At 47.7% G+C, this 138,310-nt stretch overlaps 6 protein-coding genes and 28 non-coding genes across 35 annotated transcripts; 25 read left to right on the plus strand and 9 right to left on the minus strand.

Annotated features, from left to right (window-relative positions):
- The first annotated feature begins 2,823 nt into the window (after nucleotides 1-2,823).
- Nucleotides 2,824-28,140, plus strand: nfatc4 (nuclear factor of activated T cells 4). Its single transcript, XM_088917468.1, has 11 exons — nucleotides 2,824-3,579; nucleotides 6,736-6,917; nucleotides 7,378-8,186; nucleotides 12,161-12,323; nucleotides 17,604-17,803; nucleotides 18,470-18,642; nucleotides 19,693-19,833; nucleotides 20,685-20,740; nucleotides 21,553-21,679; nucleotides 24,319-25,212; nucleotides 26,128-28,140. The coding sequence occupies exons 1-11, from the start codon at nucleotides 3,444-3,446 to the stop codon at nucleotides 26,193-26,195; spliced, it is 2,949 nt and encodes a 982-aa protein (XP_088773594.1). The 5' UTR covers nucleotides 2,824-3,443; the 3' UTR covers nucleotides 26,196-28,140.
- Nucleotides 10,982-11,291, plus strand: LOC148833275 (Nuclear RNase P). The gene has a single exon (XR_016091176.1).
- Nucleotides 28,141-35,398: 7,258 nt separating the features above from the next.
- Nucleotides 35,399-38,135, minus strand: LOC148833276 (uncharacterized). The gene is made up of 3 exons (XM_088917972.1): nucleotides 37,927-38,135; nucleotides 37,470-37,526; nucleotides 35,399-37,327 (listed from the first exon to the last, which is right to left on the minus strand). The coding sequence occupies exons 1-3, from the start codon at nucleotides 38,133-38,135 to the stop codon at nucleotides 35,890-35,892; spliced, it is 1,704 nt and encodes a 567-aa protein (XP_088774098.1). The 3' UTR covers nucleotides 35,399-35,889.
- A 3,668-nt stretch (nucleotides 38,136-41,803) lies between these two features.
- On the minus strand, nucleotides 41,804-45,023 carry LOC148833277 (E3 ubiquitin-protein ligase TRIM7-like). 2 transcript variants are annotated; one of them, XM_088917137.1, is made up of 2 exons: nucleotides 43,199-45,023; nucleotides 41,804-42,796 (listed from the first exon to the last, which is right to left on the minus strand). In XM_088917137.1, exons 1-2 carry the CDS (start codon nucleotides 44,759-44,761, stop codon nucleotides 42,692-42,694), a joined length of 1,668 nt encoding a protein of 555 aa, XP_088773263.1. In that variant the 5' UTR covers nucleotides 44,762-45,023; the 3' UTR covers nucleotides 41,804-42,691. The 2 variants fall into 2 exon arrangements, with proteins under 2 accessions (XP_088773263.1, XP_088773261.1); XM_088917135.1 differs by having other exon boundaries at nucleotides 42,691-45,023.
- An 8,179-nt stretch (nucleotides 45,024-53,202) lies between these two features.
- Nucleotides 53,203-55,172, plus strand: LOC148833278 (uncharacterized). The gene has a single exon (XM_088917335.1). The coding sequence runs from the start codon at nucleotides 53,221-53,223 to the stop codon at nucleotides 54,607-54,609; it is 1,389 nt and encodes a 462-aa protein (XP_088773461.1). The 5' UTR covers nucleotides 53,203-53,220; the 3' UTR covers nucleotides 54,610-55,172.
- Nucleotides 55,173-58,245: 3,073 nt separating this feature from the next.
- trnar-ccu (transfer RNA arginine (anticodon CCU)) lies at nucleotides 58,246-58,318 on the plus strand. The gene has a single exon. It is a non-coding gene; the product is annotated as a tRNA-Arg (tRNA).
- A 131-nt stretch (nucleotides 58,319-58,449) lies between these two features.
- On the plus strand, nucleotides 58,450-58,532 carry trnal-cag (transfer RNA leucine (anticodon CAG)). The gene has a single exon. It is a non-coding gene; the product is annotated as a tRNA-Leu (tRNA).
- Nucleotides 58,533-61,775: 3,243 nt separating this feature from the next.
- trnai-aau (transfer RNA isoleucine (anticodon AAU)) lies at nucleotides 61,776-61,849 on the plus strand. The gene has a single exon. It is a non-coding gene; the product is annotated as a tRNA-Ile (tRNA).
- Nucleotides 61,850-62,316: 467 nt separating this feature from the next.
- On the plus strand, nucleotides 62,317-62,389 carry trnar-ccu (transfer RNA arginine (anticodon CCU)). The gene has a single exon. It is a non-coding gene; the product is annotated as a tRNA-Arg (tRNA).
- Nucleotides 62,390-62,520: 131 nt separating this feature from the next.
- trnal-cag (transfer RNA leucine (anticodon CAG)) lies at nucleotides 62,521-62,603 on the plus strand. Its single transcript has one exon. It is a non-coding gene; the product is annotated as a tRNA-Leu (tRNA).
- A 181-nt stretch (nucleotides 62,604-62,784) lies between these two features.
- trnad-guc (transfer RNA aspartic acid (anticodon GUC)) lies at nucleotides 62,785-62,856 on the minus strand. Its single transcript has one exon. It is a non-coding gene; the product is annotated as a tRNA-Asp (tRNA).
- A 2,990-nt stretch (nucleotides 62,857-65,846) lies between these two features.
- On the plus strand, nucleotides 65,847-65,920 carry trnai-aau (transfer RNA isoleucine (anticodon AAU)). The gene has a single exon. It is a non-coding gene; the product is annotated as a tRNA-Ile (tRNA).
- A 467-nt stretch (nucleotides 65,921-66,387) lies between these two features.
- Nucleotides 66,388-66,460, plus strand: trnar-ccu (transfer RNA arginine (anticodon CCU)). Its single transcript has one exon. It is a non-coding gene; the product is annotated as a tRNA-Arg (tRNA).
- A 131-nt stretch (nucleotides 66,461-66,591) lies between these two features.
- Nucleotides 66,592-66,674, plus strand: trnal-cag (transfer RNA leucine (anticodon CAG)). The gene has a single exon. It is a non-coding gene; the product is annotated as a tRNA-Leu (tRNA).
- Nucleotides 66,675-66,855: 181 nt separating this feature from the next.
- trnad-guc (transfer RNA aspartic acid (anticodon GUC)) lies at nucleotides 66,856-66,927 on the minus strand. Its single transcript has one exon. It is a non-coding gene; the product is annotated as a tRNA-Asp (tRNA).
- A 2,990-nt stretch (nucleotides 66,928-69,917) lies between these two features.
- Nucleotides 69,918-69,991, plus strand: trnai-aau (transfer RNA isoleucine (anticodon AAU)). Its single transcript has one exon. It is a non-coding gene; the product is annotated as a tRNA-Ile (tRNA).
- A 467-nt stretch (nucleotides 69,992-70,458) lies between these two features.
- On the plus strand, nucleotides 70,459-70,531 carry trnar-ccu (transfer RNA arginine (anticodon CCU)). The gene has a single exon. It is a non-coding gene; the product is annotated as a tRNA-Arg (tRNA).
- A 131-nt stretch (nucleotides 70,532-70,662) lies between these two features.
- Nucleotides 70,663-70,745, plus strand: trnal-cag (transfer RNA leucine (anticodon CAG)). The gene has a single exon. It is a non-coding gene; the product is annotated as a tRNA-Leu (tRNA).
- Nucleotides 70,746-70,926: 181 nt separating this feature from the next.
- On the minus strand, nucleotides 70,927-70,998 carry trnad-guc (transfer RNA aspartic acid (anticodon GUC)). The gene has a single exon. It is a non-coding gene; the product is annotated as a tRNA-Asp (tRNA).
- A 2,990-nt stretch (nucleotides 70,999-73,988) lies between these two features.
- On the plus strand, nucleotides 73,989-74,062 carry trnai-aau (transfer RNA isoleucine (anticodon AAU)). The gene has a single exon. It is a non-coding gene; the product is annotated as a tRNA-Ile (tRNA).
- A 467-nt stretch (nucleotides 74,063-74,529) lies between these two features.
- On the plus strand, nucleotides 74,530-74,602 carry trnar-ccu (transfer RNA arginine (anticodon CCU)). Its single transcript has one exon. It is a non-coding gene; the product is annotated as a tRNA-Arg (tRNA).
- A 131-nt stretch (nucleotides 74,603-74,733) lies between these two features.
- On the plus strand, nucleotides 74,734-74,816 carry trnal-cag (transfer RNA leucine (anticodon CAG)). The gene has a single exon. It is a non-coding gene; the product is annotated as a tRNA-Leu (tRNA).
- Nucleotides 74,817-74,997: 181 nt separating this feature from the next.
- trnad-guc (transfer RNA aspartic acid (anticodon GUC)) lies at nucleotides 74,998-75,069 on the minus strand. Its single transcript has one exon. It is a non-coding gene; the product is annotated as a tRNA-Asp (tRNA).
- Nucleotides 75,070-78,059: 2,990 nt separating this feature from the next.
- On the plus strand, nucleotides 78,060-78,133 carry trnai-aau (transfer RNA isoleucine (anticodon AAU)). Its single transcript has one exon. It is a non-coding gene; the product is annotated as a tRNA-Ile (tRNA).
- A 467-nt stretch (nucleotides 78,134-78,600) lies between these two features.
- trnar-ccu (transfer RNA arginine (anticodon CCU)) lies at nucleotides 78,601-78,673 on the plus strand. The gene has a single exon. It is a non-coding gene; the product is annotated as a tRNA-Arg (tRNA).
- A 131-nt stretch (nucleotides 78,674-78,804) lies between these two features.
- trnal-cag (transfer RNA leucine (anticodon CAG)) lies at nucleotides 78,805-78,887 on the plus strand. Its single transcript has one exon. It is a non-coding gene; the product is annotated as a tRNA-Leu (tRNA).
- A 181-nt stretch (nucleotides 78,888-79,068) lies between these two features.
- On the minus strand, nucleotides 79,069-79,140 carry trnad-guc (transfer RNA aspartic acid (anticodon GUC)). Its single transcript has one exon. It is a non-coding gene; the product is annotated as a tRNA-Asp (tRNA).
- A 2,990-nt stretch (nucleotides 79,141-82,130) lies between these two features.
- Nucleotides 82,131-82,204, plus strand: trnai-aau (transfer RNA isoleucine (anticodon AAU)). The gene has a single exon. It is a non-coding gene; the product is annotated as a tRNA-Ile (tRNA).
- Nucleotides 82,205-82,671: 467 nt separating this feature from the next.
- Nucleotides 82,672-82,744, plus strand: trnar-ccu (transfer RNA arginine (anticodon CCU)). The gene has a single exon. It is a non-coding gene; the product is annotated as a tRNA-Arg (tRNA).
- A 131-nt stretch (nucleotides 82,745-82,875) lies between these two features.
- Nucleotides 82,876-82,958, plus strand: trnal-cag (transfer RNA leucine (anticodon CAG)). Its single transcript has one exon. It is a non-coding gene; the product is annotated as a tRNA-Leu (tRNA).
- A 181-nt stretch (nucleotides 82,959-83,139) lies between these two features.
- On the minus strand, nucleotides 83,140-83,211 carry trnad-guc (transfer RNA aspartic acid (anticodon GUC)). The gene has a single exon. It is a non-coding gene; the product is annotated as a tRNA-Asp (tRNA).
- Nucleotides 83,212-85,596: 2,385 nt separating this feature from the next.
- Nucleotides 85,597-90,262, plus strand: LOC148833305 (serine protease 33-like). The gene is made up of 6 exons (XM_088917974.1): nucleotides 85,597-85,654; nucleotides 85,859-85,933; nucleotides 87,214-87,388; nucleotides 88,848-89,116; nucleotides 89,344-89,495; nucleotides 90,080-90,262. Exons 1-6 carry the CDS (start codon nucleotides 85,597-85,599, stop codon nucleotides 90,242-90,244), a joined length of 894 nt encoding a protein of 297 aa, XP_088774100.1. The 3' UTR covers nucleotides 90,245-90,262.
- A 10,569-nt stretch (nucleotides 90,263-100,831) lies between these two features.
- On the minus strand, nucleotides 100,832-106,830 carry LOC148833306 (serine protease 27-like). The gene is made up of 5 exons (XM_088917975.1): nucleotides 106,617-106,830; nucleotides 104,111-104,285; nucleotides 103,271-103,542; nucleotides 101,907-102,037; nucleotides 100,832-101,487 (listed from the first exon to the last, which is right to left on the minus strand). Exons 1-5 carry the CDS (start codon nucleotides 106,672-106,674, stop codon nucleotides 101,317-101,319), a joined length of 807 nt encoding a protein of 268 aa, XP_088774101.1. The 5' UTR covers nucleotides 106,675-106,830; the 3' UTR covers nucleotides 100,832-101,316.
- Nucleotides 106,831-124,893: 18,063 nt separating this feature from the next.
- On the plus strand, nucleotides 124,894-124,966 carry trnat-cgu (transfer RNA threonine (anticodon CGU)). Its single transcript has one exon. It is a non-coding gene; the product is annotated as a tRNA-Thr (tRNA).
- The last annotated feature ends 13,344 nt before the right edge of the window (nucleotides 124,967-138,310 follow it).

Raw genomic sequence — 138,310 nt, forward strand, 5'->3', positions numbered from 1 at the left:
CAAAAAAAATTCTAAGCAGCCCCCAAAAAATGAAAACAAACCCGACTGCAGGGGGCAGCACCGAGCACAGCTTGTCTCCTGCAGCGTGTGTGTGCAGCTTCAGCCTCCGCGACTGTATTATTATTAGGATTATTATTAGAAGGAATGGTGACAGTATCAATACTCACTATCGCCCCCCTGTGTGACAGATTGAACAGAGGAGAAAATTCCGACCGTCACGAGCAGAGGGAGAGAGGAGAGAGGAGGGGAGTGGGGGAGGAGGCCTGTGTTTGTACTTTGGATTTTTCCAGTCACAGACACAGTTAAGACTGCGGGAGCCTAATGAGAAACAGACACTAGGAAGAACAAAGGAGAGGAGAGGAGGAGGGGAGGAGAGAGGGAGGGGAAAAGAGGAGGGGGGTCTGAAAGACGCGCAGAACAGACGTCATATTACAGTAGGTGTCGATAACAAACATACAGTAGAACAGTCCTGTTACAATAGGAGCTACAGTCCAGTACAGTAGAACAGTCCAGTTACAATAGGAGCTACAGTCCAGTACAGTAGAACAGCCCTGTTACAATAGGAGCTACAGTCCCAGTACAGTAGAACAGTCCAGTTACAATAGGAGCTACAGTCCAGTACAGTAGAACAGTCCAGTTACAATAGGAGCTACAGTCCAGTACAGTAGAACAGCCCTGTTACAATAGGAGCTACAGTCCCAGTACAGTAGAACAGTCCAGTTACAATAGGAGCTACAGTCCAGTACAGGAGAACAGTCCAGTTACAATAGGAGCTACAGTCCCAGTACAGTAGAACAGTCCAGTTACAATAGGAGCTACAGTCCAGTACAGGAGAACAGTCCAGTTACAATAGGAGCTACAGTCCCAGTACAGTAGAACAGCCCTGTTACAATAGGAGCTACAGTCCCAGTACAAGAGAACAGTCCTGTTACAATAGGAGCTACAGTCCCAGTACAGTAGAACAGCCCTGTTACAATAGGAGCTACAGTCCAGTACAGGAGAACAGTCCTGTTACAATAGGAGCTACAGTCCCAGTACAGTAGAACAGCCCTGTTACAATAGGAGCTACAGTCCCAGTACAAGAGAACAGTCCTGTTACAATAGGAGCTACAGTCCAGTACAGGAGAACAGTCCTGTTACAATAGGAGCTACAGTCCCAGTACAGTAGAACAGCCCTGTTACAATAGGAGCTACAGTCCAGTACAGGAGAACAGTCCTGTTACAATAGGAGCTACAGTCCCAGTACAGTAGAACAGCCCTGTTACAATAGGAGCTACAGTCCCAGTACAGTAGAACAGCCCTGTTACAATAGGAGCTACAGTCCCAGTACAGTAGAACAGTCTGTTACAATAGGAGCTACAGTCCCAGTACAAGAGAACAGTCCTGTTACAATAGGAGCTACAGTCCAGTACAGGAGAACAGTCCTGTTACAATAGGAGCTACAGTCCAGTACAGGACAACAGTCCCGTTACAATAGGAGCTACAGTCCCAGTACAGCAGAACAGTCCTGTTACAATAGGGGCTACAGTCCAGTACAGTAGACCAGTCCTGTTACAATAGGAGCTACAGTCCAGTACAGTAGAACAGTCCTGTTACAATAGGAGCTACAGTCCAGTACAGGAGAACAGCCCTGTTACAATAGGAGCTACAGTCCCAGTACAGTAGAACAATCCTGTTACAATAGGAGCTACAGTCCAGTACAGTAGAACAGTCCTGTTACAATAGGGGCTACAGTCCCAGTACAGTAGAACAGTCCAGTTACAATAGGAGCTACAGTCCCAGTACAGTAGAACAGTCCTGTTACAATAGGGGCTACAGTCCCAGTACAGTAGAACAGCCCTATTACAATAGGAGCTACAGTCCCAGTACAGGAGAACAGCCCTGTTACAATAGGAGCTACAGTCCAGTACAGGAGAACAGTCCTGTTACAATAGGAGCTACAGTCCAGTACAAGAGAACAGTCCTGTTACAATAGGGGCTACAGTCCAGTACAGGAGAACAATCCTGTTACAATAGGAGCTACAGTCCCAGTACAGGAGAACAGCCCTGTTACAATAGGAGCTACAGTCCAGTACAGGAGAACAGCCCTGTTACAATAGGAGCTACAGTCCAGTACAGGAGAACAGTCCTGTTACAATAGGAGCTACAGTCCAGTACAGTAGACCAGTCCTGTTACAATAGGAGCTACAGTCCAGTACAGGAGAACAGCCCTGTTACAATAGGAGCTACAGTCCAGTACAGGAGAACAGCCCTGTTACAATAGGAGCTACAGTCCAGTACAGTAGACCAGTCCTGTTACAATAGGAGCTACAGTCCAGTACAGGAGAACAGCCCTGTTACAATAGGAGCTACAGTCCAGTACAGTAGACCAGTCCTGTTACAATAGGAGCTACAGTCCAGTACAGGAGAACAGCCCTGTTACAATAGGAGCTACAGTCCAGTACAGTAGACCAGTCCTGTTACAATAGGAGCTACAGTCCAGTACAGGAGAACAGCCCTGTTACAATAGGAGCTACAGTCCAGTACAGGAGAACAGCCCTGTTACAATAGGAGCTACAGTCCCAGTACAGTAGAACAGCCCTGTTACAATAGGAGCTACAGTCCAGTACAGGAGAACAGCCCCTACTGTAACAGGACTGTTCTACTGTACCACAGCTGTCACAGTCGGAGAAAGCCTCGCAGCCTCGTCCCGGACAAAGCGGAAGCAAGAGCCAATCACGGCCGGGTTCGCCGCTCGGCTCGGCCAATCGGATGCGGAGCCTGATCGTGCCCTCCCCTGATTGGCAGCGCCGGGGACCGCGCTCGACCAATCACAACCACGTAACGGGAATGTCTGCGCCCTCCAGTCAGGACTTTATTCCACGGGGCAGCGGGGGAGGGAGAAAAAAAAAGTTCGGAAAAGTTTGGAAATTGAGAAAGAGAGGGAGTGAGAGAGAGAAAGAGGGAGGAAGAAGGAACAGTAAAAAGAGAGGAAGGGCCAGAGACAGGGCTGGTGGCGGGGAAAGGTGCGACCAGCAGATGACGGCTCCCTGGACAGCGGGGTCGAGAGGGACACGGCTGCGGTCACCGCCGGTCTGCGGGCGGACACAGTCGGGGCTGCGGGGCTGAGTGGGAGCTGGGAGCAGCCGCGCCAGCGCCGGGGAAACGAGAAAGAAGAAGAAGAAGAAGAGGAATAGAAGGAAAGCGATTTGTGCCCCAGAGCCGCGCCGAGCCGAGCCGAGCAGTTGTGTCCGAAGCGCAGCGGCAGCAGTCGCGCTAATTGCGCTCACACTGGCTATGCATCGCGGAAACTAACAAGAAACGAGAGAGAAAAGAGCGTCTGCGGGCGCAGGGTGAGGAAAGAGCCGCGGGACGGGACGGGACGGGACGGGACGGCCGGAGCAGGAGCGGGAGCCGAGAGAGAGAGAGAGAGACCAGAGGCGGACTGTCCCGCTCGCTCCGCGATGGGCGCCGCTCCGGGCTGGGAAGAGGGGGAGCTGGAGTTCAAGCTGGTGTTCGAGGAGGACACGCCGCCGCCCCGGGCCGCCAGCCCGCCGGCCAGCCCGGGAGACCGAGCGCGGAGCGCCGCGGAGGGCAGCGGTATGTGCGGCTGCTGAGGAGAACCGTGCGCCTTTCTGCGCGTGTGTGTGCAGTGAGCACTGATTGCGTCTGTATGTGCAGTGAGCACGGATCGCGTCTGTATGTGCAGAGCAATTTTCTGCGTCTGTATATGCAGTGAGCACTGACTGCGTCTGTATGTGCAGTGAGCACGGATCGCGTCTGTATGTGCAGTGAGCACGGATTGTGTCTGTATGTGCAGAGCAGTTTACTATGTGTGGATGTGCAGTGACTGTGCTGTGTGTGTAGTGTGCAGTGTGTGTTGACTGTGCTGTGTGTGTAGTGTAAAGTGTGTATTGACTGCGCCTTTCGTGTGGTATACAGTGTGTATTGACTGTGCTGTGTGTGTAGTATACAGTGTGTATTGACTGTGCTGTGTATGTAGTGTAAAGTGTGTATTGACTGCTCTGTGTGTGTAGTGTAAAGTGTGTATTGACTGTGCTGTGTGTGTAGTGTCAGTGTGTATTGACTGCGCTGTGTGTGTAGTGTAAAGTGTGTATTGACTGTGCTGTGTGTGTAGTGTCAGTGTGTATTGACTGCGCTGTGTGTGTAGTGTGCGGTGTGTATTGACTGTGCTGTGTGTGTAGTGTACGGTGTGTATTGACTGAGCTGTGTGTGTAGTGTGTGGTGTGTATTGACTGTGCTGTATGTGTAGTGTGGGGTGTGTATTGACTGTTTTTTTGTGTATAGTGCACATTGATGTGCTGTGTCTGTAGTGTAAATTGCTACAAGGCAAATTTATTGGTCTGTATTTTGACTGAGTCTACTACACAGGACACACACACACCCTGGACAGGACACCAGCCCATCACAGGACACACACACACCCAATGAACCTACCACCACACGTCTGGACTGTGGCAGGAAACTGGAGCACCCGGAGGAAACCCCAGTGAGGGAAACATGCAAACTCCACACAGACAGCACCCCAGGAACTAACCCCAGGGCCCCAGGGCTGGGAGGCAGTGATGCTGACCACTGTGTCACCCTGTTTACAGAACGTGTGAAACTGAAACCCCAACAGCCTGCTGCTCTCAAGGACAAAAGCTGTCCGGTTGTGGTCGATCTGAACCAATTAACCTTCTGCTTTGACCCAAACTTGCCCCTCTTCCTGGTCCTTCCAGACAGCTGATGTCAGGGGGACCTGTGAGATCAGCCTCACTGGGGCTGTCCAGTCCAGCTGGTACAGTGTGTGTCTGTGGTGAGCAGTGCCTGTAGTGGCTGTGGTGTCTGCAGTGTAAATCTGTACAGTGTCAGGTGTGTGTACTGGCCTGGAGTGTGTGTTCTAGGAGGTCAGTGTGGGCTGTAATGCACGTGGTGGAGAACAGTGAGTGTTCAGTGAATGCATCGGTGAGTGCATTGGTCAGTGTGCCAACCATATAGTTTTTTGTTCAATCTGTGATCAGTGCAGTTTACAATGTGTGTTCAGTGCAACGTACAGTGTGTGTTAAGTGCACATAACTGTACAGTATGCTATTAGTGCAGTGTTCAGTGTGTGTCCAGTGCAGTGCCCAGTGTGTGTCCAGTGAATTGTACAGTGTGTGTCCAGTGGAGTGTACAGTGTCCAATGTGTGTCTATTAAATTGTACAGTGTGTGTCCAGTTCAGTGTCCAATGTGTGTCCATTGAATTGTACAGTGTGTATCCAGTGCAGTGTGCAGTGTGTGTCCAGTGTACAGTGTGTGTTCAGTGCAGTACAGTACCATCTCATAGTCATGTGCAGAGTGTGTGCTCAGGCCTCAATGTGGTTTTGATCAGCAGTGCGTGTGAGCAGAGTTAACAGCTGCCATCTGGACTGTGTTTACTGTGCACAACACAGCTCCCTCCTGTCTGCTGGGGCAGTCCTTCTCCCTCTCAGCTCATATCCCTCCCTTCCGTCTTTCTGGAGCTTTCCTCTTGCAGACATTCCTTTTACATCTCTGTACTTCCATTGAGTAGTTCTTGTATATTCTCTTTTATATGACAGGATGATGCATTTCACATGCTTCTGCTGATGAATAGTAGATGTGATGTGTATTAAAGTATTACTGCACATCAAGTGTCAGTGGAGTCTGATTATAATCTCAGGTAATAACTCATCAAGATCACAGTCCAGGCAGTCCAGTCCAGCCTGGAGTGTCTCACACTGCTCTGTCAGTGTCAGTGGAGTCTGATTATAATCTCAGGTAATCACTAATCAAGATCACAGTCCAGTCAGTCCAGTCCAGCCTGGAGAGTCTCAGACCTCTCTGTCAGTGTCAGTGGAGTCTGATTATAATCTCAGGTAATAACTAATCAAGATCACAGTAAAGTCAGTCCAGTCCAGCCTGGAGAGTCTCAGACCTCTCTGTCAGTGTCAGTGGAGTCTGATTATAATCTCAGGTAATAACTAATCAAGATCACAGTAAAGTCAGTCCAGTCCAGCCTGGAGTGTCTCACACTGCTCTGTCAGTGGAGTCTGATTATAATCTCAGTTAATCACTAATCAAGATCACAATACAGTCAGTCCAGCCTAGAGAGTCTCAGACTTCTCTGTCAGTGTCAGTGGTCTGATTATAATCTAAGGTAATAACTAATCAAGATCACAGTAAAGTCAGTCCAGTCCAGCCTGGAGAGTCTCAGACCTCTCTGTCAGTGTCAGTGGAGTCTGATTATAATCTCAGGTAATAACTAATCAAGATCACAGTAAAGTCAGTCCAGTCCAGCCTGGAGAGTCTCAGACCTCTCTGTCAGTGTCAGTGGAGTCTGATTATAATCTCAGGTAATAACTAATCAAGATCACAGTAAAGTCAGTCCAGTCCAGCCTGGAGAGTCTCAGACCTCTCTGTCAGTGTCAGTGGAGTCTGATTATAATCCCAGTTAATCACTAATCAAGATCACAGTAAAGTCAGTCCAGTCCAGCCTGGAGAGTCTCTGACTGCTCTGTCAGTGTCAGTGGAGTCTGATTATAATCTCAGTTAATCACTAATCAAGATCACAGTCCAGTCAGTCCAGTCCAGCCTGGAGTGTCTCACACTGCTCTGTCAGTGTCAGTGGTATGATTATAATCTCAGTGAATACGTGATTGAGCTTGCAGTAAAGGCAGTGCAGTATAGTACAGCCTAGCTCTACCTCGCTCAGCTGTTAATTTTACACTTTTCTTTCTGTTTCTGTCAATCAGATGCCGGTTTTGACATCACTCACAACATTCGCCCGGCCTCCCAAGCCATCCAGCCAATCGGCATCCCCCTAATCCAGCAGCCGTCCAATCACCGGGCTGGGATGCATTCCCCTCCCCCCCGGCGGGCCCTGGGTAAGGACTGCAGCGGCACCTACGAGAGTCTTCCTGCTCGCTCAGTACAGGTAAGCGTCTGCTGCCGCATCCGTTTAGCACTTAGCAATGAATCAATCAGTCAGTTCATTCAACAGCTCTCCTTCCTTTCTGTAACAAGACACACATCTTCTTCCTGTCCCGGCTTCTGATCTGTCAGAAGTGCAGGCGGTGCCCTTTAGTAACCTCTTGATTCAGATTATAAGAAAGGTTACAAACGAGAGGAGATCTATCGGCCCGACCCGTCCCATTCACCCGTTCACCTCTGTACACATGCACTCATCTACTCATCCACTCATCCACCCCTCACAGGACACACACACACACCCTGGACAGGACACCAGCCCCTCACAGGACACACACACACACACCCTGGACAGGACACCAGCCCCTCACAGGACACATTATTATTATGATTATGATGAAGATGATGATGATGATGATGCACATAAGCCTGGAAGTTCCCCCCTCCTCTCTCTCTGTCTCTCTCAGGTCTCGGGGTCCCGGGTCCTGGAGTGCCCCAGCATTCAGATCACCACCATCTCCCCGCAGGACGACAGCGGGGTGCCCGGAGGGGGCGGGGGCTTCTACCCAGAGTGGGGGGGCTGGGACAGGGAGCGCCTCTACCTGCCCCTGGACCCCTTCTCCTCCTACCGGGACGGGGGCGGAGGGTCGCTGAGCCCCAGCCCGGCAAGCAGCCTGTCCTCCAGGAGCTGGCTGTCCGAGGAGGCGTCCAGCTGCGAGTCGCTGGCGGGCGACGAGGACGAGCTGAGCGACGCCGCGCCCCGCTTCTGCCTGTCGCCCCTGCGCCCCGCGTCCCCGCTCTCGCCGGGCTCCCGCCCCACCTCCCCGGGGGGCAAGCGCCGACGGCCAGGCTGCCCGGACGGCCCCTGCTGCTCCCCCGCGCCCTCCCCCGCCGCCTCCCGGAGGGGCAGCTGCTCCGACGACGGGCTGGCCTCCCTTGAGCGCGGCGAGGAGCCGCCCCGCTTTCCCAGCATGCACCCCGCTGCCGTCGCCGCCACGGGATCGCCCACCCTCTCGCTGGCTCCCAGCCTGGAGCGCATCCCCCAGAAGGCCCGGAAAACCTCCCTGGACCAGACGGCCTCGCGGGGAGGCGGGGCGGAGGGAGAGACGGAGCAGGAGCACGCCGCGCCCCCTGCCCCTCCTCCCACCCTGGCCCCACACTCGGAGCAGCCCCAGCCCAGGAAGGAGGCTGCGGCACTGGGCATGGACTACCTGTGCGTCCCGTCAGCTGTGTGCTGGGGCCGGGCCAGGCTGAGCGCTCACAGCCCCATCTTCAGGTGGGTCAGGTTTGTGCAGGGTGTATTTGGTGGGTTGGACAGCCCCATCTTCAGGTGGGTCAGGGCAGTGCAGGGTGCATTTGGGGGGTCAGACACAGCCCCATCTTCACGTGGGTCAGGGCAGTGCAGGGTGTATTTGGGGGGTCAGACACAGCCCCATCTTCAGGTGGGTCAGGGCAGTGCAGGGTGTATTTGGTGGGTCAGACACAGCCTCATCTTCAGGTGGGTCAGGGCAGTGCAGGGTGTATTTGTGTATTTGGCTGCTCAGGCTATTGGAGCTCAGGTGGGTAGCTGCGTCAGCATGCGTAGGCTGCAAAGGAACAAGTAACAGGTTTATTCCTGCTGAAAAGAGAAGAAAGGAATGTTTTGTTTCCTTTCTTCTCTTTACAGCATGGAATAAAGCTATTAATTGTTCTTATTGGAGCTCATGACCTGTTTCTCTGGGATCCCAATACTCCACCTTTGTCGGCTTTAGCTAAGGAAGAGAGCAGGGAAGAGGAGAGAGAGCTAAACTGGTCCAGATGATTGAAGGGTAAAATGACCTTCGACAGTTCGGTGAGATATCAATGAACACAGGAGAGAGACAAATATGTTTAAGGTATCTGGCGTGACTCGCTTAGCTAAGGAAGAGGCAGCCTGTCTGAGGAAGAGAGAGGTCCACGATGGGGAGTCCCGGGTGCGAGACATCTACACGTCGGTGAGCTGAAGTGGGTGAGATTAGGATCTGACCTTCCTCCTGAACGCCGTTGTTTATGATAGTGATGATGATGATGATAGTGTGGTGTGGTGAGGAATGACAGGCAAGCCAGTTCTAGCTGCGGGCTTGATTGATTACCCCACACTGATCTGACCTTCCTCCTGAACGCCATTAGGGAGGAGCTCATTGATGACGATGATGATGGTGGTGGCGATGATGTGGTGAGGAACAACAGGCAAGCCTCGATTGCAGGCTTGATTTATTGATTGATTGCAGGCTTAATTGATTGATTGATTGATTGATTGCCTCCCCGCGCGGTCCGGTGGGTGAGGCGGCTGGCAGCAGGAGAGACGGAGGGGGGCTGGGAGACCTCCTGTCATGGCTGGCTGGGGGTGTAGCAGTGGTCACGGAGGGGGGATTCATCGCTTGAGGGATCTCGGAGAGTGGGTGAGCTGGTGCTCTCTTCTCTTCCTACGGGTCATTAGAACCCGATCCCCTCCTCCGCCCTCCTCTGCCCGCCCTGAGGAAAACCTCTGTAGAAATCTGCGCTGGCTTGAGAGGGAGGCAGTACAATACTCCACTTCATTCATCATTCGTCCTTACCCGAAAGCTCATCGTTAATGATGCAGAATTGACACTGCTCTATCCGTTTTTTTCCCATGACTGTTTCCAATACTGTATAGATAGAGGGCAAGGCCAGCAGCCACATCACTCTGCAGCTCACAGCTGGCAGCCCCACTGCAGCTCAGCAGGCGTGAGCCTGGCCAGTACCTGGATGGGAGACTCCTGGGAAAGCTGAGGCTGCTGCTGGAAGAGGTGTGAGTGGGGCCAGCAGGGGGCGCTCACCCTGCGGTCTGTGTGGGTCCTAATGCCCCAGGACAGTGACGGGGACACTAGACTGTAAACAAGGAGCCGTCCTTCAGATGAGACGTAAAACCGAGGTCCTGCCTCTCTGTGGTCAGTCAAGACCCCAGGGTGTCTCTCAGAAAGAGTAGGGGTGTGACCCCAGTGTCCTGGACAGACTCCCCCTGGTCTTTACCAGTCATGGCCTCCTGATCACCCCCCTCTCTGAACTGGCCTCATCACTCTGCTCTCCTCCCCACTGAGAGCTGGAGTGTGTGAGCGGACTGGAGCATCATCACACTGGGGGGGGTGGAGGGGATCCCCATTACCTGTAAAGCGCTTTGAGTGGAGTTTCCAGAAAAGCGCTGTATAAGTGGAAGTAATTATTATTATATAGTTCAGGTGGGTAGCTGCGTCAGCATGCGTAGGCTGCAAAGGAACAAGTAATAGGTTTATTCCATGCTGAAAAAAAGAAGAAAGAGAACACAACGTTTCGGCCGTGGAGCCTTCTTCAGGTGTGCCCCACACCTGAAGAAGGCTCCACGGCCGAAACGTTGTGTTCTCTTTCTTCTTTTTTTCAGCATGGAATAAACCTATTACTTGTTCCATTATTATTATATATATTTTACATGTCCTGTATTAGTGATCACGAGGAAATGGTGGAACCAGTCAATTGCGGCGGTCAAAAGACTTCACATTTCGTGCTCACGTGAAGGTTTGCACGCGAAATAGTGGCGGAACAGGAGAAAAAATGCGTCGAGGAATTATTTGAACGGACAGATGAAAGACTAGCGCACCGCTTTTTGTCGCGTGTGAACAATTTTGGATTTTATATTCAGTTTTAACTCTCGACCTCGGCTGTAAATCTTTCTAGATTTACAAAAGAGATAGTCTAATCTGCAATTACAAAACATGAAAGCAGAGCTTGTCTCGTACTGCCGAGATAATAACACTTGTAAATATTCTTCCTAAGGTAACTGGTACCTGAAAGACGGTAAAGCAACTCCGACCAATCAGCGCCGGCTGATTAGCATAAAGTTAACTTTATGAAAGGATTTTCCTTGTGTTGTAGCCTTGTAATCTGCAGAACCGCAGTGTTAAAGATACTTTCGAGGCTAGAAAACACACGTGACATGAAGAAAATACGACAAAAAAGCATTATGGTTTCAGTTACAGTTAACATAGAAACCATAAACTGAAAGTCATTGCCGCTGTCGGTGATATATAAAGGGATGGTTGCTCCCTTTCTAAATGAGTGGGAGGAAGCTCACTGTAGAGGTCACATGCCGAGTGCTTGGTCACTCCACCAATCACCTCGGGGAAGGTCTGAGACAGGAGCCAATCGCTGCCCTAGCAGGGCATCACCTGACGCGGGTGAGCGAGTGCACAGGGACGGGGCCCCGGGCGAGGCGCAGGCGCAGGAGAAGCCGGGCGGAGCAGTGACGCAGCTCCCCGCCGGTGGATGCGGCCTCGCCGGGCTTGGAAACGCTCGCGGCTGGCTGTTGAGTGCGATGTGTGAGCTGGGACACCGTCCTGGAACCCAATTCAGACTACTCTCCTCCCACTTTTTTTTCTGCCTTTAATGCACTGCACATTCATAACACATCAGCAACACACTCTGATGACACTCACGCACACACTGATTACACACACATCAATAACACAAACTGATGACACTCATAAACACACTGATACACACTGATTACACAGGCACACACTGATAAAACACACACCAATGACACACACACACGCATTGATGATACACGCATTGAGAACACATCCATGACACAGTGATGATACACACGTACACACTGATACACACTGATGACACGCACACAGTGCTGACACACACGCACTGATGACACACACAAAGATACACACCGATAACAAGCAAAAACTGATAACACATACAGTACCAGTAACACAAACAGATGATATACACATTGATAACACATCAACAAAACACACTCACACACACTGATGAAAAATGCGCACACTGATAGCACTCACACCGATGACACACATTCATAATCAATGAATGACACACAGGCACACACTGATAACACACACCAATGACACAAACATTGATGATACACACATTCATAACACATCAGCAACACTAATGACACACGTACACATTGATGATACACGCATTGATAATGATGTGCAGTGTTAATGTACTGGAGTGTCCAGTCAGTCAGTGTGTCTGTATGAACCCCTCTCTCTCAGTGCAGTGTTAATGTACTGGAGTGTCCAGTCAGTGTGTCTGTATGAACCCCTCTCTCTCAGTGCAGTGTTAATGTACTGGAGTGTCCAGTCAGTGTGTCTGTATGAACCCCTCTCTCTCAGTGCAGTGTTAATGTACTGGAGTGTCCAGTCAGTCAGTGTGTCTGTATTAACCTGTTCTTTCAATGACCTTGGTTATTACTTGCAGGTCCACTGCTCTGCCACCTCTTGATTGGCCACTGCCATCCCAGTATGACCAATACGAGCTGCGTATCGATATCCAGCCACGCCCCCATCACCGGGCGCACTATGAGACAGAGGGCAGCCGGGGGGCTGTCAAGGCAACACCAGGAGGGCACCCTGTTGTCAAGGTAACTTCCCCACCTGGTGGGGCATAGTCCTGACCAGATTAAACGTCCCAGTTAGAGTTCCATTTTGGACCTTTTACTACTCTTCAGTGTGCACATGTGTGTCGTCGGTGTGTAACAGTGTGCATGTCTGTGTCATCAGTCTGTATCAGTGTGCCCGTGTGTGTCGTCGGTGTGTAACAGTGTGCATGTCTGTGTCATCAGTCTGTATCAGTGTGCCCGTGTGTGTCGTCGGTGTGTAACAGTGTGCGTGTGTGTGTCGTATGTGTGTAACAATGTGCGCGTGTGTGTCATCAGTCTGAATCAGTGTGTGCCTGTGTCGTCGTTGTGTATCAGTGTGCTCGTGTGTGTTGTTGGTGTGTAACAGTGTGTGCGTGTGTCTTTGTCGTCGGTTTGTATAAGTGTGCACGTGTGTGTCATCAGTGTGCGTGTGTGTGTCGTTGGTGTGTTACAGTGTGCGCATGTGTCATCAGTCTGTATCAGTGTGTGCGTGTGTGTCATCGGTGTGTATCAGTGTGTGTGCCTTAACAGTGTGTATCACTGTGCGCTTGTCATCGGTGTGTATCTGTGTGTGTCATCAGTGTGTTTGTCATCTGTCTGTTATCAGTTTGTACGCCTGTCATCATTGTGTGTGTCATTGATGTGTTATCAATGCGTGTATCATCAATGTGTATGTGTGTCATTAGTGTGTGTGTTTTATCAGTGTGTGCCTGTATATCAGTGTGTGCGTGAGTGTCATCAGAGTGTGTGTTGCTGATGTGTTATGAACGTGTGTATCATCAATGTGTGTGTCATTGGTGTGTGTTATCAGTGTGTGCCTGTGTGTCATTCATTGATTATGAATGTGTGTCATCGGAGTGCTATCCGTGTGCGCATTTTTCATCAGTGTGTGTGAGTGTGTTTTGTTGATGTGTTATCAATGTGTGTATCATCTGTTTGTGTTACTAGTACTGTATGTGTTATTAGTTTTTGCTTGTTATCGGTGTGTATCTTTGTGTGTGTCATCAGTGTGTGATTGTCATCTGTGTGTGCGTGTCATCAGTGTGTATCAGTGTGTACACGTGTGTCCTCACTGTGTGTGTCATGGATGTGTTCTCATTGCGTGTATCATCAATGTGTGTGTGTCATTAGTGTGTGTTTTATCAGTGTGTGCCTGTGTAATCAGTGTGTATCAGTGTGTTTATGAGTGTAATCAGTGTGTGTGTTATTGATGTGTGTGTAATCAGTGTGTATCAGTGTGTGCGTGAGTGTCATCAGAGTGTGTGTTGCTGATGTGTTATGAATGTGTGTATCATCAATGTGTGTGTCATTGGTGTGTGTTATCAGTGTGTGCCTGTGTGTCATTCATTGATTATGAATGTGTGTCATTGGTGTGAGTGCTATCACTGTGCGCATTTTTCATCAGTGTGCGTGAGTGTGTTTTGTTGATGTGTATCATCTGTTTGTGTTATTTTAATGTGTTATCTGTGTGTTCGTGTTTGTCATCGGTGTATGTTATCTGTGCGTGCATGTGTGTCATTGGTGTGTTTGTTATCATTGTGTACGTGTGTGTCATTGGTGTGTGTGCATAATCAGTGTGTGCCTCTCTGCCAGTGGTGTATTATCAGTGTACTCTTGTGTGTCGTCAGTGTATGTTGTCATTATGTGCGTGTGTGCCATCGGTGTGCGTGTGGCATTGCTGTATGTCTTATCAGTGTATGTATATGTGTCAGGGTATGCTATCTTTGTGTGTGTCAGCGATGTGTGTGTCAAAGGTGTGTGTTGTCAGTGAGTGCGCGTGTGTCATGGGTGTGTGTTGGTGTTATCCGTGTGTGTTATCAGTGATTGTGCAGGGCCCTGTGCGTCTGCGTGCGTCAGTGTAAGGCAGTGAGTGCGTGTGAGCAGAGGGGCTCATTAAGACAGGAAATGAACGAGATTCCACATGTGAACTGGACTGTAAAGAGAGACTGAAACACACACTCTCTCTGAGCACACTGAACATGTTGAGTCACTCTGCAGAGAAGCAGACACACATACTCGACAGTAAAAACTACACACGCACTCTCACTACACACTTACTCACACAGTAAACACATACTTGCACAGTAAACACTACACACACACTCTCACACTACACACATACTAACACACTACACACTTACAAACGCACTCACACTCACACAGTAAACACTACACACATACAGTACTCTCACACTATACACATACTCACACACTGCACACACACTCACACAGTAAACACCACACACATACTCATACAGTAAATACATACACACTACACACATACTTATATATTACACACATACTCAACACTGAACAAATACTCTCACAGTAAACACTACACATACTCGCATACTGCAAACATACTCACACACTGCGCACATACTAACACACTACATACATAGATACTGCACACGTACGCTCACACTACACACATAGTGTATAATCACAGGACACACACTCGCACTGTTTACTCTACACAGAACACACACTTGCACTGTTTACACTAAGCAGGACACACACACACTTTTTACACAGGACACACACACTTGCACTTTTTACACTACACAGTATACACACACTCACTGTTCCTACACACAGACACCTGTTTATAGACTCCTTACGATTGTTCGAGTTTCAGTGGAGGGAATCTGTCATGTTAGATATTAACACATACTGTCCCTTCATTTGTACCACAGTCAAAACAGACAGTAAAGCCCAAAGCACAGTAATGTCCCGTGTGATTGTGGTAAGAGTGCAGTCCAGTGCAGTAAAGCCCAGTGAGACTGTGGTAAGAGTGCAGTCCAGTGCAGTAAAGCCCAGTGAGACTGTGGTAAGAGTGCAGTCTAGTACAGTAATGTCCCGTGTGATTGTGGTAAGAGTGCAGTCCAGTGCAGTAAAGCCCAGTGAGACTGTGGTAAGAGTACAGTCCAGTGCAGTAAAGCCCAGTGAGACTGTAGTAACAGTGCAGTCTAGTACAGTAAAGCCCAGTGAGACTGTGGTAAGAGTGCAGTCCAGTGAGACCGTGGTAAGAGTGCAGTCCAGTGCAGTAAAGCCCAGTGAGACTGTGGTAAGAGTGCAGTCCAGTGCAGTAAAGCCCAGTGAGACTGTGGTAAGAGTGCAGTCTAGTACAGTAACGCCCAGTGAGACTGTGGTAAGAGTGCAGTCTAGTACAGTAAAGCCCAGTGAGACTGTGGTAAGAGTGCAGTCCAGTGAGACCGTGGTAAGAGTGCAGTCCAGTGCAGTAAAGCCCAGTGAGACTGTGGTAAGAGTGCAGTCCAGTGCAGTAAAGCCCAGTGAGACTGTGGTAAGAGTGCAGTCTAGTACAGTAACGCCCAGTGAGACTGTGGTAAGAGTGCAGTCTAGTACAGTAAAGCCCAGTGAGACTGTGGTAAGAGTGCAGTCCAGTGCAGTAAAGCCCAGTGAGACTGTGGTAAGAGTGCAGTCTAGTACAGTAAAGCCCAGTGAGACTGTGGTAAGAGTGCAGTCTACTACAGTAAAGCCCAGTGAGACTGTGGTAAGAGTGCAGTCCAGTGCAGTAAAGCCCAGTGAGACTGTGGTAAGAGTGCAGTCTAGTACAGTAAAGCCCAGTGAGACTGTGGTAAAAGTACAGTCTAGTACAGTAAAGCCCAGTGAGACTGTGGTGAAAGCAGGGATGGGCGTGGCACACAGGGACATCAGTGGGGGGAACTCTGGGAAGGGCTGAGCGGAGCTGTGCTCTGTGTCTGTGTGTGTTTGTGTGGGTCTCCCCCTCCCAACTGGCACTGTGCCCACTGCTCTTACAGTAAGAGAGAGGAGAGAGAGGAGAGACAGGACAGAGGAGAGACAGGGAGGAGAGACAGTGAGAGGAGAGAGAAGAGAGACAGAGGGTAAGAGGAGAGAAAAGAGCAGGAGAAGGGAGAGGAGAGGAGAGACAGGAGAGAGAGAGGAGAGAGGAGAGACAGGGGGAGAGGAGAGACAAGAGAGAGGAGAGATGGGGGACAGGAGAGAGGAGAGACGGGGGAGAGGAGAGAAAGGAGAGAGAGGAGAGACGGGGGAGAGAGGAGAGACAGGGGGAGAGGAGAGACAAGAGAGAGGAGAGATGGGGGAGAGGAGAGAAAGGAGAGAGAGGAGAGACGGGGGAGAGAGAGAGGAGAGACAGGGGGAGAGGAGAGACAGGAGAGAGTAGAGACATAGAGATAGGAGGAGAGGAGAGACAGGGGGAGAGGAGAGACAGGAGAGAGTAGAGACAGGGGGAGAGGAGAGACAGGGGGAGTGGAGAGGAGAGAGGAGCTCTAACAGACAGACAGGGAGAGAGCTGTTGCAGTGTGCAGGGAGGAATCCCTCTGTGCTCAGTGTGGAGCTCCTGTCACGCTCTCCTCTCAGTGCTGAGATCAGGGGAGCGGGGCCTACCTCTCTAACCACAGGCAGGGAGAGCCTGCGATAACCACCCGGCTGTCCTCCTCACACTTCCACCAGGCCCGCAGCAGTGATCTCTGCAGGTTACTCATTAGAGGCCCGGGCTCAGACAGATTCGGCTCACCAGCACAGAGAGAGAGGCATACAGCACACACCCGTACTGAACGGAACTGAATACTTCATGCCCACAGAGCCTGCCCTGACCTCTGACCTCTGAGGGAGAGAGAGTCAGAGAGAGGGAGGGAAGGTTTGAGACGATCCTGACTTACTAAATGACAAGCGTGGGAAAAGTTAATGTATTTACCCCTCCTTCTTCCTCTCTCTCAGTGCAGTGTTCATGTACTGGAGTGTCCAGTCAGTCAGTGTGTCTGTATGAACCCCTCTCTCTCAGTGCAGTGTTAATGTACTGGAGTGTCCAGTCAGTCAGTGTGTCTGTATGAACCCCTCTCTCTCAGTGCAGTGTTAATGCACTGGAGTGTCCAGTCAGTCAGTGTGTCTGTATGAACCCCTCTCTCTCAGTGCAGTGTTAATGTACTGGAGTGTCCAGTCAGTCAGTGTGTCTGTATGAACCCCTCTCTCTCAGTGCAGTGTTAATGTACTGGAGTGTCCAGTCAGTGTGTCTGTATGAACCCCTCTCTCTCAGTGCAGTGTTAATGTACTGGAGTGTCCAGTCAGTGTGTCTGTATGAACCCCTCTCTCTCAGTGCAGTGTTAATGTACTGGAGTACCCAGTCAGTGTGTCTGTATCAACCCCCCTCTCTCATATGTTTTAGTATTGATTTAGTGTTTGAGAACTATATTCATTGTTGTGAAGATATTTCACTAAAACACCAGATCATAAAGATACAAATGTGTTCTTATCTGTCCATGCTCCTCCTCTGTGTTCCAGCTGTTGGGGTACAGTGATCAGCCCATCTCTCTCCAGATGTTTGTGGGGACTGCTGATGAGCGGACTCTGAGGCCACACCCCTTCTACCAGATCCACAGGATCACGGGGAAGATGGTGGGTACAGCCAGCCAGGAGAGTGTGCAGGCTGGCACTAAGATCCTGGACATCCCACTGACTCCAGAGAATGGGATGAGTGCATTGTGAGTGTGCATTCTCTTTTTCCCTCTCTCTCAGTGCCGTGTTAATGTACTGGAGTGTCCAGTCAGTCAGTGTGTCTGTATTAACCCCTCTCTCTCAGTGCAGTGTTAATGTACTGGAGTATCCAGTCAGTGTGTCTGTATGAACCCCTCTCTCTCAGTGCAGTGTTAATGTACTGGAGTGTCCAGTCAGTCAGTGTGTCTGTATGAACCCCTCTCTCTCAGTGCAGTGTTAATGTACTGGAGTGTCCAGTCAGTCAGTGTGTCTGTATGAACCCCTCTCTCTCAGTGCAGTGTTAATGGACTGGAGTGTCCAGTCAGTCAGTGTGTCTGTATGAACCCCTCTCTCTCAGTGCAGTGTTAATGGACTGGAGTGTTCAGTCAGTGTGTCTGTATGAACCCCTCTCTCTCAGTGCAGTGTTAATGTACTGGAGTGTCCAGTCAGTCAGTGTGTCTGTATGAACCCCTCTCTCTCAGTGCAGTGTTAATGTACTGGAGTGTCCAGTCAGTCAGTGTGTCTGTATGAACCCCTCTCTCTCAGTGCAGTGTTAATGTACTGGAGTGTCCAGTCAGTCAGTGTGTCTGTATGAACCCCTCTCTCTCAGTGCAGTGTTAATGTAATGGAGTGTCCAGTCAGTCAGTGTGTCTGTATGAACCCCTCTCTCTCAGGGTGGACTGTGCTGGGATTTTAAAGCTGCGGAATTCGGACATCGAGCTTCGCAAGGGGGAGACTGATGTTGGCCGGAAGAACACGAGAGTGCGGCTGGTTTTCCGGACTCATGTGCCGCTGTCTCCCGGGAGGGTGCTGTCTCTGCAGACCGCCTCCCTGCCCATAGAGTGCTGTGAGTAATAGTAAAATAATAGTACAATCCCTACACATCTATAGCGCCTTTCCATGACACTCCCCTCCCAGCGCCGTCCAGTACTGGGGACCCCCTTCACCCCCCCAGTGTGATGATGCTCCAGTCCGCTCACACACTCCAGCTCTCAGTGGGGAGGAGAGCAGAGTGATGAGGCCAGTTCAGAGAGGGGGGTGATTAGGAGGCCATGACTGGTAAAGACCAGGGGGAGTCTGTCCAGGACACTGGGGTCACACCCCTACTCTTTCTGAGAGACACCCTGGGGTCTTGACTGACCATAGAGAGGCAGGACCTCAGTTTTATGTCTTATCTGAAGGACGGCGCCTTGTTTACAGTCTAGTGTCCCCGTCACTGTATTGGGGCATTAGGACCCACACAGCCCGTAGGGTGAGCGCCCCCTGCTGGCCCCACTGACATTTCTCCCAGCAGCAGCCTTAGCTTTCCCAGGAGTCTCCCATCCAGGTACTGGCCAGGCTCACGCCTGCTGAGCTCCAGTGAGGTACAGGGTGGCACAGCTGCTGGCTTGGCCTGACACGCCTCCCATCTGTGAGCAGCTGCCGGGGCTGATTTGGGAAGAGGCCTATCTCTGCCTGTACTGACACTTGCATAGCATTGATTACCAGCACCGGAGGCTCACACGTCCGGCGTGGCGTCCTTGCCGTGGAATAATCCCCTGGCTGCTCGGTACAGCACGTCGAGCGTGTCCGTCAGCTTCCCTGGGGACGATGTCGGTGAGCTCGCTGTGAGACCCAGTGCAATGGAGCTGCTGGTTCCAACCCCACGGTCTGCATTTCATCCCTTCTCCATGGCGCCCTCTGGTGGCGAGGGTCACGAGCCCTGTGGGAGCCGCCTGTTGCTTTAGCCAGGTGACCAGTCTCTGAGTCGGTGTATTGCGCGGGCTGTTGATCGTTCTGTTCGGGTATCTGGGCGTGGCGGCCGGTACTGGGCGGGTTGTGGATCAATAGAGATCGCCGTGGATGGGCAGCAGCGCGCCGATCGGAGTATTGATGGGTGCTGGTCTGTCCCTCTCAGCCCAGCGCTCCGCGCAGGAGCTGCCCGTGGTCGAGGCCGCCAGCCTCACTTCCTGTTCCGTGGAGGGAGGGGAGGAGCTTGTGCTGAGCGGAGCCAACTTCCTGCCGGAGTCAAAGGTCGTTTTCATCGAGAAAGGACCAGGTAACACCGAGGTCGCCGACTGAGAGGGAGGAGGAGGAGGGAGGCAGGTAGCAGTGAGACTGCAGAGGGAGAGACAGGTGACAGTGAGACTGTAGAGCGAGACACAGGTGACAGTGAGACTGTAGAGAGAGAGAGACAGGTAACTCTGAAACTGTAGAGAGACAGGTGACAGTGAGACTGCAGAGAGAGACACAGGTAACAATGAGACTGCAGAGGGAGAGACAGGTGACAGTGAGACTGTAGAGCGAGACACAGGTGACAGTGAGACTGCAGAGAGAGAGAGACAGGTAACACTGAGACTCTAGACAGAGATAGACAGGTAACTCTTAGACTGTAGATAGAGAGACAGGTGACAGTGAGACTGTAGAGAGAGAGACAGGTAACTCTGAGACTGTAGAGAGAGACAGGTGACAGTGAGACTGTAGAGAGAGAGACAGGTAACTCTGAGACTGTAGAGTGAGACAGGTGACAGTGAGACTGTAGAGGGAAGACAGGTAAAACATAAAGATCAAAGAAAGCGAGTCAGGAAACATCGAGACTGTGTGGGGAGTAGCTGTGTGCGTAGTTGTAGGAATATTTTACAGTTAAAGGGGGAGACAGCTTTTGAGAGATTGTCCCCAAAAGACAGCAGTGCCATAAGAACAGACGGTGTGGAGAAATCCTACTGTGGAAATGACCTTTGCCACAAACTAAATATCACCTTCTTTATCAAAGAAAGCAAAAAGATATAAATTTGTTCCGGGTGCTTGTTCAGCCCATGTGTAATAATAAAGTCCCTTACGGGGAGAGGCATGCAGACCACCGTCCCCATCCCAGAACCACTGAGGGTTTTTATTGGGTTTGATTGACAGATGGCAAGTTCCAGTGGGAAGAGGAGGCCCTCGTCGACCGGGACAAAAGCCATGAGGTATACGCCCGAGGAGCCAGGCTGGCGTCGTGTCACAGCGCGGCGGCTCCATCTAGTGTCGACGAAGGGCGTTGCAGCTTCCAGCACCTACCTGCCGCCCTCCCACTCTGTAGGACACTACGGAAAGACTAGAAACAGGAGTGGTTCTCGCAGGCGCAGGCCGCAGAAGGAACAAGTACAGGTTTATTCCCGGCTGAACAGAGAAGAAAAGAAACACAACGTTTCGGCTGTGGGGCCATCTTCGGGTGTCTAGGACTCCACAGCTGAAACATTGTGTTTCTTTTCTTCTCTTTTCAGCAGGGAATAAACCTTCACTTGTCCGTTAAAAACAAAAGTAGACCCATCAGCCAGTTGAGCCCATTTGATAGTCCGTGGTTAATTGATTCCAGAAGCTCATGCAGCTGTGTCTGGAGAGGAGCCAGGGTATCGGCTTCAACAACATGGCTGGGCAGCTTGTTCCCCACCCCCACCCCCCTCTGTGTAAAGAAGAGCCTCCTGTCATGACTGGAGGGTCTCACCCAGCTGTGTCTGGAGAGGAGCCAGGGTATCGGCTTCAACAACATGGCTGGGCAGCTTGTTCCCCACCCCCACCACCCTCTGTGTAAAGAGTCTCCTATCCTGGAGGATCTCATCCCGCTGCGATTTGAGAGGAGCCAGGGTGTCAATCTCGTTACTTAGTTGTTAAAAGTTCAGGCTCTTAGTGTGTCAGGCAGGCAGTGCGCAGTTAGTGTGTCGTTGCGCCTCCGTGACCGAAGAGCCCGTTGCCAGGTGATGACTCTGTGTGTGTTTCTGTACTGTGTGTGTGTGCGCAGTGCGCCCTGTTTGTCCAGGTCCCAGCCTACAGCGACGTCACCGTGAGCCGGCCCATCCCCGTCTGCTTCTACGTCTCCAACGGCAAGAGGAAGCGCAGTGGCACACAGAGCTTCAAGTACCTGCCAGGTACCTCAGCTGTCAGCACGGCCAGGGCCACCATCTGTCTCTCAGTGCAGTGTTAATGTACTGGAGTGTCCAGTCAGTGTGTCTGTATGAACCCCTCTCTCTCAGTGCAGTGTTAATGTACTGGAGTGTCCAGTCAGTCAGGGTGTCTGTATGAACCCCTCTCTCTCAGTGCAGTGTTAATGTACTGGAGTGTCCAGTCAGTGTGTCTGTATGAACCCCTCTCTCTCAGTGCAGTGTTAATGTACTGGAGTGTCCAGTCAGTCAGTGTGTCTGTATGAACCCCTCTCTCTCAGTGCAGTGTTAATGTACTGGAGTGTCCAGTCAGTGTGTCTGTATGAACCCCTCTCTCTCAGTGCAGTGTTAATGTACTGGAGTGTCCAGTCAGTCAGTGTGTCTGTATGAACCCCTCTCTCTCAGTGCAGTGTTAATGTACTGGAGTGTCCAGTCAGTCAGTGTGTCTGTATGAACCCCTCTCTCTCAGTGCAGTGTTAATGTACTGGAGTGTCCAGTCAGTGTGTCTGTATGAACCCCTCTCTCTCAGTGCAGTGTTAATGTACTGGAGTGTCCAGTCAGTCAGTGTGTCTGTATGAACCCCTCTCTCTCAGTGCAGTGTTAATGTACTGGAGTGTCCAGTCAGTCAGTGTGTCTGTATTAACCCCTCTCTCTCAGTGCAGTGTTAATGTACTGGAGTGTCCAGTCAGTCAGTGTGTCTGTATGAACCCCTCTCTCTCAGTGCAGTGTTAATGTACTGGAGTGTCCAGTCAGTCAGTGTGTCTGTATGAACCCCTCTCTCTCAGTGCAGTGTTAATGTACTGGAGTGTCCAGTCAGTGTGTCTGTATGAACCCCTCTCTCTCAGTGCAGTGTTAATGTACTGGAGTGTCCAGTCAGTCAGTGTGTCTGTATGAACCCCTCTCTCTCAGTGCAGTGTTAATGTACTGGAGTGTCCAGTCAGCGTGTCTGTATGAACCCCTCTCTCTCAGTGCAGTGTTAATGTACTGGAGTGTCCAGTCAGTCAGTGTGTCTGTATTAACCCCTCTCTCTCAGTGCAGTGTTAATGTACTGGAGTGTCCAGTCAGTCAGTGTGTCTGTATGAACCCCTCTCTCTCAGTGCAGTGTTAATGTACTGGAGTGTCCAGTCAGTCAGTGTGTCTGTATGAACCCCTCTCTCTCAGTGCAGTGTTAATGTACTGGAGTGTCCAGTCAGTCAGTGTGTCTGTATGAACCCCTCTCTCTCAGTGCAGTGTTAATGTACTGGAGTGTCCAGTCAGTCAGTGTGTCTGTATTAACCCCTCTCTCTCAGTGCAGTGTTAATGTACTGGAGTGTCCAGTCAGTCAGTGTGTCTGTATGAACCCCTCTCTCTCAGTGCAGTGTTAATGTACTGGAGTGTCCAGTCAGTGTGTCTGTATGAACCCCTCTCTCTCAGTGCAGTGTTAATGTACTGGAGTGTCCAGTCAGTCAGTGTGTCTGTATGAACCCCTCTCTCTCAGTGCAGTGTTAATGTACTGGAGTGTCCAGTCAGTCAGTGTGTCTGTATTAACCCCTCTCTCTCAGTGCAGTGTTAATGTACTGGAGTGTCCAGTCAGTCAGTGTGTCTGTATGAACCCCTCTCTCTCAGTGCAGTGTTAATGTACTGGAGTGTCCAGTCAGTCAGTGTGTCTGTATGAACCCCTCTCTCTCAGTGCAGTGTTAATGTACTGGAGTGTCCAGTCAGTCAGTGTGTCTGTATGAACCCCTCTCTCTCAGTGCAGTGTTAATGTACTGGAGTGTCCAGTCAGTGTGTCTGTATGAACCCCTCTCTCTCAGTGCAGTGTTAATGTACTGGAGTGTCCAGTCAGTCAGTGTGTCTGTATGAACCCCTCTCTCTCAGTGCAGTGTTAATGTACTGGAGTGTCCAGTCAGTCAGTGTGTCTGTATTAACCCCTCTCTCTCAGTGCAGTGTTAATGTACTGGAGTGTCCAGTCAGTCAGTGTGTCTGTATGAACCCCTCTCTCTCAGTGCAGTGTTAATGTACTGGAGTGTCCAGTCAGTCAGTGTGTCTGTATGAACCCCTCTCTCTCAGTGCAGTGTTAATGTACTGGAGTGTCCAGTCAGTGTGTCTGTATGAACCCCTCTCTCTCAGTGCAGTGTTAATGTACTGGAGTGTCCAGTCAGTCAGTGTGTCTGTATGAACCCCTCTCTCTCAGTGCAGTGTTAATGTACTGGAGTGTCCAGTCAGCGTGTCTGTATGAACCCCTCTCTCTCAGTGCAGTGTTAATGTACTGGAGTGTCCAGTCAGTCAGTGTGTCTGTATTAACCCCTCTCTCTCAGTGCAGTGTTAATGTACTGGAGTGTCCAGTCAGTCAGTGTGTCTGTATGAACCCCTCTCTCTCAGTGCAGTGTTAATGTACTGGAGTGTCCAGTCAGTCAGTGTGTCTGTATGAACCCCTCTCTCTCAGTGCAGTGTTAATGTACTGGAGTGTCCAGTCAGTCAGTGTGTCTGTATGAACCCCTCTCTCTCAGTGCAGTGTTAATGTACTGGAGTGTCCAGTCAGTCAGTGTGTCTGTATGAACCCCTCTCTCTCAGTGCAGTGTTAATGTACTGGAGTGTCCAGTCAGTCAGTGTGTCTGTATTAACCCCTCTCTCTCTGTCTCTCTCAGTGATGTTCAAAGAGGAGGAGCCTCTTCCTTGCCCTTCTGCAATGGTCATGGGGGGGTTGGGGGGAGTGACACTACACCCCTTGGGTCCTGGTGAAGGAGGGGGTACCCCCAGACCGCGAGGGGACCATGGGGGAGGCGATGGAGGAGAGGGAGTGGAGAGTGGTGGGCATCAGACAGGGGTCACCCTTCCTCCTTACCCCAGCGAGTACCACCCCAGTTACCTCAGCACCATGGTGTATCAAGACGAGAGGCTGGAGAGCCACAGGTACTGCCCCCACGGTGGGGACGGAGCCCCAGGACGCCTGAGGGGTGCATTCCTGGAGAGGCACCCCAGCTTCGAGTGCCTGGAGCTGGGCCTGAACGAGCTGATGCTCCCCCAGCTGCAGAGGCCACACCCCTCTGCCCTCTCCCCTTCCCCCTCTCCCTGGCTGGACTCCCCCTACCTGTCGTCCTCCCCCTCGCCGTCCCAGGCCTCCTCCCTCAGCCCGTACCCCGCCGACAGCCCCGTCTCCAGCTCCCCCTGCGCCCCCGCGGCCTTCGCCCAGCTGTCGCCCGGCTGTCCCGCGCCCCCCTTCGAGCCCCTCCCCTGCCCGTTCGCCCCGGAGTCCTGCCCCTCCTCCCCCTCGCCCTCCCTGTACCCCCTTCCTCTCTCCGTCTCCCAGCATTACTTCCACGCCGACGCCCCCACGCCCCTCCCTGCGCCTCCCCCCCCTTCGTACCCCGGGCAGTTTGGCGGGGGCAGCTGTGACTGGGACCTGCAGCAGAGGGGGTTCCAGTGTGGGGACCCCCCGAGCCACCCGCCTCAGCCAGGATCAGGGGCTCCTCCGAGCGGGGTGAAGCCAGAGGAGATGCCCTTGGATTTTGGGGCGCCGCCGCCCATCACGCTGGAGGAAGGTGGGTTTGGCACAGCTGCTCGTTTTACCACTGGGTTCACCCCACATTACTAGAGAGGGATCTGTCAAATGATGTTGCTGGCAATTACTTTCTGCCCACTGGTGACCAGCCCTACCCTTGCAAGAGACACTGTGATGGACCAGCCTGTGAATGCACTGCAGTAGCAGGAAGCCGCCACTAGAGGCCCCCAAGGGACCTTTAATAACTGTAAATAGGCTCATGGGGTGATAATTAAGTGATCGTTAGATTACTGGTGAAAGGCTGGAGTCCACATTTTCACAAGGGGTTAGTTAGGGGTGTTTTTGCTATAAAAAGGGCATGCACGGTGCTAGTGGTGACTGGGTTCACAGGAAGGCGACTAAAAAGGCTGTGGTTTGTGCTGTATTTATAGACGTATATGCACACTACAGTTTCTAGCATATGTCATATACTACACATCTTATACTACAGTACTTCATAGTGTGTATATTTATGTAATACTGTACTAGTATTGTGCATGCGTATTGGAGTATACTAAGGTATTTATAGTATATATTTTACAAATACGTTATAGTAGTGTATAGTACAAATATATGTATTGTTCCAGTATAATATAGGAGTATTGTAGTAGAAAGAGGTGCGTTGTTGAATGGAAGCTCTGCTAGAGACTCTGGAGTAACAGTGCAGTGCACACAGTAGTATAACTGATCTACATGTTGTTCATCTGTCACTCTCACTGCTCCCTGTCTCTCTCCCGACAGTGAATGAATTCACTAGTGTATATATAATATAGGAGTATAGTATATATGATACTTGTATAGTAGTGACTGGAGCTCTGCAGGAGACTCTGGAGTAACAGTGTGGTGCACACAGTAGTATTACGGATCCATACACTGTTCATCTGTGTCACTGCTCCCTGTCTCTCTCTCCCCCCAGTGAATGAATTCATAGGAGACAACTTGACTGAGTTCCCTCACGCGGGTCTGGAAGGGAGACCAGCCTAGAGCACCGGTGCTGCCGCGGCCCTCTCGCGCCCCGAGCCTGGAGGTCACTCACCTCGTACCCAGAGCAGAGCAGCTGAGAACAGGGCCCCTCTCCGCCCCCCCAGAGAGTGGAAGGGCCGCCCAGTTCTCACAGGCAACACCTAACCACTCTCTGCAGAGACAGGGGCTCCTGGAAGCACTTCAGAAGGCTTTTAATTAAGACCCTTATATCACATCCCACTGCAGAAAGTCTGAGTGGCTCCCCTTGTACCCTAGAGAGCTGAGAAGCCTAGAGAGGGGCTCCTCTCGTACCCCAGAGAGCGGAGAGGCCGAGAGGGGCTCCTCTCGTACCCCAGAGAGCGGAGAGGCCGAGAGGGGCTCCTCTCGTACCCCAGAGAGCGGAGAGGCCGAGAGGGGCTCCTCTCGTACCCCAGAGAGCGGAGAGGCCGAGAGAGAGGCTCCTGTCGTACCCCAGAGAGCGGAGAGGCCGAGAGAGAGGCTCCTGTCGTACCCCAGAGAGCGGAGAGGCCGAGAGGGGCTCCTGTCGTACCCCAGAGAGCGGAGAGGCAGAGAGAGGGGCTCCTCTCGTACCCCAGAGAGCGGAGAGGCCGAGAGAGGCTCCTCTCGTACCCCAGAGAGCGGAGAGGCCGAGAGGGGCTCCTCTCGTACCCCAGAGAGCGGAGAGGCCGAGAGGGGCTCCTGTCGTACCCCAGAGAGCGGAGAGGCCGAGAGGGGCTCCTGTCGTACCCCAGAGAGCGGAGAGGCAGAGAGAGGGGCTCCTCTCGTACCCCAGAGAGCGGAGAGGCCGAGAGGGGCTCCTCTCGTACCCCAGAGAGCGGAGAGGCAGAGAGAGGGGCTCCTCTCGTACCCCAGAGAGCGGAGAGGCCGAGAGAGGGGCTCCTCTCGTACCCCAGAGAGCGAAGAGGCCGAGAGGGGCTCCTCTCGTACCCCAGAGAGCGGAGAGGCCGAGAGGGGCTCCTCTCGTACCCCAGAGAGCGGAGAGGCCGAGAGAGGGGCTCCTCTCGTACCCCAGAGAGCGGAGAGGCCGAGAGAGGGGCTCCTCTCGTACCCCAGAGAGCGGAGAGGCAGAGAGAGGGGCTCCTCTCGTACCCCAGAGAGCGGAGAGGCCGAGAGAGGGGCTCCTCTCGTACCCCAGAGAGCGGAGAGGCCGAGAGGGGCTCCTCTCGTACCCCAGAGAGCGGAGAGGCCGAGAGGGGCTCCTCTCGTACCCCAGAGAGCGGAGAGGCCGAGAGAGGGGCTCCTCTCGTACCCCAGAGAGCGGAGAGGCCGAGAGAGGGGCTCCTCTCGTACCCCAGAGAGCGGAGAGGCCGAGAGGGGCTCCTCTCGTACCCCAGAGAGCGGAGAGGCCGAGAGAGGGGCTCCTGTCGTACCTCAGAGAATGGAAGGGCTGATTAGAGGGGCCTTTTTTGTTGTACCCCAGATAACAGGAAGTCTGTGGGGGGCTCCTCTTGTACTGCCAACAGTGGAAAGATTGTCTCACGAAGGGGGGTCAAAGGTCAGAGGTCAGGGGTGGGCAGAAATCTCTCCACCTTTATTCACTTAATGCACTAAGAAATTGCAAAGAGCCCAAGGGAGATGCATCAAGGGTATCGGGGTGCAGAATTTAATGGGGGTGTATCCCAGGAACCCCAATCCCCTTCTCTCAGTCGTCGTTGAATATTAGCTGCAGTCAGAATTATGTGTCATACATCGCCCTGAGGCGGTACTGCAGACCCTCTGTGTTGTACCTGTCGTAACCCCACACATTTAAATTATTATTATTATTTTACACATTTATGTTTTTGATACAGTAATAAAGGCTTTTTGTACAACAGCAGTTTGAAAGGTACAGCTGCTCAGTGGTAATGATATGCAGTTTATATATATATTTCTTTTTCTCTAAGAAACCAAAGGAAATTTGTCCCTGGCATTTTTGTAACTTTTTTAAAATAAAATAAGACAAAAACCAGTGTGTGATTGAGTCTGCCTGCATGAGTGTGAGTAATTGTGTCTGTATGAGTGCTCGTGTCTGCCTGAATGAGTGTGAGTGTGTAACTTTGTGAGTGAGTGTGTCTCTGTATGAGTGTGAGCGTTTGTATCTGCCTGTATGAGTGTGAGTGAGCGTGTGTCTGCGTGGATGAGTGTGAGTCTGTATGAGTGTGTGTGTCTGTATGAGGGTGAGTGCTCGTGTCTGCCTGTTTGAGTGTGTGTCTCTGTATGAGTGTGAGTGCTCGTGTCTGCCTGAATGAGTGTGAGTGTGTAACTTTGTGAGTGAGTGTTTCTGTAGTCATAGAGACACCTTAGAGAAGAACCCTAATTTCTGGATGACTACACACCAGCTCTCTACCTGCTCTCGAGGTATTGACCCTCTAGCCCGAGTGTGAGTGAGCGTGTGTCTGCCTGTATGAGTGTGAGTGAGCGTGTGTCTGCCTGTATGAGTGTGAGTGAGCGTGTGTCTGCCTGTATGAGTGTGAGTGAGTGTGTGTCTGCGTGGATGAGTGTGAGTCTGTATGAGTGTGTGTGTCTGTATGAGGGTGAGTGCTCGTGTCTGCCTGTTTGAGTGTGTGTCTCTGTATGAGTGTGAGTGCTCGTGTCTGCCTGAATGAGTGTGAGTGTGTAACTTTGTGAGTGAGTGTATCTGTAGTCATAGAGACACCTTAGAGAAGAACCCTAATTTCTGGATGACTACACACCAGCTCTCTACCTGCTCTCGAGGTATTGACCCTCTAGCCCGAGTGTGAGTGAGCGTGTGTCTGCCTGTATGAGTGTGAGTGAGTGTGTGTCTGCGTGGATGACTGTGAGTCTGTATGAGTGTGAGTGAGCGTGTCTCTGTATGAATGTGAGTGAGTGTGTCTCTGTATGAGTGTGAGCGTTTGTATCTGCCTGTATGAGTGTGAGTGAGCGTGTGTCTGCGTGGATGAGTGTGAGTCTGTATGAGTGTGTGTGTCTGTATGAGGGTGAGTGCTCGTGTCTGCCTGTTTGAGTGTGTGTCTCTGTATGAGTGTGAGTGCTCGTGTCTGCCTGAATGAGTGTGAGTGTGTAACTTTGTGAGTGAGTGTTTCTGTAGTCATAGAGACACCTTAGAGAAGAACCCTAATTTCTGGATGACTACACACCAGCTCTCTACCTGCTCTCGAGGTATTGACCCTCTAGCCCGAGTGTGAGTGAGCGTGTGTCTGCCTGTATGAGTGTGAGTGAGTGTGTGTCTGCGTGGATGAGTGTGAGTCTGTATGAGTGTGAGTGAGCGTGTCTCTGTATGAATGTGAGTGAGTGTGTCTCTGTATGAGTGTGAGCGTTTGTATCTGCCTGTATGAGTGTGAGTGTGTAACTTTGTGAGTGAGTGTTTCTGTAGTCATAGAGACACCTTAGAGAAGAACCCTAATTTCTGGATGACTACACACCAGCTCTCTACCTGCTCTCGAGGTATTGACCCTCTAGCCCGAGTGTGAGTGAGCGTGTGTCTGCCTGTATGAGTGTGAGTGAGTGTGTGTCTGCGTGGATGAGTGTGAGTCTGTATGAGTGTGAGTGAGCGTGTCTCTGTATGAATGTGAGTGAGTGTGTCTGCCTGTATGAGTGTGAGCGTTTGTATCTGCCTGTATGAGTGTGAGTGAGCGTGTCTCTGTATGAATGTGAGTGAGTGTGTCTCTGTATGAGTGTGAGCGTTTGTATCTGCCTGTATGAGTGTGAGTGAGCGTGTGTCTGCGTGGATGAGTGTGAGTCTGTATGAGTGTGTGTGTCTGTATGAGGGTGAGTGCTCGTGTCTGCCTGTTTGAGTGTGTGTCTCTGTATGAGTGTGAGTGCTCGTGTCTGCCTGAATGAGTGTGAGTGTGTAACTTTGTGAGTGAGTGTATCTGTAGTCATAGAGACACCTTAGAGAAGAACCCTAATTTCTGGATGACTACACACCAGCTCTCTACCTGCTCTCGAGGTATTGACCCTCTAGCCCGAGTGTGAGTGAGCGTGTGTCTGCCTGTATGAGTGTGAGTGAGTGTGTGTCTGCGTGGATGACTGTGAGTCTGTATGAGTGTGAGTGAGCGTGTCTCTGTATGAATGTGAGTGAGTGTGTCTCTGTATGAGTGTGAGCGTTTGTATCTGCCTGTATGAGTGTGAGTGAGCGTGTGTCTGCGTGGATGAGTGTGAGTCTGTATGAGTGTGTGTGTCTGTATGAGGGTGAGTGCTCGTGTCTGCCTGTTTGAGTGTGTGTCTCTGTATGAGTGTGAGTGCTCGTGTCTGCCTGAATGAGTGTGAGTGTGTAACTTTGTGAGTGAGTGTTTCTGTAGTCATAGAGACACCTTAGAGAAGAACCCTAATTTCTGGATGACTACACACCAGCTCTCTACCTGCTCTCGAGGTATTGACCCTCTAGCCCGAGTGTGAGTGAGCGTGTGTCTGCCTGTATGAGTGTGAGTGAGTGTGTGTCTGCGTGGATGAGTGTGAGTCTGTATGAGTGTGAGTGAGCGTGTCTCTGTATGAATGTGAGTGAGTGTGTCTCTGTATGAGTGTGAGCGTTTGTATCTGCCTGTATGAGTGTGAGTGTGTAACTTTGTGAGTGAGTGTTTCTGTAGTCATAGAGACACCTTAGAGAAGAACCCTAATTTCTGGATGACTACACACCAGCTCTCTACCTGCTCTCGAGGTATTGACCCTCTAGCCCGAGTGTGAGTGAGCGTGTGTCTGCCTGTATGAGTGTGAGTGAGTGTGTGTCTGCGTGGATGAGTGTGAGTCTGTATGAGTGTGAGTGAGCGTGTCTCTGTATGAATGTGAGTGAGTGTGTCTGCCTGTATGAGTGTGAGCGTTTGTATCTGCCTGTATGAGTGTGAGTGAGCGTGTCTCTGTATGAATGTGAGTGAGTGTGTCTCTGTATGAGTGTGAGCGTTTGTATCTGCCTGTATGAGTGTGAGTGAGCGTGTGTCTGCGTGGATGAGTGTGAGTCTGTATGAGTGTGTGTGTCTGTATGAGGGTGAGTGCTCGTGTCTGCCTGTTTGAGTGTGTGTCTCTGTATGAGTGTGAGTGCTCGTGTCTGCCTGAATGAGTGTGAGTGTGTAACTTTGTGAGTGAGTGTTTCTGTAGTCATAGAGACACCTTAGAGAAGAACCCTAATTTCTGGATGACTACACACCAGCTCTCTACCTGCTCTCGAGGTATTGACCCTCTAGCCCGAGTGTGAGTGAGCGTGTGTCTGCCTGTATGAGTGTGAGTGAGCGTGTGTCTGCCTGTATGAGTGTGAGTGAGCGTGTGTCTGCCTGTATGAGTGTGAGTGAGTGTGTGTCTGCGTGGATGAGTGTGAGTCTGTATGAGTGTGTGTGTCTGTATGAGGGTGAGTGCTCGTGTCTGCCTGTTTGAGTGTGTGTCTCTGTATGAGTGTGAGTGCTCGTGTCTGCCTGAATGAGTGTGAGTGAGCGTGTCTGTGTGAGTGTGAGTGAGCGTGAGAGCATTTTTCTGTGTATAATTATGTGAGTGTGAGTGTTCATGTGTATGTTGTGTACGCGAGTGTCAGCATGTGTGAGACTTGCAGACTGGACACTTGCAGAGTGCAGTGCCACATTCCCTGTCCTGGCCTGCCTGTCCGGTTCTAGGTAAAGCTCTGCCTGGAGTCATGGACCTCCAGGCATGACTCCATTTAGGTAAAAGTCCCTTTGCGATGAGAAAGAAAAAACAGATGCAGTTCCGAGTTCTCACAGGCAACACCTAACCACCCTCCGCAGAGACCGGACTCCTGGCAGTACTTCAGAAGGCTCGCACCTATGAAGGTAACGACAATCCCGTCACCCCTTGTACTGCCCTCCACACTGGCTGCTGCTGGTTTATCTCAGCAACGACTACAGCTGCCAACCCAGAGCTCTGTCCCAGCGTGGGAATCCAGCTGCGGGACACGCACACCCACACTCGCTGAACACATGCAAAATATCCTGTGACACAGTGGAAGGAATCTTCCTCTGTTCACCACTAGAGGGTCCCTAACACCACCAAGTCAGCCCTCTAAATTGTTTCTCTCTCCCTGATTGTCTGATGTTCACTAGGAATGACAACGCCCCAAAATCGAAGTGTATCGAGCTATTGTGGAGTGAATATTTGGTTTAACCCGCTCGGCTGAGGGCCGACCTCCTGGCCGTAGGACGAGAAGGCCAGGACCCCCACGCAGGGTGACCAAGGGGCAGCTGCAGAGGTGGAGGTGGGATGCAAAAGTCGCACGCGAGGGAGAGGGAGATATCACATTTGGTATTTATAGTGTTCGGTGGAGGAAGGACGAAGGGAGTGATTGCTAATCACTGACGGCTGGGAATGATTGAGCGTGGCTGTTGTCATCCCTCCTGAACTTTAGTTAAATAAACTCCATAAAATGTCTCCTCAGCACCACCTAAGCTTCCAATTAAGACCCCTGTAATAAATTCCCACAAGACTCCCCTTTGTTTGTCCCAGAACCACGCCATTGGCCACACAGCTAAGCTGTTATTTCCTCATCTCTAAAAACCTTTTTTTTTCTCTCAAGCCTCACCGCTCCCTCTATCTCACCTTAGAGAAGAACCCTAATTTTTTGGTGACTGCACCAAAAAATGACAGACCTCTCCTTGAACAAATGTAGCACGTGTAAACTATTCCAAAAACATTAGTCGAGATCATTTAGATCACAGATGCCACAGAGGGGCAGTGGTCAGCATTGCTTTCCTGCAGCACTGGGGCTCTGGGTTCAGTTCCCGGGGGTGCTGTCTGTGTTTGTGGGGGTTTCCTCCCACAGTCCAGAGACATGCTAGTAGGTTAATTGGCTCCTGCTTTCTGTGTCTCTGTCTACCCTGCAGAGGACTGGCGTCCCATCCAGGGTTTGTCCTTCCTTGAGATAGGCTCCGTCCAGCTGAGGCTGCTCCTCTGCTTCCTGTACCCGGGACTAACTCTCAGACTTCTGGTGACCATGCTTTTCCTGGGACTGCTCTCTTCCTCTGACTCTTTGAGAGACAAATTCTCTGATTCATCTTCAAATCCAAAATCCTCCAGTCTGACGGCGCTTTACCTGTTGCGAGCTCGGGGGAAGAGGCTCCAGGTATGCGCACGAGCACGGCTGCCGTGACAGTTTCCCGCTGAAACCTTACAACTTTTATTTCGGTTTTGTCCTGTTTTAAAAACACTTTGGACTGATTTGCAAAGTCATATGAAGAAAGAGGTCAATTTGGGCTAGATTACTTTGAAAGAACTGGACATTATGTTATTTTTTAATCCAATTGTTTTGTATTTGACTTATTCTTGCGCGTTATTATATACATAAAGTGAAACAGTCTGGAAAGAGTCCCATGCTTGAACAGTTCAAAATAGAAATAGACGTGAAGTCTGTATTTACAGACTATATCGAAATGCAAGAACATGAAAGTTGGGCGGGAACTGATCTTTATTTACCTTGTTTAACCCCTGACGCTGTTAGTGATATGGTATGTGTACTGTCGTTTGTATTGTATTTGTTTTTGTTATTAAAATCAAAAAAGCAAAGGCGTGGCCCTGCTGCGTCCCAGCACTCGGGCCCCGGGTTCGATTCCAGGCTGAGTCTGCCGGGCTGGATTAAGGTCCTAGGTGGCCTGGGGCTCCTCTTGTTTCCTATCCCCTTGAATGGGTGCGTTTTTATGGGGTGTATCGATTTCCACGTGTGGATGGGTGATCAAAATAATCTTGAATCGTTTTTTTGGGGATGTGCATCCATTCATTTTCTGGTTTGTATGGTCCATTATCTAAACTCATTGTGACCAGAGATAGTTTCCATAGTCAGTTCGTATGAATAATCGACCAGGCATGAGATAATGTCATTGAGAATAAACTCATCATTACAGAAAGGCTTGGTAAGTCATGAGGGACAGATAACATATTAATAATAATAATGGGGAATCCCACTACCACCACCAGTGTGCGGCCCCACCTGGATGATGCTCCAGGTACTCTCACCACACACCAGCTCTCAGTGGAGAGGAGAACAGAGTGATGAAGCCAGTTCAGAGAGGGGGATTATTAGGAGGCCACGATTGTATTGCTTGTCACCCTGTCTTAGAGATTGCAAAGTTTTTCGGATCATTATATCATTGTGGTTTAGTAGATTTATTTTTTCTTCTTCCAAGTGCTTGCCGAAGATCAATGCACTGCTCTTTTTTTGATGTGGCGTGTGTCATGATGATTAGTATTTACAAAGTTTATTCTATGTAAGCGACTTTCATGCTACATCATGTCAAGGTGCTGCACACTGACGCAAACCAAAGAGACAGGTGAGCACACAGCAAAAATACTAAATCAGACAGAACTGTAAGTTTAAGAGTATTAAAGGAGTTTTAAGAGAGGGTTTGTAAGTAATGCCTGACTAGTTCTGCTGCATGCTGGGAGATCATTTCACAGTCTTGGACAAAGAGAATGGAAAGCATGCACTCCCAGGGTCTCCCAGTCACCAGCACCTCCTGATGGGGAACTGAGAGAAGGTCACTGTCTGAGCCCAAAGGGTGCGCGGATGTACGAGGTTAACAGTTTCCTGATGAAGTCAGCAGCCAGCCCATCAGAGTCCATCAAGGTGATCTGCAGTGTTTTGAATCTTATTCCAAGATCCACAGGCAGACAGTGCAATGCAGCTAAGACATGTGTGACGTGCATGTGTGCTTAAGCTTTTAATTAAGATCCAGATCCAGTCGATTCGCTGCCATATCATGAAGAGGTGACACGGTTAATTCCAGACCTTATTGTGTACGACTAGCACACCACGCACGCAAGTGCTGATGGGTAAAAGGAAGCGGAACGGCCTGCATCTCGTAACATCGCTCCTCCCCCAGCAGTCCAGATGAGCCCGGCGGAACCTGGTTTATCCCACCCTCCTCCCTGGTGTTAAACTGTAGGACTGATTGAGCTAGCACTGGGCTGCAGAATAAGTAGGAGACCTTAAGTGCACATGGTGAAGAGACTGCAGATGTCATCGCTGACATTTCCTGTATTTTTAAACAAAAAGACTACACTGAGAAGAGCTGCTCTAGCTAGGAGCCTCCCTTGTGAAAAACCTCTGATTCTTAAGCTTTGAAGTGCAGTTTAATAAACAGTGTACTGGCCTCATTGTGTGTTTCGGCCAACGTCCATTCAAAAATCACATGGGGATCAGGATTCCAAGATTCAAGTGCTTTATTGAACAAACAACGGGCATGTAACTTTAAAATTCAGAGATACAACACCAAATTTAATTACTAATATTTATATACCAACTGTATTTCTTATACTTAACTGAAAATATTTGGCTACACACACTACAATATAACTACACTACTACTATAAATATCGGGCTAGGTTAGTCCTGTTTTAAGTTTGCACTGTGCATCAAAAATGTGAGGTTTAGAATATTATATCAAACGCAACTATATAACACCATGAGGTTGAATAATAAACACGTTTTCACTCACAGGCAATGCTTTCAAAGGCAGGAATCAAATGGATGGAAGCAGGTTGATATGATGAGCAGCTTGATAAGCTCATTATTGACAAAGTGCTCAGCGATAGCAATACTTCCTATATCCTGTTACTAAGTATCCTTAGGGTTAATGCTGCCAATCGAACATTAACTAAAGATAAATTACCAGCAGCACAGTTCAGATGACAAAAAGGATAAAACTGAAGTCAGAATATACAGAGAGTTTAGACAAGAAGTGACAGACCTGCTCTTTCACGCTGGGAGACATCAGGAGTGATGAAGAACTGACTGCGAAGTCAGGGGTCACCACTGCAGTTCGCAGAAGGGGTTTAGGTTCAAGATGTTCGACTTCTCCAGGGTGAAGTAAGGAATCACAGGATGCTGCACGTTCAACATATTCAGCTGTGCAAGAAGCTGAGTGCCTAAGTACCAGTGCACATTGTAGAAGGAAAGTTGGCCTGATGTCTGGTCCAGACGCACTTCCAGCAACTCCAGGGCTTGCCTGTTTTTGTCCTCCTCCAGGAGCCGAATCCCAGCCGGACTCACGCATCTGTACCTCAAGTTTGAAAACCGCAGCCCATATTCCTCTGCGATGCCGGTGTCGGTGCCCATGTTGGCGTAGCACACCCCGACCGTCCAGTCACAGCGTTTGTGGAGTTTCACCTGCCAGCATTGTATGCCACCGGACCCAATAATGAAGCTCTGACGGGCCAGGACCGTGGGGCGGTAGACTGTCTGGGACAGGTGGCTCCGGGCCTGGTAGGACGCTCTTTTGAGGTCACTGGAGATGATTAATGAACCAGGGGGCAATGTCTGAATTTTAAGGGTTAACTCAGTAAGGAGGTTCTGGGGCGCGGGGGTAGTTGGGTGTGTTGGCGGAGTGGTGGCTACCACTGCCCTGCAGGTAGATTGGGGATCCACCAGAGAAATGAGGGAGCTCTGAAGCTGAGTCCACTGCTCCTGCATGCGGGCGCCTCTCCTGTCCAGCAGCTTCCGCAGACGAGCCCTGTCCAGCTGGGGTGGCTGCTCTACAGCGGGACCGAGGTTCAACCCCTCGGCCTCCTTCAGCGCACGTTCCACAGCGGAGAACCCCCAGGCGAAGAGGAAGGGGTCAGTCTGGGCCAGCGCCTGCTCGACCGAGTGCTGGGCTGTCTGGACCACTTCCTCCTGGTTCGCTAGCGTCTGCAGGTTCTCCTGGACCCTGTCCTCCATCCTCCGGTGCTCCTCCTCGATGGCGGCCAGCACTTCAACCTTGTACTGCCCCAGAGCTGCGATGGCTGCATCCAGCTGGGTGGCAGCGTTCCCTCTTAGCTGGCGGTTGGCAGCCCTCATGGCCTCCTTGCTCTCCCTCGCCCTCTCCGCCCGCGCCCTGCAGAGTCCTGCACTGTCTTCAAGGCCAAGGTCACTCCGCCGTACCGAGAGCAGCAGCCCCAGGCGTGTCTGTGCTTCCTGGACGCTCACGACCTCATGGTGGCGGTGTAGGACGCCGGCAGCACAGGTCTGGCAGACGCAGGCCCTGTCGGTGAGGCAGTAGCTCTGCAGGAGCTGGCCGTGCAGTGGGCACTGCTGGACTCCACCGGGTGGCGCTGCTGAGCGCTGGCTGCTGTGGGCAGCAGTGGACAGAGACCTGTAAAGTTGCATTAAGCTCAGGGCGCGAGTCTCCTGCGGCTCCCTGGGGAGATCCATGTCATTCACTCCGCCTGGCTGCTGTCTTCCCTGAATCTGGTTTGCTCCTCTCTTCCTGGATTAGATGCCTGTTTGCTATTCTTGTCCTGCTTCTGTTTTTTGCCAAAGAAGAGAGACTGTGTGATTCGCAATGGGGCGCAGCCGATATATAAACCCACAGGTACTGCTGACCTCAGCCTCAGGAAACGGCAACTTACTGCACAACCTCAATGTCTTCTGTTTCGTTTGCTCTGGTGGAAACGACACAGTGTGGCCTGTGTCACAAACAATCACCAAGAGAACACAATATTTGCAGAGAGACCAGGGCATGAACCATCACAAACTTTGCACACTGAATTTCGGTGATTACAGAGATAAACCTTTGGAACTGTGATAAATTACTGCTTAGTTATCATTCTAAGGCAAAGATTAAGCAACGTATAGCAGCAATGCATATAAATAAACCATAGAAATAACTGTTGCTGTGGATTTTCACAGAGGCCACTCTCATTGGTCTAACCCACAACAATGCTCGTCGGTACTTGCATGCTGGAAGGCTGCGAAAATTAGGTTTTTTGATGAGGAGCATCTCTTAGGACGGTGCTCTCCATCATGGATGCGTTAAAGTGATGCACATCTCTTACTACTCTCTTCTCTTCACTGAGCCAACCTGACTGGCTGGCGATGACACCAAGGACTGCCACTAGCGTTGCAGGTCTGACAGACACAGACCCTGTTGGTGAGGCAGTAGCTCTGGTTCTGCAGTGGGCACTGCTGGCAGCTACCAGGTGGCGCTGCTGGTCCCTGCCAACAGGGGGCAGAGTCCTCTGCTGCTCCTCTGAGGTCAGGGCGGGAGTCTGCAGCAACTCCCTGGACAGATCCATGCCCTTGACTCCGCCTGGCTGCTGTCATCCCTGGATGAGGTGCCTGTTCGCTCGTCTCTTCCTGCTTCTGCTCTTTCTGCAGGCAGCGCCGTTGCATGACTCGCTCTGGACCACGGCCGACAGAAACCCCCAGGCGCTGCTTACGTCACTCCGCTGAAACGGAAGAGTTTCAGAGTTTCGGCAGGAAACTGAAACTTTTTAAACCTTTTTTTATTTTAATAACAAAAACAAATGCGATACAAACGACAGTACACATACCATATTGTAACGCTTACGGCCGTCAGGTACTGTGTAAGAGCCGGCGTACCAGAGCAGGTGACGTCACCGCCCTTCCCTATGATAGCAGGACTACAGCTACTGGGCTGAAGAGAGATCTCTCTTTAGCTCACGGGGCTAGGTCGCTGCAGAGAGACGCGGAAGTCCCGGGTTCGAGCCCCGGACAGTGTGGGGCCGACCTGATGCGGCAAGGGCGCCCGCCTGAGCCCCTGTTGCGTTACATTGGTGTCAGAAGCGGGGTGGGATAGCCCTTCGCCGGGGATGGCGATTTAAGCGGGGGAGAGTGTAACGCTTACGGCCGTCAGGTACTGTGTAAGAGCCGGCGTACCAGAGCAGGTGACGTCACCGCCCTTCCCTATGATAGCAGGACTACAGCTACTGGGCTGGATAGAGATCTCTCTTTAGCTCACGGGGCTGGGTCGCTGCAGAGAGACGCGGAAGTCCCGGGTTCGAGCCACCTATACTTTGGGCCGACCTGATGCGGCAAGGGCGCCCGCCTGAGCCCCCGTTGCGTTACATTGGTGTCAGAAGCGGGGTGGGATAGCCCTTCGCCGGGGACGGCGATTTAAGCGGGGGAGAGTGTAACGCTTACGGCCGTCAGGTACTGTGTAAGAGCCGGCGTACCAGAGCAGGTGACGTCACCGCCCTTCCCTATGATAGCAGGACTACAGCTACTGGGCTGAAGAGAGATCTCTCTTTAGCTCACGGGGCTAGGTCGCTGCAGAGAGACGTGGAAGTCCCGGGTTCGAGCCCCGGACAGTGTGGGGCCGACCTGATGCGGCAAGGGCGCCCGCCTGAGCCCCCGTTGCGTTACAATATCATTAACAGCATCAGGGGTTAAACAAGGTAAATAAAGATCAGTTCCAGCTCTTTCCAGACCGTTTCACTTTATGTGTATAATAAGGCGCAAGAATAAGTCAATTACAAAATAAATGTACATATTATTTTCAATGGGATTAAAAAATAACACAACGTCCAGTTCTTTCAACGTAATCTAGCCCGAATTGGCCTCTTTCTTCATATGACTTTGCAAATCAGTCCAAAATGTTTTTACAACAGGACATTACCGAAATAAAAGCTGTAAGGTTTCGGCGGGAAACTGTCACGGCAGCCGTGCTCGCGCGCGTACCTGGAGCCTCTTCCCCCGAGCTCGCGCCAGGTAAAGCGCCGTCAGACTGGAGGAGGGTCGCGCCGTCTCCAGACAGACCATTTAAAAGAAAAACCCACTGACGACTCAAACAAGAGGAAAGCCGGTGGGCCCGTCTGGTTCCTGGGACTCCCCTCCGGGCTGTGTCTGTGTGACAAGGCCAGGGGTGCCCGTCTAAATACCGGAGAAACTCCCCGAAATCACGGGCGGGTGAGGTAAGAGCGGGTTCGTCCGGCGGGCCTGTGCACTTCACTCTTCTGAGCGAAAAAAAAAACCGCAAATACAATACGTGTTTCTTTGGACTTCATTGAACTTGAGCAGCTCGTGTACAGAATATGTGGAGTTAATATTAGAAACCGTATTACGGATAGCGATAAGCATAGACTTCCAGTGGCGTATAAATGCCTTTATTTCTTAAAACAGTCAAGAGAAGTGCGACTTCAACGTCGCACCGGTCGTTTTGACTAAAATATCTCCTTTCATGGAGAGTTTACATTTACAGCACTTCCAAGTTAATGTCAGAAGCCGGTGACAGTTGCTGTCCACAGTTCTCTCCAGTCTCTGGTTTTCTTGCTGCTCTGTAACGGTTTAATCTCTGCGAGCCATTTCGACACCGGTAAGCAGAGTTTTCTTCCGCCTTGTCAAGCGGAGAGAAAAAAAATGCACCAGGTTTAGGCTCTTGAGCTTTCTTAACACACCTGAAATCAGTTCTAAATGATAAATTATTTAGTAGGAATCATTGCTGCCATTATGGGAAAAGTCCGGAGTTATTTTGTAATTATGAGGAAACTGACGTCGTTATTATGAGATAGTACATTGTCGCGTACTTCATGCGATCATGAGGCGATAGCCCAGCTGTCATACAGCACGTCCATCATCATTAGCTGACTTTCATTTTGAAGCAGTACAGCCCGGTCTGTTTTAAGGACACCTGTGAGCGTCCCCCTGGTTATAATTGTGTTATAACATTTCATTCTGAATGAACCCCAGGGGAAAGTCAGTCCGGACACATCCTGCTGGGCGCTGGACACTGTCCCCGATACTACACCCACAGCTCCAGCTGTGCTCTCTGCACCTTCCAGGTGCTTCCCTGCACGATACAACAGATTGTTCACATACTTAAATGATCATTGTGTCATAACGATGTAACTGATTTATAAGGCACCTTTCCAAACCCAAGGATGCTGTACATAGTGATAAAGAAAAAGACAAAAAAGTACAATTAAAAGTTAAAAAAAAAACAGAAACATAAACGATAGCGTGTAGAGCAATCCCACCGAGTGAAAAGGTGAGTTTCGATTTTGGATTTGAAGATGAATCAGAGAATTCGTCTCTCAGAAACCTGAGAGTTAGTCCTGCGTACAGCAAGCGGAGGAGCAGCCTCAGCTGAACGGAGCGTAGGGGAGGGAGTGCTAACATGGACGAGTACAGAAAGGTATGACGGAGCCAGATTACTGACAGCGTTGAAAAAATGTAACAAGTTCTTGTACTGAACACGTGACTTTATAGACATCTGATATAGAGGCAGACTTCTATTTTTTTTCAAGACGGTAGATGGTCGATTATCTAAACTCATTGTGACCAGAGCTAGTTTGCATAGTCAGTTTGGATAATTGATCAGGCATCAGATAATGTCATTGATAACGGATAGAATAAACATTGCAGAAAGACTTGGCATGTCACCAGAGACTGATAATGTATTGCTCATCAACCTGTCTTTTCCGCATTAAGAATCTAAGACTGCAAGTACCTGTAGTGCGCAACAGATGGGTCTAAGTCAATATTTGCTTAAGACACACGTCTCATTTCATTGGGTTTCACCAACAAAACCAAGAAACCTTTCCAAAACTTTTTTTTTAATCGAAAATAGACAACTGGAGCTTCATAAAATCATTTTCTGATCAATCGATCACAATAGCACTTTTTATCTGATGATGCACTTCAGCAAGAATCAATAAGCCAGAAAAACATGACCGCAAGAGCAAAAACCAGCAAAAAAGAATATATCCCATGTTTTTACCTTGTTTGGGGCGGCCGTAAGACCAGTAATATATCCACCAAAAGCTATCCTTACTCATTTCCAGACCTGGAGGAAACTGAAAGGTATTGGCTATTGAAATTGAATTTTGAAACTGACCGCCTCAAAAAAGCTGGTCTAATTGGTAAAAAACGCTGTCATTCATTTTATTTTGAGCAATTCAGGGCCCTTAGGGGGTGGGACTTCCTCTGGGAGCTTTAGCTGCCTTCTACCTGCATTCCAGCTGTCAATCATTTCAAATTCCAAATTTGACTCGAGTTGAGAAGCACAGCCAAAGGGTTGAAGTAGAGGACCATGCACCCTTGGCTGAGGTGAGGCCCCCCAGTGAGGTGAGGCCCGGGCCAAATGGCTCTGCTATCCCCTCCCTCTCGTAGGGCCTGACCCACACACCCCCATACTCCCACATCCACACTGCACACTGCACACCCCCACACATACTGACACACTGTCAGTATTCCCACTGTGGGCATGTCCGATACACTGTCAGTATTCCCACTGTGTGTCTGATCCACTGTCAGAATTCCCACTGTGTGCGTGTCTGATAGTGTCAGTATTCCCACTGTGGGCGTGTCTGATACACTGTCAATATTCCCACTGTGGGCGTGTCTGATACACTGTCATTATTCCCACTTCACACATTTACAGTTCTGCCAACTCAAGACACGTTTGTGCTTCTTGTCTTTAATAATCTGCGTGAGGTTTGAGATTTGATAGAACAGGTCTTTAATTGTATAGATGCAGGTGTTGACAGATATCCCATGTTTGGTAGAATTTAGCCTATACAGGGTTTCAGTGGTTTCATTCAATCATTTTATTTCAAACAGACAGAATGAAGGAGCCAAGTATTTACTCCCCTCGAAGCTGCATGCAGTCAGCTCCTTGCACAGGAGAGTGTGAGGCAGTTACAGCATATCGAGTAAACTGGACTGAGACACAACGTGGTTCAGAAAAGAAAAAACTAATAGTAACAGTTCAAGTACAATAGTTAAGTGACACCCGAAGAAGGCTCCACAACCGAAACGTTGTATTTCTGTTCTTCTCTTTTCAGCAGGGGATCAACCTTTACTTGTTCCTTAACAGTAATAGTAGTAATAGTCACTCCCTCTTCCTCTCTGTCTGAAGACCCCATAAAGAAGAATGAGGATGGGAGTCTGAGATGGAAGAGACTTCCAGTTCAGAGTAGAAAACCCAGGTCAGTAGCTAAAGGCAGGAAAAAGCAGTGTATAATAAACTGGACCACAGCCTGACCAACTTTACACAGAGGGTGGTGGGGGTGTGGAACAAGCTTCCCTGCTGTGTTGATGGAGCTGATAACCCATCAGGACAGGAAGCACTACTTTACACAAAGTGTTGTAAGAGCCTGGAACAAGCAGTCCGGCTATTCAATTTGCACTCTACGGTATTCACTCATGTGAGTGCAAGCCATGCCCTGAGGTCGCAGGTACGAGCGGTGCACTATGGGAGGTGCCGCCTCAGCTATGATGTTAACGTAAACAATACAGTTTCAACTGTTGACACACAATACGGATTTCCCGAATAATAGCAATTCTGTGAATCAGGCTGCGGGGCAACGAAGGGAAACAGGGGACCAGACAGGCCCACCTGCAGTGTGCACAGCTCCCTCCTGCTCTGGCTGTTGGTTTCATCGTAGAAGAAGAGTGCCGCCTTGCTGGTGTCCAGGCACACCCCCAGTTTTGATGGGGAAGCTCTTCCCAGTAGTGGGGTCTTGCCTTCTGGGTGGACAGAATACAGCTGACTGCCAATACACTGCAGCCCCAGTTCCATCCCGCTGATTGTTGTAAAGTCCGTTTGCTGCTTGGAGGTCACCCCAACAGTCCAGCCACATGCAGTGGGAACCTCCACCTGCCAGTGGTGCATGCCGGTGGAAAAACTCTGGGCGCACAGGACAGGGTGGCGTCGGATATTGAGTGCCTTCTTTCGGTTCAGAGAAGTGTGGTACAGAGTTTTCAGGTTGGGTGAAAGTCTCATGTCAGGACCCAGCGTTTTCTTGTCGAAGGTGAGCTGGGCCAGCACGCCGCCACCCGGAGACGCGGGGTTCACCAGCGTTAGCAAGGCCCTCAGCCCCCGCGTCAGCTCCCCCTGCGCCTGGGTGTAGCTACCCTCCAGCTCTTTCACCAGCTTCGCTGTGTCCAGCCTGTGTGCCGCCGGTTGGCACAGGCGCATCACTTTCGCTGCCGCCACTGCCTGCTCCGCAGCCAGGAACTTCTGGATGAAGAGGAAGGGCTCCTCCTCGGCCAGGGCCTCCTGTCCCGCGCTCTGGGCCCCCCTGAGCTCCTCGGCCCGCGCCGTCAGCGCTCGTAGCTCGTCCTGGAACGCCGCGTCTTGGCGCTGCTGCTCCGCCGCAAGGATGCCCAGCACCTGGATTTTGTAGCGCGCCGCCGCCTGCACGGCCTCCTCCAGCTGGGCCTCGACCTCCTGCTGCAGTTTGGCGCCGGTGGCCCTCGCCGCCTCCTGCCTCGTGGTCTCGGCGGCAAACAGCTCCTTGCTTCGCTGCAGTTTGGCGCCGACCTCCTGCAGGTCCCCTTCTAGGCCCTTGACCAGCTCCTTGCGCGCCACGGGGAAGCTCCTCATGTTGTGCTGGCGGTGCGGGCCCTCGATGGCGCAGGAGACGCAGGCGCAGGCCCGGTCCGCGTAGCAGTAGTACTCTAGGAGTTTGCCGTGCTCAGGACACTTGCGACTGGCCAGGTCCCGGGCCGCAGTGGGCTCCGCCAGGGGGTGGGTCCGGATGAGGGCTGGCGTGCTCAGGTGTGGCTGCAGATGGGCGGCGCACATGGAAATCTCACACTTCAGGCAGGTCTTCAGGGCCGAGGTGGGGCCGTCCAGGCACATGTCGCAGAGCACCGCCGTGGAGCCCGGCCTGCGGTCGGCGGCGCGGAACCGGTCGACAATGTTGCACAGCTTGACATTCCTCTGCAGGGCTCCCAAACCCGAGTGCTCGCTCCGGCACTCCGGGCAGCTGTGCGCCTTCCCATCCTCCCCAGCTGCTCCCGCTCCCCCTACCTTCTTGCTTTCCACCACCGCCCGGATACAGGCGAAGCAGAAGCTGTGCCCGCAGGGCAGGGAGGCAGGGTCAACGAGGGTCTGCAGGCACACCGGGCAGGTCAGCTCCTCCTGGAAAAACTCTTCTGGCTGGGAAAGAGCCATCCGCTCGGCAGTTTTAAATCACACTCCGTTCCAGACTCTCTTTTCTTAGTTCCCTCTGCGTCCCTTGCTGCGTCTCTCTTTCGGGCTCCAGCCCGTTCTTCTCGGGATCTGCTGCCAGAGAACCAGCAAGCAGGTTCAGATCGTCAAGCAGCAGCAGGAACAGCTCTTCCGACGCCCAGCAAATCTGCCTTCAAAGAAACGATCAGGCTTCACTTCAGACTTCAGACAGATCTTGTTTGCCTTTCATAGACAGCTTATCAGCCCGAGGCTGTAAATCATTCAGCTGCGCAGGAAGACTGCTGCACTTCCTGGCAGCACACCCAGAGCTCCTCCTTCCGTCCCAGAGCCCTGTGAAGCAGAAGTGGCCTTAAAGAGCCAGGAGTGCGCTGCGCACTGTGAACCGGCAGTGTCTGCTTTCAGGATTTAAAATAAGACAGAACTTTCCTAGGTTCTTTTGTCTTCCTTAGAGGCGTTTGAGTTATACAGTGGACAGCATTGCTGTCTTGCAGCACTGTGGCCCTGCGTTCAGCCCTGGACCTGGGGTGCTGTCTGTGTGGAGTGTGCATGTTGCTTCCTCTGTGTGCTCTGTTCCTCCCCACCCCCCTCCCGTTGGAGATTAACCGAGAACTCGATGGAAATGGAAAGGCTGTGGGTTCAAATTGCAGACGAGACACTACTGTCTGCACCCTTGAGCAAGTGACTTCACCCAGCGTCCCAGTAAAATACCCAGCTGCATGAACAGGTGAAAGTGACACTTGCACCTGTGCTTTTGTGCCTGGGCACATGTATGTGCATGTGAGTGTAAATAAGTAAAGTTTTAGTCAACTTAAAGTGATTTAAATCGAATTTTCAGTTGACTAGACTAAATTAAGATTGTGTGATTTATAGTGAAACTATATCTAATAGACTAGTCAACCTGTGGAGGTTTTGCAGTAAGTTGTTTCTTGAGGCCGAGTCACACACACGAGTTAAAGTGAATGTGTAAAATAATTTCTGTGCACTGTACTGTCTGCCTTGCCCCCGCATGAGTGTGCCAGTGTGTGCTTGTGTACGTGTGTGCATGTGAGTGTGCAAGTGTGTGTGTGCATGAGTGTGCATGTGAGCATGCCAGTGTGTGTGTGCATGAGTGTGCATGTGAGCGTGCCAGTGTGTGTGTGCATGAGTGTGCATGTGAGCGTGCCAGTGTGTGTGTGCAAGAGAGTGCATGTGAGCGTGCCAGTGTGTGTGTGCATGAGTGTGCATGTGAGCACATTCAGTGGATTACAGAAGACTTGAACAGTTGGGCCACAGGCGATGTGGCCTGGGGATTGGCATTCGGGATTGTGAGTTTGTATATGCTTGTATATGAGCATGATTGCAGCAGTGTGTGTGCTTGTGTATGAGCGTGAGTGTGCCAGTGTGTTTGTACGAATACAAGTGCCTGGCATAAGTGTGCCAGTCTGTGAGCGTGAGTGTGCTTGTTTATGTGCATAGATCCATCCAAGTGCCCAGTTCCACTAGAGCAAGCACTTTCTGGTTGGTTCTGACCCAGTGGCTCATATTTCAGATGCTGTGTCCCATCCAGCTGAAGTTGACCCACCTGCCTGTGGGACTACTCTCCATCTGATGTGTTTAATAAATCGAATAAACAAAAAAATCACTGAATGAGCTTCACTCATTTGGGATGAATGTCTTACACTGTGGCTAAAGGGATTGCTTCAGTAAAGCCTCTTTTAAAATATTGTCTGGAGTTTTGCTTGCCAGAAGGAGATGGCAACCAAAGATGGCAACCTGTTTCTTCTGAGAGAAACAAACAGGAAACATAGAGGTGTCGCAGTAAGTGGGCATTTCCTGAGGCTGATGTCAGCGGTGCCTGCAAGTTTCCATCAGCCCCTTGCATATCACACACACAAGTTAAAATGAAAATGGTTTTCGTGTGCTGTAGTGTCAGGCTTGCCCCAGCTGGAAAATGGTGGAGCGAACTGGCATTTACTGTGGTAGCTGGCCACACATCCTCCATACATCTGTCACTCAGTGCTCGTTAACACATGCATGTTCCAACCGGAAACCTACATCACCTGCAGACAACTGACATCTTTCCACATCAGGTGGTGCCACATCTAAATGCTGCTCTGTATCTGCTCAGGGCTCTGTTATAAGTTTGGACCCCGAGCCTTACAAATCTTGAGCTTGTTTTTTAACTGAGAAAAAAACTGTAAATGTAAGCGTGCAAGCTTTTTTATAAGCGAGTGTGCTGGTGCATGTGCTTGTGTATGAGTGTAAGTGTGCCAGTGTGCATGTGTATGGACATGAGTATGCCAGTGCTTATGCTTGTGTTTGAACATGAATGTGCCGGTGTCTGTGCTTGTGTTTGAGCATAAGTCTACCAGTGTGTGAGCTTGTGTATGAGCATAAGTGTGCTTGTTTATGTGTATGTGCATGGATCCATCCAGGGTGTAGCCCCACCTCAAACCTCATGCCTGCCCAGTTTGACTAGAGCAAGCACTTTCTAGTTGGTTCTGACCCAGTGGCTAAGACTCAGGACATGGAGAAAAACTATTTCAGCAGCTGTGGCTCATCCATCTGAACTTGACCCTACAGACTGAGAGGGTACTCTCTGTGTGATGTGGTTAATAAATCGAATAAACAAGAAAATCACTAAACGTACAGATCCAGCCATTCAAAATTAATTGAATGACCCCGGTGGGCGTCGCATCAAAACGCAGTATCACGCGGTATATCACTTCATTTATCCGGAATCACCTTGTAAAACCGCCAGGAGGAGCCAATAAAGCTTAACCTCTCATGTACAGCATTTGAGCTTTTAAATTTAAACTGTGTATTACAGCATGTTAATCATCAGTCATTAAAAAGTTGGTATATTTTATGAAAGCAAGATTGCTCAGTTGGACAAAAGTACACAACCTACAGATGCAGCCATTCAAAGTGCACCGTACAGACACGGAGCGGAGGTAATTGGCTACGGCGTCGCGCATTGTGACGCACGATGACGTGCGGTACCGCGGTACGTGATTGGTTGACCGACAGGGGCACTCGTGGTCCGTTGGTCTGTCATAGAAAGATTTACAGTAAACGTCTTTACCGTGCCTGTTTTAGTATTGAATATTTATATGGAATTTTACCACTGAAGGGAAATCTTAGTAGCTGAGCAGAAAAAGAATAGGAGCATACTGTAACGCGTGTGAAGGCCACCAGTATTCCATTTCTCCCTAAACATTTTAAGCATTGAAGTCTTTAACTAACGAGATACCGGAGTCAACAAGCATACTTTTAGAATTTGATTAAAAGGGAATATAATATGGAATCGCGTATCTAAAGAAATTAATAACGATATAATTATATTCATGTACCGCAACACAAGAATAGTACACGCTGTACATTGTCTGTTGATAATGTTTCTGTAGTGCTTTTTCAGCACTCTGCATGTGACCTTGCTGGTGGCCCACTGGAACCATGACTTTTTTTCTTAACAAACATTTCTTTGAAAAAATGAAACGTTTCCCTTGGTCAGAGATTAAATAAAACCTCACTCGCACCAAACAAATTTATATTTCTAAATATCACAACATGATCGAATTTAAGTCATTTTAATAACAATGAATAGTCACCTATGCGTTACAATATACAATATAAACATTTATATTGATTTAAATCGCGTTTTGATTTAAATCGTAAACGCGTGTTTAAATATATGTGTTTTTTGATTCACAATCAGACAAATGCAACATAAATTGATATCTTTGTCTTCTAAGTATCTTAATAAACTATCAACATAACTTTCTCCCCGTTTAGATTTATTTTTCTTGGGACCTTGGGATCAAACGTGGAAAGATTAGATTGTAATCGTTTTTATTTTTTAAATACATTTTATAAAAGTGTAATCTATGCTAAAAAGTTGTACACCACCTGCTATAAAGATACATATTGTATACTTTTGGGTTCGGATAGGACAGACACGAGAACTCAGACTTGCAGAGTTAAAGCAAGTTAAAGCCTTGATTTTATATATCACCTTTAAAAGTGGAATCTCAAAGCAAAGTAAATACCCAACACTGATTGTACCCATCTGTCATGCTAATAAAGCACCTTGAATTGAATTGAATTGAGGGAGAGAGGGGGGGAGGGCGAGCGAGAGAGCCAGGACAGACAGGCAAATAAGATACACTCCACAGGCATTCACAACAGCGACATATCATAAAACGTTTGCACATATAGTTAAGTTATTACTTGGTTTTCGAAGTGCAATGAAATACAATATTGCTGTTGTTGCTGTTATTGTTGTTTTTATCCTGTAAAGCGTTTTGAGAAGCCACCTTTAAAGGCGATATATAAAAGCACTGATTCTTATGGAATGTGTTCCGCATGTTACATTATTAATGCAGTGCATCGGTATAGATGGGAAAGCCAGAGCCGAGTCAAGTCTAGCCATGTGTGAGTCTAGTCTCACAGAGCTTCAACAGCAGATGACAACTTGTGAGTTCGATTAAGAATGAATAAAAGCATTTCATTAATAACGTGTTTGCGTTTGTCTGGGTGCTGACAAAGTAAAAAACAATTACTTTTTGACAATGAAGAACTCTGTGTATGTCTCTCTCTCTGCTGGCGTTTGTAATCGTTTTTATTTTTAAATACATTTTAGCAAAGTAATATACCATGAAAGTATTGTGAGACATTTTTGGGTTAACATGTTCAGTGTTCAGTGTGTGGTAATTTGTTTGGTGCGAATGAAGTTTTATTTAATCTCTGACCCAGGGAAAAGTGTGGTGTGGACGGCTGAAGAGAGAATGCAGGCTCGCGCTGTGTCCGTTTTTCTTTTTGTTTTTTTGTCTTTTTGAGCAAGTGAAAGCTCTGTTGTCCTTCACATGAATGCCTAAATCATTGTACCGAACCCAGGATTTTACAGTATTTGTTCTTTAAAATACCAATAACAGGAACATACAGTTTACATAATATGTTGATGTTCCAAAATTAATATCGTTTATGACCTTTATGACCTTCGTTATGCTCTTCGTGAATGTCTAAGCCGGAACACATCATTATATCTCATTTTGTATTTCTTTTAAAAAAAATAATAAAAATCGTTTGCCCAGCCTAACAGTATTGTTGTTATTGTTTTTATCCTGTAAAGTGCTTTGAGGAGCCACCTTTAAAGGCGCCATATACAATAAAGTTCATTATTATTGCTATTGTTAATTTGCTGGACAGAGAGGTGAACATTATTACGCAGAAGACAGAGATAGCGATTTACATTGCATTGTGCATTGTGCTGCTGTAATACAGTTTTAAATAATTAAAAGTCTAAACAGTATCAGCTTTATTTATGGGTTTTAAATAAAGGCGATTTAAACCAATATAAAGGTTTATATTGTAACGCATAGGTGACTATTCATTGTTATTAAAATGACTTAAATTCGATCATGTTGTGATATTTAGAAATATAAATTTGTTTGGTGCGCGTGAAGTTTTATTTTATCTCTGACCCAGGGAAACATTTTATTTTTTCAAAGAAATGTTTGTTAAAAAAAAAAGGCATGGCTTCAGCTGGATTCGAACACACAACGTGTGATGGGGGAGTCAGGAACCTAACCCACAGCGCCACCAGCAAGGTCGCATGAGGCGTGTTGAAAAAGCCCTACAAACATTATCAACAGACATCGTACAGCGTGTACAATTCTTGTGTTGCGGTACATGAATATAATTATATCGTTATTAATTTCTTTAGATACGCGATTCCATATTATATTCCCTTTTAATCAAATTCTAAAAGTATGCTTGTTGACTCCGGTATCACGTTAGTTAAAGACTTCGATGTTAAAAATGTTTAGGGAGAAATGGAATACTGATGTGTATTTTTTCTTTAAAGTACCGAGACCAGCCATATACTGTATGTTTATGTTCCAAAATTAATATCGTTTATGGCCTTCACATGCGTTACAGTATGCTCCTATTCTTTTTCTGCTCAGCTACTAAGATTTCCCTTCAGTGGTAAAATTCCATATAAATATTCAATACTAAAACAGGCACAGTAAAGACATTTAAATCTTTCTACGACCGACCAACGAGTGCCCCTGTCGGTCAACCAATCACGTACCGCGGTATTTTGCATGAACGCGCGCAAGGCTGTAGCCAATTACCTCCGGTACGTGTCTGTACCGCGCACTTTGCATGGCTGCATCTGTACTTCACTCACCTGGGATGAACATCTTACATTGTGGCTGAAGGGATGCTCCAGGAAAGCCTCATTTCGAATATTGTAGTGGCCTCTATTAATTAATAATATCACTTAGAGTACTTTAAAAATATATAAATGCAAGGAATTGTTATTAACAGTGCCAAAATAGCTGTTTTTGTTAGGAAAAACTCATACAAAATCTGTGTATAAGATTATGTCATATTTAATGTTTATTACAGAATTATTTATTGTATTTGATTTTTTACCTCTCTGGGCATCAATATACTTTACGCTGTGCAACAAACACTTGAGCTTTTTGATAGAATGTTATCACGTTTGAAAACCTGTAATTATGTGGTAGATGATTCGAAGGAGAAAGTTTATGATGAGAATCACTCTTGGCATTGCAGTAGTGAAAGCAGAGAAGTGTTCGTGATTCTGTCAGAGTCTCATATATTTTTTGTTTTCCCTGCTCAATCTCAGATTTGCAGGACATTTTCTTTGGTCTTTCACAGATAAACAAGGCTATTACATTAGAATAGTTTTAAGTCTTTCTTCAATTAAAAAAAAGGACTAAGTTTCATTTATTAAATACTCCATCCATCCATTTTCTGTCTGGTTGCTATCTGAGTCCCAGTAAGCAATGGGCTCAAGGTGGGGTACACCCTGGGCAGGATGGTGGTCTATCACAGGGCACACACTTGGAACACACACACACGTGCACACACACGCCCACACACACACACACCAGGGCCAATTTTTTCAGCAGCCAATGAACCTTCCAGTATGTCTTTGGGCTGGGGGAAATCGGGGGGACCCACATGAAGTCCATGCAAACACGGGATGAACACACTAGCACGAGTGTGAGAGTGCCAGTGTGTGCAGTGTTTGTGCAGTATATGAAGGTAAGTGTGCATGACAGTGTGTGCTGGCATATGTGAATCACGGTGTAGCCCCACCCCAAAACTCATGCGTGCCCAGTTCGACTAGAGCGTGACATTGTTAGGTGGTTCTGACCCAGTGGCTCAGACACAGGACACGGATAAAAAACATTTCAACTTATTATTCTGCAGTAAGTTGTTGTGTCTCATCATCTGAATTTGACCTACCAGTCTGTGGGGCTGTTCTCTATGTGGTTAATAAATAAAATAAAATCACCGAACGTGCTTCACTCACCTGGGATGAATGTCTTACACTGAGGCTAAAGGGATGCTTTAGTAAAGCCTCATTTTAATGTTGAACCTCGGACAACATTCGATGACAAAAATAGGGAAGAACAGAAATTCTGAAGGGGAGTTTTTCATGGAACTGTACATCGACACGTGCTTTGGATTCGGACTCTGAGCTTCTCTCAGTCCCGGAGTACTCGCGCCCTGAGCTTAGAAGAGCTACAGAGGACTCCGCTCACTGCTGCCCACGGCAGCCAGGGCTCAGCAACGCCACCAAGTAGCAGACATTAGTTGTACCAGAGTTCACACCTGAAGAAGGCTCCACGGCCGAAACGTTGTGTTCTCTTTCTTCTTTTTTTCAGCATGGAATAAACCTATTACTTGTTCCTTTGCAGCCTATGCATGCTGACGCAGCTACCCACCTGACATTAGGTGTGTTTGTCAGTCAACCAACACTTTCACTGGCAAAAATACGGTTGATAATTGGCCAAGAGGTCACAAGGGGGAGTGGGTCTCCACGCCCTGCAGGTCCGTGATTGGTTCAGTGAGTTCGGTTTATTTGTCATATGCACAAGTGCAAGGACATGCTTATTTGTATATGTGCTCCCATACAAAGATATTACAGGAATCCCCCAAACCACAAACAGAACAGCAACAGTAAACAACAAGTTAAAAAACATACAACTTAAAAAAGTCAGACTCACAGAAAAGCACTGTGAGAAAAAAAACACATCAGTGTGAGCCAGTGGTAGGAGTAAAGTTCAGTAATCTGACAGCTTGTGGGAGGGAACAGTCTGTAACAGGCCACCTAGTAAAGTAAAACTAACTGGCCACCTTGCCACAGTTCTTTTCCTTTTCATGTATTTTGTGTCTTTTTCTTTACTACTACAGTATATACAGCTTGCTTGTGCTTGGTAAAAACTTTATTATTACTATTATTATTAATAATTATTGGTACACTGGGTGATTACCACCTGAGGAAATGAAACCGAAAGTGTTGAGATTTTGCAGTAAGTTTCGGTTTCCTAAGGATGATATCAGCAGTACCTCTGGGTTTATATTGGCTGCAGTCCCCCGTGAGTCACACAGCTTCACTTCACTGTAGAAAGAGCAGAAGCATGAAGAGAGGAGGAAGACAGCAGCCAGGCGGAGTGAATGACATGGATCTGTCCAGGGAGCCGCAGGAGACTCGCACCCTGAGCTTAAAGCAACTGCATGGGTCTCTGCCCACTGCAGCCCACCCGGTGGTCCAGCAGTGCCCACTGCATGGCCAGCTCCTGCAGAGCTACTGCCTCACCGACAGGGCCTGCGTCTGCCAGACTTGCGCTGCCGGCGCCCTGCATCGCCACCATGAGGTCGTGAGCATCCAGGAAGCACAGACACGCCTGGGGCTGCTGCTCTCGGTACGGCGGAGTGACCTTGACCTTGACCACCGGGCAGGACTCTGCAGGGCACGGGCGGAGAGGGCGAGGGAGAGCAAGGAGGCCGTGATGGCTGCCAACCACCAGCTAAGAGAGAGCGCTACCACCCAGCTGGATGCAGCCATCGCAGCTCTGGGGCAGTACAAGGTTGAAGTGCTGGCCGCCATCGAGGAGGAGCACCGGAGGATGGAGGACAGGTTCCAGGAGAACCTGCAGACGCTAGCGAACCAGGAGGAAGTGGTCCAGACAGCCCAGCACTCGGTCGAGCAGGCGCTGGCCCAGACTGACCCCTTCCTCTTCGCCTGGGGGTTCTCCGCTGTGGAACGTGCGCTGAAGGAGGCCGAGGGGCTGAACCTCGGTCCCGCTGTAGAGCAGCCGCCCCAGCTGGACAGGGCTCGTCTGCGGAAGCTGCTGGACAGGAGGGGCGCCCGCATGCAGGAGCAGTGGACTCAGCTTCAGAGCTCCCTCATTTCTCTGGTGGATCCCCAATCTACCTGCAGGGCAGTGGTGGCAGCTGCGCCCCCAACACCCCCAACACCCCTCACTCCCCCCGCAACCCAGCACCTTGTTACTGAGCTAACCCTGCGTCAGACAATACCCCCTGGAGTATTTACCATCTCATGCGATTTGAAAAGCGCATCCCTTAATGTGAAGATCCACCGGGCCCAGACAGTCAACCGCCCCACGGTTCTGGCTGAGAAGTTCTATCCCGGGTCTGGTGAGATGCTGTGCTGGCAGGTGAAACTCCACGACGACTGTGACTGGACGGTCGGGGTGTGCTACTCCAACATCACAAAGGGATACGGGCTGCGGTACTCAAACTCACAGTACAAATGTGTGAGTCCAGCTGGGATTCAGCTCCTGAAGAAGGTCAATTACAGGCCAGCTGAGGAGGTCATAGAAGTGCGTCTGGACCAGACATCAGGCCAACTTTCCTTCTACACTGTGCACCAGTATTTCGGCACTCAATTCCTCGCAGAGCTAAAGATGTCAGACACACAGAAGCGGGCTCCTGTGATTCCTTACTTCACCCTGGAGAAGAGCGATGCCGATATTCTGAGTCCCTTCTGTGAACTGCAGTGGTGACCCCTTCAGCAGCCTGAGACACGGGGACCAGCTCTTACTCGCTCCAGGTGCTGCCCAGTGTGAAAGAGCAGGTCTGCCACTTCTTGTCTTCGCCTTCTGTATATTCAGTCTTCGGTTTTTGTAATCTGAACCCCCTGCCAGTCATTTGTGTATAGTTGTAATGTTAGATTGACAGCATTAACTCAATGGTGCTTTTTGTACTTTAACCCTATGAATATCATGTAACAGGAAGTATTGTTAGTAATGAGCTTTAATCATATCAATCTGATGCCATCGACTTGGCTCCTGCCTGAGAAAGCTTTGCCTATGAGTGAAAGTGTCTTTATCATTCAATCATATGGTGTTACGTAACTGTATTTTATATCATACTCTCAACCTCACTTTATTGATGAATGTTGTCGTTTACTAGCCTATCCTGACATTTATAGTAGTGACGTAGTTAATATATTTTATTATGTGTAGCCAAATATTTTCAATAAAGTATAAGAGATACAAACTGTCTATGAATATTAGTAACTGAGTTTGATGTTGTATCTCTGAATTTCAAACTTACATGCCTCTTGTTTGTTCAATAAAGCACTGAGGCCCATGTGATTTTTGAATGGAGTCTGGCTGGCTGCTAAATTGTGTTAGAAACACACAGGGAGGACAATACACCATATACAACTGCGCTGCATAGATTAAGAGTCTGAGCTTTTTCACAAGCTAGGCTCCTAGCTTGGGCAGTTTTTCTCAGTGTCATCTTTAGCTTTTTGTTTAAAAAAATGTGAAATGCCAGCAATGACGTCTGCAGTCTCTCTACAATGGTCAAGTAAGGTCTCCTACCTTTCCTGACAGCACAGCCCAGTGCCAGCTCACTCAGAGGCAGGGCAAGAAGACTTTATTGGCCATATACAATTTTTTGCATTAGGAATTTGTCTTTTTCACATGCTCATGGATAAGGCACTGCCCTCCTAAGCCTGGGATTGTGGGTTCGAGTCCCATCTGTGGCGTCTTGTTTTAAGAGCTCTGTGATGAGTGAACAACTCCTCCGTTTTCCTTTAAGAGCTGTTCCGTGCCTCTATAGCAATCTGCAGTTCACGCAGGATCAGAAAAAAAAAAAATATTTTTTTAGAGTTCACCGATCAGATGTCTTATAAAAACCAAAACATTTGCGACAGATTTGAATGCCGGAGTCTCACTGTATTTCTAATACCAGTGTGATACTTGAGGAAGGTAGTGGGGTCACGGTGACTCATTGGCCGAGTAGTCTAAGGTGCTGTGTCCAGCTTAAAGTTTCCCCTAGAGGCGTGAGTTTGAATCCGACTCCTGCGAAGGAGCTTTTGTCATGCTGTCTTGTAAGACTGCAAATGAAAAAAATCACTAAAGTACGTGGGAAATGTTTTCACATCTCGCATTTCGCATGTCAAACGTTAATGACCTGCTGCATTCTTTTAAAATCTCAAAAATAAAACTGGAATAACCGAGTCCGTAGATGTTAGTGCGTGAGAAGGAGCAGTACCGGTACCACGGCTGGAAACAGGTTTTACAGGCATTTCTGAAAATAATCAAAATCAAAGCCGAAGCCTGAAATAATCAAGAGAGAACGCTGTGTCAGTTACAAATCGGTTTGAATCCCACTCCTGAAACAGAGCTTTTCTCAGGTTGTCTCGTAAGACTACAAATGAACGAATCACCAAAGTACGTGGCAATTTTTTTTTTACAATATGCTTGGATTTGGATCTGCCTGTGTGACTCACCAATACTTTTTCTCTTTGTTGCTGCTCCGAGTCCATCTTTGAAATCCCACCTCGCACAAGTCCTTCTGGGTTGAGACGGTGACGTGTATTTCTGTGTCAGTGGATTCACGCACAGAGGTCTTTTCAAGGAAACAAAGGGACAGTGGCGTAGGGTCAGTGAGGCTGTCTGTAGGAGTGTGGGTATGAAGTGGGAAACTGCTTGCAGTACTGAGTGGGCACCCTCGCAAGCTCACCAGATAACAGGCGTGGTGTTGTTTGTGGTACTGTGTGATACTCATTGTTTTTTTCTGAAACAACAATCGAAAAATTGAACGTAAAATGTTGTCTGGAATAGTTTCAATTATGTGTCTTAATTATTAGTAATAAATAGAAATTATTTTTTGATTATTGGAGTTCGTGAGAGCAGTGACGGTACCCGGTAGGAGGGGAGGAAGTGGCACACAGTGATGACGAGAAAGAGTCAATAGTCAGGGTGGCCGAGCAGTCTAAGGTGCTGCGTTCAGGTTGCAGTCTCCCCTGGAGGTGTGGGTTTGAATCCCACTCCTGGCACAGAGATCTTCAATTGTTGCCATGTCAGAGCACATCTGGTTGACAGGTCTTCTCTCTTGCGGGATGACTGGACTTGTCCTCAGAGAGATGCTCCTGCCTGCGTCCGCTCTACAGCAAGAGCGGAAACAACAGAGACAGACTACAAACAGAAATTAATTACTTCACCATGGTGTATGTTTTATTACTCACTGAAAGTTTATGACTTTACACATCTGTGTCATTTTGATTTCTTCACGTGTCGTCCTTTCATAACGACGTGTAATTGTGTGTCTTTCAAGGAGGAAAGCCGAATGAGAAGAATTAAGACACAGATTGATCCCCTGCCAGCTAAAAAGCTACACTACACGCGCAGAGCAGCCTGACTGAAAGAGAAATATTAATTGGATTTATGGTAAACATAACCAGAGGGTCGTAGTCAGCAGGAGTCGAACCTGCACGGGGAGACAACGGCCTCTGAATCATGGGACGGTACTGTCTACTCTATTCATGTTCATACACTCAAACCGAGGAAGAGACCTCTCTCATCGAGGCGCCTTGTGCCGAAAGTGCCTTGTCTCTCAGATATTGTCTTTCCCTACAAAGCCACACCTAACTTCCGTTTTCGTTTGACTGAGTATCCTCGTGTTCTGAACCGGCTTCTGGGGAAATACGGTTCAGCAGGACAGATAGTTTGTGTCACTCGAGACCGTGTCAGATTATCGAGTTACTTCCCCGTCTCCACACAAGCTGAGCCAATCAGCATTTAAAGTTCTTCAGTAATAATCTGCTGAGGCCTCATTAGCTGCTCAATGGAGGCTCTAACGAAGGGGCCAGTTAGCTCAGTTGGTTAGAGTGTGGTGCTAATAACGCCAAGGTTGTGGGTTTGATCCCCGTACGGGCCACGGAGCTCCCTTTTCCTTTTCCCAAAACCGTTTGATCTTTATTTCCACGGTGAAATGTATTATGCTACGTACAGCTGATAAACGAGAGCCGTGTCGGACTCACACACACGTTCTGGCGGAGAGGGGTCTGTTCAAAGATTTAAAAGCGAGGAAAGGTGGCGCGATTTCCACAAGCGATGAGCTCACTGAAAAGAATGAAGCTCACAGGAGGAGTGAAACCCTGTTCTGTAACTTAGCTGCTGGGAATGACAGTGTGGGGGCAGTCTTTCCAACTGTCAAAAAATGCATCGCACTCTCCTTAACTTTCTCCCCAAAGACGGCTCGCTTCTCTTATGGAGAATAATGTAGGAACTGTGCTCTGCTGCCCTCTAGTGGAACTGACAGTGATTGCGGTCTTTAACACCCGGGACATACCCGCCTCTCCAGTCCCCGCGCAGAACACAAAAGAGCAAAAGCCTTCTTGCTGAGCCCCAGTGGCCTAATGGATAAGGCACTGGCCTCCTAAGCCAGGGATTGTGGGTTCGAGTCCCATTTGGGGTGGTCACTTTTTTTCTGTTTCATTGACGTGACGAATAAAAAAATGTTACACTTCATTTTTCTTCTTCCACAAACGAAACCCGCAGTAAACAGGAGCGCGGTGCCTTCAGATCACAGATGTGGTGAAGCAGCACGTCAGGATGGCCGAGCGGTCTAAGGCGCTGCGTTCAGGTCGCAGTCTCCCCTGGAGGCGTGGGTTCGAATCCCACTTCTGACAGTGTCTCCTTTTCCTGATGATTTGTTAACAGTGCAAATGAAAAGAACACAGTAACGGAATATGTTCCTAGACAAACATATTTTCGAAACGCTTTTAATAGGTGACGGGCTGAACGTGTGGAAGAGGAAAAGGAAAATGATGTAAGTTTTCTCCCTCTGAGAATGGGAGGAAAACTATGTACCTCCCCGTCGGGGAATCGAACCCCGGTCTTCCGCGTGACAGGCGGGGATACTCACCACTATACTAACGAGGAGAGGATACTTGCTGTCCGTCGTGAGCTTCGTTTACTGTTTACTTGCTGTCAGGAGACACTTCCTCTTACGGCTACTACTGCTGCGGGTTGCGGCTTGTATTGTCTTTCCCTTTAGAAGTACGTTTAGAAAACGTGTTTCCACCTGCGCCGTCGTCAGTCCTCTGGTATCGTCACAGCTCCTCCTCGGGCAATGCGAACTCCTATAGAGTCGGTTCTCTCGGCTTTATTCGGTTTCTGAAGGCTGGGAAAGCGCTCTCATAGGGCACAAGGCACAAGCAATACGCCTTGTTACCGGCTTTCGGCTGCGAAATGACGTTCAGAAACGCGGGAGAATTTATTTAAACGGCACCGGGTCCGAACGATTTAGTGATTTGGAACAAGGGAAAGAGCACTTTTGCCTATTTTTTTGCAAAGGTGTAGACGACACACATTGTTAAATCTGGTCTACCAGTATCCTGATCAAGTAAGGTCAGTTCTAGGGACATTATTTGTTGACTTTTCCTCTGCTTTTAATGCAATACAACAATGGTTGCTTGCACAGATACTCTCAGACAACTTCAGGCTAAACAGTAACGTGATAAGATGGGTCCTTAACCTTTTAACAAACAGGACTCAACAGGTCAGATTGGGGAACTGGTTATCTGGGCTGTATTTTGTCCCCCTCACTGTCCATTTCGCACACTGATGGTTGTAAAAGCAAACACACAAACAGACATTTCATTATGCTTGCCTATGACACAGCCCTGGTCAGCCTGATAAGGGACACAGAAAACCATCATGGACCAATTGTAAATGAGGTTACTAAACAGTGGGATGAGTGCTCTGTGCAGTTAAATGTTTTAAAAACAATTAAGCTGTTCAAGGATTTTAGGAAAAAATGCAACATCCCTCCAACCTAGTGTAATTAATGGTCAAACTGTAGGAATTGTCAATGATTACAAGTACTTGGACTGGTCATACCCAAAACTCTGAGTTGGGACAAATTCTGAGACATCATTTATAAAAACAACAGAGGCTCTTTTTTCGAAGGAAACTAAGCTAGTTCAAGGTAGATAGAACCATCCTAAGGCCTTTCTCCTGAAAGAATTCACTGAAAGTGTTTAACATACTGTCTCACTTTGCTGGGTTGGTAAGATAAGTACCATTGATAGTAATAGGCTGAGTAAATTAGTCAAAATAAACAGCAAATTGATTGGGGACAAACAAATCACCTTAAATATCGACTATAAGCAGAGGGAGTCAAGGTTAGCAAGGTGTGTGATGGATTGTGTCTCTCACCCCCTCTGCTGCCAGTTCACACTCCTCCCATCTTGGAGACGCCTCTGTGCCTACAGGTGTCGTACTAATAGACACAGGAAATCTTTCATCCCCACTGCGAGATCTCTTTCAAACAATGTGTCATAACTAACTTCTCACTTATCTTGCTGTAACACTGTAGCATTATCACCAATGGCTACTCAGCTAAGGTGCAATCTTTTCTTCCTCTAGAAGAACGGAGAACTGCATTATTTATTTTCTCTCGAGCCGTACCGCTTACATTACCGTGTGAGCAACAAGCTCTTCCCTAAGACCTCGTTACTTGTGTTGCATGAGTGAAGGAACTTGGCTCTGAGCGACCACACGCCGGCTCTCTACCTCCACAACACATCGAACCTCTAACCAGGGAAAAGGCAGGCCTAAAGACCCACAATGTTACTTTCGGCAAACTCTGCCAGCCTGCGGAAAACACCCAGCTCCTGGAGCTGGATTCCCAGAGTCAGCGCGCTGTGCCTTTACTGAGGGTGGCTTGTCGGGTTCACAGTCAGCGGCCCACAGTGCCTTAGAGCAACACAGAGCACCACAGAGCAGACACCTGTCCGCTGACCTGGAGTCTTGAACATCCGTGTCCACTCCTGATCTATGTCCATCTGGCCCTGAAACAGATCCCAAGGCAAGGGAGAGTCTTACTGAGGTGTTATTGCACAGGGGGTCTGTATCTTCATCCTTCAGCACTTTTCAGGGCTGGATACCATCTGGCCCTGTCAGCGTTTCGAGCCCAAATACCATCAGACACGGGTTCTGGGTGCAGATATGATCGGGCCCTGTCAGCTCCTCTGGGGTCCAGATACCGTGCACAGATGCAATCGGGTCCAGCTGAGATACGGCTCTCAGTTCTGCCTCCTCAGCGAGAGGGAAGATGCCAGTCTGCTGGGGGGAGTGGCTACCAGTGCTGGTGGATCTGTATAAAGCTCAGGGTCTCCAGATACCTGCAGTGCAGTGAGAGCAGCAGTCAGTCCTCTGTGTCCAGGGTCCAGCAGTAGTCAGGGAAGCTCAATCTGCGGTGTTGAGTGTCCAGTGAGAAGCTTGGGAAGGTCAGTCCTCTGTGTCCTGTGAGGGGTCAGCAAGATGAAGACACTAGTCCTGCAGCTGCTGTTTTGGATCCTGATCCTGGACATGTGTGAAGGTAAGGAGTGACCAAGCTCATGGCTCACTTCTCCTGCAATGATCTCGCATGTTCACAGGCAGCAGGCTCTGGCTGGTTTAAAGCTGAGTTCCTAATTTATACCTTTTCCACATGAAAGGGTCAATTGAAAAAGCCAAGAGGCTGAGTAAGACTCCTAGACAGCAGGTTTCTGTTATCCGGCTTTGTGCGCCCCCTGGGGGAAAGGGCTGCAGCTCATGACTTCTCTCCCCATCAAACAGTCTGAAACCAGCGCGAGCGGCGAAGCGGACGCTGGTGAGCTCCATGTCAGAGCAGCGACACAGCAGGTTCGATCGCCTGAAACAGGGCTGTAGATCAGACCGACTGGGACCTAGCTGGAAATCTGTCGGTCTCACCGAGAGGCGCCCTGACCGTGTTTGAGCAAGCACTGGGAGTACTGGGATGAGGGTGGGGTGTGGAAACGCTTGTGGAGGCGTGACTAAGGTGCACTACAAAGGGTATAAAGGGCTGTGGCAACGATTATAGAACGTGAATTTTACCATCAATCCGTTAGATTCTCAGCATCTGGGGCCGGTTAGCTCAGTTGGTTAGAGCGTGGTGCTAATAACGCCAAGGTCGCGGGTTCGATCCCCGTACGGGCCACGGAGCTCCCTTTTCTTTTTCCCAAAACCGTTTGATCTTTATTTCCACGGTGAAATGTATTATGCTACGTACAGCTGATAAACGAGAGCCGTGTCGGACTCACACACACGTTCTGGCGGAGAGGGGTCTGTTCAAAGATTTAAAAGCGAGGAAAGGTGGTGGGATTTCCACAAGCGATGAGCTCACTGAAAAGAATGAAGCTCACAGGAGGAGTGAAACCCTGTTCTGTAACTTAGCTGCTGGGAATGACAGTGTGGGGGCAGTCTTTCCAACTGTCAAAAAATGCATCGCACTCTCCTTAACTTTCTCCCCAAAGACGGCTCGCTTCTCTTATGGAGAATAATGTAGGAACTGTGCTCTGCTGCCCTCTAGTGGAACTGACAGTGATTGCGGTCTTTAACACCCGGGACATACCCGCCTCTCCAGTCCCCGCGCAGAACACAAAAGAGCAAAAGCCTTCTTGCCGAGCCCCAGTGGCCTAATGGATAAGGCACTGGCCTCCTAAGCCAGGGATTGTGGGTTCGAGTCCCATTTGGGGTGGTCACTTTTTTTCTGTTTCATTGACGTGACGAATAAAAAAATGTTACACTTCATTTTTCTTCTTCCACAAACGAAACCCGCAGTAAACAGGAGCGCGGTGCCTTCAGATCACAGATGTGGTGACGCAGCACGTCAGGATGGCCGAGCGGTCTAAGGCGCTGCGTTCAGGTCGCAGTCTCCCCTGGAGGCGTGGGTTCGAATCCCACTTCTGACAGTGTCTCCTTTTCCTGATGATTTGTTAACAGTGCAAATGAAAAGAACACAGTAACGGAATATGTTCCTAGACAAACATATTTTCGAAACGCTTTTAATAGGTGACGGGCTGCCCGTGTGGAAGAGGAAAAGGAAAATGATGTAAGTTTTCTCCCTCTGAGAATGGGAGGAAAACTATGTACCTCCCCGTCGGGGAATCGAACCCCGGTCTCCCGCGTGACAGGCGGGGATACTCACCACTATACTAACGAGGAGAGGATACGTGCTATCCGTCGTGAGCTTCGTTTACTGTTTACTTGCTGTCAGGAGACACTTTCTCTTACGGCTACTACTGCTGCGGGTTGCGGCTTGTATTGTCTTTCCCTTTAGAAGTACGTTTAGAAAACGTGTTTCCACCTGCGCCGTCGTCAGTCCTCTGGTATCGTCACAGCTCCTCCTCGGGCAATGCGAACTCCTATAGAGTCGGTTCTCTCGGCTTTATTCGGTTTCTGAAGGCTGGGAAAGCGCTCTCATAGGGCACAAGGCACAAGCAATACGCCTTGTTACCGGCTTTCGGCTGCGAAATGACGTTCAGAAACGCGGGAGAATTTATTTAAACGGCACCGGGTCCGAACGATTTAGTGATTTGGAACAAGGGAAAGAGCACTTTTGCCTATTTTTTTGCAAAGGTGTAGACGACACACATTGTTAAATCTGGTCTACCAGTATCCTGATCAAGTAAGGTCAGTTCTAGGGACATTATTTGTTGACTTTTCCTCTGCTTTTAATGCAATACAACAATGGTTGCTTGCACAGATACTCTCAGACAACTTCAGGCTAAACAGTAACGTGATAAGATGGGTCCTTAACCTTTTAACAAACAGGACTCAACAGGTCAGATTGGGGAACTGGTTATCTGGGCTGTATTTTGTCCCCCTCACTGTCCATTTCGCACACTGATGGTTGTAAAAGCAAACACACAAACAGACATTTCATTACGCTTGCCTATGACACAGCCCTGGTCAGCCTGATAAGGGACACAGAAAACCATCATGGACCAATTGTAAATGAGGTTACTAAACAGTGGGATGAGTGCTCTGTGCAGTTAAATGTTTTAAAAACAATTAAGCTGTTCAAGGATTTTAGGAAAAAATGCAACATCCCTCCAACCTAGTGTAATTAATGGTCAAACTGTAGGAATTGTCAATGATTACATGTACTTGGACTGGTCATACCCAAAACTCTGAGTTGGGACAAATTCTGAGACATCATTTATAAAAACAACAGAGGCTCTTTTTTCGAAGGAAACTAAGCTAGTTCAAGGTAGATAGAACCATCCTAAGGCCTTTCTCCTGAAAGAATTCACTGAAAGTGTTTAACATACTGTCTCACTTTGCTGGGTTGGTAAGATAAGTACCATTGATAGTAATAGGCTGAGTAAATTAGTCAAAATAAACAGCAAATTGATTGGGGACAAACAAATCACCTTAAATATCGACTATAAGCAGAGGGAGTCAAGGTTAGCAAGGTGTGTGATGGATTGTGTCTCTCACCCCCTCTGCTGCCAGTTCACACTCCTCCCATCGTGGAGACGCCTCTGTGCCTACAGGTGTCGTACTAATAGACACAGGAAATCTTTCATCCCCACTGCGAGATCTCTTTCAAACAATGTGTCATAACTAACTTCTCACTTATCTTGCTGTAACACTGTAGCATTATCACCAATGGCTACTCAGCTAAGGTGCAATCTTTTCTTCCTCTAGAAGAACGGAGAACTGCATTATTTATTTTCTCTCGAGCCGTACCGCTTACATTACCGTGTGAGCAACAAGCTCTTCCCTAAGACCTCGTTACTTGTGTTGCATGAGTGAAGGAACTTGGCTCTGAGCGACCACACGCCGGCTCTCTACCTCCACAACACATCGAACCTCTAACCAGGGAAAAGGCAGGCCTAAAGACCCACAATGTTACTTTTGGCAAACTCTGCCAGCCTGCGGAAAACACCCAGCTCCTGGAGCTGGATTCCCAGAGTCAGCGCGCTGTGCCTTTACTGAGGGTGGCTTGTCGGGTTCACAGTCAGCGGCCCACAGTGCCTTAGAGCAACACAGAGCACCACAGAGCAGACACCTGTCCGCTGACCTGGAGTCTTGAACATCCGTGTCCACTCCTGATCTATGTCCATCTGGCCCTGAAACAGATCCCAAGGCAAGGGAGAGTCTTACTGAGGTGTTATTGCACAGGGGGTCTGTATCTTCATCCTTCAGCACTTTTCAGGGCTGGATACCATCTGGCCCTGTCAGCGTTTCGAGCCCAAATACCATCAGACACGGGTTCTGGGTGCAGATATGATCGGGCCCTGTCAGCTCCTCTGGGGTCCAGATACCGTGCACAGATGCAATCGGGTCCAGCTGAGATACGGCTCTCAGTTCTGCCTCCTCAGCGAGAGGGAAGATGCCAGTCTGCTGGGGGGAGTGGCTACCAGTGCTGGTGGATCTGTATAAAGCTCAGGGTCTCCAGATACCTGCAGTGCAGTGAGAGCAGCAGTCAGTCCTCTGTGTCCAGGGTCCAGCAGTAGTCAGGGAAGCTCAATCTGCGGTGTTGAGTGTCCAGTGAGAAGCTTGGGAAGGTCAGTCCTCTGTGTCCTGTGAGGGGTCAGCAAGATGAAGACACTAGTCCTGCAGCTGCTGTTTTGGATCCTGATCCTGGACATGTGTGAAGGTAAGGAGTGACCAAGCTCATGGCTCACTTCTCCTGCAATGACCTCGCATGTTCACAGGCAGCAGGCTCTGGCTGGTTTAAAGCTGAGTTCCTAATTTATACCTTTTCCACATGAAAGGGTCAATTGAAAAAGCCAAGAGGCTGAGTAAGACTCCTAGACAGCAGGTTTCTGTTATCCGGCTTTGTGCGCCTCCTGGGGGAAAGGGCTGCAGCTCATGACTTCTCTCCCCATCAAACAGTCTGAAACCAGCGCGAGCGGCGAAGTGGACGCTGGTGAGCTCCATGTCAGAGCAGCGACACAGCAGGTTCGATCGCCTGAAACAGGGCTGTAGATCAGACCGACTGGGACCTAGCTGGAAATCTGTCGGTCTCACCGAGAGGCGCCCTGACCGTGTTTGAGCAAGCACTGGGAGTACTGGGATGAGGGTGGGGTGTGGAAACGCTTGTGGAGGCGTGACTAAGGTGCACTACAAAGGGTATAAAGGGCTGTGGCAACGATTATAGAACGTGAATTTTACCATCAATCCGTTAGCTTTTCACCATCCGGGGCCGGTTAGCTCAGTTGGTTAGAGCGTGGTGCTAATAACGCCAAGGTCGCGGGTTCGATCCCCGTACGGGCCACGGAGCTCCCTTTTCTTTTTCCCAAAACCGTTTGATCTTTATTTCCACGGTGAAATGTATTATGCTACGTACAGCTGATAAACGAGAGCCGTGTCGGACTCACACACACGTTCTGGCGGAGAGGGGTCTGTTCAAAGATTTAAAAGCGAGGAAAGGTGGTGGGATTTCCACAAGCGATGAGCTCACTGAAAAGAATGAAGCTCACAGGAGGAGTGAAACCCTGTTCTGTAACTTAGCTGCTGGGAATGACAGTGTGGGGGCAGTCTTTCCAACTGTCAAAAAATGCATCGCACTCTCCTTAACTTTCTCCCCAAAGACGGCTCGCTTCTCTTATGGAGAATAATGTAGGAACTGTGCTCTGCTGCCCTCTAGTGGAACTGACAGTGATTGCGGTCTTTAACACCCGGGACATACCCGCCTCTCCAGTCCCCGCGCAGAACACAAAAGAGCAAAAGCCTTCTTGCCGAGCCCCAGTGGCCTAATGGATAAGGCACTGGCCTCCTAAGCCAGGGATTGTGGGTTCGAGTCCCATTTGGGGTGGTCCCTTTTTTTCTGTTTCATTGACGTGACGAATAAAAAAATGTTACACTTCATTTTTCTTCTTCCACAAACGAAACCCGCAGTAAACAGGAGCGCGGTGCCTTCAGATCACAGATGTGGTGAAGCAGCACGTCAGGATGGCCGAGCGGTCTAAGGCGCTGCGTTCAGGTCGCAGTCTCCCCTGGAGGCGTGGGTACGAATCCCACTTCTGACAGTGTCTCCTTTTCCTGATGATTTGTTACGAGTGCAAATGAAAAGAACACAGTAACGGAATATGTTCCTAGACAAACATATTTTCGAAACGCTTTTAATAGGTGACGGGCTGCCCGTGTGGAAGAGGAAAAGGAAAATGATGTAAGTTTTCTCCCTCTGAGAATGGGAGGAAAACTATGTATCTCCCCGTCAGGGAATCGAACCCCGGTCTCCCGCGTGACAGGCGGGGATACTCACCACTATACTAACGAGGAGAGGATACTTGCTATCCGTCGTGAGCTTCGTTTACTGTTTACTTGCTGTCAGGAGACACTTCCTCTTACGGCTACTACTGCTGCGGGTTGCGGCTTGTATTGTCTTTCCCTTTAGAAGTACGTTTAGAAAACGTGTTTCCACCTGCGCCGTCGTCAGTCCTCTGGTATCGTCACAGCTCCTCCTCAGGCAATGCGAACTCCTATAGAGTCGGTTCTCTCGGCTTTATTCGGTTTCTGAAGGCTGGGAAAGCGCTCTCATAGGGCACAAGGCACAAGCAATACGCCTTGTTACCGGCTTTCGGCTGCGAAATGACGTTCAGAAACGCGGGAGAATTTATTTAAACGGCACCGGGTCCGAACGATTTAGTGATTTGGAACAAGGGAAAGAGCACTTTTGCCTATTTTTTTGCAAAGGTGTAGACGACACACATTGTTAAATCTGGTCTACCAGTATCCTGATCAAGTAAGGTCAGTTCTAGGGACATTATTTGTTGACTTTTCCTCTGCTTTTAATGCAATACAACAATGGTTGCTTGCACAGATACTCTCAGACAACTTCAGGCTAAACAGTAACGTGATAAGATGGGTCCTTAACCTTTTAACAAACAGGACTCAACAGGTCAGATTGGGGAACTGGTTATCTGGGCTGTATTTTGTCCCCCTCACTGTCCATTTCGCACACTGATGGTTGTAAAAGCAAACACACAAACAGACATTTCATTACGCTTGCCTATGACACAGCCCTGGTCAGCCTGATAAGGGACACAGAAAACCATCATGGACCAATTGTAAATGAGGTTACTAAACAGTGGGATGAGTGCTCTGTGCAGTTAAATGTTTTAAAAACAATTAAGCTGTTCAAGGATTTTAGGAAAAAATGCAACATCCCTCCAACCTAGTGTAATTAATGGTCAAACTGTAGGAATTGTCAATGATTACAAGTACTTGGACTGGTCATACCCAAAACTCTGAGTTGGGACAAATTCTGAGACATCATTTATAAAAACAACAGAGGCTCTTTTTTCGAAGGAAACTAAGCTAGTTCAAGGTAGATAGAACCATCCTAAGGCCTTTCTCCTGAAAGAATTCACTGAAAGTGTTTAACATACTGTCTCACTTTGCTGGGTTGGTAAGATAAGTACCATTGATAGTAATAGGCTGAGTAAATTAGTCAAAATAAACAGCAAATTGATTGGGGACAAACAAATCACCTTAAAAATCGACTATAAGCAGAGGGAGTCAAGGTTAGCAAGGTGTGTGATGGATTGTGTCTCTCACCCCCTCTGCTGCCAGTTCACACTCCTCCCATCTTGGAGACACCTCTGTGCCTACAGGTGTCGTACTAATAGACACAGGAAATCTTTCATCCCCACTGCGAGATCTCTTTCAAACAATGTGTCATAACTAACTTCTCACTTATCTTGCTGTAACACTGTAGCATTATCACCAATGGCTACTCAGCTAAGGTGCAATCTTTTCTTCCTCTAGAAGAACGGAGAACTGCATTATTTATTTTCTCTCGAGCCGTACCGCTTACATTACTGTGTGAGCAACAAGCTCTTCCCTAAGACCTCGTTACTTGTGTTGCATGAGTGAAGGAACTTGGCTCTGAGCGACCACACGCCGGCTCTCTACCTCCACAACACATCGAACCTCTAACCAGGGAAAAGGCAGGCCTAAAGACCCACAATGTTACTTTCGGCAAACTCTGCCAGCCTGCGGAAAACACCCAGCTCCTGGAGCTGGATTCCCAGAGTCAGCGCGCTGTGCCTTTACTGAGGGTGGCTTGTCGGGTTCACAGTCAGCGGCCCACAGTGCCTTAGAGCAACACAGAGCACCACAGAGCAGACACCTGTCCGCTGACCTGGAGTCTTGAACATCCGTGTCCACTCCTGATCTATGTCCATCTGGCCCTGAAACAGATCCCAAGGCAAGGGAGAGTCTTACTGAGGTGTTATTGCACAGGGGGTCTGTATCTTCATCCTTCAGCACTTTTCAGGGCTGGATACCATCTGGCCCTGTCAGCGTTTCGAGCCCAAATACCATCAGACACGGGTTCTGGGTGCAGATATGATCGGGCCCTGTCAGCTCCTCTGGGGTCCAGATACCGTGCACAGATGCAATCGGGTCCAGCTGAGATACGGCTCTCAGTTCTGCCTCCTCAGCGAGAGGGAAGATGCCAGTCTGCTGGGGGGAGTGGCTACCAGTGCTGGTGGATCTGTATAAAGCTCAGGGTCTCCAGATACCTGCAGTGCAGTGAGAGCAGCAGTCAGTCCTCTGTGTCCAGGGTCCAGCAGTAGTCAGGGAAGCTCAATCTGCGGTGTTGAGTGTCCAGTGAGAAGCTGGGGAAGGTCAGTCCTCTGTGTCCTGTGAGGGGTCAGCAAGATGAAGACACTAGTCCTGCAGCTGCTGTTTTGGATCCTGATCCTGGACACGTGTGAAGGTAAGGAGTGACCAAGCTCATGGCTCACTTCTCCTGCAATGATCTCGCATGTTCACAGGCAGCAGGCTCTGGCTGGTTTAAAGCTGAGTTCCTAATTTATACCTTTTCCACATGAAAGGGTCAATTGAAAAAGCCAAGAGGCTGAGTAAGACTCCTAGACAGCAGGTTTCTGTTATCCGGCTTTGTGCGCCCCCTGGGGGAAAGGGCTGCAGCTCATGACTTCTCTCCCCATCAAACAGTCTGAAACCAGCGCGAGCGGTGAAGCGGACGCTGGTGAGCTCCATGTCAGAGCAGCGACACAGCAGGTTCGATCGCCTGAAACAGGGCTGTAGATCAGACCGACTGGGACCTAGCTGGAAATCTGTCGGTCTCACCGAGAGGCGCCCTGACCGTGTTTGAGCAAGCACTGGGAGTACTGGGATGAGGGTGGGGTGTGGAAACGCTTGTGGAGGCGTGACTAAGGTGCACTACAAAGGGTATAAAGGGCTGTGGCAACGATTATAGAACGTGAATTTTACCATCAATCCGTTAGCTTGTCAGCATCCAGGGCCGGTTAGCTCAGTTGGTTAGAGCGTGGTGCTAATAACGCCAAGGTCGCGGGTTCGATCCCCGTACGGGCCACGGTGCTCCCTTTTCTTTTTCCCAAAACCGTTTGATCTTTATTTCCACGGTGAAATGTATTATGCTACGTACAGCTGATAAACGAGAGCCGTGTCGGACTCACACACACGTTCTGGCGGAGAGGGGTCTGTTCAAAGATTTAAAAGCGAGGAAAGGTGGTGGGATTTCCACAAGCGATGAGCTCACTGAAAAGAATGAAGCTCACAGGAGGAGTGAAACCCTGTTCTGTAACTTAGCTGCTGGGAATGACAGTGTGGGGGCAGTCTTTCCAACTGTCAAAAAATGCATCGCACTCTCCTTAACTTTCTCCCCAAAGACGGCTCGCTTCTCTTATGGAGAATAATGTAGGAACTGTGCTCTGCTGCCCTCTAGTGGAACTGACAGTGATTGCGGTCTTTAACACCCGGGACATACCCGCCTCTCCAGTCCCCGCGCAGAACACAAAAGAGCAAAAGCCTTCTTGCCGAGCCCCAGTGGCCTAATGGATAAGGCACTGGCCTCCTAAGCCAGGGATTGTGGGTTCGAGTCCCATTTGGGGTGGTCACTTTTTTTCTGTTTCATTGACGTGACGAATAAAAAAATGTTACACTTCATTTTTCTTCTTCCACAAACGAAACCCGCAGTAAACAGGAGCGCGGTGCCTTCAGATCACAGATGTGGTGAAGCAGCACGTCAGGATGGCCGAGCGGTCTAAGGCGCTGCGCTCAGGTCGCAGTCTCCCCTGGAGGCGTGGGTTCGAATCCCACTTCTGACAGTGTCTCCTTTTCCTGATGATTTGTTACGAGTCCAAATGAAAAGAACACAGTAACGGAATATGTTCCTAGACAAACATATTTTCGAAACGCTTTTAATAGGTGACGGGCTGCCCGTGTGGAAGAGGAAAAGGAAAATGATGTAAGTTTTCTCCCTCTGAGAATGGGAGGAAAACTATGTACCTCCCCGTCGGGGAATCGAACCCCGGTCTCCCGCGTGACAGGCGGGGATACTCACCACTATACTAACGAGGAGAGGATACTTACTGTCCGTCGTGAGCTTCGTTTACTGTTTACTTGCTGTCAGGAGACACTTCCTCTTACGGCTACTACTGCTGCGGGTTGCGGCTTGTATTGTCTTTCCCTTTAGAAGTACGTTTAGAAAACGTGTTTCCACCTGCGCCGTCGTCAGTCCTCTGGTATCGTCACAGCTCCTCCTCGGGCAATGCGAACTCCTATAGAGTCGGTTCTCTCGGCTTTATTCGGTTTCTGAAGGCTGGGAAAGCGCTCTCATAGGGCACAAGGCACAAGCAATACGCCTTGTTACCGGCTTTCGGCTGCGAAATGACGTTCAGAAACGCGGGAGAATTTATTTAAACGGCACCGGGTCCGAACGATTTAGTGATTTGGAACAAGGGAAAGAGCACTTTTGCCTATTTTTTTGCAAAGGTGTAGACGACACACATTGTTAAATCTGGTCTACCAGTATCCTGATCAAGTAAGGTCAGTTCTAGGGACATTATTTGTTGACTTTTCCTCTGCTTTTAATGCAATACAACAATGGTTGCTTGCACAGATACTCTCAGACAACTTCAGGCTAAACAGTAACGTGATAAGATGGGTCCTTAACCTTTTAACAAACAGGACTCAACAGGTCAGATTGGGGAACTGGTTATCTGGGCTGTATTTTGTCCCCCTCACTGTCCATTTCGCACACTGATGGTTGTAAAAGCAAACACACAAACAGACATTTCATTACGCTTGCCTATGACACAGCCCTGGTCAGCCTGATAAGGGACACAGAAAACCATCATGGACCAATTGTAAATGAGGTTACTAAACAGTGGGATGAGTGCTCTGTGCAGTTAAATGTTTTAAAAACAATTAAGCTGTTCAAGGATTTTAGGAAAAAATGCAACATCCCTCCAACCTAGTGTAATTAATGGTCAAACTGTAGGAATTGTCAATGATTACAAGTACTTGGACTGGTCATACCCAAAACTCTGAGTTGGGACAAATTCTGAGACATCATTTATAAAAACAACAGAGGCTCTTTTTTCGAAGGAAACTAAGCTAGTTCAAGGTAGATAGAACCATCCTAAGGCCTTTCTCCTGAAAGAATTCACTGAAAGTGTTTAACATACTGTCTCACTTTGCTGGGTTGGTAAGATAAGTACCATTGATAGTAATAGGCTGAGTAAATTAGTCAAAATAAACAGCAAATTGATTGGGGACAAACAAATCACCTTAAAAATCGACTATAAGCAGAGGGAGTCAAGGTTAGCAAGGTGTGTGATGGATTGTGTCTCTCACCCCCTCTGCTGCCAGTTCACACTCCTCCCATCTTGGAGACACCTCTGTGCCTACAGGTGTCGTACTAATAGACACAGGAAATCTTTCATCCCCACTGCGAGATCTCTTTCAAACAATGTGTCATAACTAACTTCTCACTTATCTTGCTGTAACACTGTAGCATTATCACCAATGGCTACTCAGCTAAGGTGCAATCTTTTCTTCCTCTAGAAGAACGGAGAACTGCATTATTTATTTTCTCTCGAGCCGTACCGCTTACATTACTGTGTGAGCAACAAGCTCTTCCCTAAGACCTCGTTACTTGTGTTGCATGAGTGAAGGAACTTGGCTCTGAGCGACCACACGCCGGCTCTCTACCTCCACAACACATCGAACCTCTAACCAGGGAAAAGGCAGGCCTAAAGACCCACAATGTTACTTTCGGCAAACTCTGCCAGCCTGCGGAAAACACCCAGCTCCTGGAGCTGGATTCCCAGAGTCAGCGCGCTGTGCCTTTACTGAGGGTGGCTTGTCGGGTTCACAGTCAGCGGCCCACAGTGCCTTAGAGCAACACAGAGCACCACAGAGCAGACACCTGTCCGCTGACCTGGAGTCTTGAACATCCGTGTCCACTCCTGATCTATGTCCATCTGGCCCTGAAACAGATCCCAAGGCAAGGGAGAGTCTTACTGAGGTGTTATTGCACAGGGGGTCTGTATCTTCATCCTTCAGCACTTTTCAGGGCTGGATACCATCTGGCCCTGTCAGCGTTTCGAGCCCAAATACCATCAGACACGGGTTCTGGGTGCAGATATGATCGGGCCCTGTCAGCTCCTCTGGGGTCCAGATACCGTGCACAGATGCAATCGGGTCCAGCTGAGATACGGCTCTCAGTTCTGCCTCCTCAGCGAGAGGGAAGATGCCAGTCTGCTGGGGGGAGTGGCTACCAGTGCTGGTGGATCTGTATAAAGCTCAGGGTCTCCAGATACCTGCAGTGCAGTGAGAGCAGCAGTCAGTCCTCTGTGTCCAGGGTCCAGCAGTAGTCAGGGAAGCTCAATCTGCGGTGTTGAGTGTCCAGTGAGAAGCTGGGGAAGGTCAGTCCTCTGTGTCCTGTGAGGGGTCAGCAAGATGAAGACACTAGTCCTGCAGCTGCTGTTTTGGATCCTGATCCTGGACACGTGTGAAGGTAAGGAGTGACCAAGCTCATGGCTCACTTCTCCTGCAATGATCTCGCATGTTCACAGGCAGCAGGCTCTGGCTGGTTTAAAGCTGAGTTCCTAATTTATACCTTTTCCACATGAAAGGGTCAATTGAAAAAGCCAAGAGGCTGAGTAAGACTCCTAGACAGCAGGTTTCTGTTATCCGGCTTTGTGCGCCCCCTGGGGGAAAGGGCTGCAGCTCATGACTTCTCTCCCCATCAAACAGTCTGAAACCAGCGCGAGCGGTGAAGCGGACGCTGGTGAGCTCCATGTCAGAGCAGCGACACAGCAGGTTCGATCGCCTGAAACAGGGCTGTAGATCAGACCGACTGGGACCTAGCTGGAAATCTGTCGGTCTCACCGAGAGGCGCCCTGACCGTGTTTGAGCAAGCACTGGGAGTACTGGGATGAGGGTGGGGTGTGGAAACGCTTGTGGAGGCGTGACTAAGGTGCACTACAAAGGGTATAAAGGGCTGTGGCAACGATTATAGAACGTGAATTTTACCATCAATCCGTTAGCTTATCAGCATCCAGGGCCGGTTAGCTCAGTTGGTTAGAGCGTGGTGCTAATAACGCCAAGGTCGCGGGTTCGATCCCCGTACGGGCCACGGTGCTCCCTTTTCTTTTTCCCAAAACCGTTTGATCTTTATTTCCACGGTGAAATGTATTATGCTACGTACAGCTGATAAACGAGAGCCGTGTCGGACTCACACACACGTTCTGGCGGAGAGGGGTCTGTTCAAAGATTTAAAAGCGAGGAAAGGTGGTGGGATTTCCACAAGCGATGAGCTCACTGAAAAGAATGAAGCTCACAGGAGGAGTGAAACCCTGTTCTGTAACTTAGCTGCTGGGAATGACAGTGTGGGGGCAGTCTTTCCAACTGTCAAAAAATGCATCGCACTCTCCTTAACTTTCTCCCCAAAGACGGCTCGCTTCTCTTATGGAGAATAATGTAGGAACTGTGCTCTGCTGCCCTCTAGTGGAACTGACAGTGATTGCGGTCTTTAACACCCGGGACATACCCGCCTCTCCAGTCCCCGCGCAGAACACAAAAGAGCAAAAGCCTTCTTGCCGAGCCCCAGTGGCCTAATGGATAAGGCACTGGCCTCCTAAGCCAGGGATTGTGGGTTCGAGTCCCATTTGGGGTGGTCACTTTTTTTCTGTTTCATTGACGTGACGAATAAAAAAATGTTACACTTCATTTTTCTTCTTCCACAAACGAAACCCGCAGTAAACAGGAGCGCGGTGCCTTCAGATCACAGATGTGGTGAAGCAGCACGTCAGGATGGCCGAGCGGTCTAAGGCGCTGCGCTCAGGTCGCAGTCTCCCCTGGAGGCGTGGGTTCGAATCCCACTTCTGACAGTGTCTCCTTTTCCTGATGATTTGTTACGAGTCCAAATGAAAAGAACACAGTAACGGAATATGTTCCTAGACAAACATATTTTCGAAACGCTTTTAATAGGTGACGGGCTGCCCGTGTGGAAGAGGAAAAGGAAAATGATGTAAGTTTTCTCCCTCTGAGAATGGGAGGAAAACTATATACCTCCCCGTCGGGGAATCGAACCCCGGTCTCCCGCGTGACAGGCGGGGATACTCACCACTATACTAACGAGGAGAGGATACTTACTGTCCGTCGTGAGCTTCGTTTACTGTTTACTTGCTGTCAGGAGACACTTCCTCTTACGGCTACTACTGCTGCGGGTTGCGGCTTGTATTGTCTTTCCCTTTAGAAGTACGTTTAGAAAACGTGTTTCCACCTGCGCCGTCGTCAGTCCTCTGGTATCGTCACAGCTCCTCCTCGGGCAATGCGAACTCCTATAGAGTCGGTTCTCTCGGCTTTATTCGGTTTCTGAAGGCTGGGAAAGCGCTCTCATAGGGCACAAGGCACAAGCAATACGCCTTGTTACCGGCTTTCGGCTGCGAAATGACGTTCAGAAACGCGGGAGAATTTATTTAAACGGCACCGGGTCCGAACGATTTAGTGATTTGGAACAAGGGAAAGAGCACTTTTGCCTATTTTTTTGCAAAGGTGTAGACGACACACATTGTTAAATCTGGTCTACCAGTATCCTGATCAAGTAAGGTCAGTTCTAGGGACATTATTTGTTGACTTTTCCTCTGCTTTTAATGCAATACAACAATGGTTGCTTGCACAGATACTCTCAGACAACTTCAGGCTAAACAGTAACGTGATAAGATGGGTCCTTAACCTTTTAACAAACAGGACTCAACAGGTCAGATTGGGGAACTGGTTATCTGGGCTGTATTTTGTCCCCCTCACTGTCCATTTCGCACACTGATGGTTGTAAAAGCAAACACACAAACAGACATTTCATTACGCTTGCCTATGACACAGCCCTGGTCAGCCTGATAAGGGACACAGAAAACCATCATGGACCAATTGTAAATGAGGTTACTAAACAGTGGGATGAGTGCTCTGTGCAGTTAAATGTTTTAAAAACAATTAAGCTGTTCAAGGATTTTAGGAAAAAATGCAACATCCCTCCAACCTAGTGTAATTAATGGTCAAACTGTAGGAATTGTCAATGATTACAAGTACTTGGACTGGTCATACCCAAAACTCTGAGTTGGGACAAATTCTGAGACATCATTTATAAAAACAACAGAGGCTCTTTTTTCGAAGGAAACTAAGCTAGTTCAAGGTAGATAGAACCATCCTAAGGCCTTTCTCCTGAAAGAATTCACTGAAAGTGTTTAACATACTGTCTCACTTTGCTGGGTTGGTAAGATAAGTACCATTGATAGTAATAGGCTGAGTAAATTAGTCAAAATAAACAGCAAATTGATTGGGGACAAACAAATCACCTTAAATATCGACTATAAGCAGAGGGAGTCAAGGTTAGCAAGGTGTGTGATGGATTGTGTCTCTCACCCCCTCTGCTGCCAGTTCACACTCCTCCCATCTTGGAGACGCCTCTGTGCCTACAGGTGTCGTACTAATAGACACAGGAAATCTTTCATCCCCACTGCGAGATCTCTTTCAAACAATGTGTCATAACTAACTTCTCACTTATCTTGCTGTAACACTGTAGCATTATCACCAATGGCTACTCAGCTAAGGTGCAATCTTTTCTTCCTCTAGAAGAACGGAGAACTGCATTATTTATTTTCTCTCGAGCCGTACCGCTTACATTACTGTGTGAGCAACAAGCTCTTCCCTAAGACCTCGTTACTTGTGTTGCATGAGTGAAGGAACTTGGCTCTGAGCGACCACACGCCGGCTCTCTACCTCCACAACACATCGAACCTCTAACCAGGGAAAAGGCAGGCCTAAAGACCCACAATGTTACTTTCGGCAAACTCTGCCAGCCTGCGGAAAACACCCAGCTCCTGGAGCTGGATTCCCAGAGTCAGTGCGCTGTGCCTTTACTGAGGGTGGCTTGTCGGGTTCACAGTCAGCGGCCCACAGTGCCTTAGAGCAACACAGAGCACCACAGAGCAGACACCTGTCCGCTGACCTGGAGTCTTGAACATCCGTGTCCACTCCTGATCTATGTCCATCTGGCCCTGAAACAGATCCCAAGGCAAGGGAGAGTCTTACTGAGGTGTTATTGCACAGGGGGTCTGTATCTTCATCCTTCAGCACTTTTCAGGGCTGGATACCATCTGGCCCTGTCAGCGTTTCGAGCCCAAATACCATCAGACACGGGTTCTGGGTGCAGATATGATCGGGCCCTGTCAGCTCCTCTGGGGTCCAGATACCGTGCACAGATGCAATCGGGTCCAGCTGAGATACGGCTCTCAGTTCTGCCTCCTCAGCGAGAGGGAAGATGCCAGTCTGCTGGGGGGAGTGGCTACCAGTGCTGGTGGATCTGTATAAAGCTCAGGGTCTCCAGATACCTGCAGTGCAGTGAGAGCAGCAGTCAGTCCTCTGTGTCCAGGGTCCAGCAGTAGTCAGGGAAGCTCAATCTGCGGTGTTGAGTGTCCAGTGAGAAGCTTGGGAAGGTCAGTCCTCTGTGTCCTGTGAGGGGTCAGCAAGATGAAGACACTAGTCCTGCAGCTGCTGTTTTGGATCCTGATCCTGGACATGTGTGAAGGTAAGGAGTGACCAAGCTCATGGCTCACTTCTCCTGCAATGATCTCGCATGTTCACAGGCAGCAGGCTCTGGCTGGTTTAAAGCTGAGTTCCTAATTTATACCTTTTCCACATGAAAGGGTCAATTGAAAAAGCCAAGAGGCTGAGTAAGACTCCTAGACAGCAGGTTTCTGTTATCCGGCTTTGTGCGCCCCCTGGGGGAAAGGGCTGCAGCTCATGACTTCTCTCCCCATCAAACAGTCTGAAACCAGCGCGAGCGGCGAAGTGGACGCTGGTGAGCTCCATGTCAGAGCAGCGACACAGCAGGTTCGATCGCCTGAAACAGGGCTGTAGATCAGACCGACTGGGACCTAGCTGGAAATCTGTCGGTCTCACCGAGAGGCGCCCTGACCGTGTTTGAGCAAGCACTGGGAGTACTGGGATGAGGGTGGGGTGTGGAAACGCTTGTGGAGGCGTGACTAAGGTGCACTACAAAGGGTATAAAGGGCTGTGGCAACGATTATAGAACGTGAATTTTACCATCAATCCGTTAGGTTCTCAGCATCCGGGGCCGGTTAGCTCAGTTGGTTAGAGCGTGGTGCTAATAACGCCAAGGTCGCGGGTTCGATCCCCGTACGGGCCACGGAGCTCCCTTTTCTTTTTCCCAAAACCGTTTGATCTTTATTTCCACGGTGAAATGTATTATGCTACGTACAGCTGATAAACGAGAGCCGTGTCGGACTCACACACACGTTCTGGCGGAGAGGGGTCTGTTCAAAGATTTAAAAGCGAGGAAAGGTGGTGGGATTTCCACAAGCGATGAGCTCACTGAAAAGAATGAAGCTCACAGGAGGAGTGAAACCCTGTTCTGTAACTTAGCTGCTGGGAATGACAGTGTGGGGGCAGTCTTTCCAACTGTCAAAAAATGCATCGCACTCTCCTTAACTTTCTCCCCAAAGACGGCTCGCTTCTCTTATGGAGAATAATGTAGGAACTGTGCTCTGCTGCCCTCTAGTGGAACTGACAGTGATTGCGGTCTTTAACACCCGGGACATACCCGCCTCTCCAGTCCCCGCGCAGAACACAAAAGAGCAAAAGCCTTCTTGCCGAGCCCCAGTGGCCTAATGGATAAGGCACTGGCCTCCTAAGCCAGGGATTGTGGGTTCGAGTCCCATTTGGGGTGGCCACTTTTTTTCTGTTTCATTGACGTGACGAATAAAAAAATGTTACACTTCATTTTTCTTCTTCCACAAACGAAACCCGCAGTAAACAGGAGCGCGGTGCCTTCAGATCACAGATGTGGTGACGCAGCACGTCAGGATGGCCGAGCGGTCTAAGGCGCTGCGTTCAGGTCGCAGTCTCCCCTGGAGGCGTGGGTTCGAATCCCACTTCTGACAGTTTCTCCTTTTCCTGATGATTTGTTACGAGTGCAAATGAAAAGAACACAGTAACGGAATATGTTCCTAGACAAACATATTTTCGAAACGCTTTTAATAGGTGACGGGCTGCCCGTGTGGAAGAGGAAAAGGAAAATGATGTAAGTTTTCTCCCTCTGAGAATGGGAGGAAAACTATGTACCTCCCCGTCGGGGAATCGAACCCCGGTCTCCCGCGTGACAGGCGGGGATACTCACCACTATACTAACGAGGAGAGGATACTTGCTGTCCATCGTGAGCTTCGTTTACTGTTTACTTGCTGTCAGGAGACACTTCCTCTTACGGCTACTACTGCTGCGGGTTGCGGCTTGTATTGTCTTTCCCTTTAGAAGTACGTTTAGAAAACGTGTTTCCACCTGCGCCGTCGTCAGTCCTCTGGTATCGTCACAGCTCCTCCTCGGGCAATGCGAACTCCTATAGAGTCGGTTCTCTCGGCTTTATTCGGTTTCTGAAGGCTGGGAAAGCGCTCTCATAGGGCACAAGGCACAAGCAATACGCCTTGTTACCGGCTTTCGGCTGCGAAATGACGTTCAGAAACGCGGGAGAATTTATTTAAACGGCACCGGGTCCGAACGATTTAGTGATTTGGAACAAGGGAAAGAGCACTTTTGCCTATTTTTTTGCAAAGGTGTAGACGACACACATTGTTAAATCTGGTCTACCAGTATCCTGATCAAGTAAGGTCAGTTCTAGGGACATTATTTGTTGACTTTTCCTCTGCTTTTAATGCAATACAACAATGGTTGCTTGCACAGATACTCTCAGACAACTTCAGGCTAAACAGTAACGTGATAAGATGGGTCCTTAACCTTTTAACAAACAGGACTCAACAGGTCAGATTGGGGAACTGGTTATCTGGGCTGTATTTTGTCCCCCTCACTGTCCATTTCGCACACTGATGGTTGTAAAAGCAAACACACAAACAGACATTTCATTACGCTTGCCTATGACACAGCCCTGGTCAGCCTGATAAGGGACACAGAAAACCATCATGGACCAATTGTAAATGAGGTTACTAAACAGTGGGATGAGTGCTCTGTGCAGTTAAATGTTTTAAAAACAATTAAGCTGTTCAAGGATTTTAGGAAAAAATGCAACATCCCTCCAACCTAGTGTAATTAATGGTCAAACTGTAGGAATTGTCAATGATTACAAGTACTTGGACTGGTCATACCCAAAACTCTGAGTTGGGACAAATTCTGAGACATCATTTATAAAAACAACAGAGGCTCTTTTTTCGAAGGAAACTAAGCTAGTTCAAGGTAGATAGAACCATCCTAAGGCCTTTCTCCTGAAAGAATTCACTGAAAGTGTTTAACATACTGTCTCACTTTGCTGGGTTGGTAAGATAAGTACCATTGATAGTAATAGGCTGAGTAAATTAGTCAAAATAAACAGCAAATTGATTGGGGACAAACAAATCACCTTAAATATCGACTATAAGCAGAGGGAGTCAAGGTTAGCAAGGTGTGTGATGGATTGTGTCTCTCACCCCCTCTGCTGCCAGTTCACACTCCTCCCATCGTGGAGACGCCTCTGTGCCTACAGGTGTCGTACTAATAGACACAGGAAATCTTTCATCCCCACTGCGAGATCTCTTTCAAACAATGTGTCATAACTAACTTCTCACTTATCTTGCTGTAACACTGTAGCATTATCACCAATGGCTACTCAGCTAAGGTGCAATCTTTTCTTCCTCTAGAAGAACGGAGAACTGCATTATTTATTTTCTCTCGAGCCGTACCGCTTACATTACCGTGTGAGCAACAAGCTCTTCCCTAAGACCTCGTTACTTGTGTTGCATGAGTGAAGGAACTTGGCTCTGAGCGACCACACGCCGGCTCTCTACCTCCACAACACATCGAACCTCTAACCAGGGAAAAGGCAGGCCTAAAGACCCACAATGTTACTTTCGGCAAACTCTGCCAGCCTGCGGAAAACACCCAGCTCCTGGAGCTGGATTCCCAGAGTCAGCGCGCTGTGCCTTTACTGAGGGTGGCTTGTCGGGTTCACAGTCAGCGGCCCACAGTGCCTTAGAGCAACACAGAGCACCACAGAGCAGACACCTGTCCGCTGACCTGGAGTCTTGAACATCCGTGTCCACTCCTGATCTATGTCCATCTGGCCCTGAAACAGATCCCAAGGCAAGGGAGAGTCTTACTGAGGTGTTATTGCACAGGGGGTCTGTATCTTCATCCTTCAGCACTTTTCAGGGCTGGATACCATCTGGCCCTGTCAGCGTTTCGAGCCCAAATACCATCAGACACGGGTTCTGGGTGCAGATATGATCGGGCCCTGTCAGCTCATCTGGGGTCCAGATACCGTGCACAGATGCAATCGGGTCCAGCTGAGATACGGCTCTCAGTTCTGCCTCCTCAGCGAGAGGGAAGATGCCAGTCTGCTGGGGGGAGTGGCTACCAGTGCTGGTGGATCTGTATAAAGCTCAGGGTCTCCAGATACCTGCAGTGCAGTGAGAGCAGCAGTCAGTCCTCTGTGTCCAGGGTCCAGCAGTAGTCAGGGAAGCTCAATCTGCGGTGTTGAGTGTCCAGTGAGAAGCTTGGGAAGGTCAGTCCTCTGTGTCCTGTGAGGGGTCAGCAAGATGAAGACACTAGTCCTGCAGCTGCTGTTTTGGATCCTGATCCTGGACATGTGTGAAGGTAAGGAGTGACCAAGCTCATGGCTCACTTCTCCTGCAATGACCTCGCATGTTCACAGGCAGCAGGCTCTGGCTGGTTTAAAGCTGAGTTCCTAATTTATACCTTTTCCACATGAAAGGGTCAATTGAAAAAGCCAAGAGGCTGAGTAAGACTCCTAGACAGCAGGTTTCTGTTATCCGGCTTTGTGCGCCCCCTGGGGGAAAGGGCTGCAGCTCATGACTTCTCTCCCCATCAAACAGTCTGAAACCAGCGCGAGCGGCGAAGTGGACGCTGGTGAGCTCCATGTCAGAGCAGCGACACAGCAGGTTCGATCGCCTGAAACAGGGCTGTAGATCAGACCGACTGGGACCTAGCTGGAAATCTGTCGGTCTCACCGAGAGGCGCCCTGACCGTGTTTGAGCAAGCACTGGGAGTACTGGGATGAGGGTGGGGTGTGGAAACGCTTGTGGAGGCGTGACTAAGGTGCACTACAAAGGGTATAAAGGGCTGTGGCAACGATTATAGAACGTGAATTTTACCATCAATCCGTTAGATTCTCACCATTCGGGGCCGGTTAGCTCAGTTGGTTAGAGCGTGGTGCTAATAACGCCAAGGTCGTGGGTTCGATCCCCGTACGGGCCACGGAGCTCCCTTTTCTTTTTCCCAAAACCGTTTGATCTTTATTTCCACGGTGAAATGTATTATGCTACGTACAGCTGATAAACGAGAGCCGTGTCGGACTCACACACACGTTCTGGCGGAGAGGGGTCTGTTCAAAGATTTAAAAGCGAGGAAAGGTGGTGGGATTTCCACAAGCGATGAGCTCACTGAAAAGAATGAAGCTCACAGGAGGAGTGAAACCCTGTTCTGTAACTTAGCTGCTGGGAATGACAGTGTGGGGGCAGTCTTTCCAACTGTCAAAAAATGCATCGCACTCTCCTTAACTTTCTCCCCAAAGACGGCTCGCTTCTCTTATGGAGAATAATGTAGGAACTGTGCTCTGCTGCCCTCTAGTGGAACTGACAGTGATTGCGGTCTTTAACACCCGGGACATACCCGCCTCTCCAGTCCCCGCGCAGAACACAAAAGAGCAAAAGCCTTCTTGCCGAGCCCCAGTGGCCTAATGGATAAGGCACTGGCCTCCTAAGCCAGGGATTGTGGGTTCGAGTCCCATTTGGGGTGGTCCCTTTTTTTCTGTTTCATTGACGTGACGAATAAAAAAATGTTACACTTCATTTTTCTTCTTCCACAAACGAAACCCGCAGTAAACAGGAGCGCAGTGCCTTCAGATCACAGATGTGGTGAAGCAGCACGTCAGGATGGCCGAGCGGTCTAAGGCGCTGCGTTCAGGTCGCAGTCTCCCCTGGAGGTGTGGGTTCGAATCCCACTTCTGACAGTGTCTCCTTTTCCTGATGATTTGTTACGAGTGCAAATGAAAAGAACACAGTAACGGAATATGTTCCTAGACAAACATATTTTCGAAACGCTTTTAATAGGTGACGGGCTGCCCGTGTGGAAGAGGAAAAGGAAAATGGTGTAAGTTTTCTCCCTCTGAGAATGGGAGGAAAACTATGTACCTCCCCGTCAGGGAATCGAACCCCGGTCTCCCGCGTGACAGGCGGGGATACTCACCACTATACTAACGAGGAGAGGATACTTGCTGTCCGTCGTGAGCTTCGTTTACTGTTTACTTGCTGTCAGGAGACACTTCCTCTTACGGCTACTACTGCTGCGGGTTGCGGCTTGTATTGTCTTTCCCTTTAGAAGTACGTTTAGAAAACGTGTTTCCACCTGCGCCGTCGTCAGTCCTCTGGTATCGTCACAGCTCCTCCTCGGGCAATGCGAACTCCTATAGAGTCGGTTCTCTCGGCTTTATTCGGTTTCTGAAGGCTGGGAAAGCGCTCTCATAGGGCACAAGGCACAAGCAATACGCCTTGTTACCGGCTTTCGGCTGCGAAATGACGTTCAGAAACGCGGGAGAATTTATTTAAACGGCACCGGGTCCGAACGATTTAGTGATTTGGAACAAGGGAAAGAGCACTTTTGCCTATTTTTTTGCAAAGGTGTAGACGACACACATTGTTAAATCTGGTCTACCAGTATCCTGATCAAGTAAGGTCAGTTCTAGGGACATTATTTGTTGACTTTTCCTCTGCTTTTAATGCAATACAACAATGGTTGCTTGCACAGATACTCTCAGACAACTTCAGGCTAAACAGTAACGTGATAAGATGGGTCCTTAACCTTTTAACAAACAGGACTCAACAGGTCAGATTGGGGAACTGGTTATCTGGGCTGTATTTTGTCCCCCTCACTGTCCATTTCGCACACTGATGGTTGTAAAAGCAAACACACAAACAGACATTTCATTACGCTTGCCTATGACACAGCCCTGGTCAGCCTGATAAGGGACACAGAAAACCATCATGGACCAATTGTAAATGAGGTTACTAAACAGTGGGATGAGTGCTCTGTGCAGTTAAATGTTTTAAAAACAATTAAGCTGTTCAAGGATTTTAGGAAAAAATGCAACATCCCTCCAACCTAGTGTAATTAATGGTCAAACTGTAGGAATTGTCAATGATTACAAGTACTTGGACTGGTCATACCCAAAACTCTGAGTTGGGACAAATTCTGAGACATCATTTATAAAAACAACAGAGGCTCTTTTTTCGAAGGAAACTAAGCTAGTTCAAGGTAGATAGAACCATCCTAAGGCCTTTCTCCTGAAAGAATTCACTGAAAGTGTTTAACATACTGTCTCACTTTGCTGGGTTGGTAAGATAAGTACCATTGATAGTAATAGGCTGAGTAAATTAGTCAAAATAAACAGCAAATTGATTGGGGACAAACAAATCACCTTAAATATCGACTATAAGCAGAGGGAGTCAAGGTTAGCAAGGTGTGTGATGGATTGTGTCTCTCACCCCCTCTGCTGCCAGTTCACACTCCTCCCATCTTGGAGACGCCTCTGTGCCTACAGGTGTCGTACTAATAGACACAGGAAATCTTTCATCCCCACTGCGAGATCTCTTTCAAACAATGTGTCATAACTAACTTCTCACTTATCTTGCTGTAACACTGTAGCATTATCACCAATGGCTACTCAGCTAAGGTGCAATCTTTTCTTCCTCTAGAAGAACGGAGAACTGCATTATTTATTTTCTCTCGAGCCGTACCGCTTACATTACTGTGTGAGCAACAAGCTCTTCCCTAAGACCTCGTTACTTGTGTTGCATGAGTGAAGGAACTTGGCTCTGAGTGACCACATGCCGGCTCTCTACCTCCACAACACATCGAACCTCTAACCAGGGAAAAGGCAGGCCTAAAGACCCACAATGTTACTTTCGGCAAACTCTGCCAGCCTGCGGAAAACACCCAGCTCCTGGAGCTGGATTCCCAGAGTCAGCGCGCTGTGCCTTTACTGAGGGTGGCTTGTCGGGTTCACAGTCAGCGGCCCACAGTGCCTTAGAGCAACACAGAGCACCACAGAGCAGACACCTGTCCGCTGACCTGGAGTCTTGAACATCCGTGTCCACTCCTGATCTATGTCCATCTGGCCCTGAAACAGATCCCAAGGCAAGGGAGAGTCTTACTGAGGTGATATTGTACAGGGGGTCTGTATCTTCATCCTTCAGCACTTTTCAGGGCTGGATACCATCTGGCCCTGTCAGCGTTTCGAGCTCAAATACCATCAGACACGGGTTCTGGGTGCAGATATGATCGGGCCCTGTCAGCTCCTCTGGGGTCCAGATACCGTGCACAGATGCAATCGGGTCCAGCTGAGATACGGCTCTCAGTTCTGCCTCCTCAGCGAGAGGGAAGATATCAGTCTGCTGGGGGGAGTGGCTACCAGTGCTGGTGGATCTGTATAAAGCGCAGGGTCTCCAGATTCCTGCAGTGCAGTGGGAGCAGTAGTCAGTCCTCTGTGTCCAGGGTCCAGCAGTAGTCAGGGAAGCTCAATCTGCGGTGTTGAGTGTCCAGTGAGAAGATTGGGAAGGTCAGTACTCTGTGTCCTGTGAGGAGTCGGCGAGATGAAGACACTTGTCCTGCAGCTGCTGTTTTGGATCCTGATCCTGGACACACATGAAGGTAAGGAGTGACCAAGCTCATGGCTCACTTCTCCTGCAATGACCTCGCATGTTCACAGGCAGCAGGCTCTGGCTGGTCTAAAGCTGAGTTCCTAATTTACACCTTTTCCACCTGAAGGGGTCAATTGAAAAAGCCAAAGAGCTGAGTAAGACTCCTAGACAGCAGGTTTCTGTCATCCAGCTTTGTGCGCCCCCTGGGGGAAAGGGCTGCAGCTCATGCTCATGTCTTCTCTCCCCATCAAACAGTCTGAAACCAGCGCGAGCGGCGAAGCAGACGCTGGTGAGCTCCATGTCAGAGCAGCGACACAGCAGGTTCGATCGCCTGAAACAGGGCTGTAGATCAGACCAACTGGGACTTAGCTGGAAATCTGTCGGTCTCACCGAGAGGCGCCCTGACCGTGTTTGAGCAAGCACTGGGAGTACTGGGATGAGGGTATAAATGGCTGTGGCAACGATTATAGAATGTGAATTCTACCATCAATCGGTTAGATTCTCACCATCCGCTGCTACGGTAGAGCTCAGTCCATCCTTCAAGATCCCACCCATCCCGGCCACAGACTGTTCACCCCCGGCGCTCTGGCAAGTGGTATCGCACTATTAAAGCATAGACGCTAGACTCAAGAACAGCTTCTACTCTGCTGCAGTACAAATCCTCCACAGCTGACTGCAACATCCCAGACTTGATGCACATCTGCACTATTCACTTTTTACTTGGTCTAACATGTGTCTTTTCTTTCACTACTACACATTTTTTTGTACTGGTAAATTAATTCATTATGTCATAATGTACTTAGTGTCTATATCGTGTGGCGTCATCTGCTGTACTGTGTGATGTGTATGTCCCAGGAGATCAGAGTGAATAAGATGTACAAGTACATATGGCAGTAAACTCCTCTACTACTCTACTACTACTAGTCTTCCTGTTTCAAGTCAAAATAGTGCAGTGTTAATGTACTGGAGTGTCCAGTCAGTCAGTGTGTCTGTATGAACCCCTCTCTCTCAGTGCAGTGTTAATGTACTGGAGTGTCCAGTCAGTCAGTGTGTCTGTATGAACCCCTCTCTCTCAGTGCAGTGTTAATGTACTGGATTGTCCAGTCAGTGTGTCTGTATGAACCCCTCTCTCTCAGTGCAGTGTTAATGTACTGGAGTGTCCAGTCAGTGTGTCTGTATGAACCCCTCTCTCTCAGTGCAGTGTTAATGTACTGGAGTGTCCAGTCAGTGTGTCTGTATGAACCCCTCTCTCTCGGTACAGTGTTAATGTACTGGAGTGTCCAGTCAGTGTGTCTGTATGAACCCCTCTCTCTCAGTGCAGTGTTAATGTACTGGAGTGTCCAGTCAGTCAGTGTGTCTGTATGAACCCCTCTCTCTCAGTGCAGTGTTAATGTACTGGAGTGTCCAGTCAGTGTGTCTGTATGAACCCCTCTCTCTCAGTGCAGTGTTAATGTACTGGAGTGTCCAGTCAGTGTGTCTGTATGAACCCCTCTGTCTCAGTGCAGTGTTAATGTACTGGAGTGTCCAGTCAGTCAGTGTGTCTGTATGAACCCCTCTCTCTCTCTCCAGTGTCCAGCTCTCCTCTGTCCAGAAGCTCCATTGTGGGTGGACAGGATGCGAAGGAGGGACAGTGGCCCTGGATGGCTTATCTCAGGCTGGTTATGCTCAGTGGAAGGGGAGTTTCCTGTGATGGCACCCTGATCAGTGATCGCTGGGTTCTCACTGCAGCACACTGTGTGGATTTGTAAGTATCTACTGCTTTATTTCAACTCCATTAACACAAACACAGCGGGTTATTAATAATAAAAATAATAAGAATCCCTTTAGCTCAGCTGGCTGGTTCCTTGTTGAGTGACGTTAGAGGCCCAGGTTTGAGCCCCCAGCGGTGGGGGGTCGACTTGATGCGGGAGGGGTGAGGGTGCATACTCATGTGAACCTGGAAGCACTACAATAATAATAATAAAAAACCTTAGTATGCTACATTACGTAGCACTTTTAAAAGTAACATCTCAAAGCACTTTACTGCCAAAACAAAACAAGCACACATAAGAAACACAAGTAGTTAGAAATTCATCAGAAAATCCATGATCATTAGAAAATGAAGCAGACACGCACGCCATTTCAATAACAGCTTTTTTTAAAAGAAAGGTTTTGAGCCGCGATGTAATGCATTCAGGGTAGCCAGCTCTCTGATCTGATGTCCTTTGGGATAGATTTCCGGAGCTCTGGATCACAGCAAGAGAGGTGCCAAGCCATGAAGAGCTTTATAGCCTTAAGGTGCAGAGCTGTATAGCCAAGCATGAGCATTTTGAAGTCGAGCTGAAACTTGACAGGAAGCCAGTCCAAGGGCTCCAAGAGAGGAGTGATGTGAACACTTGCACGTAACCTGGTCAGAATGCCGGTTGCCAAATTTTCAAGTTTGCTCCATGTGGATTTTAAATTCCCCAGCGAGGAGGCAGTCTAGTGACATTTCTGAGATGGAAGAACTATGTTTTTACAGTAATTAGCATTTAAGACTCAACAGCCAATCCAATCAAATATTACACCAAAATTTTGTGTTTCATTGAAATGTAATTAGTATGAACATAATATCAGAGTATCATCAGCACAGATATGTGATAAGAAGCTGGTGATACAGTCTACTCCTACATGAACTGAGATCTTCTGCAGGGTCCTGTAGTACCATCGATATCATAGTTCCCTGCATTTATAGTTCCTTTCATCTCTACTCTTACTGACAGTGTCCCGGTATCTGTACTGACCAGCGGTCAGGACACCCCTACTCTTACTGACAGTGTCCTGAGATCTATACTGACCAGCAGCCAGGACACCCCTACTCTTACTGACAGTGTCCTGGGGTCTGTACTGACCTGCAGTCAGGACACCCCTACACTTACTGACGGTGTCCTGGGATCTGTACTGACCAGTCAGGACACCCCCACTCTTGCTGACAGTGTCCTGGGATCTGTACTGACCGGCAGTCAGGACACTGCAGGATCTGTAATGACTTAGTAGCCAAGACCTGGAACTACGATTTCACACAGTGTACCTCATGGCTTTCTCTATCACCATAATGGGGAAATGGTTTGGAAAGACTGGTCAGGTGGAAAGGACACCACCTAATGGTCCAATGGCACCTCTACAGTGGCAACCCTGTTGTCCTCAGAGGTCTCCCACTATAACAGCTGTCCCCTACTTTGCAGCCCCTTGAACTGGTGGGAAACAAGTATCACGCTGGGAGGCTATCAGCTGTTGAATTCTACTGAGTACCAGCAAACGTATTCAATGAAGAGGATCATCGTGCATGAGAGCTACAGTGATCTTACAGAAGGGTCTGATGTCGCCCTGATAGAGCTGAATGCGACTGCAACCTTAAACCAGTACGTCAAGCCCGTCGCCCTGGCCAAGGCCTCCAACAACATCTCTGCCAAGTGGGACTGCTGGGCCACAGGCTGGGGAAACGTTGGAAATTCTGGTAGGAGATGTTGCTGGTTTCGGAACTGGGAAAATTGCACACACACACTTTCAGTGCCACCCAGGTTTCGGCGCCAGGGTGTTTACTTTTCTGACCATAGTTCAGCCACGATTGTCCCCTTACGTTCTGTCAGGAAGGGTGCTGAAGTGCGTGTGATCAGATGTGGAGATGCGGACTGAGATATCAGACTCTCCTCTCTGTCTCTGAGTGTCTTCCTTGCCTTCCTGTTTCTCTTTCTGAACCTGGGACCCTACAGGAAGTCCAGCTCCCCATCATGGACAACTTGGAGTGTCAGAAGATGTCAAAGGATCACTACGTCATCCTGCCAGAGATGCTGTGTGCCGGGTACGAGGCAGGAGGCAAGGGCACCTGTCAGGTAGGTTTACTAGAAAGGCGAAGTTGCGTTTGCTTGATTCCCATATACCGTACCTTTCCTGGGTCAATCTGGATTGTCCCGATAGTGTGGATGTACTGTAGATGAGTCTGTCCCTGGATTGTCCCGATAGCAAGGCTGTACTGTAGATGAGTCTGTTCCTGGATTGTCCCGATAGTGTTGATGTAGATGAGTCTGTCCCTGGATCGTCCCGATAGTGTGGATGTAGATTAGTCTGTCCCTGGATTGTCGCGATAGTGTGGATGTAGATGAGTCTTTCCCTGGATTGTTCTGATACTGTGGGTGTAGATGGGTCTGTTCCTGGATCGTCCCGATAGTGTGGATGTAGATTAATCTGTTCTTGGATTGTCCCGATAGTGTGGGTGTTGATGGGTCTGATCCTGGATTGTCCCGATAGCGTGGGTGTAGATGAGTCTTTCCCTGGATTGTCCTGATTGTCCCAGAACAGTGCAGCTCATTCTTGGGGTTTGGGGGTTTGGCAATGAAGGAGGTGACAAATCGATCACTCTCTCGCTCTCCTCAGCCTCTCAGCGTTGACTCTCCACGATCTCTCTCTCTCTCTGCAGGGCGACTCTGGGGGCCCCCTGGTCTGTCGGAAAAATAAGAGGAACCCCTGGCTCCAGACCGGGATCGTCAGCTTCGGGCTGCAATGCGCCGTCCCGCTATACCCCGGAGTCTTCACCCGGGTCTCCAGCTACAGGGCCTGGATAAAGCAACACAGCGGGATCTGAGGCTCCTGCTGAGGACAACGCCCCCTGGCTGACTCGCAGCAAACTGCAGGCTTAGCTCAATCTGATATTTGATTGAATCACCGGTCAATGTCACCTTTTGTACTGTTCCCACTGTTACCTCCTCTCTCCCTCTTGTGTGTTTATTACTGGGGAATATTCTGGGATCTCCTCTCTCTCTGGTGCGGCTGTGCTCTTGGCTTTGCTCTGCTTGCTGTGAGAGATCAGATATAATTGTCTCTCTTTTGGCAGCTCAATAAAATCCAAACATTCAAGCTGTTGGTCTGGGGTCTGACCTTATTGGCATTTCAACTCTGTACGGCAGTGAATGCATCTCCCTCTGGAATGTGTTGTCCAGTGCTGTGAAGATATAACTCATTTCAGAAATGGTGCATCTCAATGTTCTCTTGTAAACGCTTGTATTGAAGGGTGTTGCTAAGATATACTGTTTCACTTCAATGAAAATGGTTAGTCACAATAATGGTGGTGTATTTGTTTCTAAAAAGATTTACATAGATACACAGGTATAAAGAATTTTGGATTAATACAACAATTTAGGTTGGTTGTATTACAGTACTGCAGTAGAGTGAGGAGCCTGCAGGGGGCACTGTCCTCCCGAGCAGAAACGAGATTATTTCATTAGTTTCAGAATATGGCCTGGTGGTCCGTCTTCCAGTGCTGGGCCCAGAACTACGGCTTAAATAACACAAAAGAGACACAGCTGGAGATTATAAAACTAAAATAAATACCAAAGAAGGTAGTAGCGCCCGCTAGAGGAGGGATAACGACCATAACAGTCAGTAAGAGTAGTGGTGTCCAGACTGCTGGTCAGTACAGACCCCAGGACACAGTCAGTAAGAGTAGGGGTGTCCTGACCGCTGGTCAGTCCAGATCCCAGGACACTGTCAGTAAGAGTAAAGGGTGTCCTGACTGCCGGTCAGTCCGGATCCCAGGACACTGTCAGGAAGAGTAGGGGTGTCCTGACTGGTCAGTACAGATCCCAGGACACTGTCAGTAAGAGTAGGGGTGTCCTGACCAATGGTCAGTCCAGATCTCTGGACCCCGTCAGTAAGAGTAGGGGTGTCCCGACTGCCGGTCAGTCCGGATCCCTGGACGCTGTCACTAAGAGTAGGGGTGTCCTGACTGGTCAGTACAGATCCCAGGACACTGTCAGTAAGAGTAGGGGTGTCCTGACTGCCGGTCAGAATAGATCCTGGGACACTATCAGTAAGAGTAGGGGTGTGCACCCCCATGTTATGAATAACCTCCTTCTGGGATGCACAGTCTGTCCTCCCTTAAATTCACACTTAATCCCCCTGGTGCAGCAGTTTCTGTCTCCTGCTCCTGATCTGTGTGGCCTGGATAAGGCTGCACTTCAGTGTGTTCAGTGTGGGAGGATGTGGATTCCTGGTGTGCACTGGAATCCTTCAGGCTGAAAGACACTATAAAACTGCAAATGCGTTTTATAGCAGCATGATAAAGAAATAGCTGATGCTCAAAACACCCAGAACTCCCCATAGTGGAAGAGCGTTTGCACTCTACTGCTAGTGTCCAAAAGAAGCAGCCCTAGAGCCCTTATATACACAAGATCCAGGTGGCCAATGGAAAACAGCTGTGAGCACTCAACCCCGTGAAACTATCATTTGGCCCTCAGTTTCCACACACAGCTTCCTGGTATTTGTAGTTCTGGCTTATAGGCTTTAGGTGGGAACTACAAATATTATGGTGGCAAATCAATTGGAGCTGCTGGGTGCTGCTGAGCTCCAGCCTCCTGTCCAGAAAGTCATGGTCTCTGCAGACCAAAAAGTTCAGTGAGAACCAGTAGGAAAAGAAACCCGAATCCGTCCGACGCAGGGTGTCTGTTTTTCAACTGTGGGACATCGACAGCCAAGACTAGTCTCCAGCAGTAGTTGGGGAGGGTCAGTCCTCTGTGTCCAGCAGTAGTTGGGGAGGGTCAGTCCTCAGTGTCCAGCAGTAGTTGGGGTCAGTCCTCAGTGTCCAGCAGTAGTTCAGGAGAACCAGTCCTCCAGTTCAGATACAGAGATCAGGATCCCAGTTGGGACACCTGCTGCAGTGTGTGTAAATGAAGCTCTGATACAGAGATCAGGCCTCATGCCTGCGAGCTTTGCTGCGTTGAGTCTGGATATCTGGTGATGGTGGTAGGTCACAGTGAACCTCAAAGTTAGCACTGCTGCTCCCTCTGAGGTTCCTGGCTCCTGAGCTGGATTGCTCTCCCCAGGTTTCAACAGCTATTTTCTAGGACGTTTGTCTTCCTCCCCCCCTCCGCAGAGGCCAGCAGGTTACTGACACACGAGCACCTCCAGACTGTGCCCTTTCGCTACAGCCCTGTGAAGAGCTGGCATTGTACCCACTGGGAGAGCCATTGTGCGCCCCCAGTCCCACATTGCACCCCTCAGCTCGACCAGGATGATCCCCGATAAGCGACGGATGTTTTCAATATCCCTAGACAAGACATTCTCGTTAAGTACCCGATACAGACCATAATCACAAAACCTCCACGTGTGAAAATACGAACACAACGGTAGGATCCTGGTCCCTATGCTGTAGTGTCTCTTGGAGGGTTGGAGTTCAGCTCAGGCACAGGATGGGTCTAGTGGAAATATTGGCTCTTTCAGATGGGTCTAGTAGAAATCTAAGGACTCTCCTTGCTGTTCAGATTCTTCCTTGCTGATTGTTTTTTTAAGCGCTCTGTTTCGTGGTGTAATTCACAGTGTGTTTCTCCCCTCTCTGCCCTGCCCTTCTGTCTTCTGTGGAGAGACTGTCCTTGGGGGTTTCACAGCAGCACCTGTCAGAGGCAGAGCAGGAATTGCCTGGAGCTTGTGGAAATGACACCGACTCCCTCTAGTGGTCAGTTTAGGTACCTCTGATAGCATTAATATAATCTCAGAAAGACATAATCACTTTACTAACTTTATCACTTTATTAACCCTTTACTATTTCTTGCATTAGGAATTATCTTGTCGCAGACCCCAGCCTGCTCTCCATGAGACACACAGACAGGGAGAGAAGCTGGGGGTCAGAGCGCAGGGTCGGCCATTTATACAGCACCCCTGGAGCAGCTGGGGTTAAGGGCCTTGCTCAGGAGCCCAACAGAGTAGGATTCCTCTGCCGGCTGTGAGATTTGAACTGGCAACCTCCCAGCCACAGGCACAGCTCCTGAGCCACAGAGCCACCACTCCGCCCACAGCACGGTGTGTGCCAAGTTCAGGCAGGGCGGGAAGGACATGTAGTGCCAGAAACAACGGCATCAGCTGAGTGTTTGTGTGTTGAAAGTCATTTTTATTCATATTCATGCATATGGAAGTCTTGTGTCGTGTGGCACAAGACTTAAAAACCAGCGTTTACAGTGCTCCTTTATATAGTGGAACAAACAATACAAGATACATTCTCACATGACTCTCTGCTTGCATTGTGGCTATACATGGTCATTCTAAAAAGCTGACCATTACATATATATTCTTTACTGCTGGTTTGCGTGACAAGGAGCCCCTTCTGCTGAATTGAGCCTTTGTTCCAGGAGAGGTCACTTGGTCATTTCCCTGAGAACTATGTCAGCTGTGTGTAAAGACATCATGTGGCAATGTTATCTTTTGAGACCAGGTATCCTGAGATGGATTTAGTAAAATGATATATAGTTAACAAGATATAATACAAACTTATAATAAAACACTTTTAGTTAATTCCCTCAGACAGTTGCCAGGTGAATCAGACTGCTGGGTCTGTGCTCCTGACTGAAGACACCTAGAGCACCTGAAGGCTCACCGAGACTGAACTGAGTTAGTGACTGTCTTCATGAGTGCAGGTTAACAGTGATCAAGGAGCAGAAGTAATGTATGGGCAGATTCTCTCTCTGCAGGGAGACTCTGACTGGTCTGTAAGAAGGATTGTCAGTGGGTCTTGGCTGCTATTGTGAGCTCTGGGACAGGCTGTGCTAGGCCCAATTCCCCTGGAGTCTACACCCAGGTTCTGAATAAAGAAAAACAGTGGAGTTTGAGGCTTCTACCAAGGCCAAGAGCACAATCATACATGCACAATCACATATGCACATTAACAGACACGCAGGGCACAATCATACGTGTACATTAACACTCACACAGATCACAATCACACATGCATATTAACACACCCGCAGGGCACAATCACACGTACATTAACTCTCACACAGATCACAATCACACATGCACATTAACACACACACAGAGCACAATCACACATGCACATTAACACACACACAGAGCCAAATCACACATGCACATTAACACACGCAGGGCACAATCACACATTGTGTGATCACACAATCACACATGTACATTAACACTCACCCAAATCACAATCACACATATACATTAACACACATGCAGGGCACAATCACACATACATTAACACACACAAATCACAATCACACATACACATTAACACACATGCAGGGCACAATCACACATGTATATTAACACACACACAGAGCACAATCACACATGCACATTAACACACGCAGGGCACAATCACACGTGCACATTAACACACACACAGAGCACAATCACACATGCACATTAACACACACACACAGAGCACAATCACACGTACATTAACACACACAAATCACAGATGCACATTAACACACATGCAGGGCACAATCACACGTACATTAACACTCACACAAATCACAATCACACATGCACATTAGCACACACGCAGGGCACAATCACACATGCACATTAGCACACAGAGAGCACAATCACACTTGCAATTAACACACACAGGGCCGCACGAGTTAACACACCTGCAATTGCTCTACCGTGCGGCACGCCGGGTTATTTATACCATTCTTACCTGATTCCCGTTGCTCGGTATTGAGTTCACTACTTGTTGCTCTGCCTAGCGTTCTTACCCCCCTTTTGCCTTCCTGGAATTCTGCCTGCACCTTTTGCCTTCGGACTTCGGATCTCGTCTCGCCCCTTGGATTGTTTGCTATCTTTGCCTGTTTTGGATTTGACCCTGCAGCCCTCTTTTCGACCACGATTCTGTCTCACATTTTGGATTGCTCGCCACCAGTGCCTTTACCGGATCTCGACCTACCTTCGCCTTCGGACTACGACTCAGCTCCTGGATTTGCTCTGTTCGCTTACTTACCTCCCTGCGACTCCTGCATCTGCATCAGATCCTTTTCACCTCTACAGAGCAGCGTTACAGGTCTTTTTCCTCCTATGGTCAGTGAGTGTGAGTCCTGCCTGGTCACTCAGTCAGAGTCCTGCCTGGTCACTCAGTCAGAGTCCTGCCTGGTCACTCAGTCACAGTCCTGCCCTGGTTACTGAGTCAGAGTCCTGCCTGGCCACTCAGTCAGAGTCCTGCCTGGCCACTCAGTCAGAATACTGCCCTGGTCACTTAGTCAGATTCCTGTCTGGTCATTCAGAGTCCTGCCCTGGTCACTCAGTCAGAGTCCTGCCCTGGTCACTCAGTCAGAGTCTTGCCCTGGTCACTCAGTCAAAATACTGCCCTGGTCACTCAGTCAGAGTCCTGCCTGGTCACTCAGTCAGAGACATGTATCATGGAGTCTGAATACTTGCAGTTTTATTGAACTGTTAACTGAGCTACAGCTCAACTGATCTTTTACACCAGGCAGAGTAGAGTAATGCTAAAAGTAACACCAGAGAGAGGTGTCACTCAGTAATAAACACATAACAGGACAGGAGTGTTAGAGAGCCCTCTAATAGCTCTATTGCCCTCTGTCCCACAGTCCAACAGCTCTAGAGCCCTCTACCCTACAGCTCTACAGCTCACTGTCCTGCACTCCAACAGCTCTAGAGCCCTCTATCCTGCAGTCCAACAGCTCTACTGACCTCTATCCTACACACCAACAGCTCTACTGACCTCTATTCCACAGTCCAACAGCTCTACTGACCTATTACCCACAGTCCAACAGCTCTACTGACCTCTATCCTACAATCCAACAGCTCTACTGACCTCTATCCTACAGTCCAACAGCTCTACTAACCTCTTTCCCAGTCCAACAGCCCTAGAGCCCTCTATTCCACAGTCCAACAGCCCTAGAGCCCTCTATCCCACAGTCCAACAGCTCTAAAGCCCTCTTTCCCAGTCCAACAGCCCTAGAGCCCTCTATCCCACAGTCCTACTGTCCTTCAGCCTCCCCATGACTCACTGGGCAGGTTCTCACAGCCCCTTTTCCAGCACAGATCATCGTGTCTTTAATCGGCATGAATTTCTCACACTCCTGCTCTGTTAGAATGGGCAGTTTCACCTTGCGGAGAGTTCTGGGCTCTGGAAGAGAAACTGCAGACGCAGGATGCATTACTGAGAAGTAACCAGTCAGTATTTTCATATCCTGTTCTTTTGATATTCTAGGTTAAAAAATTTGTTGAAAGTTGAAGTTCTCTGTCATTTGATTGTTTTCCTGTACAGCACTATGAAAGGCGATCTATAAAATATGCTCAAAATAAATACTTGTTGCAAAAAAAAAATGACTAAATAGCAGTCCATGGAGAAAGTAATACTCAGCAGCCCCTAAGGAAATGACTACCCAGCATCCCCTGGTGAGACGCCAAGCCCAGCAGGCCTTGGAGAAACGACTACCCAGCAGCCCCTGAAGAATCACCTACTCAGATCCCTCTGGTGAAACTACCCAGCAGCCCCTGGAGAAACGACTACCCAGCAGCTCCTGGGGTCTCTCACATTCTGCCGATGTGGCCCCAGCCCAACAGCCAGCAGCAGCAGATTCTAGGGCAGTCTCAGTGGGGTCGACCAGGTGGATGGGACTGATGTAGGCTGTGACGGACGCTCTCCCATCCAGCTGCACCAGGGCGATGTCAAAGACGTCAATTATGCCTCTGAAGCACTCGTGAATGACGACCTTCCTCAGTGAGAACACCTGCTCGAAAATCACGGGGTTCAACAGCTGGAAACGCCCAAGGATCACCTGGGAACTGTTTAGTTTATCGTCACTGCAAAAGGAAATGGGGATCCCCTCCACCACCACCAGTGTGCAGCTCCACCTGGATGATGCTCCAGTCCGCTCAAAAACTCCAGCTCTCAGTGGGGAGGAGAGCAGAGTGATGAGGCCAGTTCAGAGAGGGGGGTTATCAGGAGGCCATGACTGGTAAAGACCAGGGGGAGTCTGTCCAGGACACTGGGGTCACACCCCTACTTTTGTACTTCTGTGTCCTTACTGACCACAGAGAGTCAGGACCTCAGTTTTAAGTCTGATCTGAAGGAAGACAACTGTTTTACAGTCACTATGCTGGAACATTAGGACCCACACAGACCGCAGGGTGAGCACTCTCTACTGGTCCCACTAACACCTCTTCCAGCAGCAGCCTTAGCTTTCCCAGGGGTCTCCCATCCAGGTACTGACCAGGCTCACACCTGCTGAGCTTCAGAGGGCTGTCAGTTGTGAGTTGTAGGGTGATATAGTTTAAACCTAACAATTGACACATAAATAAGCTGCTGGATGAGATCCTATAATCAGGGCAAGATGCAATGATTTACACAAAGAGGGGTAGGAGTGTGGAACAAGCTGCCCAGCCCTGTTGTTGAAGCTGATACCCTGGATTCTCTTAAGGCCCAGCTAGGTGAGATCTTCCAGTCCAGACAGGAGGCTCTTCTTTACACAGAGGGTGGTGGTGGGGTGGAACAAGCAGCCAATACCATGGCTTCTTTCCAGAATCAGCTGGATGAGACACTCAGATCAATGAATTGCTCATGAACAAACAGGCTACACTGGCTGAATGGCCTCCTTTCATTAGTGACCCGTTTTGTGTTCTTCAAAACTAGAAGACACAGGGTTTCACGTGAGGTGCAGAAGGATGCCTATCGCTCCACACATTTCCTCGTCCTGCGTACTGACAAACCACACAGCCCAGATATCTCTGTATCATCTCTGTGACGGAGACCCAGCTCATGGAACACTCCTTATCTCAGGAGCTCTCATGCCGTCAGCTCAAAGACGAGACCACAGAGCAGAGAGTGCTCTTACCATCCTGCACTCCCACAATGCTTTGTGTAAAGAAGTGTCTCCTCTTCTCTGTTTCAGGTGCTCTTCCCTGGAGTTTCCACTGGTCCTCTGATTACTGTTCCTTTTGAAGACGTCCACTGGGTTAAATTTGTCTTGGAGGATTTTAAATACTTGGATCATGTCCCCTCTTGGTCTTCTCTGTTCAAGACTAAAAATGTTAATTTCTTCATCTTGCCAGTATAAAACACTCCATCCAGACTAAAGAGACTCAGTTCCTCTAGCCTGTCAGTGTAGGACACTCCCTTCAGACTAAAGAGACTCAGTTCCTTCAGCTATTTAGGGCAAGGTAGTCCCTTATTTCCAGAATGCATCTACATGCACTTCTCAGGACTGAATCTAGAGCAGAAACAGCTTCCTGTAAAGAGGTGTCTAAACCTGTCCACAATACTCTATGGGAATGATGCTGCACTAGTGTTTTACAGCCAGTGTTTTAGGGACAGATGCAAAGGCAGCAGGATGTCTCAGATCTTTAGCTAAATCTGCTCGAGGAGAAGCAGCTCCACAGTCTTGTGAGTGTGCAGTGTATGTCTCGGTGTGTCTGAGGGGTACTATTATGCGAGACTGTGTGGATTACAAGGCAAAATTGAATGCCTTGGTTTTGACATGCAGTCTTAAGATAAAAATGCTGTCACATATTTAGTCACATTGTTAATTAACAAAAACAAATTTTAAATTTCACTTGCTCTCCTGCCTCTTTAGTAAATTCAAATTATAATAAAAAGAAGATTACAGCTCAACACAATGTTCCCGATGTAGTGAAGTGAAGCAAAGTTATTATTTACAATTGGAAATTTTGAGTATTTTAGTATTTCTGAGTTTTAACTTTTCAGCGTTAAACCTTTTCTGGTTTAGCAAATAGGTTTCATATTTCCCTCACATCCATATTATCTCATATATGCAAATATGCATTTTCTATCGTGAACTCACATATGTTTGGAATAATAGTTCATCTCTTGAGAATTATGATGTGAATAAAGAAGTTTTATACTCCAAGATCCATTGGCCAGTCATCCTCAGTGAGTTCAAACTTCCCACTGAGAAGAAGGAGCTGGGCTTCGTTGGTTTACAGTCTGACTTGGCAGCTACTCCCTCAGTACAATTGTAATTACAATTAAGTAATGAAGTCATTAAGTACAAGGTGTCACAATCGTAGTCCCTTCCCCTTAAGGGAGCTCCGGCTCGTTCACTTTTTTAGTTGATTTTGTGCACCTGCTCCCTGTTCTAGCCCACCTTTAAAAGCCAGACGCTCACTCTGTTCCGGGCTCTGCATTGGAACACAGGCACCCGGAGGCTCGCCTATCACCAAGTCGTCCTTGTTGGCATTCGCCTCCTAGGTGTCCTGAACCAGCCGAACCCGGGACCTGGAGCGCCTGGTTTCGTTCCCCCTTTCTTCCCCCCAACCCTTCGCCGGATCCCACTCCGGTTTTTAACTTTGTTTTGTTCATCTTGTATTTATCACCCGGCTCTGGACCTTCACCTGCACTGGACTTCCCTTTGGACTCCCTTTGGGACTGTACGCCTGGACCACGCCCCCCAGAGCACCTTTGTCACGCCCCCACCCCGGTTCCTCTACCAGCCCAGTTCCTCGCCTCCCCCCTGTGTGTGTTCACTCCCTTCTGGATTGTGTCGTCTGAATAGGGTCCTGAGAGACATTTCGTCTGAGAGAGGAAGAGAGGGAGCCTAGAGTTTCTGGGGACATCTCTTTAGAAACTATCTGTGCATACTTGTCATCTTGGGTCGGCTACAAGGCAGAAAGGTGGGAGAAATTGATTCGTCCCAGTGCTGAATATGCTCGAGTATTCAGGATTTCAACAAAAAGAAGGAATCCAATTATTTTCTTTCACTGATCGGGTGAAAGTAACTGTGGGTTTGTGAGCGCAAGATTTCTTCTGTGTCAGAATGCATTTCTTAGGCAGAATTCTGCTTTTTACTGATTCATTCTCTTGGCCTGGTGTCTAGGAGAAAAGTTAAAGTCCTGAAAGTTGAAGCTCACAGACACTTGGAAGGAAAAGTTAAATTGCTATTTCAGTTAGAGAGAGAAGAGCAGGCAGTGAGTTGACCCATGAAAAATGAACTAGGTGTTAGATTTTAAGGTGTGACATCACAGCTGATGATTGGTCAGGATGTCATCATGTATAATTCTGGAACCCAGCCTCAGGTCCCCCATTGATGGGTCTTCCTTTGAGTGCCAGACATTGTCCTCTGACCCGTTGTTCTGGGGTGAAACAGACTGCAGACACAATAGAGCCCATCTATACTATATTTCACTTAGATGGATCCCCTTATCAGAGGGGTCTCTGAGCAACATATCTCTGCATTTACAGAGAGGCCCGTGCTGCCTGGACACGTCATACAAAGATTATTAGAAATATTTAATAATAACACTGAAATCTAAGTGAAATAACATGTTGTTGCTTGATAAATGAAGTCACACTTACACATGGGACAGATCTAACACAACTCTTCACTCTCAAACACTCTCCCCTTTCACTAGGTTCACTCTGAATAACTTCAGTCCCCAGACCAGGAGCTTGAATGCTTGACGTTTTATTGAGCTGTTGACAGAGTTACAGTGCAACTGATAACTCACAGCAGGAAGAGCAAAGCTAAAAATCACACCAGAGAGAAGAGATATACTGTAATTACACAGTGATAAACATGCAAAAGGATAGGAGACACAGTGTGACAGGAGCCACAGTGAGAGAGAAGATAACAGAGAATCTCTCAGGAATTAACACTCACAACAGGACAGGAGACACAGTGAGAGAGAGGAGATAACAAGAATACCCTCAGTAATAAACACACACAACAGGACAGGAGACACAGTGAGAGAGAGGAGATAGAGAATCCCTCAGTAATAAACACACACACCAGGAGACACAATGAGAGAGAAAAAGCACAGAAAGGAGGCACAGAGGCAGGCTTGGGGAGAATGAGAAGCCTGTGTTGATTTCAGCCAATCTCTCTCTCTGGATGGGACAGGATGCAGTGAAGCCTCAGAGCCAGGTGGGGGCGCTGTCCCCAGACATCACTCAGAAACGGAGACTCCGCTGTGCTTCTTGATCCAGGTCCTGTAGCTGGAAACGCGGGTGAAGATCTTGGGGGGGATGGGCAGTTCACAGCCCTTCCCATAGCTGACAATCCCAGCCTGGACCCAGCGGTTTCCCTTCTTACAGACCAGAGCCCCTCCGGAGTCTCCCTGGAGAGAGAGAGAGACAGAGAGACAGAGAGAGCTCAAGGCAGGGGCTATTAGACAAACTCCAGGCCTTTCGACCAAGAGTGATCTGTGGCCAAATTGGAGTCAATGAGGAGATGGTGAGACTCATAAGCTCGGAGCTGCAGCATGCCCTGCTCACACTCTTCAGCCCAGTACTGAGTGCCGGGTCTTTCCCTGAGACCTGGCCAGACTTGACCATAACAATTACAGAGGCACCTGTGTGAACAGCAACCTGGGGAGGGTGTTCTGCAGGATCATGAATACCTGTTTACTGACCTTCCTTACTGAGGACAATGTTCTAAGGAAGAGTCAGATCAGCTTCCTACCAAACTGCCTCACATCCCTCCACATTTACACCCTTCACACGTTTATAGACAAGCATGTCCACCAAAATAACAAACGACAAAGGGCCCCACACTCACTCCACAGCAGATCATGCTGGTCTTCATGTTCGGATACACGTTCTTGCAGGACTCCGGGTCATGGATGGGAATCTTGACTCTCTGGAGAGTGCGAGGGAAGGGAAGTCTGCCTGCGGACAGGAGAGAGAGAGAGTTCAGGAATTATATGACCTGCTCAGCATCTGTGTTCACCGAAACCGTAGGACCTGACCTCTGTTCCCAGAGACCCCTGTCTCTTGCTTAGATCTCCAGGAGACAGCTCTCACTTCTCACTGTGGGGTTAATTCAGAGGGCAGCAGAGGTCAAGCAGTGGTTTCAGAGAGTCAACTGGTTCTGTGCATTTGAGATCCCCTCAGTAGCAACAGAAAAACTTCGACATTACTGACAGCACTGCAAGGCCTGCCACAGGGACACTGCTGTGCAGCAAGTCGACCCTAACCCGGACCGATTCAAGCTAAAGACGTTCGAGTAGGGAGCTACGTCAGCAGGCGTAGGCATCAGAGGGACAAGTAAAGGTCCATTCCATGCTTAAAGCTAGAGAAAAGAAATGCTTTTTTGACACCTGACACCTGAAGAAGGCTCCAGAACCAAAGCATAGAATGGACCTTTACCTGTCCCTTTGAGATTCAAACTCATCTCTGTGATCAGCTGAGATCTCGGGACTGTAGGGTTATAATATGACCCAGCCCAGACTGAACAAGCAATCTCGGGACTGTAGGGTTACAATATGACCCAGCCCAGACTGAACCAGTGATCTCAGGACTGTAGGGTTACAATATGACCCAGCCCAAACAGAACAAGCGATCTCGGGACTGTAGGGTTACAATATGACCCAGCCCAGACTGAACCAGTGATATCGGGACTGTAGGGTTACAATATGACCAAGCTCAGACTAAATGGACTGTAGGGCTTCATTATGACTTAGCCCAGACTGAAAGAGAGATCTCTGGACTGTAGGGTAACAAGATAGCTCCTATTGATTTTATGACTTTGTGATTTAAATGTGATTATGTGATTGTGTGATATTGTGATTTCAGTGTGACTGTGTGATTGTTTTATTGTGTGTTTGAAGTGTGATATTGTGTGATTCAATCTGCACTGTGCTGCCCTACAGCCCGGTATTGTGCTTAGTTAAAGACAGGCTGCCTCCCTCTGTGATTGGTTCCAGACAGACTGCACTGTGATTGGTGAAAGACTGTGCTGTCCTGCACTGTGACTGGATAAAGACAGACAGACTGCTCTGTGATTGGTTAGAGACAGACTGCCCTGCACCGTGATTGGGTAGAGACAGACAGGACTGCTCTACACTGTGCTGCCCTGCAGCCCAGCTCTCTCAGAGGCTAAAAAGAGTCAGATCTCCTTACTGTTCTGCTGGACCCGCCCCCAGCCGGTGACCCAGCAGTCACTGTGGCTGGTGAAGAGGTCCGAGGGCTCAGCCAGAGAGACAGCCTGGATGAAATGGGACAGCGGCACGGGGCGATCCAGCTTCACCAGGGCAATGTCGTAGCCCTTGCTTGTGATGGTGTACTTGCTGTGGATGACCACATCGGCCATGCTGCGGTTCACCTGGTGTGAGCCGGGCAGATCGAGCTTGTAGGCACCCAGATACACATGGGAAGACTTTATGTCGATGTAGCTAAGAGGAAAACCCAGGAGAAGACGTTACTACAGATGATGCTATTCCTCAGTCTTACCACAGCAAGGCAGACACTATGTCCTTAATGCTGAAAAGGAGGCACTTCTTTACACAGAGGATGGTGGGGGTGTGGAACAAGCTGCCCAGCCATGTTGTTGAAGCCGATACCCTGGCTTCTCTCCAGACACAGCTGGGTGAGACCCTCCAGTCAGGACAGGAGGCTATTCTTTACACAGAGGGTGGTTGGAGTGTGCAACAAGTTCCACAACAAGTTCCACAGCCATGTTGATGGAGCTGATGTCCTGGCTGCTTTCAAGAAAGTGGATGTGACACTCACGTCAATAAGCTATGAAACGCAAAGAGCTTGGTCTCACTTTCTAAGTGTTTTCACCAAGATAATGTTTTGCATAACCATAAATCAAAATTTCTTAATTCTTAAATGAGCTATCCAACCTCCAGGAGGCGCTATACACTAGGACCCCCATTTACCATAGCTTGACAGACAGCAGCTAGCAAAAGTGTCACCGACATACAGATGACCAGTCAGTCAGTGTTGCGCCACACCCACCCTTTAAAACAGTGAGCCGCAGTCAGAACCCAGTGCTTGCTGATCAGGGAGCCCCCACATTTGCTGGTGCTCCCATTGGTCTTCTTCACCAGGAGGAACACCTGCCATGGCCAGAGTCCATCGCCAGCATCCTCACCCCCCACTATAGAGCTCCTGGACAGAGGAGAGCTGGACACTGGAGAGAGAGAGAATACTGACTGACCGAACACTCCAGTACATTAACACTGCACTGAGAGAAAGGGGTTAATACAGACACACTGACTGGACACTCCAGTACATGAACACTGCACTGAGAGAGAGGGGTTAACACAGACACACTGACTGGACACTCCAGTACATTAACACTGCACTGAGAGAGAGGGGTTAATACAGACACACTGACTGACTGGACACTCCAGTACATTAACACTGCACTGAGAGAGAGGGGTTAATACAGACACACTGACTGGACACCCCACTACATTAACACTACACTGAGAGAGAGGGGTTAATACAGACACACTGACTGACTGGACACTCCAGTACATTAACACTGCACTGAGAGAGAGGGGTTAATACAGACACACTGACTGGACACTCCAGTACATTAACACTGCACTGAGAGAGAGGGGTTAACACAGACACACTGACTGGACACTCCAGTACATTAACACTGCACTGAGAGAGAGGGGTTAATACAGACACACTGACTGACTGGACACTCCAGTACATTAACACTGCACTGAGAGAGAGGGGTTAATACAGACACACTGACTGGACACCCCACTACATTAACACTACACTGAGAGAGAGGGGTTAATACAGACACACTGACTGACTGGACACTCCAGTACATTAACACTGCACTGAGAGAGAGGGGTTAATACAGACACACTGACTGGACACTCCAGTACATTAACACTGCACTGAGAGAGAGGGGTTAACACAGACACACTGACTGGACACTCCAGTACATTAACACTGCACTGAGAGAGAGGGGTTAATACAGACACACTGACTGACTGGACACTCCAGTACATTAACACTGCACTGAGAGAGAGGGGTTAATACAGACACACTGACTGGACACTCCAGTACATGAACACTGCACTGAGAGAGAGGGGTTAACACAGACACACTGACTGGACACTCCAGTACATTAACACTGCACTGAGAGAGAGGGGTTAATACAGACACACTGACTGACTGGACACTCCAGTACATTAACACTGCACTGAGAGAGAGGGGTTAATACAGACACACTGACTGGACACCCCACTACATTAACACTACACTGAGAGAGAGGGGTTAATACAGACACACTGACTGACTGGACACTCCAGTACATTAACACTGCACTGAGAGAGAGGGGTTAATACAGACACACTGACTGGACACTCCAGTACATTAACACTGCACTGAGAGAGAGGGGTTAACACAGACACACTGACTGGACACTCCAGTACATTAACACTGCACTGAGAGAGAGGGGTTAATACAGACACACTGACTGACTGGACACTCCAGTACATTAACACTGCACTGAGAGAGAGGGGTTAATACAGACACACTGACTGGACACCCCACTACATTAACACTACACTGAGAGAGAGGGGTTAATACAGACACACTGACTGACTGGACACTCCAGTACATTAACACTGCACTGAGAGAGAGGGGTTAATACAGACACACTGACTGGACACTCCAGTACATTAACACTGCACTGAGAGAGAGGGGTTAACACAGACACACTGACTGGACACTCCAGTACATTAACACTGCACTGAGAGAGAGGGGTTAATACAGACACACTGACTGACTGGACACTCCAGTACATTAACACTGCACTGAGAGAGAGGGGTTAATACAGACACACTGACTGGACACTCCAGTACATTAACACTGCACTGAGAGAGAGGGGTTAATACAGACACACTGACTGGACACCCCACTACATTAACACTACACTGAGAGAGAGGGGTTAATACAGACACACTGACTGACTGGACACTCCAGTACATTAACACTGCACTGAGAGAGAGGGGTTAATACAGACACACTGACTGGACACTCCAGTACATTAACATTGCACTGAGAGAGAGGGGTTAACACAGACACACTGACTGGACACTCCAGTACATTAACACTGCACTGAGAGAGAGGGGTTAATACAGACACACTGACTGACTGGACACTCCAGTACATTAACACTGCACTGAGAGAGAGGGGTTAATACAGACACACTGACTGGACACTCCAGTACATTAACACTGCACTGAGAGAGAAGGGTTCATACAGACACACTGACTGACTGGACACTCCAGTACATTAACACTGCACTGAGAGAGAGGGGTTAATACAGACACACTGACTGGACACTCCAGTACATTAACACTGCACTGAGAGAGAGGAGTTCATACAGACACACTGACTGACTGGACAATCCAGTACATTAACACTGAGAGAGGATAAAACTGTCAGTGACTGCACTAAATGGTTCCCGAATTTCTTCTTTTCTCCTTACCCTCCAACGAGTTCAGGGTCATGACCCCAAGCAGAAGTGGCAGGAAAATCATTCTCATCTTCAGCTGGGATGGTCAGGCCAGAAGCTGGTGCTGGTCTGTACGGAGCTTGTCTCAGTGTGCGATGGAGCACTGCTCTGTGGAGGTCAGTCCAGAGCTGTTCAGCCTCCCAGCACTTATGGTTCAGATCCGTGTTCAGATAAGGTGTTGTTGAGAGTGAGAGCTTGTGAAAGGAAGTTTGTTGGGGCCAGTGAAGGTTCAGGGTCGTCATCAGCAGCCTCAGCCAGTGTCACACCTCTGCCTCTTTCTCAGAAAAGAGGAAGCACAGAGCCCAGTGATACTTCCTACACAAGCCAGATCTCTGCCGGCAGAAGGTTCCACTATAGTTTCTCACGGTATAACCACCCGGTTCCCTCAACCTGCGGCTCCCCAGTTTCTCTCTTTTCTCATAGTAACATCACTGAAAACTGATGCAGTTATATAACATGCTGCAGATTTCTGTCATTTTGAAAGTTTATAATAATAATAATAATAATAATAATAATAATAAACTTTATTTTATATAGCGCCTTTAAAGGTGGCTTCTCAAAGTGCTTTACAGGATGACAACAACAATAAATACAAAGAATGCACAAGATAAAACACAATTACAATATACAGAGGAGACCGTGGATGGTGGTACTAAGAAGAGCAGAGGGGTGAAGAATGGAACCAGGTCAGTAAAGACTCTTCTGAAGAAGAGGGTTTGGAGTCTGGATTTGAAGGAGTTTAGAGAAGGTGACTCTCTGATATCCTTGGGGAGAGAGCTCCAGAGCTTGGGGGCACAACAGGAGAGGGCCCTGTCACCCCCAGGTTTTTCAGGTTTTTTTTCTTAAGCAAGAATCAAATATCACCCCAAGGTTTCTCAATGTAGACTGAAGTTCAAGTACAGTGCCATCCACAGACAGGGTTACAGGATTGTTTTTACGAAGTTGATGGGGGGTACCAATAAGCATGACTTCAGTCTTGTCACAGTTAAGATGAAGGAAGTTTTGAGTCATCCAAATTTTTATGTCAGAGATGCAATTAGATGGAATAGAGACAGCCACATCAGTGTCGGGTTTGGTATGGATGTATATTTGACTATCGTCAGCGTAAAAATGAAAGCTGAGGCCATGAGGCCTTAAAAGCTGACCAAGTGGTAACATGTAAATGGTGAAGAGCATGGGGCCCAGTACTGAGCCCTGAGGAACACCAGACTTAACAAGACCAGTTTTAGACCTGTACCCATTAAGAGAGACAAAGTGACAGCGATCAGTGAGGTAAGACTTGAACCATTAGAGGGCAGTGTCAGAAACTCCAATCACAGTCTCAGGACGAGAAAGTAAGATTCATGGTCAACAGTGTGAAAAGCAGCACTGAGATCAAGAAGGATGAGTATAGAAAGAGAACCAGAATCAGAAGATATTAGGAGATCGTTGGTGACTTTCACCAGGGCAGTTTCTGTGCTGTGAAGTTGACGGAAGCCAGATTGTAGGGGTTGGAAAAGGTTGTTTGTCATGAGGTGATTATGCAACTGAAATATGACAGCACGTTCTAGAATTTTTTTAAGAAAGGATAAGTTGAAGATGGGGCGAAAATTGTTAAGATTGTCGAGAGCCATGTTAGGCTTTTTTGGAACGGGGGTAATGGCAGCAGTTTTGAGGACCGTTGGTACAAACTTTAGGATTTTATTGTTCCACTTCACATTTTAACTCTCTGAATGGACAAAGAGCACTGACTGCAACTACTGCTGGACACACAGTACTGACCCTCCCCAACTACTGCTGGACACAGAGGACTGACCCTCCCCAACTACTGCTGGACACACAGTACTGACCCTCCCCAACTACTGCTGGACACTGAGGACTGACCCCAACTACTGCTGGACACACAGTACTGACCCTCCCCAACCACTGCTGGACACAGAGCACTGATCCTCCCCAACTATTGCTGGACACTGAGGACTGACCCCAACTACTGCTGGACACTGAGGACTGACCCTCCACAACTACTGCTGGACAAGCCTGCTGCAGACACACTGACTGACCCCACCAGGACCAGGACTGTATAGCCTTGCTGCAGACACACTGACCCCTCCAGGACCGGGACTGGACAGCCCTGCTGCAGACACACTGACTGACCCCTCCAGGACCAGGACTGGACAGCCCTGCTGCAGACACACTGACCCCTCCAGGACCAGGACTGGACAGCCCTGCTGCAGACACACTGACCGGCCATAATCTGGACTATTTGAGGTGGGGGCTTGATTTGTCTGTAACCCATAGTCTGCAGCAGAGCTGTGTGCTGATACTGCACTGCCCTTCTCTCAGATAATCAGATTATCATTCTGCTGTTCATCAGACCAAGCAGCTGATCACATCTGATGGGGATAGTGATTGCATCATTGCTGCAATCAAGATAATGAGTTTACTGCTCATTGTAAGTTAACACTTCTGCGAAATCTCATTGTGACTCAGTATTGCTCTTTTGCAGCTGTCTGAACAGCTCTGTGGACAGATCGCGACACATCTGGTGGACCAATGGAGGCCAGTGTAAAACTGTTAGTAGCACTTTTAGAAATGACTACAATATTAACTCCAGGATTTAAACAGGACATTTCTTCAGAGAAGCCAGGGTATCGAATTCGACAGCTTGATCCACACCCTCACCACCCTTTGTTTAAAGAAACACCTCCTGCCCTGTTTCAATGATCTCATTCAAGAAACAACTGGATAATAAAATTCTTACATTTCTACAGATGCAGCCATTCAAAATGCGTGCGTTATTTTGCGGCATACCCCGGTGGGCGTGGCGCGGCATCTCGCAGTGTCACGCAGTGTGACGTGTTAATCGCGCGTCATTTGACGCTCTGCCGGAAACTATCCGGCGTCACCTTGTAAAACCGCCAGGGGGAGCTTAACCTCTCATGTACAGCATTTGAGCCTTTAATTTTGAACAGTGTATTACAGCATGTTAATCTTCAGTCATTAAAATGTTGGTATATTTTATGAAAGCAAGATTGCTCAGTTGGACAAAAGTACACAACCTACCTTTATCAGAAATATTTATGCATCAAAGCCTTTACCGGAGATATTACTAATAGTATTAATAATGGATGACTTTGGACAAGCTGTATACTCAAAGTATAATTTCTTTAGCACATTTGTACAAGCACTTGGAATCTGTCCAAGCCATACTTTGTCAGGCATTTTGTTTTACTTCAACGGGCATAAAAACTTCCTTGCTTTTAACAGGGCGTTTCATAATTTCTAACTACGAAAATGATTTAAAATGCGACACCTATCATTCAACTAGAGCTTAAAATATCACAAGGAAAAATACACACCGGTATTCCATTTCTCCCTAAACATTGTAAGCTTCGAAGTCTTTAACTAACGTGATACCGGAGTCAACAAGCATACTTTTAGAATTTGATTAAAAGGGAATATAATATGGAATCGCGTATCTCAAGAATTTAATAACGGTATGATTATATCCATGTACTGCGGCAGGGCTGTGTAGGGCTGTTTCGCCTGCCTGCTCATGCGAGCTGACTGTAGCCGACTGGTCTAGGTGCGTGCCTGCCAACGGGCAGGGTGTGTGCTCGAATCCAGCTGGTGCTGAACCTTCCAGTTTTATTTATTTATTTTTTAATCGCGTAACATATTACCGTATGCAAACTGTACTGTATACAGTATGTATATGTATATTTAATGTCTTAATTGTGCCCGTTTAATTGAATTTTAAAAAATTATTTAACACGAACATTAAGCTGTTTACATCTTCCGCCTGAGAACAGTCACCCGTTGCTACCCAACGCAGAATGGTGATTGGCTGACACCATCTGACACCCCTCTGATTGGAGAAAAAAGACGTGCTAGTTTGCTATACATACTGTAACAGGAAGAGGATTTCTTTCTATTCAAAACGTGTACTTTAAAAGTTTAAGAAGTAAAAACCTTACAGCGTACACAGATTTCTAAACTGATCAGGATCGTTATCTTTGTCTTATGCATAACAATATTCACCGCTCTGTGCAGCAAATTAATAATAAACTTTATTTTATATAGCGTTTTAAACGAATAAGTAATTAGATTGCTCATAAACCTAATCACTTGCTTTTTCTTTTTATTTAGGCTCAGATTTCAACTATAGATCGTATTATTAATACCCTTGGTGATACCCCTTGGTGTTTCTCTCGCTCTCTCTCGGGTCACCTGATCATTAGCTCGAAAGATTTGAGTGCTTTGTGTATATTCTAATGGTAGTGGGGGCAGGGTGTGTGGGAACAGGTTTGGTTGAAATTGCATTGGAGATCTATGTTCTTCACACCTGAAACATTTTCTCTGAAAGCATTTTCTTCGCTGTTTAACCGATCTTGTTACAGCATGTTACAGTTTACTATTATTAACCATATTAATTTTAAGTGCTTAATGTAAAATCTTGTAAAAATATATTTTCATTGTTCAAATATACATTAAGTCTGACTATCATATAATAAGTTAAATACAAAACTAAAGAAAAAATAGGGTTAAATATAATTCAAAATATTTTGCTAACAATGTTAACTGTTTATGAATAATAAAATGTATTAGCTAAGGCGTAGGATGGCACAGTTGTTAGTATGTTTTTTGTTTTGTTTCTTTTTCATAAATACAACAGTAGTACCTGATGTCTCAGTGGCTTTCAAAATTAAATTATGCATGCAAACCTGTGAACTAGAAAGATAACTAAGATATCCATCCATTTATAATGGTGGCAAAGTGGTTAGCATTGCTATCTTGCAGCACTGGGGTCCTAGGTTCAATTCCTGCCATCCTGTGTGTGTGGGGTTTACATGTTCTCTCTGGGTTACATGGTTTTTCTCCATATGTGTGATATGACTCCCTCTCGCACTCCAAAACATACTGGTAAGTTAATTAGTTTATGGGAAACCTGGCCCTGGTCTGTGTGTGTTTGTGTCTGTCTGTCCTGTGATGGACTGGCGCTATGTCCAGGGTGTATTCTGCCTTGTGTCCGTTGCTTACTGGGATAGGCTCCAAATCCTCTGTACTGGATAAAGAGATTAGAAATGGAAGTAAAGGCACTGTGTGGATGGAACTATACACAGTGTTAGAAACCCACTATGAAATGGCAGCATCTCACTGAGAATAAAATATTTTTTACTGCTGGCTTAAGGAAACAGCCTTTCCACCTCTCTTGCACATCAGTATCCATACCTAGTTATTTAAACAAATTGCCTCTAATTATAAACATCTTAATATGCTGGCTCTGTGGATCCGCATCAGCTATGTTTGCCCATTCCTTCAATTCATGTGCATCCAACACACAGTTCAATGCCAGCAACTACACATAATCTAAAATACAATCCTTATTTCAGTATCTATGTAAACATATAGTCTGTTAACTTCATCATCTTCATCAAAAGTATGCCTAACCCCATTAGGAAGTGTTCTTGTTATAAGTGTATTCCTCGGCTTTCCCCAAACTATCTTCTTCTTGCCAACATCTCTAGTCTTTTATCCTGCAATAACTCAGCCAACACTTAAATCTCCAAAAGCTGCTTGTGTTAATTTCTTTAAATCACAAATATCATGTGTAAATACTGGCCATGTAATACTCTGCATTGTGGAATAATAGTTTATTTTAAAGGGAACTAGAGAAACTAAGAACTAGAGAAATCAAGAAAGGCTTTTTTTCTAGAATTAATAAATGCACATCCTGTTCACTGGGGAAATTAAATCCACACTGAGCAATCTTCAATATGTTCAGAATATGACAGCAAGAATCCTATCAGGGATGCATTACACCTGTTTTCAAGTCCTTGCACTGGTTACCTATCAGATTTCGAGTCAACTTCAAAATCCTTATCCTCCTTATATACTGTCCTACAACTGGTATTATTGTTCTCCGAATTATTGTACTTGACATGACTTCATTCAGCCTTTCCTGAACGTCTATGACAGGCAGAGTGAGTGCTGTTTCTGGTGCGATCTTTTACAGCTGACATTTCACTGTTTTAAACGAACAAGAAATTAGATTGCTCATAAATCACTTATTCTATATAAACACAGCGTAATTGCCCTCCGAAAATCTTCTTTTTCTTGTTCGTTTTAGAGACCTTGATCGAAACTGATTTTAGATGTCAGAAAGAATTTATTTTCTCTGTATTTCCTACATTGCTTTGTCAAGATTTTAACTTTATATCTAACTTTATATCTAGGCTCAGATTTCAACTATAAATCGTACAGTAATTAATAGCAGTAAATACTGATGTTTATACATAAAAAAGTCATGCCTTGGAGTATAGACCCCCAAAGGAATGCCATAGACTCAAACTGCAAAATAAACACATACAGAAAGAAAGTATTTGTATTGTAATTGCAAATCCTGGTACTGTATGAGTGATTGGTATGACTTTCCTCATTACAAATCTCTTATTAGAATTTAAATTTCTCTGTAACTCCAGGTCAGAACAGAGAAAATGTAACTGCCTTAAGGAGTTTACGATTATGAAAAATAGAAGGATAAGCATGATACGCATGTCTTCTGTCATTTTCTAAGTCATGTTACTGAGCACCAAATCTTATTGAGAATATGAATCCATTTAAGGTTTATACCATTAAAGTAACAGTTTATTCCATGCTGAAAATGTTTGTACCAGACTTTTTTGAGGCCTGTTTAATTGTGTCTGAAGTCTGATGTTGTAAATTTTATTGTTAAAAAGATCCATGAAAATGTCACTACTAAAGTTAGCTGGTACTGTTGGTACTGTAAGTGGCAAGTAGAGCTCATATTTTAGATTTTGTGTAGTTGCTAGCGTTGAACTGTGTGTTGGATGCACATGAATGAAGCGACGGACACAAGGCAGAATACACCCTGGACATAGCGCCAGTCCATCACAGGACAGACACAAACACACACACCAGGGCCACTTTAAATCTAACCTCAGAACCTTTCTTTTCAGAAGACTTAGTGTCTGTATCTGCTTCATTTTCTAATTTTGGTAGCACCTCTACCTGCTTGTCTTTCTTATATGCATTTACTTTGTAATCTGTGGTCCTTTTATCTGTTTTTACATCTACTGTATTGCTTTGAGATGCCACCTTTAATGGTGATATATCAAATAAAGTTTTTTATTATTGTTATAGGGAAACATGATCAGATTGTCCCTGGTTCAGAAAAAAAAGATCTAAAGTATACTAGTTTGTCACTCTTCTAATTCCCTTTGCTAAATGACTTTTCATACTAATCTGATCAATCTAACTGCCAGTTTTCTGTGCTTTCTCTATCCTGCTAGATTTGCAATTATTCTGAAAATTTTCATCTTGAAATAACTAATTTCTAAATACCTTTTTCACTGTTAACATCTTGCAGCAACTCTGCGACAAAATATACACTCTGACAGTTCATCCTGCTACCAACATTAAATAAAACAAATCTTAAGATTTCTATATTTATGTCTTTATTTAGTGGTTTCATTAGTGACAAAGGCTAAACTTTCTTGGAAAAATGTCTTTTATGTGTTGCGGAAAAAACTGACTTGCTTTAACAAAATATGTTTACAAATCCTTTCACTTGGCATTTTCGTAGTTAGAAATTATGGAGCGCTCTATTAAAAGCAAGGGAGTTTTTATGTCCGTTGCAGTTCTTTTGCAACATGAATATAATTATATCGTTATTAATTTCTTGAGATACGCGATTCCATATTATATTCCCTTTTAATCAAATTCTAAAAGTATGCTTGTTGACTCCGGTATCGCGGTAGTTAAAGACTTCGATGCTTAAAATGTTTAGGGAGAAATGGAATACTGGTGTGTATGTTTTCTTTAAAGTACCGATACCAGCCATATACTGTATGTTTAAGTTCCAAAATTAATATCGTTTATGGACTTCACACGCGTTGCAGTATGCTCCTATTCTTTTTATGCTCAGGCACAAAGTAAAAGGGGATGCTTCATATTGCTTGACTAATTTTAAAAACTAAGTTAGAAATGCAGACGCTCCCTCGGTGCGCTGCTCTGGTGCGCCGGCTCTTACACAGTGCCTGTCTGCCGTAAGCGTTACAATATACATACCCAACACTGCTTGTACCCATCTGTCATGCAAATAAAACACCTTGAATTGAATTGAATTGAGGGGAGAGGGGGGGAATACTAAAGCCAATACTGGCTCAATACCCTCGATGGGCTTTGACGTGCTAATGCGTTGGTTTAAGAGTCCGGGTGTGGCAGGCTTCCAATGTCAACTCGACTCGATTGGAAGACAATGAACATATTTTGTGATATTTAGAAATATAAATTTGTTTGGTGCGAGTGAGGTTTTATTTAATCTCTGACCAAGGGAAACGTTTCATTTTTTCAAAGAAATGTTTGTTAAAAAAATAAGTCATAGTTCTATGGGATTCAATCACAGACCATGTGACATGGGAGTCACGAAACTACTGTAACACACAGCGCCACCAGATTTAATAACGCAATAAAAACGCTATAAAATAATGTGACTAGGCACAGAAAAAGTTTACAGCACAGTACGATAATAAATGCTGACCATGACTTTAGAAGCATAAATTACCTTACACTCAATTTAAACACAAGCTGTCTTTCTGTATGAACCTCTAAGCTGGTTCATACAGAAAATGTAGGAATGCATTAGCCTGATTATGATTAAAAAACACATAATTAAACACGCGTTTGCGATTTAAATCAGAACACGATTTAAATCAATATAAATGTTTATATTGTAACGCATACTGTCCAGCCTCCATTTCTCTATAAAAAATTACTCTGTTGCACACACACACACAATAGAAGGAGGAACCGCTGTCAGAAGGGAAGATATGTTCAAAATATCGCAAATATCGATCATGTTGCGATATTTTGAAATATAAAAGTCAATTGATTGTCCATAATATCGCTATTCTATTTTTTCGAAGAAATGTTTCTTAAAAGAAAAGACCAGCACCAGCTGGATTCGAAAACACAACCTGTCAGCTGGTAGTCACGTCTACAAGACAGCTCGCATGACCAGGCAGGCGAAACAGCCCTACACAGCCCTGTCGCAGCACACGAATACCATTATTAAATTCCTTAGATACGCGATTCCATATTATATTCCCTTTTAATCAAATTCTAAAAGTATGCTTGTTGACTCCGGTATCACATTAGTTAAAGACTTCGAAGCTTAAAATGTTTAGGGAGAAATGGAATACTGGTGTGTATTTTTTTCTTTAAAGTACCAAGACCAGCTATACACTGTATGTTTATGTTCCAAAATTAATATCGTTTATGACCTTCACACGCGTTACAGTATGCTCCTATTCTTTTTATGCTCAGCTACTAAGATTTCCCTTCAGTGGTAAAATTCAATACCTACAACGGGCACAGCAAAGACGTTTACTGTCTTTCTACGACAGACCAACGGACCACGAGTGCCCCTGTCGGTCAACCAATCACGTACTGCGGTGCCCCGCGTCATCTTGCGTCATACTGAGCGACGTCACCTGCGGTACGTGTCTGTAACGCGCACTTTGAATGGCTGCATCTGTATGACCCAAAGCAAAAGGAATCAGTGGGAAACAATCAAGACAACGGATAGAAGCACTTGGATCTGAATGACTTTCAATCATGCTTGGGTACTCGTGTGATCTGAGTGACTCAGTTTTGGAATACAACTGTCGCGTGGTGCACCGCGACCTCCAGGCACCCCGGAGTTTCTGAAAAAAACTTTTCAGCGATTTTCACGAAATCACTTTTCTTCAACTTGAATTGGGCTAAAAATCCATCCCTGAAAATAAAAATTCTCTGAGTGGTGTGTAAATGCTGATCCTTACCCTACCTGGGGTGTCCACTGAGCATTTCAACAAACTCTAGTTGTCTGGACATGGGATTTTGACATATTACCCAAACCAAAAGGAATGAGTGGGAGACAATCAAGACAACGGATAGAAGCACTTGCATTTGAATGAGTTTCAAACAAGCTTGGGTATTCGTGTGATCTGAGTGACTCAGTTTTGGAATATAACAGTCGCGTTGTGCACCGCGACATCCAGGCACCCCGGAGTTATTGAAAAAAAATTTCAGCGATTTTCACGAAACCACTTTTCTTCAATTTGAATTGGGCTAAAAATCCATCCCTGAAAATAAAAATTCTCTGAGTGGTGTGTAAATGCTGATCCTTACCCTACCTGCGGTGTTCACTGAGCATTTCCGCGAACTCTAGTTGAACTTCTCTGGGCATGAGATTTTGACATGTTACCCAATCCAAAAGGAATGAGTAGGAAACAATCAAGACAACGGATAGAAGCACTTGCATTTGAATGAGATTCAAGCATTCTTGGGTACTCGTGTGATCTGAGTGACTCAGTTTTGGAATACAACTGTCGCGTGGTGCACTGCGACATCCAGGCACCCCGAAGTTTCTGAAAAAAAATTTTCAGCGATTTTCACGAAACCACTTTTCTACAACTTGAATTGGGCTAAAAATCCATCCCTGAAAATAAAAATTCTCTAAGTAGTGTGTAAAGTCTGATCCTTACCCTACCTGGGGTGTCCATTGAGCATTTCCGCGAACTCTAGTTGAACTTCTCTGGGCATGGGATTTTGACATGTTACCCAAACCAAAAGGAATGAATGGGAAACAATCAAGACAACGGATAGAAGGACTTGCATTTGAATGAGTTTCAAGCATGCTTGGGTACTCGTGTGATCTGAGTGATCAGTTTTGGAATACAACTGTCGCGTGGTGCACCGCTACATCCAGGCACCCCAGACTTTCTGAAAAAAAAATTTCAGCAATTTTCACGAAATCACTTTTCTACAACTTGAATTGGGCTAAAAATCCATCCCTGAAAATAAAAATTCTCTAAGTAGTGTGTAAAGACGGATCCTTACACTACCTGGGGTGTCCATTGAGCATTTCCGCGAACTCTAGTTGAACTTCTCTGGGCATGGGATTTTGACATGTTACCCAAACCAAAAGGAATGAGTGGGAAACAATCAAGACAACGGATAGAAGCACTTGCATTTGAATGAGTTTCAAGCATGCTTGGGTACTCGTGTGATCTGAGTGACTCAGTTTTGGAATACAACTGTCGCGTGGTGCACCGCGACATCCAGGCACCACGGAGTTTCTGAAAAAAAATTTTCAGCGATTTTCACGAAACCACTCTTCTTCAACTTGAATTGGGCTAAAAATCCATCCCTGATTATCAGAATTCTTTGAGTGGTGTGTAAATGCTGATCCTTACCCTACCTGGGGTGTCCACTGAGCATTTCAACGAACTCTAGTTGAAGTTCACTGGGCATGGGATTTTGACATGTTACCCAAACCAAAAGGAATGAGTGAGAAACAATCAAGACAACGGATAGAAGGACTTGCATTTGAATGAGTTTCAAGCATGCTTGGGTACTCGTGTGATCTGAGTGATCAGTTTTGGAATACAACTGTCGCGTGGTGCACCGCTACATCCAGGCACCCCAGACTAAAAGACGTTTACTGTCTTTCTACGACAGACCAACGGACCACGAGTGCCCCTGTCGGTCAACCAATCACTTACTGCGGTGCCGCGCGTCATCTTGCGTCATACTGAGCGACGTCACCTGCGGTACGTGTCTGTGACGCACACTTTGAATGGCTGCATCTGTATAGTGCTTTGCTGGACACTCCACTCAAAGCAATTTTCAGGTAATGGGGATCCCCTCCACCACCAGTGTGCAGCCCCACCTGGATGATGCTCCAGTACTCTCACCACACTCCAGCTCTTAGTGGGGAGGAGAGCAGGGTGATGAGGCCAGTTCAGAGAGGGGGGTGATTAGGAGGCCATGACTGGTAAAGACCAGGGGGAGTCTGTCCAGGACACTGGGGTCACACCCCTACTCTTTCTGAGAGACACTCTGGGGTCTTTACTGACCATAGAGAGTCAGGACCTCAGTTTTACGTCTCATCTGAAGGACGGCGCCTTGTTTACAGTCTAGTGTCCCCGTCACTGTCCTGGGGCATTAGGACCCACACAGACCACAGGGTGAGTGCCCCCTACTGGCCCCACTAACAACTCTTCCAGCAGCAAACTTAGCTTTCACAGGAATCTCCCATCCAGGTACTGTGCACACTATCTGAGCTTCAGAGGGCTGCCAGGTGTGATTTGCAGAGTGATGTAGAATAAACTTAATAACTGACACATAAATAAGCTGCAGGATAAGATCCTCCAATCAGGACAGGATGCAATTATTTACACAAAGGGTGGTGGGGGTGTGGAACAAGCTGCCCAGCTGTGTTGTTGAAGCCGATACGCCAGCATCTCTCAAGACAAAGCTGGGTGAGATTCTCCAGTCAGGACAGAGGCTCTTCTTTACACAGAGGGTCGTGGTGGGGTGGAACAAGCAGCCAATACCATGGCTTCTTTCCAGAATCAGCTGGATGAGACACTCAGATCAATGAATTGCTCATGAACAAACAGGCTACACTGGCTGAATGGCCTCCTTTCATTAGTGACCTGTTTTGTGTTCTTCAAAACTAGAAGACACAGGGTTTCACGTGAGGTGCAGAAGGATTCCTATCGCTCTGCACATCTACTCGTCCTGCGTACTGACAAACCACACAGCACCAGAGCATATCTCTGTGCCATCTCTGTGGCAGAGACCCAGGTCATAGAACACTCCTTATCTAAGCAGCTCTCATGCCGTCAGCACAAAGACGAGACCGCAGAGCAGAGAGCTCTCTCACCCTCCTGCACTCCCACAATGCTTTTTGTAAAGAAGCGTCTCCTCTTCTCTGTTTCAGGTGCTCTTCCCTGGAGTTTCCACTGGTCCTCTGATTACTGTTCCTTTTGAAGACGTCCACTGGGTTGACTTTGTCTTCGAGGATTTTGAATGCTTGGATCACGTCCCCTCTTGGTCTTCTCTGCTCAAGACTAAAAATGTTCATTTCTTCATCTTCCCAGTATAAAACACTCCCTCCAGACTAAAGAGACTGAGTTCCTCCAGCCTGTCAGTGTGGGACACTGCCTTCAGACTAAAGAGACTCAGCTCCTTCAGCTTGTAAGTGTGGGACTCTCCCTTCAGACTAAAGAGATTCAGTTCCTCCAGCCTGACAGTATGGGACACTCTCTTCAGACTAAAGAGAACCAGCTCCTTCAGCCTGTCAGTGTGGGACACGCTCTTCAGACTAAAGAGACTCAGTTCCTCCAGCCTGTCAGTGTGGGACACTCTCTTCAGACTAAAGAGACTCAGTTCCTCCAGCCTGTCAGTGTGGGACACTCCCTTCAGACTAAAGAGACTCAGTTCCTCCAGCCTGTCAGTGTGGGACACTCCCTTCAGACTAAAGAGACTCAGTTCCTCCAGCCTGTCAGTGTGGGACACTCCGTTCAGACTAAAGACACTCAGTTCCTTCAGCTTGTAAGTGTAGAACACTACCTCCAGACTAATGAGACTCAGTTCCTTCAGCTTGTAAGTGTAGGACACTACCTTCAGACTAAAGAGACTCAGTTCCTTCAGCTATTTAGGGCAAGGCAGTCCCTTATTCCCTGAATGCATCTGCTTGCACTTCTCAGGACTGAATCTAGAGCAGAAACAGTTTCCTGTAAAGAGGTGTCCAAACCTGTCCACAATATTCTATGCGAATGATGCTGCACTAGTGTTTTACAGTCAGTGTTTAAGGGACAGATGCAAAGGCAGCAGGATGTCTCAGATCTCTAGCTAAATCTGCTCGAGGAGAAGCAGCTCCACAGTCTTGTGAGTGTGCAGTGTATGTCTTGGTGGGTCTGAAGGTATGTGCGAGAAACTTGACTATCCGAAACTAAAACTGAATGTTTTGGTTTTAACTTGTGAATTTGGGAATTTGTAAATTGTGAGAGCACTTTACACCTTTCAGGAATCAACCACACTTACTGACCCTCCCCAACTACTGCTGGACACTGAGGACTGACCCTCCTCAACTACTGCTGGACACAGAGGACTGACCCTCCCCAACTACTGCTGGACACTGAGGACTGACCCTCCCCAACTACTGCTGGACACTGAGGACTGACCCCAACTACTGCTGGACACACAGGACTGACCCTCCCCAACTACTGCTGGACACTGAGGGCTGACCCTCCCCAACTACTGCTGCACACAGAGGACTGACCCTCCCCAACTACTGCTGGACACACAGGACTGACCCTCCCCAACTACTGCTGGACACACAGGACTGACCCTCCCCAGGACACAGAGGAGCTGTGGAGGCAGGAGACTCAGGAGGTGCAGGAGGTTCATGGGTCCTGTTTCTCAGAGAGAGGCCACGGCTGTGTCACACACAGAGGAGTTCTGCCGTTATCCCAGTCTCCTTCCCAGCTGTGGTCTCCTCACGTGGGCCAAGGAGCACCGGAGAGCTCTCCTTCTGGGGTGAAGCTCAGGGGGTGACAAAGGGGGCATTAGGGGTCATTGATGTCAGCAGATGGGAACGCCCTGGAGAGAGTCTGTTCCTCCTTATTCACACACCCTACACCTCAGGGTCATCAGCGAGTCATCTTATCGCCCACAACATTTCGACATGAGCGTGGTTCATCTCGGAAAGGTTGTGACATGTGAAGCTCTTATCTGATTCACTGGCAGAAAGGCACTCGTGTCATTTCTGAGAGGAGCCTGATAAACGCTCCCAATCGGTATGTTAGTGAAACCTCACAAGAACACGCTCTATGGCCATTCTGCCCAGCGGGCCTGTTTCATTGCTGGTAGATAACATAGCCTTGCATCTTGTTCCCCACCCCCACCACCCTCTGTGTAAATCAAGGCCTCCTGTCCAGACTGGAGAATCTCGTCCAGCCGTGTCTTGAGAGAAGCCAGGTGTGGGGCGAGAGTGAGCTCGGGTTCGACGCTGGTGTCTCATGTCAGTTGGTCTCTGTTCTGGACCAGCCTGGGCTGATTCCAGCCGGAGAGCAGGAAGGGTACGAAGACACAATTATATCAAAGATAACAATCAGACTGAGAGGAGAATCAGCAGCTTCTAATAAAGGATTTCAAACAGCTTCTCTGACATTTATGATTATTCAAGCGTAAAATAATCAGGATACCATACTGAGTAGTGCATAAAATCACGATATATTATCAAACCCTTCCAAAATGAAATCAATTACATGATATATTCCAAAAATGACATAGTATGATCCACAGACTACATCATAGCTCCTGCTCCTTACTGGCTATACAAACAGGATAGATAACTGTGTATTCTAAGTCGGAGAATGAAGGTAGATAAACTCTTTTGAAAAGATGTCTATTCTAAAATGCAGATTGACAGAAAAAGCAACGATGGCTTTCTTAACAAACTCTCCCTGGCCTCCTAGCCAGGAGGAAAGTGTGGCTCTCCAGCTCCTGGTACAGTCCAGCCTGGGCTGTCACCGTCACTGGGAGCCTGAGCCCTATGGCAGACCTACAGCAGGAGAGGTGAAGATGCTGTGGTCACTGAGGGGCTGGGCAGGGTGACAAACACCAGCCAGGCAGCTCTGGAACTCAACTTTACCTAATTGGCTTTAATCTAATTAGTTCAAAGACAGGCTCTTGTCTCGGAGCTCACTGCTCGCCTGTGATCGTGACTAGAAATCCACTGCTCTCCTGCTGACTGCGACAGCCCGCTTCTCACACGAGTTTTTAAGCGCAGAAATCTAAAGCGCTTCTGACTGTGTGGCGGTGTTTCTCCATCACTGTGTCAGAGTGGTTTGCGGCATTTCTCGTGTTTAATAGTGACGGTCACGGAGGGTGTGGGTGTATCTTGAGTGGGGCTGGTTAGCTCAGTGTGTTGCTAATAATGCCAAGGTTGGGGGCCACTGTCTCTTCCTTGAAAAGACTTTTCTTAGTGTGAAGAAATCAGAACTACTTTCACTTCATAAACCCAAGTCTAGATCATACTCATAAAGAAGAGCGTTTCTCTTAATTGTCGGCAATTGTTCAAGAGAAATGGAATTGTTTATTCTTCGGATAAGCGTTTAAAAGGTCTGACAGGAAACTGGCCGTTAAGATATGTGGGGCTTTCAAATCTTTTTTTTTAAATGTCCTGGTTCATTACCGAGATGAACACAGCCAATCCGAGAGCTGCGAGGCACCAGCTTGTCCTTGATCTAACTGGTTCACAACCAGTTAGGCAAACGGCTAACTTCCCTAATTTCACAGGTAATATATCTCCTTCCCCCTGGGTCAGCTGCAAGGAGCTGATAGGAGCGGACTAACTGCAGTCCAGCCCGTGGTCAGCACGCAGCTCCGTGTTAAACTAGCGCGCCGCCTACGGACTAATTACAACCAACACGGCCGCTGAACTCAGCCAGCTGCTCCGTACTGAACCTGTTCTCAACTGCAACGAGCCCAAAGCACCAGGGGCGCCCTCTAGAGGTGACGAAGGCAGAGACACGAGCCCAAAGCACCAGGGGCGCCCTCTAGTGATGACTGAGGCAGAGCGGAGCCCTGGATCACATTAGTGTTTCCCTTTACAGTGGGAATAAGATTGCCACTATGAATCCCATTTCAGTAAAAAAGGAATTTGTTTAAATGTTTATCCGAGGACTAATTTAAAAAACAATATCTAATAATAAATAAAAAACGATTTTATTTTTGAGTCAGATCTAGACTCAAGCAGGCGGCATGTTCTGGATTGCTGTTTCAGCTCTAACCAGATGACAAATCAACATTTCTTTAAAAGTTTATCCCAAGAATTTCCAAAAATACAGAGAAAATTACATTTCTTTTTCAGTAATATAATAAAAATAAACTTTATTTTATATAGCGCCTTTAAAGGTGGCTTCTCAAAGCGCTTAAAGACCTAGACGGGCTGTGGTTTTTGTTGTAAACAGAACACAGAGAACGGTCTTGTCACAATGACGTGTAATTCTAGACACTCGAAGGCTCCACGGCCGAAATGTTGTGTTTGTTTTCTTCTCAGCAGAGAATAAACCTTTACTTGCTCCTTAATTAAAGAGAGTCTATCAGGACTGGGGATGAAACCCACGTGGTTTTTATGTCTATTGGATCTTAAGTCCAACGCTTTAACCGCTCGGACTTCCTGCTCAATTACAGCACTAGAAATTATCTGATTCAGGGCTTCTGCGGTTCCTGCTAATTACACGCAAGTGGGAGACTCCCTCTCTGAAGAGTCCCGTCACCCCGCAAGAGAGAAGACCAGTCAATCAGATGTACTCTAAAAAACCAACTGGAAAAAATCGCAGTGTAAAAACGATTTTGGCACGCCTGTAGCGCTTTCACAAAACCTCCTAGGGTTACGAAAACACTTGCGTTGTGTATAAAGTACATTGTTAATGTTTTCTCAGCCTTCACTTTGTCGTTTTTATGACATTTTTTTGACCACGCACCCGAAACTTGTTGGAACGGGAGAAAATCCAGGACTTATTTCATGGAGAATTTCTGTTCTAACAGTGTGCCAGATTCAGAGAGCAGTGAAGCGCACTGAAAGTCACCTCCACTGTCATGAGAGCAGAATAAAGTCCGAGCAGTGAAGATCTTTCCACGACCGGTTCTTGTGAACCAGCCGACAGCCCGCCAGCTAAAACACCTCGCTATAACCTCACACTGAGTGAGGCGTGATCACGATACGCGCTTTGCTGTGCTACTATAGTCGTTTCATAAAAGCAGAAAATACGAGGAGAGCTGGACGTATGTTTTTGTAATCATGGAATAAGACAGGATTTGAGGCCGGGATCTCTCGCAACCAAACAGCAAGCTTAGACCAACGAGCCAGAGAGGTCGTGAGTGCTCTGATTTCAAGTGTGTTTTTCACGAGTGTGCGATCGCACAGAAGACTCGTGAGGGATTTAGTATGAACGGGACGGAGGTGATCACCACCACAAGAAGGGGGATTAGCTCAAATGGTAGAGCGCTCGCTTATCATGCGAAAGGTACTGTAGCGGGATCGATGCCCGCATCCTCCAGCTTTTGCGCTCTATGTACTAGACTAATTACAACTCCTGTCTCACTTGCAACATTGTGAAGACTTTGCGTCGAGTGCTGTAAGGAGGCGATGACCTCTCGCTGACACGTTTTCAATTTATAAAACTGTAATTTAACCCTTCCACAGGAAACCTGTTAAAACAGGAGAAAGTCTGCGATTTATTTTATAGATTATTTATTTTCTAACACACAGGTGTCAATCTTAATTAGACCCATGTCAGAATGTGTCAAAAGGCGGATTCAATATCCATGAGGGAGCATCGCCAGATTAGGGAACAGACGCTTGAAATCCCTGAGTGGCTCGTTTTCAGGCTGGCTGTCATGTCTGGTCTCGTTGGCGCAGCAGGTAGCGCGTCAGTCTCGTAATCTGAAGGTTGTGAGTTTGATCCTCACACGGGGCAGGACTGTGGCCTGTTTTGCTCATCTGACACAGGCGGCTCCTGTTCGCTCATACACGCGTGTTCTTGACTACCTTATGGAGCTTTCCAAGGGAGAAAAAACAAGGGTTTCAGAAATCAAACAAAGCTTTATTCCCGTGTTTACAGTCTGGGTAACTGGAGACTGTGCTGTTCTGCTTCCTATGGTTAGATACGGGTTTTTCGCAGTAAACTCCAGTGAGCAGTATTTCTCGCGTTGTGAACGTCTGTATGTACACAGCGGTCCCCCGGTGTTCCAGATTGTGCGTAATTGCGCATCAATCAAAACCCCAAATGTCAGAAAAAACTATGAGCTCACTAATATGTTAATTTAGAGGTCGTGAACATTTTCTCACCGCCACGTTTTCAATTTATAAAACTGTAACTTAACCCTTCCACGGGAAACCTCTTAAAACGGGAGAAAGTCTGCGATGTATTTTATAGATGATTTATTTTCTAACACACAGGTGTCAATCTTAATTAAACCCACATCAGAATGTGTCCCTTTCAATCCATTATTATATAATACAGTTAGTGCCGAGCACACAGCGGGTGAGAGTACAGCAGAGCTTCGCTTCAACGGAACTCACAGGAGGGATCTGTCCGGTATCGCCGACTGTTCGCTCCATTACCAGATGACATATTTCAAGCCCAAATCACACTCGTATATGAGAAACTATATATATACAGTCTACAGCATATGAATATGTATATACTGTACATGACTGCGAGGAGTACAAAACGTGGGTGCAACTTAATAAAGAGCAAGCTGCTGAAATCGTTTATGAATTTTTGATTCAAGATTTTTTATTTGCCGTGTACAACGTGTATTGGAATGCTTACTCGTTCAGCTGTAGCCAGTAACAGTACAGAAAAAAAAATAGGCACAAATGACAAACAGACATGGACAATAAAATGACAATAGACGTTTTAATACAGCCAAGACAGGACACAGTGCAGAACCTTACAGTGGAGGTGCGAATATGAGCTGTTTAAGATGCGGGCTGCTTGGGGGTAGAAACTGTTTTTGAATCTATTCAAAATCCATCTACCAGACCCCAGGGGTGAAAACAGATCATGGCCCGGGTGAATTGGGTCCTGAAGTATAGCTCAAGCCCAGTTGTGGCAGCGGTTGAGATATATCTGGTCGATGGAGGGTGGCTCAGTCCCAGTGATTTTCTGGGCAGACCTCACAACCCTCTGTATGGCTGTCCTGTCCTGTGGCTCCACCATACCACACCGCAACACCACCAGGCAGGACACTCTCAATCGGATTACGGTAACAATTGGTGAGTGTTGTCTTGCTCACCCCCCCACTTCCTTAACTGTCTCAGGAAGTGAAGGCGCTGGTGGGCTTTAGTGAGGATGGCAGCAGTGTTCTCTGGCCAGCTCAGCCTCTCAGTGATCTGGAGGCAGAGGAACCTGAAGGTGCAGTTTCGACAGTTTCGACTGGAGCCCTGTGAATGATGATGGGTGTGTGACGTCCTCTGTGCCTCCTGAAGTCCACTATAATCTCTTATGTTTTGGTGATGTTAAGTCTGAGGTTGTTGTTGTGGCACCACTCCATCACGTTTCATCACTGTTGCTGATAAGACCGATGACTGTGGTGTCATCACCAGACTTGGTGATGCGGTTGCTGTTAAATCTGGCCACACAGTCGTGTGTAAATAGAGAATACAGCCGTGAGTTCAGGCAGCAGCCCTGGGGGGCCCCTGTGTTGAGGATCAGAGGGGATGAGGTTTTGTTTCCAGTCCTCACCACTTGGGGTCTGCCTGTCAGGAAGTCCAGGACCCGGTTGCAGATGGAGTTGCTGAGGCCCAGACCCCTGAGCTTGACCACCTGTCTGCCTGGCACAGTCGTGTTGAAGCCTGAGCTGAAGTCAATAAATAACATCCTGGCACAAGTGAATCATCGCCCCTTTCGAAAAAAAATGAAAACAATCTGAGCACTGTGTGGCTCGTTGGTGTAGGGGTATGATTCTTGCTTAGCGTGGGAGAAGTTCCAAGTTTAAATCCTGACCAAGTCCATTCTTGTTATGTGATAATAGGAAGACATATCAAACTCACTTCTTATCCTCTGTGTATCTGAAACGAGTAGACTAGAGGAGTAGGGAACTTTATTGCCACATGTACATGTACATTGGAATTCTTATTCTCACTGATCTCCCTGGACAACAACAGACACCACCACACAATGGAGACAGTACAGGAGCAAGTCAGACTGTGGAGATTTTCCACAGACCTGAGATGGACCAGCGTCTAATTCAGGGCGGGGGAGGGACACACCCCGTGAAGAAAACATCTGCAGCTGAGTTTTCCTACCTTTTGTTTTCTTATTGAATCTGCTGGTGATTATAAATTGTAACGCATATAGCCACCGGTGAGTGTGTAAGAGCCGGCTTACCAGAGTGGTGACGTAACCGCCCGAACCCTGTAATAGCAGGACCACAGCCGCTAGGCTGAGAGGAGATCTCTCTTTAGTTCAACAGGCTGGGTCCCTGTTGAGTGACACTAGAGACCTGGGTTCGAGTCCCTGACAGTTGGGGGCTGACCTGATGTGGCAGCAGGCGAGGGCGCCCACGTGAACCCCAGAGCGTTGCATTGGTGTCAGACGTGGGATGGGATAGCCCTTCGCTGAGGACAGGGAGTTAGCCGGGGAGAGTGTAATGCATACGGCCACCAGTGAGTGTGTAAGAGCTGGTTTACCAGAGTGGTGATGTCACTGCCCTTCCCTGTAATAGCAGGGCCACAGCCGCTAGGCTGAGAGGAGGTCTCCCTTTAGCTCAACAGGCTAGGTCCCTATTGAGTGATGCCAGAAACTTGGGTTCAAGTCCTTGATGGTTGGGGGCTGACCTGAGGCAGGCAGTAGGTGAGGGTGCCCATGTGAACCCTGGAGTGTTACAAAATACTGTGTTTAGGGGGGCTCCTTCCTGCACAGACTGCTGAATGTTGAACATTTCATGAACGGGGATCATACTCTTGTAATTACTCATCCGTAAGAAGAGAAGTCATGTCATTGGAAACGTGTCTAAGTAATAACTTCATTTTTTTTTAAACTGAAGTGAGGTAGTTAAAAAGTTACCAGTCTCCCCATCAGGGAATCAAACCCCAGTCTCACACATGACAGGCAGGGACACTCACCACTATACTAACAAGGAGCACATGCCTGTTGAACAAATTAAAGTCTCAAAACGCGATGTCCTCTCACTGCCACATTTTCTACATAGAATTGTAACCAAACCCTTCCACGGGATAGGTTACGGGAAATTTGTTGGAACGGGAGAAAATCCAGGACTTATTTCATGGAGAATTTCTGTTCTAACAGTGTGCCAGATTCAGAGAGCAGTGAAGCGCACTGAAAGTCACCTCCACTGTCATGAGAGCAGAATAAAGTCCGAGCGGTGAAGATCTTTTCACGGTCGGTTCTTGTAAACCAGCAGACAGCCCGCCAGCTAAAACACCTCGCTATAACCTCACACTGAGCGAGGCGTGATCACGATACGCGCTCTGCTGTGCTACTATAGTCGTTTCATAAAAGCAGAAAATATGAGGAGAGCTGGACGTATGTTCTTGTAATCATGGAATAAAACAGGGCTTGTCCACAATTTGAAGGCGGGACCTCTCGCAACCAAACAGCAAACCTAGACCAACGAGCCAGAGAGGTCATGAGTGTCCTGATTTCAAGTGTGTTTTTTACGTGTGTGCGATCGCACAGAAGACTCGTGAGGGATTTAGTGTGAACGGGACGGAGCTGATCTACGGTCTAGTCAGGGGGATTAGCTCAAATGGTAGAGCGCTTGCTTAGCATGCGAGAGGTAGTGGGATCCATGCCTGCATCCTTCAGCTTTTGCCTCTATGTACTAGAGAGGACAGACACTCTTGGGGTGGAATAATGAAAGTGGGAGAGACTTTCCCCCGTCACCCACAACACGTTCCACACTAGACTGCTTAGTTATAACTCCCGCTTGCTTTTTACTCCATTTCTGAACGTTGTTTGCCTGATGTACGTTTCAAGGTTTTGTGGTCATCAGTTTAATGCGCTTTATATGACTTCACGTGGTGTTCTGGTCTCTTGCCCAGTGAGTTACGAAGATGAGATCTTCCCTTTTCTTCAGCCCTGCGTTTTAATCTTTTGGGGGAATATGGTCTGAGTTACAACAGTCACACAGAAATAATGTTCATATATATAATGTTCATTTCGACATGAGCTGGCAAACAGCCATCATCCTGACTTGTTAGCGCAGCAGGTAGCATGTCAGTCTCATAATCTGAAGGTTGTGAGTTCAATCCTCACATGGGGCAGGGATCAATGCTGTTTTGGGCTCTTCACAGATGGGGCGTGAGACGTTCACTCATGCACACGCGTGTTCTTCACTTCCACGCCAAATACGAGATGTTTAGTCCACGATAAACACGGTTCGATCCCTTGCTATGATGCTCGGTGTCCACTCGCACGTTTTTAAAATAATGATGCATGAGAGCAGCAGATAAACTCCAAGTGGTGAAGGTGTCTCCACCACCGGATCTTGTAAACCAGCAATCAGCCCGTCAGCTGCAGGACCTGGCTATAACCTCACGACACTCGCTCTGCTGTGCTACCGAGGAGGGCTGGATATGTCTTCCTACAATAATAGAAAAAAAGATGGTCTCTTCGCACACAGAGACCGGAGACAGACCAGAGACTCGCGCCTATCGCTTAGAGCAGTGGTTCTCAAACTATGGTACGCCGCCAGCTGGTACGCCATATATCCCCTGGATCTTTGTTGTGTGCACTGAAAAATTGGGATGGGTTTTCATATTTTCTATTTTAATACGTGTCGAATACGCAGCCCACGTACTACGATACAGAGCGTGCTCATACCTGAGTGGACACAGAGCTACAATGTGATTCTATACCATTGTATAGGAATGCGTGCTACAAACGAAAGTGACCAATTGTATCTAAAAAAACTTATCTCCAGCAAATAGGGAGGTAGGAGAATGTGTGTGATTTTGGAACAATGCCAATGTTATAAGCACAGGAAAGCATAGAAATGTGTGCTATGAACTCTGGCAATCGTGTGAGCACAGGAAAGCGTGATAGATAACAGAAAAATATTAAAGAACTGTTTCTAGGTTAATTTGAGAAAAATACACAGAGCGTCTCTGTGTTTCGCTCCCATGCGCATGAAATAAACACTTCTTTTAACTTCTGAGACGGACTCCTGAACCACAAAACAGGGAAAAACACAAGCCTGCGGATTGCTAAAGCAGGTAAGCTATTTTTGAAAAACCTTATTTACCGTTGACAAAAGAGCTGACATGCATTATGTGTGGAGAACAAGCTGCTAAACAGCTCGACCTGCTGCCCCCTCTGAAAGACACAGTCACTCAGAGAATTATTGATATGGCGGATGATATCAAAAGTACGCTGACAAAGCACGTTAAGATGAGCAGCTGCTTTTCACTGCAATTAGACAAGTCTGTAGATGCCTTTGATTTGGCCAATTTGCTCATTAACGTTAGATACGAGTTTGAGGGCACGTCCCATGAGGACTTTCTGTTCTGTAAGCCGCTACCAAAAGGAACTACAGGAGAGCATGTTTCAGCTTCTGAATGAATTTATCGAAGAGAATGGCATCGACTGGAAAAAATGCATCAGAGTTTGTACAGACGGTGCTAGAGCAATGACAAGCCGACACAGCGGTGTAGTTACATGAATTAGAGAGGTTGCTCTAGAAATGAATCGATGCACTGCAACATCCACCGCGAGACCTTTGCCGTCAAGAAGATGCCTGATGATTTAAAATCTTTTAGACTCTGTTGTGATTTGTATCAAGGCTCGAAAAATGAGTTCACATCTGCTTTGCTCAACTAAACAGGCTCAACCCTCTCACTGAAATGGTGCAATTTTATTTATTTGTTTATTTTTAATTGTTGTTGTTCCTGTTTTTGTTCTGTAAATTGCTTTGAGAAGCCACTTTTAAAGGCGTTATATCAAATAAAGTTTTTATTATTATAATATTTATTATATGTTTATGTGAGTGTGTGCGCGCACGCGTGCTCATATTGGTCAATTTCTGTGGTTCCTATGAGAAGATGACTTGTAGGTGGTACTTGGATGCTTTGGTTTGTTCAGGGGTGGTACTTGGTCCAAAATATTTGAGAACCACTGCCCTAGACCAGTGAGCTCGCGGAAGGGGAGGGGTCTTTAACTCGTCCCCTCAGACAGTCGTAAAGAAGTCCAGGAATGAGCTATTACTGTCGCTCTCACTGCTGTCAGCATGCCCATGTTGCCAAAGCAGGATACAACATGACAGAACAGCGATCATTTCAAGACAATGCTCCCCACTCCTTCAGCAGGAACTTCAGAGTCTGAAGTCACCTGATTCGCCGATAGTCAAAGCAGCGCAAAACACGAAGCGCCAACAGGCAGTAGGAGTTGATGTAAAGAGCATTGAACTGATGAGCACAAGAGCTCGACTCGTGCAGCAGGCAGAGAAGGTCCCGCCGTCGTCCTCACACTTGACAAGACCGCCCTGCAGACGACAGGCAGTGACGGTGCCGGTAAGAGGGGGAGAAGCGGCACACGGTGACTCCGAGGAGGAGGGCGCAGCAGAAACGTCTCCTGACAGGAAACAGAGCTCTGGCTCCACAGCGGACACGTGCTCCTCTTTAGTATAGGGCTGAGTATGCTAAGGAGGAGAAGGAGGGTGCAGCGCGGGAGGGAGCTCAGGTGGTTGAGCGTCCTCCTGCCTTCTCCAGGAGTGAGTTTAGAGCTCTGTGTGCTGACAGGTCTCCTGCAGCTGCGTTCACGCCTTGCAGAGAGAGCGCTTGTCAAGCGTTCAACAGCCGCGCCTCCTGCTCATCTTCTCTCCGCATGAAGCGCGGCTCCGGCGCTCTCTGCTCAAATCTCATCTCCGCAGATCGGGAGTCGGAGGGCAAAGCGAGCTGCAGACGTGTCGATGGCTGACGAGGGCTCGCTGCTGAGGAAGGGAGGCCACTTCAGCCAGAAGGACTTGTGTGAGGTGGGATCTCAAAGATGGACGCGCAACAGAAACAAAGAGAAAAAGTATTGGTGAGATCAAAAGGCGGATTCAATATCCAGCAGGGAGCATCGCTAGATTAGGGAACAGATGCTTGAAATCCCTGGCTCGTTTTCAGGCTGGCAGTCGTGTCTGGCCTCTTTAGTGCATTAGGTAGCGTGTCAGTGACATAATCAGAAGGTTGTGAGTTTGATCCTCACACCGGGCAGGACTTTTCTGCTCATCTGACATGGGTGGCTCTGTTTTGGAATACAACTGCAGCGTTGTGCATCGCGACAACCAGGCACCCCGGAGTTTCTGAAAAAAAAAATTTCAGCTAGGATCACAAAACCACTTTTCTTCAAATTAACATGGGCTAAAAATCCATCCCTGAAAATAAAAATTCTGTAAGTAGTGTGCAAATGCTGATCCTTACCCTACCTGGGGCGTCCACTGAGCCTTTCAACAAACTCTATTTGAACTTCTCTGGGCATGGGATTTTGACATATGACCCAAAGCAAAAGGAATCAGTGGGAAACAATCAAGACAACGGATAGAAGCACTTGCATCTGAATGACTTTCAATCATGCTTGGGTACTCGTGTGATCTGAGTGACTCAGTTTTGGAATACAACTGTCGCGTGGTGCACCGCGACCTCCAGGCACCCCGGAGTTTCTGAAAAAAACTTTTCAGCGATTTTCACGAAATCACTTTTCTTCAACTTGAATTGGGCTAAAAATCCATCCCTGAAAATAAAAATTCTCTGAGTGGTGTGTAAATGCTGATCCTTACCCTACCTGGGGTGTCCACTGAGCATTTCAACAAACTCTAGTTGTCTGGACATGGGATTTTGACATATTACCCAAACCAAAAGGAATGAGTGGGAGACAATCAAGACAACGGATAGAAGCACTTGCATTTGAATGAGTTTCAAACAAGCTTGGGTATTCGTGTGATCTGAGTGACTCAGTTTTGGAATATAACAGTCGCGTTGTGCACCGCGACATCCAGGCACCCCGGAGTTATTGAAAAAAAATTTCAGCGATTTTCACGAAACCACTTTTCTTCAATTTGAATTTGGCTAAAAATCCATCCCTGAAAATAAAAATTCTCTGAGTGGTGTGTAAATGCTGATCCTTACCCTACCTGCGGTGTCCACTGAGCATTTCCGCGAACTCTAGTTGAACTTCTCTGGGCATGAGATTTTGACATGTTACCCAATCCAAAAGGAATGAGTAGGAAACAATCAAGACAACGGATAGAAGCACTTGCATTTGAATGAGATTCAAGCATTCTTGGGTACTCGTGTGATCTGAGTGACTCAGTTTTGGAATACAACTGTCGCGTGGTGCACTGCGACATCCAGGCACCCCGAAGTTTCTGAAAAAAAATTTTCAGCGATTTTCACGAAACCACTTTTCTACAACTTGAATTGGGCTAAAAATCCATCCCTGAAAATAAAAATTCTCTAAGTAGTGTGTAAAGTCTGATCCTTACCCTACCTGGGGTGTCCATTGAGCATTTCCGCGAACTCTAGTTGAACTTCTCTGGGCATGGGATTTTGACATGTTACCCAAACCAAAAGGAATGAATGGGAAACAATCAAGACAACGAATAGAAGCACTTGCATTTGAATGAGTTTCAAGCATGCTTGGGTACTCGTGTGATCTGAGTGACTCAGTTTTGGAATACAACTGTCGCGTGGTGCACCGCGACATCCAGGCACCACGGAGTTTCTGAAAAAAAATTTTCGGCGATTTTCACGAAACCACTCTTCTTCAACTTGAATTGGGCTAAAAATCCATCCCTGATTATCAAAATTCTCTGAGTGGTGTGTAAATGCTGATCCTTACCCTACCTGGGGTGTCCACTGAGTATTTCAACGAACTCTAGTTGAAGTTCTCTGGGCATGGGATTTTGACATGTTACCCAAACCAAAAGGAATGAGTGTGAAACAATCAAGACAACGGATAGAAGGACTTGCATTTGAATGAGTTTCAAGCATGCTTGGGTACTCGTGTGATCTGAGTGACTCAGTTTTGGAATACAACTGTCGCGTGGTGCACCGCGACATCCAGGCACCACGGAGTTTCTGAAAAAAAATTTTCAGCGATTTTCACGAAACCACTCTTCTTCAACTTGAATTGGGCTAAAAATCCATCCCTGATTATCAGAATTCTTTGAGTGGTGTGTAAATGCTGATCCTTACCCTACCTGGGGTGTCCACTGAGCATTTCAACGAACTCTAGTTGAAGTTCACTGGGCATGGGATTTTGACATGTTACCCAAACCAAAAGGAATGAGTGAGAAACAATCAAGACAACGGATAGAAGGACTTGCATTTGAATGAGTTTCAAGCATGCTTGGGTACTCGTGTGATCTGAGTGACTCAGTTTTGGAATACAACTGTCGCGTGGTGCACCGCGACATCCAGGCACCACGGAGTTTCTGAAAAAAAATTTTCAGCGATTTTCACGAAACCACTCTTCTTCAACTTGAATTGGGCTAAAAATCCATCCCTGATTATCAGAATTCTTTGAGTGGTGTGTAAATGCTGATCCTTACCCTACCTGGGGTGTCCACTGAGCATTTCAACGAACTCTAGTTGAAGTTCACTGGGCATGGGATTTTGACATGTTACCCAAACCAAAAGGAATGAGTGAGAAACAATCAAGACAACGGATAGAAGGACTTGCATTTGAATGAGTTTCAAGCATGCTTGGGTACTCGTGTGATCTGAGTGATCAGTTTTGGAATACAACTGTCGCGTGGTGCACCGCTACATCCAGGCACCCCAGACTTTCTGAAAAAAAAATTTCAGCAATTTTCACTAAACCACTTTTCTTCAACTTGAATTGGGCTAAAAATCCATCCCTGAAAATAAAAATTCTCTGAGTGGTGTGTAAATGCTGATCCTTACCCTACCTGGGGTATCCACTGAGCATTTCAACGAACTCTAGTTGAAGTTCTCTGGGCATGGGATTTTGACATGTTACCCAAACCAAAAGGAATGAGTGGGAAACAATCAAGACAACGGATAGAAGCACTTGCATTTGAATGAGTTTCAAGCATGCTGCGGTAATCGTGTGATATGAGTGACAAGGCTTTGGAATGCAACTGTCGCGTGGTGCACTGCGACATCCAGGCACCCCGGAGTTTCTGAAAAAAAAGTTTCAGCGATTTTCATGAAACCACTTTTCTTCAACTTGAATTGGGCTAAAAATCCATCCCTGAAAATAAAAATTATCAAAGTGGTGTGTAAATGCTGATCCTTACCCTACCTGGGGTGTCCACTGAGCATTTCAACGAACTTTAGTTGAAGTTCTCTGGGCATGGGATTTCGACATTTTACCTAAACCAAAAGGAATGAGTGGGAAACAATTAACACAACGGATAGAAGCACTTGCATTTGAATGAGTTTCAAGCATGCTGCGGTAATCGTGTGATATGAGTGACAAGGCTTTGGAATGCAACTGTCGCGTGGTGCACTGCGACATCCAGGCACCTCGGAGTTTCTGAAAAAAATTTTCAGTGATTTTCATGAAACCACTTTTCTTCACCTACCTGGGGTGTCCACTGAGCATTTCAACGAACTCTACTTGAAGTTCTCTGGGCATGGGATTTTGACATGTTCCCCAAACCAAAAGGAATGAGAGGGAAACAATCAATACAACCGTTAGAAGTACTTGCATTTGAATGACTTTCAAGCATGCCTGGGTACTCGTGTGATCTGAGTGACTAAGTTTTGGAATACAACTGTCGCGTGGTGCACCGCGACCTCCAGGCACCCCGGAGTTTCTGAAAAATTTTTTTTGCGATTTTCACGAAACCACTTTTCTTCAACTTGAATTGGTCTAAAAATCTATCCCTGAAAATAAAAATTCTCTAAGTAGTGTGGAAAAGCTGATCCTTACCCTACCAGGGGTGTCCACTGAGCATTTCCGCGAACTCTACTTGAAGTTCTCTGGACATGGGATTTTAAGATGTTCCCCAAACCAAAAGGAATGAGTGGGAAACAATCAAGACAACCGTTAGAAGCACTTGCATTTGAATGAGTTTCAAGCATGCTTTGGTACTCGTGTGATCTGAGTGACTCAGTTTTGGAATACAACTGTCGCGTGGTGCACCGCGACCTCCTGGCACTCCGGAGTTTTTGAAAAAAAATTTTCTGCGATTTTCACGAAACCACTTTTCTTCAACTTGAATTGGGCTAAAAATCCATCCCTGAAAATAAAAATTCTCTGAGTAGTTTGTAAATGCTGATCCTTACCCTATCTGGGGTGTCCAATGAGCATTTCCGCGAACTCTAGTTGAAGTTCTCTGGGTATGGGATTTTGACATGTCACACAATCCAAAAGGAATGAGTGTGAAACAATCAAGACAACAGATAGAAGCACTTGCATTTGAATGAGTTTCAAGCATGCTTGGGTACTCGTGTGATCTGAGTGACTCAGTTTTGGAATACAACTGTCGCGTGGTCCACTGCGACCTACAGGCACCCCGGAGTTTCTAAAGAAACCACTTTTCTTCAACTGGAATTGGGCTAAAAATCCATCCCTGAAAATAAAAATTCTCTGAGTAGTTTGGAAATGCTGATCCTTACCCTACCTGAGGTGTCCACTGAGCATTTCCGCGAACTCTAGTTGAAGTTCTCTGGGTATGGGAATTTGACATGTCACACAATCCAAAAGGAATGAGTGTGAAACAATCAAGACAACAGATAGAAGCACTTGCATTTGAATGAGTTTCAAGCATGATTGGGTACTCGTGTGATCTCAGTGACTCAGTTTTGGAATACAACTGTCGCGTGGTGCACCATGACATCCAGGCACCCCGGAGTTTCTGAAAAAAAATTTTCAGCGATTTTCACGAAACCACTCTTCTTCAACTTGAATTGGGCTAAAAATCCATCCCTGAAAATAAAAATTCTCTGAGCTGTGTGTTAATGCTGATCCTTACCCTACCTGGGGTGTCCACTGAGCATTTCCGCGAACTCTAGTTGAACTTCTCTGGGCATGATATTTTGACATGTTACCCCAACCAAAAGGAATGAGTGGGAAACAATCAAGACAACGGATAGAAGCACTTGCATTTGAATTAATTTCAAGCATGCTTGGGTATTCGTGTGATCTGAGTGACTCAGTTTTGGAACACAACTGTCGCGTGGTGCACCGCGACATCCAGGCACCCCGGAGTTTCTGAAAAAAAATTTTCAGCGATTTTAACGAAACCACTTTTTTTCAACTTCAATTGGGCTAAAAATCCATCCCTGAAAATAAAAATTCTCTGAGTGGTGTGTAAATGCTGATTCTTACACTACCTGGGGTGTCCAATGAGCATTTCCGCGAACTCTAGTTGAACTTCTCGGGGCAAGGGATTTTGACATGTTACCCAAACCAAAAGGAATGAATGGGAAACAATCAAAACAACGGACAGAAGCACTTGCATTTGAATGAGTTTCAAGCATGCTTGGGTATTCGTGTGATCTGAGTGACTCAGTTTTGGAACACAACTGTCGCGTGGTGCACCGTGACATCCAGGCACCCCGGAGTTTCTGAAAAAAAATTTTCAGCGATTTTCAAGAAACCACTTTTCTTCAACTTGAATTGGGTTAGAAATCCATCCCTGAAAATAAAAATTCTCTGAGTGGTGTGTAAATGCTGATCCCTACCCTACCTGGGGTGTCCAATGAGCATTTCCGCGAACTCTAGTTGAACTTCTCTGGGCATGATATTTTGACATGTTACCCCAACCAAAAGGAATGAGTGGGAAACAATCAAGATAACGGATAGAAGCACTTGCATTTGAATTAATTTCAAGCATGATTGGGTACTCGTGTGATCTGAGTGACTCAGTTTTGGAATACAACTGTCGCGTGGTGCACCGCGACCTCCAGGCACCCCGGAGTTTCTGAAAAAAAATTCTCTGCGATTTTCACGAAACCACTTTTCTTGAACTTGAATTGGGTAAAAATCCATCCCTGAAAATAAAAATTCTCTGAGTAGTGTGGAAATGCAGATTCTTACCCTGCCTGTGTTGTCCACTGAGCATTTCCGCAAACTGTAATTGAAGTTCTCTGGGTATGGGATTTTGACATGTCACCCAAACCAAAAGGAAACAATCAACACAACAGATAGAAGCACTTGCATTTGAATGAGTTTCAAGCATGCTTGGGTACTCGTGTGATCTGCGTGACTCAGTTTTGGAATACAAGTGTCGCGTGGTGCACCGCGACCTCCAGGCACCCCGGAGTTTCTGAAAAAAAATTCTCTGCGATTTTCACGAAACCACTTTCCTTCAAGTTGAATTGGGCTAAAAATCCATCC

Source organism: Atractosteus spatula, chromosome 5, assembly GCF_055471065.1.
Source record: "Atractosteus spatula isolate fAtrSpa1 chromosome 5, fAtrSpa1.hap1, whole genome shotgun sequence".
NCBI lineage: Eukaryota > Metazoa > Chordata > Actinopteri > Semionotiformes > Lepisosteidae > Atractosteus > Atractosteus spatula.

What these genes read in the sequence shown, in the direction of transcription:
- LOC148833306 (XM_088917975.1), bottom strand. Translation starts at nt 106,674, where the DNA reads ATGAGAATGATTTTCCTGCCACTTCTGCTTGGGGTCATGACCCTGAAC. An exon ending in GACCCTGAACTCGTTGGAGG is followed by an intron (nt 104,286 to 106,616) that starts GTAAGGAGAAAA and finishes CTCTCTCTCCAG; the next exon opens with TGTCCAGCTCTCCTCTGTCC. An exon ending in TGAGTGTGGGGCCCTTTGTC is followed by an intron (nt 101,488 to 101,906) that starts GTTTGTTATTTT and finishes CTCTCTCTCCAG; the next exon opens with GGAGACTCCGGAGGGGCTCT.
- nfatc4 (XM_088917468.1), top strand. Translation starts at nt 3,444, where the DNA reads ATGGGCGCCGCTCCGGGCTGGGAAGAGGGGGAGCTGGAGTTCAAGCTG. An exon ending in TTCCTGCTCGCTCAGTACAG is followed by an intron (nt 6,918 to 7,377) that starts GTAAGCGTCTGC and finishes TGTCTCTCTCAG; the next exon opens with GTCTCGGGGTCCCGGGTCCT. An exon ending in GAGAATGGGATGAGTGCATT is followed by an intron (nt 17,804 to 18,469) that starts GTGAGTGTGCAT and finishes CCTCTCTCTCAG; the next exon opens with GGTGGACTGTGCTGGGATTT.
- LOC148833276 (XM_088917972.1), bottom strand. Translation starts at nt 38,135, where the DNA reads ATGGATCTGTCCAGGGAGTTGCTGCAGACTCCCGCCCTGACCTCAGAG. An exon ending in CTTGGTGTCATCGCCAGCCA is followed by an intron (nt 37,527 to 37,926) that starts GTCAGGTTGGCT and finishes TTTGTGACACAG; the next exon opens with GCCACACTGTGTCGTTTCCA. An exon ending in GAAGACATTGAGGTTGTGCA is followed by an intron (nt 37,328 to 37,469) that starts GTAAGTTGCCGT and finishes CATCTAATCCAG; the next exon opens with GAAGAGAGGAGCAAACCAGA.
- LOC148833277 (XM_088917135.1), bottom strand. Translation starts at nt 44,761, where the DNA reads ATGGCTCTTTCCCAGCCAGAAGAGTTTTTCCAGGAGGAGCTGACCTGC.
- LOC148833305 (XM_088917974.1), top strand. Translation starts at nt 85,597, where the DNA reads ATGAAGACACTTGTCCTGCAGCTGCTGTTTTGGATCCTGATCCTGGAC. An exon ending in GAGCGGCGAAGCAGACGCTG is followed by an intron (nt 85,934 to 87,213) that starts GTGAGCTCCATG and finishes CTCTCTCTCCAG; the next exon opens with TGTCCAGCTCTCCTCTGTCC. An exon ending in CTGGGGAAACGTTGGAAATT is followed by an intron (nt 89,117 to 89,343) that starts CTGGTAGGAGAT and finishes TTCCTTGCCTTC; the next exon opens with CTGTTTCTCTTTCTGAACCT.
- LOC148833278 (XM_088917335.1), top strand. Translation starts at nt 53,221, where the DNA reads ATGAAGAGAGGAGGAAGACAGCAGCCAGGCGGAGTGAATGACATGGAT.